This window comes from Silurus meridionalis, chromosome 26, assembly GCF_014805685.1.
Source record: "Silurus meridionalis isolate SWU-2019-XX chromosome 26, ASM1480568v1, whole genome shotgun sequence".
Classification (NCBI taxonomy): domain Eukaryota; kingdom Metazoa; phylum Chordata; class Actinopteri; order Siluriformes; family Siluridae; genus Silurus; species Silurus meridionalis.
Genome location: NC_060909.1, coordinates 5,145,508 through 5,289,686, shown reverse-complemented (window position 1 = coordinate 5,289,686; position 144,179 = coordinate 5,145,508). Strand labels below are relative to the sequence as shown.

Here is a 144,179-nt window from a genome sequence, read left to right as displayed (position 1 = left end):
AAATTCCACAAAACAGAAATCTGAATTACACCACTTTATTTTCTTGGTCAAAACTGTACTATGTATTCGATTCTGTCCGTGCATACATGCTAAAGATGTTCATCAGCTTCTGACAGTTTGGATCAGAGTGACATCCTTGTTTCTCGACGGCTATTAGTGTCAGGCATTCTTCTGTGACTAATTGTAGCAGAGTTTCTGTGTGTCTACAGGGGCAGCAATAACACACAGACCCCTCAGCCATCATCTCCACCCCTCACCATCACTCCTGTCATCACACTGACATCTCCGATTTGCCCGTTTAACAACAGTGTCACGATCTCTCCCTTCTTGAACACACCCCCTGGGTCACTTGGTTAGTGGACACAACGTCTCACCTCGAGGCATCGTGATGCACTTTTGGGTGCTCAGTGTAGGTGCAGATGTTTAGACTGGAGCCTTGCTGAAACACATCTGCTTAAGGCAAACCAAATATCCAGGTGCATACCGAAGTGGGTGCGAGCTAGAAAGAGAAGATTAATTAGCTAACACTTTAAATTAATGTCCATTGATAGACCTTTAATTAAGGTGTAATTAATTATCATTACAACACCAGCTAATTATGTGTCATTACGTAAAACTAACCAAAATAATTGAATTAATCGAAGGTGATTCCAAGACATTCGACTTATTTGCAAAGCCAGCATGTTGGTGTGTAAGTAACGGTGTCTGTGTTATTATTCATCCGTACGCGTTCTTGCATACTAAACAGGGTGGCAGCCAACTGCGCATCCGAACGCCAGTGTCAGGTTCGGTTAATTTCGGGAGAATCTCAGTGGTTTATTCTGCATAAACACAGCAAAAACATGGCTACTTTTAGCTCTGCTGTAAGCCTTGCTTTTGCCATTTTCTTTTTTTTTTATAGTTGGGTGGTAGTAAGACTGATTAGAGCAGCATGTGCTGTATCCTTGGGTCTCTGTCTTTTTACGCTCCTGCTGTTTTGTTTAAGATGGAAATCCCCATAAGGCCCTGGAAGACTGACGGATCTTCAGCAAAGTTCACACTGTCTGCATCGTGAAATGCACTGCGCCCACCCAAAGCTGTCAAAACGACAAACAGTACATCTCCCTGGCAAGCCGAGCTCAGATACCACAGCCTGTGTCACAGCAAATGGACGACATCTTCTGCATGTGCCTGATAAGGCCACTCACCTCACCATGACCTGACTCGATGTACACACACATGCTCACAGACACACACACACACATGCACACACACAAAATGCCACAAATCCCTCTCCCCACCCACACTCCATCTCTCTGTCTATCTTTTACATGACTCCTTTTGCAAAGACATCTGCATGTCGCAAACGCCTCATATAGCGTGCAGAATGTCTTTCTCCGCTCCATCTGTCAATCATTTTCATCTTGTCCAACCCGATGACATCGGGTGTCGATCAAGTTCACATCACACACATCTCCCTGTGGCTATCATCCGCCATCTGTTGTGTCTCTGACACAGCATGAGTAGAGCTATTGAGGACGGCATATCGGTACCAGATGCACAAAAAAATGCAAACGCAGAGAAGAAAGCGAGGAAACCTGCAGGTACCGAGAGCGTTCTGCAAAGCTAACAGCAAAGCCAAGCCTCGTAAATGAATTGATTGACAGCTCATGATTGTCCCTTCTCGGCTGTGACATGCCGAGATTCTAGCAAAGTACCTCCTTCTCTTCGTTGGGCTTTGCCTTTTTTTCATCTTCTCTTGTATCTCTCTTTCTGTCTAGCTCATATACTTGCTCTCTTTTTTTTTGTCCTCCTGCGTGCGTGTGTCAAAATGTCAATTTCCATGCGACAGGATGTGACAAGGCCCGTTGCCCGGGGGGACGGCTGGGAATAGAGGGCCTCACAAATTGATTTTGATTTTATTTCAAATCATTCAGAGTGTTTAGCTCTAATGGGAGCTGATCAGAGAGCGGTCCGGAGTACGGCACCGGGGCTGGAGATTAGTTCTGTCACTCGGGCGATCAGAGCCCGTCAAGCCCACTCCTACTCAGAGTGGCAAGCTATGGCACAGACCGATCAGAGCCTTCATCCTGTGTGGTTATATAACCGCCGCAGCAGCTCAGCTCGTGTGTCATGCTGCTCGACATGAGAAGATCCACCCACCGTGTCCTGAGCTATCAAACATTTCCGAACGCCTTGAGTTTGTTCGAATAAAGCCATCGCTCTTTGCGTGCTAACTAGCCTCACGCATAATGAGGATAAAACCAAGAGCTGTACTGTTCCAGTTGAGCGTATTGTAGATATTACACAATCGCCGGTCTTTTCCCAAATTTACCTTTGGTACCACAGCAACTGTATTTTTACATTGTTCCTGGTTGCAGCATCAAAGGTTCCTGCTCATGATGTGTTGGTGATATTTGGGGCGCTAATTAGTATCAGAATCAGGTTTATTGAACTAGTGTGTTGACACACATAAGGAATTTGGTTCCAGCTGATAGTGACTCTTAAAGTACAGACATAAATAAAACTATACATTCAGCTTGGACTATAGGAGACAAAACAGACAAGACAAGACAATAAAGACAATGTGAGACAATATAGACAGTATGAGTTTTAAATAGGGATACAGATTATATGACAGATCAGTGATGTACATAAAGTGTGAGAGTGCATGGTAGTGCAAATGACAGTATTGTGCGTCAGGTACGATAAAGAGTTAGAACTTTGTACACAAAGTTACAGGAGGAATAAAACCAGTTGAGTAGTTGTCCACAGTTACTGATTTAGAGGTACTGGTATGTAAGATTTAGCTTTAGCTTTTAGAAATTCTGATCTCTTTCAATGACACTATGGTAGATCTCTTAAAACAAAGTATTATTTCTTAGCTAAAGCTGCTTTTTATGAAGTAAAGGGCTCAACTGAAGTTACCTCTCCATAACTAGAATACATTCACTATATGGGCAAAAGTTTGTGAAAATAAAACTAATTTGTGCTTTCTGAACACCCAATTTCTTATTTAGTCTCTATTTGCTTCCACAATAACATCCACTCCACAGTAACATTTAAATAACATCTCTGAAGATGTTCCACTAGATATTGCATTGTGGCTATGGAGATTTGTGCTCGTTCAGCCACATGGGTGTTAGTAAATTGCTAAATGCTAATGTAGATGAGGCAACCACATATGGGGTGCAGTCAGTGTTCCAATTCATCTCAAAGGTGTTCAGTAGGGTTGGGATCAGAGCTTTATAGCTGACCATTTAAGATCTTCCACTGTAACCAATGTAAACCTTATGTTGATGGATCTGGCTTTGTGCACAAGGGCATTGACATGTTGGAACAAGTTTGGGTCTCAAAGTTCAAGAGAAAATTTAATGCAACCACATCCAAATACATCCTATATAATTGTGTGCTGCCAACTTTGTGGTAACAGTTTGGGGAGGAACCACATATGGCATCAAGACTCTCTTCTGCTCTGGCACCAAGGTGGTGGAATTAAATTCTCCTAGATGATCTTCAGACGTTTCCTGAAACTTAAAATAACACTTTTTCTCAGTTTGTTTTATGCTTTTAAATAAAAAAAGTGGTATCCTAAGTTTGTAACCTAGTGAACCAGTGTTGAGGTATTCATTGATAGAGACTAAAAGCACTTTAGTACATCGCTCAGGATATGGGCGTCTGCTGAATGCCATAAATGTAAATGTAAATATGGCTGGAAAACTTATGGGTTTCTCCTCCTAGGTGTCAGTGGACAGATGTAGACAAGCCCTGCTGCACCAGTTTCTTGAACAGTTCAATAATCTTGACTTTACAATGATTTATTTTTTTGTGAAAGATTTAAGATGAGAGCATATTCAGTGATACAATCCAGTAGCCACTGAAGCAGATGAGTCTGTGTTGAAGAAGTCATTAATGCTGCTTTCACAACAACCATAAACGGGAACATATGTCACGCAAAAGCCAGAGGCGTTCTAAAATGACATAGCCGTAACAATGTGCTACTCATGTGCACGCTGATAATCAGTGCCTATAACTGTCTCTGTCAGCCATCTTTGTCACCATATGTGAGCCAGTTGCACTTTAGAAAGCTGAAGCAGGATGCCAGGCTGCTTTGTGGTTGGGAGGGAACAAGACGCCGCTGGCAGCACAAATGTAGTGCCGTGTACAAGGGCTTCTAATTTGCAAGTGCTTGATGGGCCTGAACTTTTTGAGCCGATCGAACGTGACAGCATCAAAGAGTGAGCTAAGGCAGACAAACTTTACTGCCGCTCTGTCAGACAAGACGTCCCACGAGACATATAGAGGGAAAGAAGGAAGGAGAAGGCAAAAGAGGAATGGAGGGGTATTGGTAGTTGTGGCAACGGTGGTGGTGGTGGTTGGGGGTTATTAATGTCAGATCACTTGCAGAAATGTAACCAAACAAACACACTGGCTGTTTACCCCAGAGGTAAAGTGTTACATGAAAATTATAGCATCGCATGTGTGTAATACGTGCACATAGTGACACACTCATAAAAGGCTGGCATGTACGTACACTGTGTGGTACGGATCAGAATGTATTACAGTGATTAAAGTTGTCACGGTGACTCACATAAACACTGGTATGCAGATACACACCCTGCTTGAACTGGCATAACTATAGCAATGATGTTTGTGCATTTACAGTAAACTATTTAACGCAGTCATCTACACAATCATCATTTTACATAAGCATATGTATTCTGTTTGATACAAGAAATTTAATTATCTTATTAATATAGCTAAGCAACTAAGGGCCTTGCTTAGGGGCCCAGCAGTGGCAGTTTGAAAGGAACTCACAACTATCCATCAAGTCCAACACCTTAACCACTGAGCTACCACTTTCTCTGTACAGTATATAGCATATAACTATAAACTATACAGTATATAGGATACAGCACATTCAAAAAACAGAATTGTAGCACATTTTCCAGCAACCTAAGAAAGAGTTTGATGGACTCTGACTGGTTAATTAGTTTATTTTAACTGCAAAGGAATGACTGACATAACAAAACAGCATTTATGACTTTTTGATTTTGAAGTTTAATGATTTGGATTTGATTACACAATGCTACATGCAACAAGCTTTCCACCAGTGGAAAATCCTCAAGGACAGAGAACATAGTGCTTTTCAGTTTCTGTTTTTTTCTATTTCTAGATAAGTATTAGTTTTTTAAGCTAAAAAAAAAGACAGCCTGATGAGGATTTGCCAAGTAACGAGAAACAACCGGTTGAGGACAACATGAGACAAATGATAAAGTACAACATGAGACTTAAATATAAGTGCTAATCAGCTGTGAATTGGAATCAGGTGTAGGTGATCAGTGATGTGTGATCAAGTGCAGTGGCTGTTGGGAAACGTAGTCTGTTTGTAATCCTGACTATATTGCTGAAGAGTTGATATAGTAAAGTAGTTGACATTGCTCTTTCACAACATTACATATAAATTATTTACATTTTTTATATATATAATATATATCGTAATTCTTGTCAAAAAATGTATTTTATTGGAATAAACTCTTTGGGGAAACTCATAAAATGGAGGAGAATGAACTTCAAATTGGTAAGAGTAACTCTGTTTCATGTCAGGCCACATTAAACCACCATATTAATATTGTTGGTCTATTTTCCTACATGTAAATTTGATTTTCTTTAATTCTTGTTTAAGATGAAAATCTGACTAGATATTTTGCCAATTGATTCACTAAACACTTGAACTGAGTAACTGCAATGAAATTTAAATACAAATAAAAACTTATTAAAAACTTAGCTTGTAGTAGGATAGACAGCATCAATGCAAATAAGTATTCTCTTAATAAACTGAAACACTGACTGCACCCCAGGCCTCCTCACTCTATATCAGTACCCGGCTTTACTTCAACCTTGGGGATGAATGAAAATAAATCTTCACAAACACACTCTAGTGGAACATCTTCCCAGAAGAGTAGAGGTTATTATAAGAGCAAATGCAGACTAAATGTGGAATGGAATTTTTTTAATGCACATAAAATCTCGTAACAGTCTTTATAGTGTATTTTGCTACGTGTTGTGAAACAAAAAATATTACTACCAATACTGTATACTGTACCAATTCTGTAGCCTAATAGGAAAATGAGTTATTTTTCTGTTGTCAAAACATCCTATCAATTTTTTTTCTGTAATAAAAATTCTTGAAAGTTCATTAAGCACGCATATTGATAGAACAGCTTTCCTCACAGACGGTCAGATGAGCTGACCTGGCTTTGCCAGTGGAATCAGTTTCAGTCAACAGCATCTCATCAGGCCAGACTAGACTTATTAAAAACTTTCATCAAAGTGACATAGGGGCACGACTTTTCAGGAGGGGTGTGTAGAAGATTGGCGTGACAGCAGGCAAAATGCCAGGCTCCCCAGGGGGCACAGTAGAGCCACTGCCCTTAAGTCACTGCCCTTAAACCAAGGACAGGATTGGCATTTTTCTCCAGTGAAATGGTGGATTTTCACGCAAAACGAGTCTGTGAGAATCTGTCATGTTTCGTTTGCTATTTTTGCCTCTTTGTCTGGCTTTTAGGGAGGAGAATGGTGCGGTTACCAGACAAAGCAAATATTGCAAATGTAGCAGATGAGTAAATATTTAACAGTAAACACAATGACCTATTTCTTAAAGGGTTTGAACATCCAGATTAAATCAACTTTCATCAAACAAAGTCAAAAGTTAAAGGAAAACTTTATAGTATCTTTTTCAGATTTAGATTTGCCAAAAAGTATGGAATAACCACAGATAGAAATTTCAGCACATTTTGTTGTACTGGGAAAACTCACTTTTAATAAAGTGCCTGAGGGCATTATGTAGTTTTATCCTGGAGCTATACAGTTATATCACTGAAGAATTCTGGTTACTGTCACGTTCTGTACAGCTTTGTGGCAAATGTCTGCCTGAAAACTAAATTAAAGCCTAGTTGGAGGCTACACTGCAACCACAAGCTACGGATTTGTTCATTCATTTAATCATTTATCTATTTTCAGTCACTGCTTTATCCTGGTCAGGGTTAGGAACACTGGCCACAACATGGGAATACACCATGGATTGAATTCCAGGATGTTGTAGAGTACTTTGCTTGTGTAATTTCTAGATTTAGTCACACCTGTCCATATTTTGAATGTATGAAGAAACCAGAAAACCCACACAAGGTAAACAGGGAAAAAACTCTTTCCAAAAAAACAGGGTATGTGAATTTCTGAATGAAGGAATTGTTCCAAGTTATTAATATTTTGGACTGAAGTATACAGGAAGTGCCATGTGTTTTGCATAAACATTTACTGACATTCTAATAGCAGCCCTCAGACCTCAATTAGAACTGAGGTTTGAGTAAACAGGTTGTCAGCTCTTTTCTTCAAAGCCGTCAAAATTCCTGTCTATAGTAATATGCTAGACATTACAGACACAGAGGATAGAGATTAAGCTGAAAAAATGCTGAGTGTTTCAATTTAAAGCGTAGTTGAAACAACTGCCAATGCGAAGGTGTTTGAAAAGCAAAAATAATAAATACACTGTGCAGAAGGTCTGCTGACAGCTTTCCATCCACAGCTTTTACTCCATTATCTTTACACATTACCATGGATGCACGAGTGTGTGGTTTATAGGAATGAAGGAGTGAAGCCTCACCTGCACGCCCATCTTATTAGTGGCAGTTTTTTTTTTATTCTTTAAAAGGCCTGGATGAGATCTGAGGCAAGATCCCCATGAGCTAAGCACTTTCTCTCCCTCAGTGAGCCCTAGAGCTGCTTTAAGGTGCCTACTAATGCCAGGAGGAGACAGGGTCTAATAGATTGATACACAGGTTTTGACATGCTATTTGAGCGTACGGCCGCTTCATAATTGGCCACGTCATCATGCATTATATTAACAATATATAGAGAAGTGCCCAGAGACGAGCGTCTCCGGCCGATCCGTCAGCCGTCAGGACAAACCACATCTGACGGCTCTCACTATGTCTGAGGGGATAAGAGCAGGAAGAGAGGGAGGGAAAGAGATGGGGAGAGCAGGGAGGGATTTGGGGGAGAAGTCCTCTGAAAAGTATTCCAGCTCTTCATGAGGATCCAGACGTTCGTGTTTAATTCTACTACTGTAATTCATGCGTTTATTTATTCATCCGTTCATTTGTCTTGTGTCTGGATGTCTGTAACCTTGTGTGACTTCCAGCTTTGCTGTTCATGTCTGGGAAAGTTAAAGCCACCGCTTGTGATTTGCCATGGCTATGGGCCAACATTGTCTGGGACACAAGCTTCATTTCATCCCGCCGTATTGTTTGCTTTGGTGACATCAGCAGCTTAAGTGTCACTCCGTTTTGAACGTGTCTGCCTGAGTGGCCTTTTTTTTTTACAGGCGTCTCAGCCTTCCTGGCCCCACACTGAGCCAATATACATTAACCACTGTTCCGCCTTTGTAATTGCCCAGGAATTCACAGCTTCCACGTCCATGTGTTGTACTTAATAAGGCTATCATTATAACGATTAGCTAATCTTTGAGACCTGCCGTTAATGCAGAGAACAAAAGACAGAGGTGGAAGAAAAAAAAATGTAGCTCAAGTTCCTTAGATACATATGAATATTACTCCGGACTACAGAAAGATGGCTCAGTGGGGTGTGTGTGCATCCTGCAGAAATGATTAAAATATATCACAGCATGGCGCGTTTGGGTGCGACGGGTGGCGCAGTGTATTATGGAAACACTGACACTCCGCATTTTGATCTTTAAATTACCTCGAAAAAAGAGAAGTGACCTTTATGTAGAAGCTATATAAAGGTGCAAGCTGTGCAGGGGTCTCCTTTTTTTGATTTATTAGCGTAAGACCTGAAATGGAGCATATTTTATTGCCCCCTGTTCTGACGCAAGACTTCCAAAGACCTTTGGTATTTAAGGCTCTCCGTATTACCGTACTTTTTTTTTTTATTTCCATACAGATTTGGATTTGTTAAATACGCTCCAATTTTGTGTTGAAATGCAACCAGCAGATTTTCAAATCTATGGCTTTTTAACTGTCGAACAGGGACTTCTTTGGCTGAATGTATCATTCACATACCATCACCCCCAGACACCACCCCCAACATACACACACACACACACACAGTCATCTTTTCCTTCTTTTTCTTCAGCATGGCCACACTCCACCCCTTCATATTCACACAACATTATCATAGATCCCGTCAAAGGGCCCAGGTTTATTTTCTTTTGTGACGGAAATAGCCATTGAACACACAATCTTTGTGCGAGGAGGAAGCTGGCGAGACAACACAGACTGCTTTATAGTGCCGCCACAATAGAGGATCACAATGGCGTCCTACTGAGACAGTGGCACACAACGCAGGATTACACCAAAATGGGACTTAAAGAGACCCAGATGAAAGCAGAGAGGGGAGGTGATCACCACCTATTAGATGTAACCCTGTTCTAACATGGCTCAGGGACAAGCAACCACACCTAAGAAGCAAACCACTACTTTAGATGTGTGAAGTATTGTCCATGAGATAAAGTTCGGAATACTGTCGAGATAAAGCCCTTTACCCATATCCTTGCTCTTGCTTTATCAAGCCAGATGCAAAACATGTAATACACTGACGCGATAAGTGATCCATATCTGCCACGAACATACGTGAAGGTTTCTAATCACCACCTAACGTGTGAGTAAGAAAATCTAAAATAATTTTTTCTTTTATTTGGAAAGGATTTTCTCTTGAACCTATAAAACCGTTTACACACTTGGCTGAGATTTCCCAACACAATGAATGATACATGAGATAGAAATCATGGAACCATTTGGTATTTTTTTTCAGTACTTGTTTTATCTAGAGCAGGGGTGTGGTAGATATGGAGCCAACAACGGGAAGTCTAGTTTGAAGTAGGAAAAAAAAAACCTGGAGAAAGTCATGCACACACACACTTATAGTTCTAGAGGTAATCCGGAGTCAGCAAAATGGAATTACCAAAATGGAGGAAACCCTGAGAAAGCCAGCACAGGCATGAGAGGAAAAATAAAAACCTCGCCCCAATAGTAAAACAAGCTCAGGATTGTGCCAGCGACCCTGGAGCTGTTAAGTGTTAACAGTACACTTTTCACTACCATGCTGCCTCCATGATAGAAACCAGATATTTTGAATAAAAAGGTCATTTCAGGAAGGCTTTTTTGAATACAGTATCTTTAAGCCCATCACCACATACGGCTTGCGATATAGTTTTTCACCAAGACCAGTTGTAACAGAATAAAAAACAAAAAAGTGCCTGCAAGACATCTACCAGTTTGGTGGTGAATGTTACCACATGCTACCTCCCAATGACACATTAATCCAGTGACTGCGTCTTTTTTAAAATGCTGTTCATGCATAGTGAATTAACTGCTCTATTCTGTTTAAATGAACTAACACATGCTCATGATTAACTAGTGTTAGTCTGATCGACAGGTCCATCCTTCCCACCAATTGTCCTCTCTTAGACTCCCAGCCATGGACAGCTGTGCCATCATTGGGATACAAAATCGCAGTGTTTAGGAGTGCAAAGCTTGAATAACAATTAGCCCTATCATGTACCTACATTTAAAGCGACACTCTATCATACCATAGAGTGTATCTAAATCATTGGAGGAACCTATGGTTGCAAAATAAAGACTTCTTTTTAAACTATGGTCGTGTTTTGGATAAAGGCATTGGCTCAGCTTTGTCTTGTGAATAATTGCTGATGTAATATTGCTGCATGTCCTATGGCTTATTAAATTGCCCATCAAAACTCAAAATAATATTTTTGCTTATGAATTTTTGTTATTCTTTTTGAAATTTTTGTATTATCAAAGTGCATATATATATATATATATATATATATATATATATATATATATATATATATATATATATATATATATATATTCTTAATTATAAATCTGTATCCTAGTTGATATCTATGTTTTATGCTCCACATTTTAGGCTTCAGTCTGCATCATTGTCCTACATTATGTAGCTCCAGGTGTCCTTACAGAGGGCTATCAGCGGACATCACAGCAGTGGGTACTGCTGTCAGGCCTGGCCCCCGCGTGACAGCAAGCAGCGTAGCCTCTAATAAGGGTATTCATCACGCCACCCAGGAGCCATGACAAGAGAGTCCGCACCACGCGATTGTCCCTCAAATATGAACTTATCATTTAATTACTCTCCCGTGCCACTCGATTGCCTTGTCAAGATGCAGGTTAGTTAAGAGGAGAGATCTCCTCTCTCGTCGCCGGACCCTGGACCTCTCACCATGACAACTGCTCATCTCATCAAGTCATCAGCTGCCCTGGTGATCCTCTAAATGAGATTCTGTTTCAGCCTAGCACTTTTCTTTTAAAATTCTGTCATGTGTAGGGTCGGAGTTGTAGAGTGCTTGCGGGGAGAGCTTCATAAGTGGGAGGGTGTTTGATTGCTCCATCTTAAGCAGGGCAAACAGTGATGGCTAAGAGGGATTTCTGATAACAGATGAAAGGTGGGCCTGTAAGGGTATTTTGATATCAAGAATAGATCATTACAACTTGATGTAATTCTTGCAAACTCTTGCAATTCAATGTAAAACTTGAACTTTCCTAAATGAAGCACACGTTGCAATCTCTGTACGATCATGTTAAAGCCTTTGCTAAGTTGCCAATGCTCTACGTTCTTTCATTAGTCCTTAAGCTTAAATTTAAACTTAACTTTTTGTTTAGTGATTTTTATATTCTTGCAGTGTCCTAGTGGGGTTTCCTCTGGGTTCTCTGGTTTTCTTCCTTTCCCTGAAACGTGCATTTAGGTGGATTGGCTATGCTAAATTGCTCCAGGTGTGAATGTGTGTATGTATATGATGCCTTGTGATCGACCAGTGTTCTCTACCGATTGTATTCGTTTCCATTTTAGACCCAGTGTTTATGTGGCTCTGCACACACAAAAAAAAAAAGCTAATAATTAATTAATGTGTTAGCATAGAAAAGGCATATAAGTATCTGGTAAAATTGGTTTGGATTTGGAAACATTTACTTGAAAACTTGTCTGATGGAGAAACTTTGATTTAAGGTTCCTCAAAGACCCTTGAACAATAAACTGGAAAAAAAATCATGTTTTTTTTATAAATAAAATGTAAAAATGTAATTCGTTTTATCAGATGCTTTAAGATCAACAAAAAAGTGTCATCGTCCTCATTATGTGTCTGCATGGTTAACCAAACTAACTCAGATTCAGATTCTCAGATACTAAGTGAAAGATTTGTATTGTCCATCTGGAACCCTAAAATGGTTTTGTCCTCTTTAAAGAAACTCTGCAACGTACAGTATAAAACAGTTTGGTCTGCATTGTCTTGTATAGTCTTGAATATAAGCTAAATGTATAGTGTTATTATTTATGTCTGTACATTTGGGAGACACCAACAGCTGGATGCAAATTCCTTGTATGTGTCAACACAATTGGCCAAGAATCCTGATTCTGATTCTTAAAACCATCCAAAGGATACGTGAAGAACTATTTGCTGAGTGTGTAGACTAGAGTGAATAAGATTTCTTGAAAAAATGTAATGTGGATTTATTAATCCAATTTCCAGCACTCTGCTAGCTTCTTGATGATGAGGATGAAGATGATGATTTATTTATTTTATATATATATATATATATATATATATATATATATATATATATATATATATATATATATATAATTACGGCATTGGGCATGATGATGATCGTGGTGATTATTTATGTAAAAAAATATATTTATATATATATATATATATATATATATATATATATATATATATATATATATATATATATATATATTTTTTTTTTTTACATAAATAATCACCACCATCATTATCATCATGCCAAATGCTGTAAATGTAAATACTGTCAGTGTCTGATTTCTGCAAATGTGCTACTTTTCTAAAATTCAAATTATAATAATATAAAAAACATTTATTTATAAGTATAAGTAGCACATTTCCAGAAATCAGACAGTGACACTATTTACATTTACATTCACGGTATTTGGCAGACACTCTTATCAAGAGCGACTTACATTTATCTCATTTATAGACTTGAGTGTTTATGGGGTTAATTAAGGGCCTTTCTCAGGTGCCCAGTAGTGGCAGCTTGTTGTAGCTGGGATTTGAACTTGTGACCTTCCAAAGTCCATTAGCTTAAGCACTACAAATCCTTAAAAAAAATAGATATATGTTTGTGCATAACTGTATATACATGACCTGTGCTACCTTTACGTATGTATTATAGAGACCAAAAGTTTAAACCAAATGAGGACTTGTGTTACAATGGTACAGTTACCCTTGGATTATTTTTTTTTAAACACCATGCCAGTTTTTACAGCTGTTTTAGTGACAAAAACCAGGTTTATTTATACAAATATAAAACTTAAAATTAGTTATCAAAATGGACCCTTATCAGCAAATATGTTGAAATAGAACAAATGTAGGGTTAATTTGACTGAACCTGAAGTGTGAATAGATTTTTGGTATATTTGCCTAATTTTCCAGCCCCCAGCCACCTATTTATCTTATATTTTCTACAGACCCACTGAGATTAAGTTACCGTTGTTAGTTTCCAGTGCTCTATTCACCTGAACAACATATTACGAACGAACCAGTGCAGAGAACTCATAAAAAAATAGAAAACGATAGTTACACTGTGACACAATCATCTCTGACAAAACCTCCTCGGCTGCCAAGTTCTCGAACTCTACAACTTCAATTCTGTCCAGCAGTCATGTAATAAAATCACTCTCAGCATTAAGCAGGATCTTGGCCTTTCTTTTTTTTATTCGTGTGCAACAGTTTACAGCCCTTCAGGGGAAACAGAGCCCAACCAATAAAAGTTCCACCCTGGCATGAGCTGAGGCCTTTCAAATGAAGATGTATGTCACAGCATCAGAAAAAGAAAGAGTGCAGTGAAAAGGGAGTGAAAGTCTTGAGAAAGAGGACCTGGTGAACTTTTTTTTTCCTGCAGATACCCGAAAGGGGCTATAAATTCTGCCTTTCCGACGCGATACAAATGAAAATGTAGGCCTGAAATTTTGCCCATTACTTTCCCAGATGATTGGAATGAATAAGGGGTATTTAAAGTTTAATATTTTATTATGTATGTCTGTTTTAGTCACATGGCCTGTCAGGAAGTGTGTCGCACCTCTGGTTCGGGTGAGAATTCTCGACCATTTGCAGGCAAGTTTGTGGCCTGGGCTTCTTGACCTTTCCTTATTTTGTCAAATCGGATAAAAATGAATACGCCAATGTAGCACTGTGCGAATGTCCCTTGTTGTTTTCTATCGTGAAAAATTATTTGTGGAAAAAGACATTTGTAATGCCAGCTGAAAGTAAACAAGAGATTGTCATATGTATTTACATGGGACTGCATTCTTTTTTCTGCTCTGTAAAACTGCTGAAACACTTCCTTTTACTACTCAGATTGCAGTGTTCACAATAAATCCTCCCGAAAGGCACAGAAGTGGCGCTTAAAGTACGACGTGCGGAACTTGGAGATGAATTGTGGCAGTCAGAATGCTGACTTTGACAAGCATATCAGCATGTCTGGCTGTGCGGCGCATTAGCCGTGAGCCTGAAAACAGAGTGAGATCTACCTGGCCTGTCTACTCCGCCGGGACGCAGATAGCATTGACGGCATGCTGAAATCACCGTGCACATCCCCCATCTGTGCCGAATCCTGCAGTGACAAGCATGAAAACCTGCGTAATCAAAGCGTAATTGATTATACTAATTGCCGGGGCATAATTGGATCCGACTCAATTAAAAAGCTTGAGTAATTGAAATGAATTACAAATGACGCATTTATTACCGCTGGAATAAAAAAAAGAAAAGAAAACGAGGAGATAGAGAGTAAGAGAGACAGAGAGAGAGAAAGAGAAATAGAGAGAGAAAGAGAGAGAGAGAGAATGAAGGCAAAACACTGGTAGGGTTGGGCTTTGTCTGCAGAGCTCAGGATCCTGATACACCTGCAATGCTAAATCATCAGCAGCTCACTAGATAGCAGAGGGCTGGGAATGCTTTGTGCTGTTTTTGCAATTCCTCAATGTGGATTTATATCTTTTGCTTTGAGAAAGGTTGTAATATTTCACGGCGCCGAGCGCGACTCGGGCGCATCGCGAATCCGTTCGCGACGATGGCTTGAAGTCAGGGGGATGGGAGAGGGTTGAACTACAGTATCAGCATATATTGTAATTTCATTTTGATAAGGCCATGCTTAAAAACCTTAGGAGGCGTCCTCCCCGCAGCTGAGTGGCAGCGAATTTATTTATTTGGAATAACCACAAGGTCCAGGGGCCGCTTCCTCACGCATCATTAGTGCTCCACCTCGACAGGGGGGTGGGATATCAGCAAACGAGAACAGGTGCACCGCGCTTACCCTCTTCAATTCCTAACCAGCAATATAACGGCAGTCTTGATAACACACCCCACTTTGCAGGCACTTCCTGGAATGCAGAAACGTGTGCACTCTGTGGATTGCATGTAGGAGTGTATATTTTACGCCTCAGTCTTGTCAGAATTTCCTTTCAAACTTGTCTGATCAGGTCAAGTCTCATCAAGCTGTCACCCTGCTTCGCTTTTTCATTAGTCTACCCCTCTCTCTGTTTCTTCGTGTCTCTTTCTCTCTCTCGCTCTCTCTCTATTCGCCTAGTCAAGCAGAAGAACTCAAACACATGCGCAAATTAAATCGACATCCAAACTCACTCCCATATACAAAGCAATTTAAATGATATTCATTAGAGCGATGACAAGTCCTGATGAGGCTTTCAGGAGGAGAGCACTCCTTCAGCTCTCTCTGTTTCATGCCCGCTGATGCGTAACGCCCCGTACCTTCACGCCAAACGCAGATCTAAAAAAAAATACACACATATCCCACATTTCTGACAACACAGAGCTCATCCATCAACCTCCATAAAACAAACATAGCCTTCTGCTTCTCTGTTTGTCCATATGTCTGTTCACATATATTGGCTTTTTTCCTCAAAATTTGTATTAAAAAAAGGTGTAGTTTCTATAAAAATTTCATCATTTAAAGCATCCTTTTTTTCTTATCATTATTCTATTTATGTCAGTCGCAATTAACTGCTGTCAGCCATTTTTAACGTATAAAACGCCAAACCCCTGTCTTCTACGCACCTCCCCAAACCCCATCCGGACGAGAGGCAATTAATTTGGGCTTTTCTCTCAGCCCTTAATTAACCCCTTCAGGACTGAGATGATGGCTAATGCCACTGATTGAGGCCAAGCCTGAAATTACCCAGAATTACCCGAGTGCTGCGAGTGAGATGGGAGATTGCGGCGCTCGCATTGTTCAGGAGTCCGCCATCCATTAGCTCACTTACCCATATTTCATTAGGAGGAAAGGAACAAATGGAGTCGGTAATGTAGTGAGCGTGTTAAGGGACGCGTGCTTCACGCGCACCTTCTACATATGCTCCTGGCTTCTTCTCTATCGTAGAACAGTTTTATTTTGCGAGGGGAAAAAAAAACAAGAAAACGCAGGTTGATGTTGTAATCAATTTGTGCGGGCTGACGTGAGTCTGGATATGCGTGTTAATTACGTCCGGCTGGTGGGTGAAAATAATTTGAGTGTGATAATGAGTTTTACATCATTGAACAGCGTGTCATCCTCAGTGCTACGCCGATGATTGGACGCTGTTCCTGGAAACCACACCCATCTCTTAATGATTGACGCGCTTCAGTTAAAGAACAGCGTCTTGCATCATCTTTTGTATTTTATCGCAAAATCTTAGAATTCAACTGCTAAAACTCTTAAATTTGAATTTAACACCAAATTATGAAATGTACCGATAACACTCTTATACATATTTGACTTCTTAAACGTCTACTTTTTAAAAAACTATACCTTTTTTAACAACTCGCAACCTTTTATAGGTTAGCTTTTGCTTCCCTGCTGAATTGCTGTAATGCATTTGTCGATATGTAAGCCTATTTTTTATTATTTGTATTTCTACAGTTGTATGTGTTTAATGTAAAGCGGTTTGAGAAGTTATTTTTTCAAGCCACTAAATAAAATCAACTTTATTATTTTTATTTTTCATTATTACGTAATGAACAAAACAGTCAAATCAGTACAACAAATATAGTTATATGTATGTTATACTGTAAACATGCTATTCACCTTATTCTAACTATGGGATTATTTTGTAGATATGCACTCAGATAAATATATATAAAACTCAGATTTTATGTGTAACTTATTGTTGCCAAATGTTACCGTGCCGAGGAAAGGAAGGTTAATATGTCCCCAGGGCTGATTGTCAGTTCTGCTATCAAACCAATCTTGACATGTAACATAGTGAGGTCATTAAACTGACTGTATCATATTGTTTTCTATTACAGGCTCAGTGGGACACTGGGGGGAATTTGTGTGCTTGTGTGTGTGTGTGTGTGTGTGTGTGTGTGTGTGTGTGTGTGTGTGTGTGTGTGAGACCATATTGGTTTAGGTTCAGTATCCCTTACAGATACACATCAGTCGATTTGTGTGTGTGTGTGTGTGTGTGTGTGTGTGTGTGTGTGTGTGTGTGTTTGCTGAGCAGATTGAGAGTGCTTAGTTTAAAGGGTGCTAAGCACTTTCCCTTATCACCCAACGTTAGCTGCTTCACCTTTGACTTCACTGAGAGGTCTTCTTCAGAGGAAGCCCTAAGGGCAACGACACTCCAAATGTAAACCAATGAAAAAGCCGGGAAGAGCTTACATCACGTCACTGACTCACTTCGAGTGCCTCTTACCATTTTATTGAACCAGTTATACTCTCAGAGACAAGAGACTGAGAAAATATGCTTTCTGGAAAAAAAAAAGAAATGACAAGAAATGAATAACAAAACAAAAAGTGATTGAGACATTCATTTTAGTCAGGGAACCTCTAGAAAGATGGTAAAAATACATAATATATAAAATATACCACAATCTGCAAGAAATTTTGAACAGAAACGAGAGATATGTAGAGTGTCTAGGAGGAGCTCCTGAGAGTTTCCACTTAAGCCACATATGGTGCATTTGGAATTCAGGACATTTCTAAAATCTGATAAAAGGACAGGGCAAGTCAAGGAAAACAGCACGTGATGATGGGATATCATCTAGGCATAGTGTAGCAGGACTCGCTTGTAAAACTGATCAACCACAGCTTTTTGACTGTTGTTGTCTCTCTTTTTTGATCAGGTTTACTCTAAAGAAAGAGAGAGAGAGTAAAAGAAAATGACTGCAATTAAATGTTATGTGCATTTCCACTTTCATGTTTCACGGCTAAAAGCTTTCGAGAACTTAGTTATCCTCATCAGCATTGAACTGTGACCTTTCCTCTATACTAAGAGGTCCATCATGGCCTGAATTTGACCATTCGTAAGTGGACGCTGGCTGCCAGCATCCTGCCGATCACCCCAAGCCAGGGTCAAAGGTGAGGGGTGAGTGACAGGGCAAAGGGGCCACACTACGGTCGTGTTTGTTTAACTCTTTAGCCAAAGGCAGGGTAACAGAGTGCTACTTCACGTGATGGACAATGCAAGACTGAGCGATGTATTTTTTCTTGTTCAGTTGTGGTTAGTTTAGCTGCATGCAACTGGTGTAAAGTACAACAGCAATGAGGCAGGGAATCTAAAATCCAAAAGCATGCAACATATCAGCTAGCAGTTGTCTGAGCATGGGAGCATTTAAAATGAAGGTTATCTGAGGTTAGTCTCCAAGGTCTGGGTTTCAGCATGCTTCAAAGACAGCCATTAATGTAGATTTGTATGTATTTAAAATCATACATGTTATAGGTTTTTTATTTGGTAGCTTTGTATGATTTCATTTAGTTTGTAGTGACTGGGTAAGCATGCAGATTTGTGGACTTTGCAGCTTGGTAAAGGTGTACATATATTCTGTCTCAACAGTTGCCTTTTTAGTCAATATAAGTTTTCTCTTTGTGAGGACCTTCCTTTGGCATAATTGTGAGGACCTTTTATTGGCATAATTTTTAATGCACTAATTAACTCCTAGTCAACATTGAAATCTAGCTCTAACCTTAATCTTTGGCAATGTCTACACTAACATAGATACATTTGAGAACTGCGTTTTGATCCCGTCCACATTATTTTCATTGTTTCCAAAAGTTGCTCATCCACACTGAAACTGCTTACGTCCCTGTACTGCGCATGAGCAAAACGTAACACACTTTGACCCGCGGCGTTTCCACTCGACGTTTATCTACTTCTCTGTGAAACGTTGCGGCAATAACTAAAAATTATTGTTTTCTTAAGCCTTCATTTTTACAGTCCACACGTCGGTGCGAAAACTGCGTTTTCAAATGTATTTACTTTGGAGAGTGTTTTCACTGCACTACGTTGACTGACAACTCCAGTGTCAACAAAAGGCCAAAGCAGAGAGCAAAAAAAAAAAAAAATGCGTTTTCAAATAAAAAAGTATTGGTGTGTACAATATGCAAAAATCAGTTAAAAGGCAAAGCACTTTTTTTATGGGGACCAGCCACTAGGTCAAAACTAAGATATATCCCAAGCCATGAGGGGACATTAGGTCCTCACTATGGTGTCAATCCATACCTTCAACAACCGCACGCATACACATACTAGACCTTTGTAAGTATGTATGTGAATACACTGTGTGAGAGTCCACACTCACAGCCCTTATTACCTCATCCTGTGTGTGTTGTATCTCGGGTGATTGGTGATTTCCATTTGTAATGCTACACTGCAGCGCGGCACCATTATGCCCTTTGTCATCCTACTGCGCCAATGACAGCCAACTTGCTCTGAGAGACACAAATGACACACACACACACACACACACACACATGCACACACACACACACACACGCACACACACACACACACACACCTATGTGCACCCCCCCATGTCTGTTTGAGATGGTTTTCCCCAGCGGCAGGGTCTAAGGCTATGTGTTTGTTGGTGTTCGGTGGAAATTAGTTCCTCTTTCTCCTGAGCAGTGCTGCTATAGTTCCCTAAGCTGCGTGGCATATTGATTTCTTGTTGTGAGGAGCGCCGTTCGAGCCCCATTTAAGATTTCCATCCTACGTGTAGCCGGGAGCACACCGAAGCCCTGTAAATTAGGGAAATTGCACATTCATCACAAGCGTTATTTTAAGATACTTTGGTAAGGTGACGGCTCCAAGATCTACCGTGGCGCATTGCAAAGTGCTCTGCGAACCCCTCCCAACCCCTTCCCCTTAAACTCCCTCCCTTTTCCACCTTCTCTATCTCTCTCTCTCTGAACCACTTTCTCCTCCTCAGCCAGGGTAACTCTGGGGTCACTGAGACACACCCATGATTTAAAGGGGTGATAGTATTTATTTATTTATTTAATAATTTCTTTATTTATTTGCATCACTGCATTTGTTTCAAACTCTACCCTGGAGAGTGCGTTGCTGGACAGTGAATTATAACACGTTAATTACACAGGTTAAAGGAAAGCATTCGGCTCATGGGGTCCGTGGATGAGGCGATGAATCAAACACAGCATGTTTGCACAAAATGTGTTTTTATCTATGTGATTGGCTTTATTATACAAATCAAGAAAACATTTTTTTCTTTTTTTTGTAATGCTGGGGTGGTGGTGAGGTTGGAGGGTGTGTGAGGGTGTCATTCATATTTGACACTGTGGTTTAGGTCCACTTGTCGCTTTAAAGGCAGGGTTGCTGCAAATCAATAGAAGTTCTTCTGACTGATCACCTTATTTCTACGATGCACCATCTCTATGCTGATGGGAGTGGCTTTTTCCATGATAACCCCACCTACATCTACAGGGCATGAGGGTTTACAGACTGATATGATGAATATGAATATAATGTAAATGATATGCTATGGCCTTTGTGTTTGGTTTTAGAGATTTGTAGAATCTTTGCCAAAGTGAATCAAAGTTGTTCTTGATATTTCTAGGGGCCCAACACTTTACTAAATTTGTTTTTAAATTTGATTTGATGGCTCATTTATGTGGTTTCTTTGAGTTTGACTCACTACACCATGTTCTCATATTGATTTCAGACCCTGAAGCATTTATGCGGAACCGTGTGTGTTGTATTATTATAAGAGATTGTAGCTTAGTGGTTAAGACATTGGACTTTGGATCCAAAGGCTGGGAGTGCAAATCCCTGCCACATCAAGCTGCCACTCTTGGGCTCCTGAGCAAGGCCCTTAACCCTGTAGCTGTTCAGTTGTATGAATGAGATAAATGTAAGTGACTCTGTGTGTGTGTGTGTATATATATATATATATATATATATATATATATATATATATATACTTTCTTATTTATTAAAAAAATTTGTAAATAAATTTTCTTCGTTCAGTACACGTGTACCGAATGCAATCCTTTTTCGGTGCGGAACATAGTTAAAAACTGAGTTCCTTAAAAAAACGTATTAACTGGCGGACCACAAGTTTGTTTAGTCTCTCTCTCGCACTTTAAGCACATTCTTTTATTATTATTCAACTGCAAAACATTCACAACAATGCCAAGGGTATAAAAAATAAGAAAAAAGTGTCACTATGGCTACTCACTCCGTACCTGAAATAAGATTTGTTTTGCACATGCATTAAAAGGATAACCACTTCCTGGTTAGCAAGCAAACGTTAGCTATATGGATTCTTTAGCATTTTATGTCCAGTTTAAAAATTTCTCTTAAAAGGAGAAAATCCTGACAATTCTGCATATTAAGTGAGTGAATGAATGAAGGATGGAAGGAATGAAGACATTTGTTAAAGTATGCTGAAATCAGTAGAACAGTTAAGTAGAACATATCTTTAGAAAATGTTATATTAAATGTAAAACCCACACCCACACAAACACACACACTCACATACACATCTGTATAACCCAAATGGGATCTAACGTAAAAAAAAAATCATTATTTAAATTTTATTGAATTAATTTAATTTGTACAAATTGAATTGATTATTCAGTTAAATCAGTAAAATAAAAAGTCTATTGCATTTCTGCAATTTGATTTATTTTATTTTATTTGTATAAAATATTATTAAACATTATTTTATATATTATATAACCAAGCAGGCTTTTACATTTTTTTTTTTGCAATTTAAACGGTTCAAATGTTGATCACAAACGTTAATAATAATAATAAACTGCATTAATAAAATATATCAAGCAATTTTCTTTTTCTAATTAAAAAAATGAAATCATTGTATATATTTTTTTTTTATAATTTTATATATTTATTTTATAATTTTATATATATATATATATATATATATATATATATATATATATATATATATATATATATATATATATGGTGGTGTAAAGGTACATAATTCAGTTTATATTTAAAATTCATATATATCAGGGTTAGGGTTACACCACAAATTGTGTAAATGTTGAGGATATGTGGTATAAGCAATTGTATATAAAGAAAGAAAGAAGTGTCATGAAACATCCTGGCATCTACATGTAGTCTCTATATATATTTAGGGATCAACTATGAAATAATGCTATACGAGGAGTGCAAAGTATATGTGTGTGTGTGTGTGTGTGTGTGTGTATGTGTATGTGTGTATATGTGGGTTTTTTGCATGTGTAGGCATTTCTTGATAGCTACACATTGTCTCCTTGCATGCTTGTTTTGAACCTTAATAAGCCCGACTGCCTGGCCCCGGCATGGCTCGGTGAGAGGAGAGAAAATGGCTTTCTTACACTTCAATTTCACGCATATTTTCTTTGCGACTAATGAGCACCTTAAATACGGCGCCAGACTTCAGGCAAGCCTGTGAAGGCTGACATTTTCACACACAGCAGCACCTTGTCACCATGCATGAAGTCCCCTCTACCTGGTTGCTGACGCGTGTGTGCGCACGTGTGTGTGTGTGTGTGTGTGTGCGTGGGTGAGTGTGTTGAATGACAAAATGACGAGAAACATATTCAGCAACGAAACACAGGAAACACTTTTTCGATCGAAGAAAAGTCACACCTATGTGAAATACTTCTCGTACATTGCTATCTAGCGACACTTACACACACATACACACACATACCACATGCATTAAAAAAGCACAGTACATTTCTGTACATTTATAGGAAAGGTTTTTTCTTCTTGTCTAATTGTTGCTCCGTGTAAAACAGGACATGAAAGTCACACAGCTCTCAATGCAGAATTGTTGTCATCCTGCACGAAGCCCAAACAAATCTATCCACACAAAACAGAAGTCTGCACTAATTACAGAGCTGGGAATAAAACCGGTGAAAATGAGACAGTTAATGCCAGGGTTTATGCAATTATCCGCTACATCCCGGCTCCAAAATAGAGGGGGGAAGGGCACTTTTCACTTCACATTGTCTGATGCTCCCCCAGTTAAACCATATTAGGAGACATAGTGAATGGATGTGTCATCAAGCAGCGAGCTAAATGAAGGGAGTGATATGAAAGCGCTGTTAACAATGTAAGGCTCTGCTATATTGTGCCACATTCTACAAGGTATTCGACAAATTAACGTGAAGGTCTCAAAACAATGCTGCTTTGGAGACAAATACGGCTTTATTCCACGCGCTTTGGAAGAGGTGATGCATGATGTCGAATAGTGCAGATTTAAATTGGGGAACCCCACACACACACACACACACACTCATACACACACACTCATACACATACACATGACAGATCTGGATGTGAAGTGTTCAATCTAAGCCTTGTGACTCATGATCCGTACTAACACCCCCACGATGTGCAACGATCTCCCCAAGACCGCCAGAAACTTGAGCCGAGACACGTCAGGTTATTGCAAAAACCAAAACATTGTCATTTTTAATGCTGCAGTAGAAAAAAAGATTATATGAAGTCATATAATGGGTGGTTCATTGTCAACAACAACAAAAAAAAAAAGAGAGAGAATCACGGCACAGAATGCATAACAGTGCCTGTGCTGTTTACATGCCAATATTTTACACGTTATATTTCCATTCACTGGCAGCTGTCAGTTATTTCAGCAAATGAACTGCCAAAAATGTAGCAGAACTGTCAGTCGGAGAAAGGGTAAGCGTGGTTACCCTTCAGATCCCCCAACCCCACCACCCCACCCACCCACCCAACAACAAAATGATAAAGCTGCAGTGTGGAATCATGTAAGAATAATTAGACAGAACAACATAAAAGTTACCAATCCAAAAAGGCATTCTACAATATAAAACAACAACCAAGAGTGCTTATAAATAATAGGTTACATTTGTGGAATTCCTCCTTGCATTATAAAGTAGCATCTTTTTTGTACAACCTTTGAAATGTTCATGAAACGATGGAACAGGTATTGTCTTGTACAAGAAGTTTAACCCTTTGAGCACGAGGTGGAAATAAAAGATTAGGGTGTTTTTTTTTTTTCTTTGTTGTTTTGTTGTTGTTCCTCTCAATTTTATATCATCTGATTAAATAACATTTATAAAACTATTGTGCAAAACAATTTCATTAATGTCTTCATATATTGTGCACCAGTAGATAGTCATACTCCTCTTAAATTAAAAATATAAAATGATGCATAATTTAAACAGAAATTAGTTTATATGTCTATATGTACATTTTTTTTACACCGACCTGAATTCAAAAGGCCCCTGATTTCAGAAAACTAAAAGACTTGTTATTTTAAATTCACACCTTTTGCATCAGAAACCACTCAGGTTATCAGGTATAGTATTCTTTTCCCCATGTTTTGTCCTCCTTTTCTTATTTGATTTGGCGAGAGACTAAAATACACAATAATCCGGACGTGGGCGTGTCCGATCTCTGATTTCTCTCTTTTTTATTTTCTATATTCTGGACTGGTAATGTACAAGATTTTGCACGTACTCAGAGGGTTAAATTTTGTCTGCTGACATCAGCACACACAGGTCACATTAACTTAAAATGAAAAATATGAACAAACAAACAAAACCAAAAAAGTTTTAGTTATTAAAAGTTAAACTGAACCATCATCAATGCATGCAGCTTTCTGCATCTGAGAGATGCCAAACAAAAAAAACAATAAAAAAAATTTAAGTAAAAACCAAAAGAAATAAAAACTGAATCCAATTTATACAACTTTCAAATACATACAACTTCATTTTAAGTTTTTCTTATATACCTTCATATTTTACCAGTGACAACAGAACCTCTTCATTCAACACTGCACAGTTAGAAAATTACCTTTTTTGTTTTTCTTTCTTTTTTTTTTTTACCTAAAATGAGAAAAGAAAATGTCTCTGAACCAGAATGAGTTTTTCCAGAAGGAAAACCCACACATCATGTGCCGAAACTAAACAGTAGTTTTATGGCATCTATGTGCAGTTATTTCTTTGCTAGTCATCACCAGTTTGTCTTGGTTTTAAGAAAGGTTAGAGAGAAGGCTTCAGGGAAAGCAAGAGAAATCGAGACAGGTGAAAGACAAAGTAGTTAGTCCTTGATCAGCGCTAAGGTTTCTCAAGTTCACAGACATACATAAGGTGGTCCTCGGGAGATTTGCCATGAGTCTTGCTCAGATGGAGTTTAACAGCGTGCTTGCTAGCAAAAGTCCGATTGCACAGTTTACACTGATATGTGGCGCCACTGCCTTCCTCGTCTGGGGAAGGGGAGTGGGAGTTGGAGTGCGGACTTGGGTTTGAATTATGGATAGAACGGGTCAAGGCGTGGGCTTGCGCTGACAGCAGTTTTTCAGAAAGCCCCTTCGCGTGACGTGATATCTGGTTGACGAGCTGCTCCCCGGATAATTTAGCCAGGTCTCTTAGACGAAATCCCAGATGCGATTCAAGATGGCTGACGTAGGTGGAAGGGGAGCGTATCTGCGAAGCGCAGTCACCACAAAAGAACACAGGATGGCCAGAATCAAGGTTCTTCAAGAACTTTGTGCCACCTGTCCGCCTCAACTGGTACTTGACGTTGGCCAGCCAGTGGCTTATGGTAGTCATTGAAAGGCCAGTGAAGCGAGAGATATGCATGCGTTCCTGTGGGCTGAGGTCAGACATGATATATTTGCCATCACTCGTTTGTCTCAAGCTGGAGGCGAACTGGGCTTGCAGGATAAGTAGGTGCTGAGGGTTCCAGTTGGACTGCCGACCCTTGCGCTTCTGGGCTGGTGACATGTCTTCAGAGTCATCGTGTGTAGCACCATCTACATCTGATCGCTCAGATAGACTGGTTGGAGTGGACGATTTGGAGACATGACTTTCCGTTAAGTTGCGAAGCATATCGGAAATGTCAGACAGCGCATTTTCACGCAGCGGTGAATTTGACATGAACGACACCACAGCAGATGATGCCTTGGCCATTGTTATGGTTGAAGAAGGTGACACTGAGGAAGGAGTTGATATCGAGGAGGACAATAAAGCTGATCCCAGGGAGCTGCTCTTTTCACTTTTGCCTTTAGTCAGGTCAATGGGCTGGTCATTATTGATGTGGTAGAAGTAACGGTCAAGATGCTCGTTTGTCTTTTTGGTCTGAGCTGGAGTGGAGGCAGCAACAGCTGCCTTCTCAGCTAGACTGTTGCTCATTTTAAAGAGCATGCTCATGGGGTCCAGAGAGGGGAGAGCAGGTTTAGCAGCTTTACCTAGGTGGACATTCATGACAGACTGAAGCGCACTTAAGGGGTTGACAAATGGCTGTTCTGGGGGATGGTCTGTTATAATTGCAGTGCTGCTGCACAGAGATGAGCCTGGAGTTTTGACAGAATGGTCAGTGCCATTTTCTAATGGCTCTTTTTTGAGAGGCTCGCCATTAGAGTCCTTGTGAGCATTTACTGTCCCGTTGGTCTCTGGGGTTTTGACTCCTCTGCTTTCTTTGGGTGAGTCCCCTCGGGCAGACTCACCAGCTTCACTACTGCAAGGAGAGGGTGTGGTTCGCCTTAAAGGGGAAGATCGTGCAGTTGTGTCCCTCATTTTCTCCTCTACTTTGGCCACTTTTTCTGTTACTTTCTTAACAAGTTCCTCCATGGCGTGGAAATTATTTTTGGGTAGAGGTGAGGTCTGGCAGCTTGGAGGAGAGATAAGAGGTTGATTTTTGGTTGGGGACAGGATCTCTTCACCCGAGAACATGTACTTTAGTGGGGAGTTCTTTCCTGAGTTTCGCAAGGAAAGTTTCATGATATTCGGGAGCTGGTAAGCAGCATGAATGCTGGGGTATCCTCCCCAGCTGGGTGTTCCATTCTGTGCTTTGTTAATGGCAGATGTAACTGTGTTTTCCAGTGATTTGAGAATATCCATTCCACCTTTAGGGCTCTCCTCCAGATCTTCCTCAGTCAGATATGGATACTTGGAGGAAATGTCAAACTTTTCCTCAATTTCATCTTCTGTTGTTTTCTTCTCTTTGTTGCTATTAGTGGTCTCTTTTGTGCACTCTTCTTCTTTTTCTTCCTTTTTAATTTCCATAGCAGTTATTGCAGGGGATATGCTGGGTGGAGGGGGTGCAGGGGGAGGTGGGGAAAAAGCTGTTGCAGCCAGTGGCACCGACTGCACTTTATCTTCACTAGAAGACATGGTGTTAAGAGGTGGGTTGGCTGGTGCCTCCATAATAGGCTTGCCTTTCTTTATGGCAGAGTTAGTAACCTTAATGAAGTGTCCAGTAACCATCATGTGAGCTGTTAGCTCTTGAAGGGTATCATGGGAACTTCCACATTCCATGCATTTCAGGATCTGGGATTTTCGAGATTCAAACTGCCATGCATAGCTAGCACCATTCTGATGCCCATAACGATTATTAGGCGTGATGTAGGGACTTGCCGTCTTCTGCAAGTGGTCACTGGTGTCTGCAAGAGAGAGTTTAGGTGTTCCTCCATTAGAGTCTGGGGAGCTGGGCAGATCCAGCTCAATAGGGGCTCTTTTCCGAGCAGACGAGATGATCTTGGCTGCCACAGGTGTCACAGGCTCCTTGAGAGGTACTTTTTGGTAGTGTTTCGTTTTGATCATATGGACACTTAGATCTTGTAGTGACTCAAAGGAGTGGCCACAGTACATACATTTGAGTACTTTCTGAGCATCCTCCTTGCCTTCCATCTCTAGCAAGGAACGCTTGCGTGGCTTGGACCAGCGCTTAGTGCCCTCACTGTCTGTCTCATGGTTGTCGTCTCGGTAATGGCCTGTTTCATTCATGTGCACGGTAAGCTCAACAAGTGTATCGTAGGCAGCGCTGCAGTCTTTGCAGCGGAACTTGCTGGCACCTGTAAAGATGGAGCCATAGAGCTTGGTGCTTTGCCGGTACAGCTGTACAGTGCTGAAGAGGTTAGGCTCAGAAGCTGGGTGTAGTATTCTGTTCTGGTTCTGTGAAACTTGCTGCAATGTTTTGGCGACAGCTGACTGGTGCCAGTCATAGCCCCCACTCCCACAGCTACTGCTGCTGCTGCTACTGCTGCTGCTACTGCTGTGGCTGCGTGGTAGTTTTTCAGATGGGGGCTGTGTCATATTCAGCGATGACCAGTAAGAATTGGTCAAAAAGCTGGTGTAAATGGCCTTCATCTGCTCAAGACTGTCTGGGCCTGGATTGGGCGTTTCATCCATGCTGGCTGGGGCAACAGCTGTCATCTTCATGGGTGTAGTTGAATTGAGTGGTGTAAGTGGCTCCTTGGCAGTGATATCCTCCTCGTTCTTTATCGAGGCACTCTCAAAGTCTGACATCCTGTCACTGGTCTCACTGAGGTGCGACTCGCTGTCCATTTCATGACTGGAGAGGTCCGCAGTCGGAGAGTCGTGGAAGCCTGGTCGGTCTTTGAGAAGGAAGTCCTTGTCTTGGCACACGTATTTAACGGCAGGCTCCTCCTCGACCGCTGAATCATCTCCTTCTACATCTTCATCCATTAAAGCTGCTTCTTTGAGCTCCTCTGGAACATATGCTGCAGAAAAAAAGCAAAGAAAAGAAAAACAAGGCACCGTGTTAGTACAATGTCCAATTATGAAGATTTTACATTATACATTGAGAAACAGATGGACAGCTGCTTCTCTACACTACCAAAAAAAAAAAAAAGACAACAGGTTCATATCATCCACTATCATGTTAATTCCTTCTGGAGTTCACTACTGCTTAGCATCATAAAATGAATATTTGTCTTTCTCATTTTTAGTAAGCAGAGATAAAACGAGCTAGAGAGTGAGACAGAAGGAAAAAAAATAGAGAAAGAAAAAAAAATGTCTCTTCAAAACCAAGTTGCCCCCTTATTCTTCTCAAGGGGCAACAGCTTGAAATTAAAACTAAATTTGAAATTAATGAAGCACATTCTAGAGGTGGCATTCGTTTCTGAAGTAATAAATTACTTGTATCAACTTTAGAGACAGCGGTTCCTGTCTGTCAATTAATATGTCTTACGCTCCTTCTGCGGTCTCTAATGCATTCCCTAACAGACACACTCGCCATTTAAATTAAGAAAGCATTTTCACTCATTACTCGGCAAAGGCTCGCCGGCTCGTAAATAAGAATGAATGTATGTATGTTTGGGATGTAAAACCTACCCCCACAAAACACATTTGCCTCAATTACGCAAGATTAGAGAGTTGAAAGTTATTATTTACTGTTTAGCCTGAAGTGTGTGCACTCAGCTTGCATTTGAATACAATGGCTCATGAAATAAAACGATTCAAATGTGGAAGGCGGAAGGATGGAACAGGAGAAAAACATCTAATTGTTTTCATTTGTTGACATTTTCGCGAGAACAAGAAAAGAAATGGCGGTGAACAATGAGAGAGCAATAGAGAAATAGGGAGAGAATGCGAGCAGGGAGGGGTGCATAGGACCTTGTGGTAATTCTGCACATTCCGATGTGTAACTGTTCATCGCACTCTGTCCAGGTATGTAAACAGGCCTGAGTGAAGACGGTACGCAGGGCTTTTTGTTAAGCACATTCTATCATTTTAAATGACTACAAGAGTCAAACACACAGCATATACATTCAAATCGAAATACAGTGTTTGCAAGTGTGCATGCAGGACACACTGTGAAAGTTTCATAAGTGTTTGAATATCAGCTCGTTTTGCTTAAAATGTGTTGAGTTTTTATGCACAAAATGCAAAAACAGCTTCTTTTTTCAGTTTTTAAAACACCCATGTTTCCCCCTCAGAACATTACTGGCATGGCAAACTTCATAACAATGAAAACATTATGCAGGCACCTATTGTGCAGCAATTAAAAAAAAATCAGAAGTGAAAATAACCTAGCCATCATTAGGAAAGTCTTTTTGTAGCCCTTGGAAGTGTGACGGCACGAGATCGACACAGGCACAAGCCTCTTAGCTTCAGTTATAGCTAAATAATCCACACAGCCTGCCTTTAGGCATTCTGCGTATTATTACAAGCTTTTAATGCTTGCCATGGAGAAATGTGATTCAGTTCAATCTGATCTAAAGTCTGATCATGTGCCAACTTACGTGTATATAAAACATTAACACAATTTTTTTTTTAACCGCACTCAATTTATTAATGTGATTAATGCAGCATACATTCAGTTTTACCATCTTTATTAAACATATAAATAAATAAATATAAAACAGCCGAACTTTACTTTTAATGCAACACACATGTATTTATGATGCCCTTTCTTTACTTTGATATAAACAATTCAAAAATTTGTAATCCCTAAGCATTTTTAGTTTCAAATCAGCAATCCGCAATATATATATATATATATATATATATATATATATATATATATATATATATATATATATATATATATATTACTTTCTTAAAGATGCTTTCTGTTGACTTTATTATTTATCTCTAGATGTGCCTAGTCTAATAAAAAGCCCAGACATGTAATTGCGCTCCTCATAATTTAGTACCCAGCAGCCATTACATAGGATACACACACATACTGTAACGCACACACACACACACACACACACACACACACACACACACACACACACACACACACAGCCATCTGTTCTGAATCAACCAAAAGACAGCTGTTTAAGAGAACAATGCCTTCGTTCAGAAAGCAAAACAGCACTTTACATCAAGGCCAAATGGCAACGTAAAAAAAAAAAATAAAAATAAAAATAATAATAATAATCCTTCTCCTCTACAAAAAAAACCTGCCTTATTGTCTGGGATGTGCACACATACACACACACACACACACGGCCATGCAAAAGCCAATACATATACTGTACACTCACATATCCAAAGCGTTAGACAATGTTCTTAGTCTAAAATCTGTTCAGTCCAAACTTAATATAAATTAAAATATTCTGAATACAAAATATATATTGGATGTGCCTTTAACATGAGTGAAAATGAAAAGGAATAAAGAGAAGGTCAAGCTTTATCAATGACTAAAATGTCCTCTATTAGACTAACCATGACCTCATGGGCAGGACTGAATTGGCATTAGAGACTGCACTGCATACACCCCTAACTAATTTGTGTATGAAAAAAAACAGAATTATTCCAAAGTCATTTGACACCAAACACAAAATCCAACTTGCCCGACAACATGGCAGTGAGCCTGATGGCGAACACGGAGAAAATGAGTACAGAGGTGAAAGAGGAGAAGAAAAAAAAAAGGAGGAGGGTTGCCTAGAAAGACCCAAATGCTTAAAACACACACATCACACACACACACACGTAAACACACACACACACACACACACGCACACGCACACACACACACACACACACACACACAGTTGCCCTGGCCATAATCCAGGCTATCCTGCCCCCAATGTACCAGACTCTATGTGTTCTAGCTGAGAACAATATTGCGTTTTCATCTCCAGGTTGCTCTGTTTTCAACCTGGGTCTGAATAAACCACGCAGGTGCTCTTTTAATTAGAGAACAGGATGCTCCAGTGCAAAGCAGAGAAAGGAGGAGGAGGAGGAGGAGGAGGGAGCTTGAAATGAGAATAACCTTCCCAATGAATTGGCATCAGATTGGTAGATAGAGGTTTATCTAATTTACACTTGGACATCCGGAGAGACGACCAGCAGAGAGCCCAGCTTTGAACGCTGGAGGTGAGCGGCACCTTTTAAAGCGAGAGGAAACCCTGCCTGCGTTTTCGGACCACAAACCAGCGCGAGATTTTTACAGCACGGACCGGAAGCTTAAGCAGGGCCTGAAGGATGAAATGAAATCTCGCACTCCTTCATACGCAAATCGGGCTTTCTATTAAATAATCACTTGCCATAACTACATTCCATTACTTTATCGTTTGCGTAATTTGAAGCAATCTAGTAATATTCATTGTGGAGATTACAGGCCTGATAAAGTCTTCTCAGATTTATTGGAAATGACTAAAGTCCTTCATATTTGATGATGGCCATATGGAGAAGACGCATGTTGACTGAAATCTGATTTTATTTTAAGAAGTAATGATATCAGCAGAACCTTCATTTAAATTTAAGCCATTTGACAGACACCCGTATCCAGAGCAACTTACAGTTATCTCATTTGATACAACTAAGCAGTTGAGGGTTAAGGCCTCGCACAAGAGCCCATGAGTGGCAGCTTGTTGTTTCTGGAATTTGAACTCACCCCCCTCTGACCTTCTAATCAGAAGTTCAAGGTCTCAATCACTGGGCTACCAGTTTACCTAATTGATGGTATATGTAGATTAAATAGATAAGATAAGAAATAATTTTTACGTTCATCTTTTCCATTTTTTTATTTAAATCAAAATAACCCTAATAATGAACAGCTCCAATCCCCAGACATTTAGCCACTCAAATCCAGTTTTACTATCAAACATACGAGATATGAGGACATTCTGAGATAGAAAATTTAACAGAATATGTGCAATAATGATGTGATAGAAGAGTATCTGCAAGAGTGAAAGGGAAAGTTTATAGGACTGTGGTGAGACCTGTGATGTTGTATGGTTTAGAGACAGTGGCATTGGGTATTGTGTTGGGAGTGACGACGATGGACAGGATTAGAAATGAGTTTATTAGAGGCACAGCGCATGTAGAATGTTTTGGAGCCAAGGTGAGGGAGGTGAGATTGAGATGATTTGGACATGTGCAGAGGAGGGACATGGGGTATATCGGTAGGAGAATGCTGAGTATGGAGCCACCAGGAAGGAGGAAAAGAGGAAGGCCAAGGAGGAGGTTTATGGATGTGGTGAGGGAAGACATGCAGGTAGTTGGTGTGAAAGGTACTCTACAGGGGGTATGGAGACGGATGATACGCTGTGGCGACTCCTAATGAGAGAAGCCGAAAGAAAAAGAAGAAGGAGAAGTGCAATAATGACTAAATAACTAACTTACTAATAACCGAATAACTGATTGAACAAAACCTAATGTCAAAATCTAGCATGTTTGCTGATGTGCTGTTATGGGGAGATGGTAGCTCAGTGGTTACTGCTCTGGGTAACTGATCAGAAAGTTGCTGATCGCCAAGCTGCCACTCTTGGGGCGCCTGATTAAGGTTTAAACTTTAATTGCTCCAGGAGCACTGTATTATAGCTGACTCTACATTCTGACCCAAGCTCCTAACATCATTGAGATGTTGGAAGAAAGAAGTAGATGTGACGAATATAAAGCACTTTTATTTTTCTTTCTTAACAATTTCCCCCAAACTCCTACTTCATCACAGCACAGCAAGTGGGATTTGATGGACTGCAAAAGAATGTATTGTATTTGCATTGTATACCAGTATACCAGTAAGGTTCGCCATGTACATGCGGTACACATGAGTCCCATTGAACTCCGACACATTTGATGCAGTCAAACTCTTAACCTCGGCTCTGATCCTGCAGTGTGTTCATGACACAGGGCTTAGATCATGGTGAAGTATCTCTGTAAGATATGTGTAGGCTTCCGCAATCCACCGAATACTTCTGGGCGTGTGAATGAGAAGGACAGGACGAGCAAGTGAACTACTTGGTAATTAAATCTGCTATATATAGCCCCCCAAAGCCCACATTTATAATGGGAGGTATCTCTCTTCTAATGTGGCACTATCTGCAACGTGATATCATTAGGGGGAAAATGGTTTGTAGCCTTAAGCAGACAGGCTGTCTGTGTGCGGCTGGAGAACGAGAGATAGCGCATATCTCTTTCTCCTTCCTCTCTCTCCCGCTCTCTCTCTTGCTATTCTCTTCTCCTTCTTTCTTCTCCTCTCCGGCTATCATGGCCCGCGTTAATGAAGTTAATTGAATCTGAGATCAATAATGCTTAATTATTGCGATTTGACGCACACAGACAAATTGGTGAGGAGGCCAGGAGAGTTTGTGTGGATCTCGATGTGTATGTGCGAGAGAGCTTGTGTGTTGTGTGTGTGTGTGTATGTGTGTGTGTGTGTGTAGCACTGGGGTGGGATAGGGGCCATGAGCTGGAAAGAGAGAGCGGACAGGCGCGCCATCGATCCCAGCAAGACGCCCATCGACCAGGCCCTCTGACGGATGGAGGCTCCTTTCAGAGAAGGAAAAGACAGACAGACAGAGAGAGAGAGAGAGAGAGAGAAAGAGAGAGAGAGACAGAACGAGAGAGGGAACATGAGAGACGAGTGGAAAGTGAGGGCCGAGACCAGTCCACACTTCAAAAGTGCCCAAGCCTATGAAAGAGAGGCCTTGTAGTGTATTAAACGACAGCCTTATTACCTATGGAATTACTCCGATCTTGTTTACACACCGCATGGTGCGTCGTGAGTGCTAATTACATGGGCTACAGGGCCAGCCGCTGTGTAACAACATGTACTTTTCCCCCTAATTGTCCCAACACGCTTAGCAGGAGGCTGGCCGTTCTCGCTTTCCACTCGACTCTGTATAGGAAACGTGTGAAAGGGGTTCGCCCCGGCAGGCGGGAAAAAATCGGTGAGCGTTTCGAGTATTCGAGGAGCGAGTGATGACAGACGACAGCGAGCGAGAGAGAAGGCAGCCCGGATTAGAGGAGAGAGAGAGCCGAGGAGGTGCAGCGGCAGCCGCTGAACACAGAGCGGGTAAACATAGACGCTAGCACAACTAATCGCCAGCTCATGCCACTCAGCGGGAGAGGCTCTGACAGTCTGCGTGCATGTGTGTGTGTGTATGTGTGTGTGTGTGTGTTTACACACCCCCGCTCTCTGCTAGTGCATGACAACCGGTAACCACTCTGGAGAGCACTGCTTCCCTCACCATGCTCCTTAACACTCGCGCTAAAGCTCGAAGCCACGCAAGACGACAGCTTCCTCTGCACATATATGGATTTCAATCTTTAACTTTCTGAGATGGGTAGATTTGCGTTTCCAAAATCAATGCACGCATTTAGGGTTCGAGGGAAAAAAAGAGGGAGAAAAAAAAGAGAGAAAGAAAGGAAGAGAGATAGAGAGAAAGACAGATCATGATAAAGCTCATGATCCTCTGCTTAACCCTGAACTGATTTAGCAAACAAAGCCATCGCCAACTGTTAAAATAATCGTGTAAAAACAATATTATTGGATCATCGCAGACTTCGGTCGTATATCATACAGGCTGCGTTTAAAAACACTTTTGTTGGCGTTGTCGTGGTTTCAGCCTGATCGCATCGCCAAACGATTTCCAATCAAAATGTTACATGTGCTTTTTGGAGCGCATCGCCGAAATATTTCAACCTCAAGGGCGAAACACCACAGCATAAAATATAAGGGTAAACACACACACACACACACACACACACACACACACACACACACACACACACACACACACAAAGTATCATCATATACATCCCATTTGCTCAAAGAAAAGAACCTGCAGGTGTTCATTAACTAATAATAATAATATTCAATAAAAACATTTTTTTTTGTTTCAACATAAAATTTAATAAGAGGTTTTTACATGAAAGATTTATTAAAATCCAGAATCCAAAAAAAAGAAAAAATCCTGCATGTATCACATATCAAATTAGAAGTTTAGAAGCATATAGAATTCTTAAATAAAAAAAAAAAAAAAAAAGGTTTGAAATCTGAAAATATCTGAAATATTGGTTTGGTTCCATTTAAGGTATGAAACATTTTTTATAATAAATATGCTAAATATAGTATATTTTTGATTGTTTATCTCCCTCATTCTTACTATACTTGGTATAGTTTTTACCAAATATATCATTTTAAATTCAATTGTTTTCAGAAGAATGTTATTTTGTCCGATTTCATGTTCATTAGTTGCTGAATATAATTAATAATTACAAATGATAAGAAGTTCAAATAAGAAGAAAGTCATATGATAAATATTATAAGTAAAAATTTTTTCTAAGCAAAAAACTCACGCTTGCATTTTAATTCGTATTGTAATTGCAGTGTTGCATGGAAATTGTTTAGAATGCAACTTCTTCCTCCCCGCTGCACTACACCAACTGCAACCCTCCTCACTCGCAGCTACTGAAACTTAAACACGAGAACGACAACTTCCTCCAGATTTTTATTTTCAACTGTGGATTTCCTGTAAAAGTAATAAATGGGGCCATGCCATGACCTGTGTTCCCCCTCCTCAGAGGATGTGCTGAGCTCCGAACTAATAAGACAAAGAGAATTATTTTGGTCCTCAATTATTCTCCTGCTAATAAACCTGGCGCAAAGTTCGCTCTGAAATTCACAATCTAGGATGCTTTTTTTTTAATGACCGTCTACTCATTTCCTGAAGAAAACATTAGCATTAGCAGGATGCTTATCATGAGCAAATGAAATGATCTGTAAAATAGTAGCTAAAGTAGCAGCTGAGATACACAACCTGCAAAGGCAGGAGCACAAGTCTAAACGAGTGCATTTCTGTCACTGATCACACCTCTGGGATTAGCCCAGGACCTTCTAGATGGGTTTTCATGAGAAGATCAGGCTCGAGCAGTGTATCGGAATTCCTCACTTCTGATGGATATTGTGGAAATGTTAATTGTTACTATGGTAGTTATCAAGTGAGGAGAAAGTAAATGAGGTAAAGAAAAAACACAAAGTACATTCACGGTACCTTCTTAGTAACTTCCAAAGGTACCCAAGACATACTTGAAGCATTGTCAAATGTTTCAGGTGCAATAAAAAAAAAAGAAAGAATATATAAAATAAATTAAATTAATAGTGTGGTGTGGTAAGCCCCGCCTACTTTCATTGGTTGCTGCACTCGAATGTGCAATAATTTGATTTAAAAATTGTTGATAAGATAAAAAGTATTGATTAGATAGAACATTTTGAAAACATTAAAATATTTCTAGTTTCACAACATTCTATCTATCTGTCTGTCTGTCTGTCTGTCTGTCTGTCTGTCTGTCTGTCTATCTATCTATCTATCTATCTATCTATCTATCTATCTATCTATCTATCTATCTATCTCTTCCTATCATAAAGTTAACAAGCACAATAAAATGTTTTTATAAATTATATATATATAATTTATTTAGTATAATAATAATTATTATATTAACACGCATTACCATTATTGTTATTATTGCTATTATTATTATTGTTATTATTATTATTATTATTATTATTATTATATATTTGAGTACATTTTTTATGATTTTTTTACATTTTTGAGCCAACCAACTGCATCAGCATCCGACACTCACCATGTGTCTGAAACGTACCTCCCAGCCTATAGGATTCGCACCAAAATAAACCCAGGGCTCTTTATTCGTCTGAATAGACTTTTTTTTGGATGAATCGCTTGTTCCGATGTCGCCCCTCTCTACTGCTTTTGTTTCGTTGTGCTGCAGCGCTGGACGCTTTTGTCTTGGGTCACTCAGCCTCCGTTAATTAATTAACACTCCACAAGAGGGACAATTATTAAAGATGTTCCCGAACAAGAGAATGATTGAGCCGTAGAGAGCCATAATAGAACATGTGCTCTCTCTCTCTCTCTTTCTCTTTCTCTCTCTTTTTTCTTATACACACACACATTCACAAGCATTGCTATTTTATACCGTCACATACACAACATGGACAAATTATAGACACAACCTCTTCAAATGAAATTTAAAGTCCCCAAAAATATCTACAAATGTCATATTTATCATAAAAATCTTCACATGTTACACCAAAGAGTGTGTGTTGTGGTTTTGGTGTGTGTATGTGTGTATAGTGTCATAAATATGTACAATCTGGTCCAATGAGTCAGTGTTTGGTTTTTCGGAAAATCCCATGTCGGATGTACGTCACTTTTAGCAGTTACAATCCTAAGTGCAGGGCAACCAGAGGTCATACAGTTCCATGCATACACACAGGGATATCCCCAGAATGTGTGTGCATGCGTATGTGTGTGAGTAAAAGAGGGGGGGGGGTGGGGTGGGTGATATTCCTCTATCCATTATGCTATGTGTATCTCTTGCTCCTCCCACCATGTTTATCCAGCACATGGCTTCTCGTTCTGCATTTCTCACCATCCCTCCTCCCGTATACATATCCTCTCTCTCTCTCTCTCTCTCTCTCTCTCTCTCTCTCTCTCTCTCTCTCACACACACACACACACACACACACACACACTCTCATCGAGTCACAGGGCTGTGTCAGTCTCCCATTAGAGCGGGTTGCAGGGTAATGGGAGAGAACAGATCTGGCTTGCTGTGATCCCCAGGGCCTCGCTTAGCTCTGCTTCCACACACTCTCTCACACACACATGCACACACACCCAGATGCAAACACTTGTATATAAACACACACGGCTGCACAAAAACATACAAAAACACAGTACTACGCAGACATAACATAGAAAAAGCAGTCGTCTCGAGCAAACAAAAACGCGAATCGAAATAGAGACAGGCTAATCTTACAATAAAAGTCGTGAACACACACTCACACTCACACACACACACACACACATATATATATGAGCTCCGGGCCTTGCAGCAGTAGAAGCAGCAGCAAAATAATAGGCATTTCCCAACCCATAATGCAGGGTGTTAGCCAGTGGCAGCTCGCTGATTTAGGTACTAGGTAGAGACGTCAATCTGAGAGTGTTAGAGGACAGAAAGAAAGCGAGAGAGAGCGAGAGAGATGAAGAGAGGGAGGACTAGAGGCAGAGAGAAGCTCCTAATGGAGGCCTTGCAGTCATCTAGGCGCTGCCTTGCTGCCTCTTCTCATTGAGCATGTCACAGGATATCCATTACCTGCCAGTCTCCTCTGATCTCCTTAGACAGCCCTGATCAAAAGATGTCATTTGACCTACACGACTCGCTCGGCGCAGGCCCGGCTGAGGTGGGGGCACCGTGGGTCGCTGCGGGGCCGAAAAGAGGGTCGGTGCCCGCAAATAAAACGACATCATCGCTTCAGCGTCCCGTCATGTCCGCCGGACGATTATGATAATGGCGTGGCACGATCGGACGTGGTGGCGGGCGCCACTAATGCACAAGATATAGCCTCGCTCTCGATCTTGCTCTCCCTCTTCTAGTGATTGGCTCGTCTCTCTCTCTCCTTTCTCCTCTAGCTCTCTTTTTTTTTCCCTCTTCCTGAGAGGCGAGGCGGGCTTGTTGAGGATGTCAGGGTTAATCTGGGCACGTTTGAGCTGGCAAACAGAAAGAGAGTTGCTTTATTTTGATACGGCTGCCAGACAGGGCCGAGCTCGGAATGGACTATCCGAGAGGGCCTGATTGCCTATGATATTGCTTCTGCTTCGTTCAATCGGGCCGTTTCTGAGCTACAGGCTGGACATCAAACCAGACACATAATCTAAATACGATTATGCGCACAAACAAAAGCCTGCACTTACGCTCCCGAACGGCCGCCCAAACACACACGACGCAGGAAATGAAGAAAACGATATGATACGTAGCCGAAGCTGTTGCAGCCTCGGAGTCGAAACCGGCTGTGCCGGGGCAATAAAAGGCTAAAAAACGCATTGGGTTTTAGAGGGGAGAAAAACGGCGTGCAATAAAGCGGCAAAGCAGCAGTGCTCCGAGGCAATTTAGACTGCAAAACACAAACCATTAAGTTTGTGCATTATCTTTTAATTTAATCTGGAATGATTTATAATCCATCACGCAAGGCTTCAACCATATCCAATTATTCTCCGTGCCTTGATTGACAACAAAGGTGATTTATTAAGCTAATAAAAACTGATGTGAAGCCGAACAACCCTCCCCTCCTTCCTATTCAACCCCCCTGCCCTGAGAAATAAGCAACCTGATGGAGACAGTAAAGAGACATGGACATGCACATGCACATACACACACACACACACACACACACACAGTGCCCTTGGATACAGGTCTGGGGTCAGTTATGCCGTTCTGATTATAATGGTGCACATTAAGGGTCCAGGAGACAGGTGGCCAGATATTCGCTTCAGGAGGTCGCCTGGGTTTTATTGGAGGACATGATCACATTAGTACTTGCTTCGAATATGCTAATTTACCTCCGAATTCCTAACAAGCAACAATATAACTATAGTCTGTCGTTGTGAAAAGATGGTTAATAACGGCAACAAGGACTGTCCAGTGTTTTTCAGTGTGTCACTTATAATTATTTGATTATTATTGAATATTTTTCTTTTAGATCGATCGCAAATATCATAGCAAAACTGTAGAAGTGCCTGATTGGCTACGAACATGTTATTTAATTCATTTTTATTATTTCTTTCCTCCTTTAACACTTTTTTAATGTTTAACGCTGAACTGAATAAATCACTTCTGTACATTTATTTTTAAACTAATTTTAAACAAACCACCTTTAGATAATGCATATGGTACACTGGGAAGTCTTCCAAATCTATAATGGAAACACATAAGGAAAAGAGAGAGAAGAGAGAGAAAGCAGTGAGGAAAATAGAAAAAAAAGAAAGAAAGAGAGAGAGAGCTCTAGAGCAGAGTGCGAGTCAGATCGTATGAAAATGTCACCCACTGCAGAGTGAAGAGGTTCTCTGCGGCATCGCGGACTGATGCTGTTATATCTCTAATTCCTCCATTTCGAGTGCATGTCATCTTCCCTGCACCCGTTATCATCTCTGCTCAATCACTTTACATTAACGAATACTAAGGGCCTGCGACACAGGTACAGGGAATTGGCTGCGTTTTTCCTCTACGGTATCGCTTTTTTTTACTTATAAAGAAATAAAATGGTGTGTGTAGGTTGCATTAAGGACACGTTGACTTGCAGAGAAACCTAATGAGCCTTTAATCCACTGAATCAAATCAAACATGGCCGCCGCTAATTCTACAGAGACGAAGAGAGAGATATTTATTTAAAAAAAAAGCCCAAAGAGGGTGAGTGGGTTAGGGCGTGTGTGCTTGTGATCCCTTCCTGAGTTTATTGTGTGTGTGTGTGTGTGTGTGTGTGTGTGTGTATGCTGAATGGCTCATAAACCATGGCAGGACACATTAATGTCCACAGTGTTTTGCCTGCACTGGTAAACACGAGAACCTTCTCAGCTAACGATGCGATACAAAAAACAGCAATCAGAGGCCTTCGTGGATAGCGGCACCGCCCTCAAACACACTGATCCCACACACACACACACACACACACACACACACACACACACACACACACACACACATAAACACACACAGAGCACTGTAACATTATAAGTGCATCCTTAACAGGTGCCGAAAAACAGTGTGTGTGTGTGTGCAAACTTCTCAAAATAAGGAACGAATGCTATGAATGTAGACACGACCATAACAAGGCGAAAGTTCAAGAGGTGGAAGATGAGGAGAAGATTAAAAGGAAAAAGGAATGCAAAAAGAGTGGACCATTTTCCCAGTGTAATCACAAGCGCTTGCACTCTCTCTCTCTCTTTCTCTCTCTCTCCCTCTCTCCTAGATCAGACATGTCCGGGTTCCACCATTACACAGAGAATGGCTCTTGTAACTCTTGTAATGCATGACAGTAAAAATGCGAAGCAGCTCTGGCATGCCAGCTTGATGGAGATGTAAAAGTTGGCATGTACGGTTATTTATGGCTGCGTGAATTATCCTACAGAGAGTATGAACGTTAGGGTTAGGGTTGTGGTTAGGACAGTCTGTGTAAAAAGGGGGGGTTATGGTACATGAGTTGACCCTGTAAGTGCCATAACTACAGAGGGGGCAGACTGAGGGTTGAGGGGTAGAGGCTGGAGGAGGGAACAGCAAAGAGAGAGAGAGAGAGAGAGAGAGAGAGAGAGAGAGAGAGAGAGAGAGAGAGAGAGAGAGAGAGAGAGAGAGAGAGAGAGAGAGAGACAGACAGAGAGAGAGAGAGAGAGAGAGAGAGAGAGAGAGAACAGGCTGAATTCAAGTGTGCTACGTGCCGAAACGAAACGCAGTAGGATGTAAACAGGATGCGTAATTAAGACACTACCATTCCAGAAAACACACACACACACACACACGCACACACACACACACACACACATATAAAACTTGCATTTCTGGGAACGTAATATGTCAAGCGTAAATAGTGCATTTTAGTAGAACAGCTTCCAAATTAAAGTTTAGGAAATACATTAAATACTACTACCTATTATTATTATTATTATTATAATTATTATTATATAATTGCTATCCATGCCATTTAGATTTCAGAAAAAATCCTCAAGATTTTCGGCTCCACCCCAGACTGTACATCCACTCTAGTCTGCTATACAAGGATTTATTTATTTATTTATTATTTAATTGTATTATTTTATTCTCCCCTGCGAATCACCTAGAGGTTGAAAAAGGCATTCTCCGCACATGTCCGCTGATCTGGAAAATGAACTAATTAATGCAACATCATTCTAGCACCTAGTCATCACCGGCATTTCATTTCAGACCTGTACGGATAGGCTTATTTCAAGTATGATTGAGCATTCCAAAGAAGTAACACGACCAGGCGTCGGCGTTCGTTTTTGATGATTAAACTCGTGCCATGAAATTCGAGGAAAAAAACAACAAAAAAAATGGTACAAGACCGTAAAAAAAAAAAAAAAAACATGCCTATTTGAAGTCTTTGATATTTTATTTCACGTTCGGATTTGTACAAATCTCGCTGAATGATGGATTGCTAGGGCTCAGAGCTCATCAGCGCAGGGTCTCCTGTCCCGGAACACTGGGGGCCGGTTAGGCCATGGGCCTCGGCTGGGAACTGATAGCGTATCCATTTCAAAGGCCTGGCCTGATCCTGCTGTCCGAGGGCGGGGGATGTTGAAATATAACAGGAAGAGGGACGCCACGTTTAATTATCTCATTAACACGCAAGGCCGGCATGAACGAAAGTGGAGCGGGCCCAAGAGTGATCCCTGAGGCACTGGGCATTAAAACGCCTTGCATGAGTGTATGGGGTGGAGGAACTAGTGTGCATGTATATGTGTGTGTGTGTGTGTGTGTGTGTGTGTGTGTGTGTGTGTGTGTGTGTGTGTGTGTGTGCAAGGCTGCATCAAAGCCCTTCAGAACTAAAAGCTCATGTTTAGATGTACAAGCTTTTTAAACTGCCATTTGCACACACCCTAAGGGCCTAGGCTTAGAAAGACCATTAACCTCTCGCAACCCAATTAAAGTGTGTGTGTGTGTATGTGTGTGTGCTTTTCCATGTTTGTACACTTGCCTGTGTGTGTATCGGTGTGTTGATACTCCCATCGTGCATACACACACAAATCAGTGATGCAGTAAGGATGAGGAAGTGTTACCACCTAGTATTGTGTGAGCAGGATAGAGCTCCACAGGGGGCTGTGAAAACTGAAGTAGAGCCCGACTCCTCAAATAACTCACACACACACACACACACACACACACACACACACACACACACACACACACACACACACAATAGTAATCAAATACACACATACACACTACACGCATTTCACACTACAAAGACGGAGCCTGAGAACACGACTGAGACACATCATGCTTTGCTTTATCTTGTTTCAAACATACCTGACTAACGATAGGGGAGAAAGCAGAAACAAGCATTCCAACGAATTCCTGAACACGTCAACTTATTTTAAATAAACTAAAAAATCAGGAGTAAAATAAAGATCATGCTATTCAAATAAAAAAATTTCTCATTGGAAATTCTCTCATCCTCAGGCTGTAATAATCCAACATTTGTTTAATCCCGTACTCGTATTTTTTTTTTCACGCTACTCCCTTCCCTTTTTTCCCTCCTTCTTGTTTTTTTTTTTTTTTTTTTTACCCAGTGCCTCTAAACAATAAATAAAGCGCAAATGTAAGTGTGTGAGAGAGATACAGAGCGAGTGTGAGCCTGTGTTGATAATCCGGCACTGCTGAAGCTTATCTGCATTGTAGAGAGGTGCGAGGCAGACAGTCTCTATCGCAGGTATTAATGTAGCGCAGTTCCCTGTGTCACGATAGAGAGATAAGCGAAGAAAGCAGCCGCAGTCCCTCCAACCTTACACACACACACACACACACACACACACACACACACACACACACTCACAGGATGGTGAATCTGTCGCTCTCACTCTTTCTCATCTCCTCCTCCAGCACCACTTGATGTGGATGCAATAAGTAAACAAGAGAATGTTTAAGGCTGGTTGTTTTTAGACAAACAGAGAATTGCATTATTTCACAATACCCATATTCGAATACGAATTTATATGGACGATTTATCAAAATGATTTACTTAAAGTGATGCCACGGTAACTACAACACCAAATAAAATAAATAAATAAATAAATAAATAGTCATATTTGCAGAATGATTTTTAAGTATTGGTTGCTGTGCCTATTTATTTATTTATTTATTTACTTGTTTATTTATTTAATTATTTTTTTATTTTTTTATTTACACTTTTTAACTGCCTCCTGAGCCATTAAAAAAGCATTTCCTATGCAAAATAAAACCATAATTATTATTATTATTATTATTATTATTATTAGTGTTGTTAGAAAATGCTGCAAGAAAAAAAAAAGAAAAAAAAGGTAAATTTTTGGCTTTTTTCTTTTATATGAAATTAACAAGAATACGTCCACAATATGAAAAAAAAAAAGATTTTTTTCCTCACAAAAAAAAATAAAAATAAATAATTAGAAATTTGTAGTCATCCATTGAATGGCTCATTACAGCCCCTAAACTGATTTAATTAATAGTAGCTTAAATGTAATACAATAAAAAACTGTGATCAAAATAAGTGATTATCGTGGCATTATTCCGTATGCGTATAGGAAGTGACGGAGTATTATCGGCCAAGTCCTTCCGCTTACACCTGCATGGACAGAAAATTTGGTTTTGACATCGGAGAGAGAGAGAGAGAGAGAGAGAGAGAGAGAGAGAGAGAGAGCATTAACTGCAAGGGATAATGTGTGCTCGAACACTAGTGGACATTCAGAGACAGCTGTACACTCCGAGGCCTAACAGCACAGCCAGGAATTCCATAACACAACCCTCAATTGATCCGAGTGATTTATTGCCTCCTACATACTACCCACACACACGAAAATACACTCATAGGAAACACTCAGACATGCACAAGACATATTGAATGCGCTTTAAATGCTAGGATGGTACAGACGGAGACACACCCTGCCATACACACTTGTCTCGTTCCTCTTTTTTTTCCAGAGAATTCTGTGGCTGGATCAGGCCTGAGGAATTCATAAACAGTGAGGCCCTTGTCAGGAGTGACATCCTCTCCCCAACGCATCAGGAAGTGAGGATGAGCGTGTCATTAAAGTGTGCCGACAGATAAAGTAGGCGGCGAGCGAAAGAACCCTTTCGATTTAAAGAAGCCATGAAATAACTGAAGTAGACGTAACAGAAAATTTTCTAAAGCACAGAAAAGCGTTTAAAAGATTTAATCGGGTATATTTTGGAATTATCTCTTGTGTTTTTAGAAAAGCAGAACCACAGGAGCAAACTATGCTAGTGAAAATAGAGTTGTGTTTCTCTGATGTTTACGATTAGCACAGCACTTCGAACTGAGCGTACACGAATAAAACTTTTCGTGGGTACAAACTACACTGCAGCAATATTTTGAGTCAGTTTATTGCTCTTGTGTCTGTTAGGAAGCTACATTTCGGTTTAGGAACTAGCGCCTAACAGTTTTGGAAGCTAGGTGACATGCTAAGTTCCTCCTTAGCGGTTCCTTGTCCATAAAAAAGCACCTGTGCCATGAATGTAAAAGGTCTTAAACTACAGCTCAAGGACTAAAATCTGCCATGGAGCCCAAGGTGATAAAGCACGCTAAACTCCAGAGGTCCTAAATAGGTTCTGTAGACCACTTGAGATGGAGTGTATGGTTGTGTAGCAGAAGTGACAGGAGGTATTAAAGTGTCTCATGGTCTAGTGTCTCATGGTCCAGTGTAATGGCTTTAGATGTCAATGCCACATCTCAAACTGTGCAACTTTATGCTAGGAATACTACACTATTTTTTAGCATTAGCTAATGGCTAATTGTTCATCAAAACAGCTTGTATCTATCGAGCAAAACAAATACACTATCTAATAAGTTTGCCGCCCATACCAGAGACATATATGATACAATGTCTGCCTGCTGCATGTTTTTACCAGTGAGAAAGAAAAAAAAGGCTAAGATTTTTAAGCTGGTGAAAAAAAAGAGCCAATGGATCAATTAAATCCATGTTCGGCACGTTGGCTGAACCAGAGATTAAGCACTTAAGCCATTTAAACCCATAATGTGCACTTTACACTCATTACTTAATAGAAAATGTGCCAAAATACTTAACAGCCAGTTCTACACCTGTCACAGATATAAACAATGAAGCATTTAGATGCCAGAGACGGCCCTCTTGTCTGCAAACTATTACAGTTCATGGATGATCTTTTTTTTTTTATGTTTAATGTGTTAGGTTGGTGTTTCGGCGAAGTCCTGAGAACATAAAGTAATGGTTTGGTTCATGGTGTTTCTCACACCGTGTTCCCATTTAGACAAAAACAAAGGCAACATTTGTCTTAACATTGCTATAGTTAAAAAAATATTCAAAACATTGTTGAGGGAATGTTTTAGAAATGTTCTCCAAATACTTGGAAAAAAAGACAAACTGTACGTTCTATAACCAAAACCAAGTACAAGTGCAAAATGTTTTTTTTTTTTGAATAAAGTAAAATAAAACATAACTCATTTTCACTACATTAAAGTCATAGCGTAACCTGTCAGAATTTAAAGTTCCATAATTGAGTTCTATATAATTGAACTCTGTATAACTATTAGACTCTAATGCGGTATATCAGAGCAGCTTTTAGACCAGTATAATGTGGACAGTTCATTTATTTTGTTATTCACCTTATGATGCATTTTTGCTTTTTTGAGTTAATTTTGAAAGCAGAATTTTTTTTGCCTAAAAATGCAAAAAAAATAAAAAGAAATGTCTTTATTTTATTTTACAATATCATATATGGTCAATGCCCTAAAAGCGCATGATATTTTTAAACATTCAAATCTATTTTGGAAGTAAAATAACTTTTTTTTGGAAGACGTCCAATCTGAAGCTATTTGCGCAAACAAGCAATACAATACAAACTAAAGAAACAAGTTTAGAGATAATTGCAGTAGAACATGGTGAGGGGCGGGGCTAAGGTGTGGCGAGGTGGGGAGGAGTTTGTTCTGCAATGAGAGTCTGAAGATTTTATACACTGTAAGAAGAAGACGTGATGGACTCTCAATTCCTTTCAGTCTTTTACACATATGAACTTCACTCCATTTGAGTGAATCCAGAATATTAGATGAAGCCACTGATCGCTTATTTGCTAATGGGTAATCGGTTATTTTACATCCTGGTTATTCAAGACTTTTACAAACTCAAATAGCTCAAAGTCCAAAAATCTGATCTGATTTTAAATATTTTGCACAAGTTTTTAAACATAATTATTCACATTTTCAAAAAAGGTGGGAGGTAATGAAGTACAAATACTTAGTTAATGTAGATTTTTCTGGTATCAGTACTATTTATTTCACAAGCAACTTTTTACTTTCACTCTACATTTTTTTACACAGATATCTGTACATTTCCCTTCTTTCATTTTCAGAACAGGCTCGTTACTTTAGTTTTAATCTATTCGGTTACATGATCAATATTTCTCGTCTCAATTCACACCGGTTTCAGCCCATCAACCTATTTCTTGTCTTTGCACGGCTTTTCTTAATCCACCACTGGTGTATCATTTCTTGGCTATCACGTACCACAAACATAGGCTAGCCTACAATGCTAACAAGGAAGGCAGAAGGCGAGCAGAAGTCTGGCTGACGTGGAGGAGACAGAGGGAGTCAGCAATGTAAACATGACTCAGAACAGACACATTCCTGATCACCTGATCAACATCATCCACACTATTCATTAGGTAACACAAATTAAAATACTTTTGTATTAATATATTAATATGATGTGAGGTCCAGTTACCAGCATGACACTAAAAATGTTAGTAGTAATAACTACTTTTTTACTAAAGTCAGAGCCCAAACTACTTTAACTTGAGTAAAAAAGTGTAGTCAGTACTTTTACCAAAGTCTTTTAAAACATAAGTATCTCTACTTCTACTTAAGTGAAGCATGTGTGTACTTTTGCCACCTCTGAAATAAAAAAAAAGAAAGGAAAAACCCAAGTAATGACAATACACGCAGTCCTACATTTTTAGTTGACACTTTCATCGACAGCTTGGTGTGTTTTAAGTTTCGTTAATGGTTTCCTACATTACCCACAATGATCTTTGACCGCACAGAGCCCACAGAATGAGCTAATTTCTCAATCAGACAAAGCGACAAAACTTTTCACACCATCACGCTAGTCATCTCCTAGATCGCTATTTAGCGGAGCCGAATCACTGCTGTCACAGTGTATAGCTGCACAGCATTCTGGGACTTCGAGTCTGATGTCCTGTGCGCTACCACATGGATTTCACATTATGATATCAAGCACGACTTACATTTTTTTTTTTTATAAAATTATAAGAGAGAATGATGATTGTTTGCAAAATCTAACAGCAACTCCTGACCTCATCACTTACAGTATGTTTGAGAGCTAACGTCTCCCGGGAGTCCTAGAAAAACAGCACTGATCAACAAATTAGCATCAAACCCATCATAAAATATGATCATGCTATATAGATATATAGAAATGTCTCTCAGGGTGGAGACACAGGGGACGTGATTTTTTAAGAATAGCTGCTTTTTTTATGTCAATGATTTAAAAGATTGTCACGCACTGTTTTGACTGGCCGCTTAATTCTGCACCTGTGTGTGGATCAGCGTGCACTTGTCTATTAGATAAAGATTTAACAAACACTTCTTGCTCTTTGACCGGTACAAGAAGAGAAGGGCACCTGACACACACTCTGATCCCGTCTGCAGTCAAAACAAAGACAGCACACGTGTTTGGAGACAAGATGTACTAAAGTCCTAACAGAAATGTGTGATCCAGGTCGACGTCTTTTAAGGTAGTCCTGAGAAAACATGATGTATGTGTGAGAGAGAGTGAGAGAGAGGGAATTAAAGAGGAAGGCAGGCAGAGGAACAGAGAAGGACAGAGAGGGGGAAAAAAGACCCATGGGAGACCTGCTGCTAGAGGCAACATGACCTCATATTACCTGAGAGACTCTGAGGAAGTAGAAAAGAGACTGTTGTCATTCTGGCACACACACACACACACACACACACACACACACACACATTTAGACTGTCAAAACAAATGTCCCCATTCCAATTTAATTTGAATATCAAAGAACCAAAATGCGAATGCAGAAATTGCCATTTGATTTTGCGAAGGGCAATTTTTCTAGAACAATTTGACAACTGATAAAAAAACCAAAAAAAAAAACCAACATAAATAAATAAATAAGTAAAAAAAAAGTTTCCTACCGCTGTCACAGGTGTCAGATTGAAATGTCTAATTTATCTGCGCTAATGTCGAACCATTGAATGCTCTCACTCCCACTTTCTGTTTTCTTTTCATTGCTTTAAAGTTACTCGCAAAATCCACCGATTCCAAACTTTAAAAAAAAACGTAAATAGATTCATAGCTATCCCGAGGCTTTGTGTATGTTTTGTGTTAACTTTTGCGCACTTTTGGTTTAAATTATACTTGATGCGTATGTGATACAGATCAGGGAAGGAAACACTTGTAATTGAATATGACTTGATCTCCAGGTCCAGGAGGTGCGGCATAGCGTGTCGAAACGCCTCCTGCTTTAAATGCAATTGATCCGTACGTAGGAAAATTTGGAGACATAGAAATGCAAAGAAAGAAATTAAGCTGCACAAATAGTCCATTTACTTCCTAAACAGTTTACAATTAGTATTTAAAACTGAAACGTTCAAGTATGTAAATCTATGTAGTGTGTGTGTGTATGAATTTATATATATATATATATATATATATATATATATATATATATATATATATATATACACACAGACACTATGTGAAAACCTGAACATAAGATTCCTGATATTGATAAGATATTGGCTGTTATAAAAACCTCCACCCTTCTGGGAAGATGTTTTACTAGATTTGTGTGTGTGTTTATGGAGATTTGTGCTCATTTAGCCACAAGTAATAAAATCGGGTAAGATGTAGGTGAGGTGAGGAGGCCTAGGGTGCATGCAGTGTTCCAATTCATCCCAAAGGCGTTCAATAAAAAATTGAAAACGTTTCTGGTTCTTGATTTGTAGAAAAAAAAAAACTCTGAAGAGTTACATATAAAGAGTTTTTTTGTTTGTTTTTTTGTTATGTTTATTCATTAATATTTGAGCAATGTACATTATTTATGTGTAAAGGCTGTGGTTTTATCATTTGAACAAAAAAGTGGAAATTGATATCAGCTGATGTTCAGAATTTCTGTAGCAGTTTCGGATTCAATAATCCATTATGAATTGTCCGTAGAATTTCTCTAATAAATTCAAGAAAGAAATTTCTGTAAGTGATGGAAAGCATTAAAAGAGAACACTGCTAACACTTGCTAGCACTGCTGGGATATGTGAAGAACGAATTTCACTGTGCTGTAACGTACACGTGAAAATAATAAAACTAACTAATGATTATAAATCTATAGTTTTTTTTTTTTCACCCTTTTTACCAGGAAAAAATTAGCTTTTTGAGTTTCCCATGGCTGTGTTCCAAACCAACGACATAATACATTAGAACTAATACAGTCTTTTGCAACAGTGAGGAACTGAACAATGTTGATGTTGACCAGCCGAATCAATCATCCCCATTTTCTGTACTTCATTTTATGTTCAGTTCAATTATAAATAAACTCTCAAACCCAAATCGGCAACGCGTCCGAATTCCTCCGCACTTGATAGTTAACTGCTGCGAGTGGTGCATGATGGGACAGGATTTTTACTGCACTATATTTAAGATTTATTTAGTACCTAAGCAGGTGATTTGAGACACAGCCATAGTCTGTATATAAACACTGAAATAGCATTAGTGCTCTCTGAATAACATCTGAGTGTGTGTCTGTGTGTGTGCGTTTCAAAAGAGACATCTTGAGCTCTACTTAAAGAAGGCACACCGACATGTAAGCCCGAGGCTGTGCATGGAAGTTGGAGAGCACACACCATCTCACACACACACACACACACACACACACACAGATGCAAGTGTGCGAGCGACATGGGTTTTGAAGAGGAACACTTTAAAGATCGCGTTTGTAGCATTTGCTCATATCAGAGAGAGGCACTCTATCCTTTCATGTGCTCCTCTCTCTCTCTCTCTCTCTCTCTCGCTCTCTCTTTCTCCCTCTCTCGTTCCTTCTCTCTCTCTGCTCAGCCAGCCCTTTTATTATTTTTCTCTCCTCTCTTGCTTTCTCCCCCGATCTCTTTTTAATTAATTACAACCTGGGCCAGTGACGGAGTGAGTGAGCTTTATCTTCCCTGCCTCCACTCTCTCAACGTGTCGCAAAGAAGAAGGAACTGAGACAGAGAGCGAGAAAGAGAGAGAGAGAGAGAGAGAGAGAGAGAATGCGAGAAGACACGCCACACGCCAGTGCCTTCCCCTTCTTCCGCTTCCTTCCTTCCTTTCCTCCGTACCGTTTTTTTTCTTCCTTCTCCCTTCCCTCCCTGCGCCCGGCGAACTCAGAGCAAGAGCTAGCAAGGGTCATATCTTTTTAATTATCTTTCCTTGCCTTTGATTAATTATTCCGTCTGACAATAGCGTGTTTCTAATGCTTTTCACCTGCCTGCCTTGATTGACAGCGCCTCTGTCTGAGTCAAAGCAAACAGCTGCTGCCATGATTGCCTAGCAACCAGAAGGTGATGGATGAGACCCAAAGATGGATGGCCACAATAAATCATGTCTCCTGCTATAAAACTGAGAGAGAGTAGGGAGAGAGAGAGAGAAAAATAGAGAGAAAGAGAGAGCGAGAGAACAAGGCAGGGACAGGGGGATAAGGAAAGGCGAGAAAGAGCATGCAAAAACAAAACAACCTTTTCACTATGTCCTGCTCTTCCTCTCCTCCTAACATCAGTTCCCTCCCTTTCTTTTTCTCTATCCCTCTCCCTCACACACACTCTCTCTTCTTTAGTTTCATAAAGGTGAGATTCGAGCCATTTCTCGGACACCGCACCAGCACGCACTCCTGTGGAACCCGAACCCGGCTAGTCTACTAGCGCTAATCCTGCTAATTTTAATTCACAAAGCTCTTTTAGCCCTAAATCTTAAAGACTTTTAGCCATTTTCTGACCTGAAACTTTATCTCGCTTGTGTTTAATTGCTCTAAAAGTGTGTTGCACACGAGTAAGACAAAGTCAGCCAATGCTGGCGCATCCCTTTAAGGTTAAAAGAGTGCTGTGGGAAACATCTGGATTAGCAGTGGTAGACTAGCCGCCTTCGGGTTCTACAGAAGTGAGTGCTGAAGTGGATACACAAGACTTTCAGCTCGTGGGGAGGTGGTAGATTGGTGGTTATTAGTGGTATAAGACTTTGGAGCCAAAGGTTGAGAGTTCAAATCACAGACACACCAAACTGGCACTCATGAGCCCCTGAGCAAAACCCTTAACCCCAGAGCTGCTCAGTTATATGATTGAGATAAATGCAAGTTAATCTGGAGGAGTGTTTGCCAAATGCTGTAAATGCAAATGTAAAGGTTCCCCCCCTCACAGAAAACAGACCCGGATAAAAGAATAAAAGGTTTGGTCGACTTGGTCAATACATAAACAATAAAATATGGTTTGGTCCTAATGTCAGATAGCAGGAACTTTCTTGTCAGGGTAAAAAAAAAAAATAACGTTAAAAAAACACAAGTTCAAGCTTAAAATGTTCTGCTATTGATAAGAGATAAGGCCATGGGTATGCAGATAAAACCTAAACTCTTCCTAGGGAACAAGTGAACAAGAAGACGATTTGAATTTAGCGATTGGATGAAAGAATTCGTGAAAATGTTCTCAGCGGCTGCCTTTAGGCTTTTCTTACAAATGAATTTCCAGTCAACAGGTTTGTGTGTGTGTGTGTGTGTTTCTGCTCTCCTCAATACAGAGAAAAACCACATCTGAATTCTTGTTTGTGGTCATTTCTCATTAAAAAAAGCAAAACAAAAAAACTAGTGTATCTCTTTAAAGCCATTTCGAATGGAGTGTGTCATAGGGAAGCATTTGTCATAAGCTGGGAATGTTTAAAACGCTGGGAAACGAGCACAACAATGGATCCAAGAACACCCACATTATCCCACAATGAGCTTGCAATGCATGACTCGAAGCAAAACAATTAATCAGACGCTATGCAATACAATCAGGTCCATAATACCTCATACATCTCCTCGGCCTAACAATGCAGGAATGCATCAGTGCTAAGCGGTCGACTGGTGCGGCGAAAAAAAACAAAACATAAAAACGATGAATGCAGCACACAGACGCAGGACAAACCTAAGACATACACACCTAGGTACCGTGTTTGTTTGTGTGTGTGGCTGTGAAAGTGTGTCTTATGGTATATTCAATTATATGTGAGGTAGGTTTAAGCAGCAGCGCTCTCGCCTCTCAGGTTCACGTGTCGTTATAGCATCAAGCGTGTCACAAATGTGTGTGTGTGTGTGTGTGTGTGCGCGTTTTTTTCTAAAGGTCGACTTCATTTCCTCCTAATGAAGCCCAGCTGTTCTCGTTCCTTCCGCAGCCATGACGACAGTGGTCACTCCGTCCTGAGGGGCCGTCCGAAAAAACGAACGACCTCGATGAAAAAACGTGTCACCGACGCAACTTAGGGGACGGAAAGAAAAAAAAATCCAACAAAAATGCTAGGTTGCCAAGGTTATGGAACTGTGGCTATGATAAACAAACACGTTTTGCGGTCTGTCCCCCCCGACCCTTTCCTCCCGCCCTCTTTTCTACTTTTATTTTAGACCTTTTCAGGCAAAGGCGGACTTTTTTTCTTTTCTTTCTCGAGAGAGGGAACGAGGGAGTAAGCGAGTGATTGTGGCTCCTCTGGTATCTAGTAACAAACAAGACGAGAGCTGTCCCCATCCATCAGAGGAAGCCCGCGTCCTGGCCTAGCAAAGACCCCCAAACACACACACACACACACACACACACACACACACACACACACACACACACAGACACACGCTCGCACACACATTCATCCCGCCGCCCAGCCCTTCACACACACAGCTCAGGTTACAGCTTTACACGGCCAGTCTAAATAATATTCAAAATGATGAATGACGTGGCCAGGCCTGTATCCATCATCCATCTCTTTTTTTTTAAGGAGCATCCATCTTCGGTAATGCTCCTTTGAATCATGGGAAAGCAAGAGAGCACCGATTCACTTGTGTAGGCCCCTTGAGAGACGGCAGGAGGCAACGAGAGGGAGAGAGAGCAGCGCAGGGAGTAAAGGAAGAGAAGGAGGGCACAGGGTGTCGGGTTTTGACTGATACGTGTCGTCTCGTTAGGGCGAACACACTGCACAAACACATGCGAGATACAAGAATATACACACGGATACACCCACACACACACACACACACAGGTGTTTGTGTTTCTCTCCTTGTGAGGACCTTGACATAATTACGAATGTTATACCTGTATCTAAATCTGATTTGGACCCAAACATCTGGAACCAAAAGGCTCGTCTAGTTTCAAAAATAAATATAGAGGAATCTCTGTCATGGGGACCAGCAAAGTCAAAATACAACACACAATGCTGAATCTTCTTGTCCCTTGTGGGGACAAATAATTTCCACCAAGTCACACACAATACACATTTCACATACATACTACTCATACACACTATACATGTATACTGCACATACAGACAGCACATACACTGAACATACACACACTACACATACCACATTCATATTAAACATACACACTACAAATATACACATTCAACATACATACTACACATACACACTATACATGCATACTGCACATAGACACAGCACATACATGCATACACATTACACAAACATATTACCCATACGTACTACTTATACCCACTACACATGCATACTATATGTAAAAACATTTCACATCTTCACTACACGTGCATACTACAAATACACAATGCACATACACATTCACACTACACATTCCAAATATGCATATACATTACACTTGCATATTACATACACACTACACATTATACGTGCATACTACACATACACACTACAAATACATACTACACATACAGAATGTTACACATGCATACTGCCCATACACACTACATATACACACTACGCATTATACATGAATACTTTACATATACTCTGCACAAACACACTACATTAATACGTACACATGCATACTACACATACATACTGCCCATACACACTACATATACAAAATACACATTACACATGCATACTATACATACACACTACAAATTACACATGAATACTACACATACCCACGCCCATACACACTACATGCATACTACACATACACACTGCCCATACACACTACATATACACTACACATTACACATGCATATTACACATACACACTAAATATATACACTACATATTACACATGCATACTTCACATACACACTGGCCATACACACTACACATTCCACATTCATACTACACAGACACACTACATATACACACTACGCATTCCAAATACACACTGCCCATACACACTATATACACACTACACACTCCACATTCATACTACACATACACACTGCCCATACACACTACACATGCATACTACACATACACACTGCCCATACACACTACATATACACACTACACATTACACATGCATATTACACATACACACTAAATATATACACTACATATTACACATGCATACTTCACATACACACTGTCCATACACACTACATTCCACATTCATACTACACAGACACACCGCCCATACACACTACATATACACACTACGCATTCCAAATACACACTGCCCATACACACTACATATACACACTACACATTTCACATTCATACTACACATACACACTGCCCATACACACTACATATACACACTACACATTCCACATTCATACTACACATACACACTACATATACACACTACATTCCACATTCATACTACACATACGCTGCTCATACACAATTCTCATACACACTGCAAATACACACTACACACACACTGGAGTTGGCACCAGGCATTGACTCACCTTGCTATTTCCAAGTAACAAGATTGTGAACATGATTTACTTTCGCTCTTCACTTTTGGATCATTTTTTTCTCTTTGAGAAAATCTCATCGAATAAAAATGGACTTTGACACGTATTAACTTCTGACAGCTTGCTTTAACAAGTGCAAAAACACATTTATTTTCATATACAAATCAACATCGAGTTCTCGAGCTCTTTTCCCATCTTACTTTCACACACACACACACACACACACACACACACACACACACACACACAATTTATTCTGGCTGGAATATTTTTCCCTGTCACACATAGGGGTTAAGGGGAAAGTGGGAGGCCTGAGTGGCATTATTACTGGAACTACTGGATCCCGCCCTCCCTTAACTACCCCCCCCCCCACCCCCCCTACAGAGGCATGAAGGCTGTGACTCCTCTCTAAGGGGGAGACAGCCCCTTACACTAGGCTCCCTGGCAAGGGCCGGTTTGATAAATGACACACGTCATTCTGTCAGGAGAGAAGGGCGGCTCCGTGATGTATGACCGTACCGAGGAGCAGAGGAAATCGACTGTTTGGCATGGAGCGCCTCTCTCTTCTCTCGTTCTCTGTCTTTCTTTCATTCTTTCTTTCTTCCTCCCACCCTCTCTGTGAGTCTCAGTTTTTTTTTCTCAGTTACCATAAAAGTCATAAAGTGAGCAAAGAACGTTCGAACGCTTTTTGTGCTTTGTGCATTCACTCCTTTTTTCCCCCATCTGCCCCTGCCCTCTATCCTTCGTTGATATCTTTTTCAAAATTATCTCAAAAAAGACGAAAAAGACGAAAGACAAAAAAAAAAAAAATGGCAGCGAGAGCGAAGCTGTATCAATCCAAGTCGAATTTGGCAACACCGAGCCTACTATTTCAAATAAAAACTATGTAACGCAGACAAATGACCTTAACATGGGAGCGAAACCCGATCGCTTCGCCAGCCAAAACTCCCGACTCATCCCTTCTCTCTCTCCTCTAACTGAGGATCCACTCTCCTTTTTTCTTTCCACCTCTTTTTTTTCTTTTCCTCTGTCTCTCTCTCACTCTCTTTTCTTTTTTAACACACTGGCGGTGGGGGCCTGACATCTGCAGAGTGCATTTAAAGAAAAAAATGTGTCAGGGAAGCGTGATCCCCCTCGTGCCCCCGCCTCTCGCGCTCCCTTTCATTAGCTCACTGGCAGGGTGGCACTTCTCAAGCTCATTACAGCCCGAGGATTTATGGTGCCGGAGCCAATGGCGAAGAAAAGGCATCTGTCAATAATTGCGGGGAGTAGCGCACACACACATCTCGAGAAGCTTTGAAATCTCATTAGGTATGCAGTTATCAGGCATAAAGATCAAAAACATTACTCAACTCCGACAGAATCCTACCAAGAAACATTAATTAGCAACAGGCCCGCGTTATAAAATAAAACAGACTTCCTCTCTCGTCCTCGCTCTCTACCCCCTTCTCTCTCGGCGCGCTATATATCTTTCACTCTTGGCTTCTCACACCTGCCTGCCTGTGCCTAGGCGTGGAGAATGCTCAGCCACCCGCTGGCTTACACACGCACTCACACACACACACACACACACACACACACATGCACGAGATCCTATGTAAAATGATTCGCAGGACACGAAAACAGATCCCGGAAGGAAACGCTGACATGACATCACACGCAGGAAAGCATACATCATTAGCCATAAACCCTCTTCTTAACACACACCTACAGGTTACCACAAATGCAAACACACGCTGACACAAAGCATGGACCCCCTGCTAGAGTTAACAACACCCCCTGCTCCCCCCCCTCTTCTTCCTCTCCACTCATTAAATAAAAAAAACAAAAAAACACATACACCACACCACAACACAACAGTAAGGAAGGGGGTGGGTAATTCCCAGCATCTGAGACTGATCAGGAGGAGGAAAAAAGGGCAAATAGGCGTTTTTTAATCTCTCTCTGTCTCTCATTCTTTCGCTCTTGCTCGCTCAAACTGCACAGTGTGGAGAGAGGAGGAAGAGGCCTGTCAGGATGGAGAAGGATGTCAGGGCCCAGGCTGGCCCTGATTACCAGGGCCCCTCTCTCCCTCTCCCTCTCAAGCCCTGCCTTTCATCACCGGCACTGCCATCAAAAAGTAGCCTGAGAGTAACACTCATACACACTTGCACACACACACACAATTGCACACACGCACACACACACACACACACACACACACACACACACACACACACACACACACACAGAATGTAAGACTGATGGCTGTCAGTTTCCAGAAGGCAGAGCTTGGAACAGGGTCATAATATGTCAAAAAGCTCATATTTTGGTACTCGATGAGATTAGTACTATGTTACATGAAAGCAAGACGCATTTATTTAATTTGCTTATTATAAGAGTTTTTGCAATAAATAACCTCGCAAACTAATCACGTTTTTTTGACATCATCACGTTGGACACAATACATCACTTCTTATTTATAAAATCTATAAAAAAAATTATAAAAAATAAATATAAACATATTGGAATTTACATTTAGACTAATGGCGATATGAAATAATTCACTTTTTTGTGACTTAATTTTGGTACGACATTTATTTTCAATCCCTTCATTTTAATCCCTGCTGTTTGTTAGGTTAGTAAAAGTCTTTATCTCAGTATCGTGGCATCGTTATATCGTCTGGTCTTAATCCGGTGCTGTATTAACATAGACTAGATGCACGTGTGTGTGTGTAAAAAAAAAGATTTTAAGAAAAAAGAAAATTCTCAGATCTGGAGTTATGCCCAAATGACACTCAGGACCATAGTCCCCTGCTGTAACCCAACAACTACCCCATTCCCCCCTTCCAATACTCTCTCTGTCTCTCCTCACTCAAAGACCCCTTCCATCCCCTCCTCTACATGACAACAACACAGACAGGGATTACTTCCACCCAGCCATATTTCACCAGAGCACACTGGGACTCTTACAGAGATTTAATCCCCCTACATAGCTGCCAGAGTCTGCACAATCCTACACGACCTGACACACACACACTCTCTCACACACACTCACTCACAAAGGGCCACAGTATCACTCTGGGAAGAGCAAAGAGAGCAGAACGAAAAAGAGGAATATACTCGGATAGAGTTCAGGCCGATCGAATGGCAGCACGGAGCTCGCAGTCCGAATCTACTGTACAGGCCGGGGTAAAAATAACTCTGGCCCAGAGAAACCCACATCCCAGAAAGCCTTCTCATTTCCTGTTTCCTCCTAAACTTCCTTGCGGCAAAAGAGGAGACCACACCCACTGTGGTCAGCGGCGAATCATGCGACAAGAGAGGCGGGCCCTGCTTCGGCTGAACTCCCAAAGAATGAGGAAGACTCTACGAAGGCTGTACGAAATATTCAATGTCTAAAATATTGTACATTCAACATGCAAAAACATAAATGCCTGAGATTTATACACAATATAGAGTCCATTTTTTGGGTACATTCAGACATTTATCATTTCCAAATAAACTGCTTCAGTTTCACAAATAACACACTTCCATGACAAAAAAATTGTCCTTACAGAAAAAGCAGCATTTTGATATCTATTTAATATCCATCGTGTATATTTAATAGTAATATTAATATTATTTAAATACGGCCCGTGTGTTATAACAAGCCAGTGTCTTCATTTAGAATGCATCATATCGTGAATTACATTCACTATTAGATACAAACAATACAATACAATTCAATCATTCATATAATAAAGTACTTAACAAAAAATAGAAGACTTGCAAGTGTGTATTAATATACATTACACATTTTTAATGCCTCAAACTATCCCAAATGTCCAAATTAATATTTTTTTAAACAAATCAAACTGAAATACCCTTTGTTTTTGTTGACACATATTTTTTAATTTTCAACTGACCCACTCAAGATCAACTTGTTCAGTTCTCCTTAAGCAATATTACATTTATTTTTCAATCTGCTCTAAATAAATGTTAACGAAACTGAAACGAAGCTAAATCGCTGCCCATCCAGCGTCCAATGATTATGTGTTGGGCTTGTTTTTGGGTTCTATTTTTTATTCTTAACAAGATAAATGGATTCATACTAAACCAGACACAAAATCAAAGTTGGACGCATCATCAACCCTAAAACAGCATGCAAAACCCCCTACAGTCAATATGCTAAGCGCATGAAAAATGCCCTTTCTATTTTGAGCAGCATGACATTCCTAAATATGCCCTTTTTTACTTGTGATTTTTAAAATCGCTGAATATCAGATGATATTGCCGATTTTCGAACACGGAAACGTTTATTTCTGTGCGAGTGTGAGAGCATTTGTGTGTGAGAGTGTGTGTGTGTGTGTGTGGGGTGTGTGCGTGACACTCCGGCGTCACATGGCACTGCCCTCCCTGCACTCTCACTAACCCTGCTGCAGTCGCAATTCATCGTCATCTCTTCACAAAACAATCTTTAGAGAAAAGAGGATGGGGTAGAGTAGAGAGAGAGAGAGAGTGAGAGAGAGAGAGAGAGAGTATAAGAGTGTTGAGGGAGGGAGAGAGAGGGAGGGGTGGTGAGGGTAGGATGCAGCCTTGTGAGCCAATTTAAGAAATAACTGCTGATGCATCAGCTATTGACTGTTTCAGTGCTCGTGATAACGCTCAAGGCGAAACTGTGAGGAAAATGACAGCATCAACCGCCTGCAATAAACTGCAGCCCGTGAGACCAAGGCAGTCCTAATTGACAGCTGTCAAGCTAATGGGATCCATGACGGAAGGTTCTGGAAAAAAAAAATCTGTTTATCAACCATCAGCTCTGGTGTGGATCCACAGGGAGGAGAACTTACCGTACTCTTTTGCCTTTTCTCTCTTTCTATCCCTATCGCTCTCTCTCTCTCTCTCTCCCCCTCCTTTTGGCTGGCTGCTATTCAGAGCTTGCATCCCCTTCCCTGATTTCTTTTTCTTCTTCATTCTTTTTTTTTTCTCCCCCTCTCCTTCATTCTCTCTTCTCTGCTTTAACCCCTGTGATTGTCGGACGGTGTTTGCGGTGTAAAAAGCAGAGGATGGCCATAACTAATCATAGTGTCAGTTGGCTGCCTGGGAGCACAGGGTTTGGACTGGAGCAATGTGAGGTCCTATAATCCACACATACACACACACACACACACACACACACACACACAGAGACACACAGACACCCAACCAGGACCAACTGTCCACCAGCAAGAACAAGGCAGTGAAGAGAGGAGATGGGCCAATTTCGCAGCATAAAACCACAATGCGTCCATTTGCGTCTAAAATTCTCACAGAGCTCCGCGTGTAACCCAAATTCGAGAGGGAAAGAAAACTGTTGAATCATTTTCGTCAACGAATCCCAAAACAAAACACTGCTGAATCGACATCAGTATAACTATTCACCACCTATTTACCCCACATTACACTATTTTCTACTGTTCAATTAATATATATATATATATATATATATATAAAAAAACAAAAATTACAGCTGAAAAGCAATTTTTTTACGAGTCCCTTTCTAATTTTACAGACTAAATCGAGGTAAATTGGAGACTAATGTTTATGCCGTCGTTTTCTTTTTCTCCCTTAATAACGCATACGATTATCAGGAATCTGTGCTCTCTTAATAAGGATAATTAGCGTAATTAAAACGGCATGTTTCATTATACTTCGAGTAATTAAAATGAGAAAGTTCTTAAGATGTACATTGTAAAGTTCTTACCAAAAAAATATATTTTTAATTAAAAACCAGGAAAATGTCTATCTGACGATAAATTGCACAAATAATAATAGTATTAATAATAAAACACATGAAATAAAAAATTTTTTTTTTTTTTTAGATCTTTCCCTGCTACTAATGGCTTTATGACATTTTAAACATGTCACGAGTGCTTTATGGCATGTACTACACCATGTACGGTGGCGTCACTTATATATGTGTGTGAGTGGGATCGATAGTACGATATATATATATAAATATATATATAAAAGCAATATCCAATTACTTTGTATGAGAAGACTTTCATACAACTTCCTCCATATGATGGTGCATAAGTAAGCCAAAGGGGTTTTCTGCTTTCTCAAGAACTCATACTGAGTTTGATTAATCCTCCTTTCTCATCCGTAATCAATCAAACCGCCTCTAAAATCACAGAAATCAGCTCCTTTCGCGCTCTTCAATCCATCTCACGGGCGCTCGAGACTGCATCCGTCACACATCCGGATATTTTTATGAATCATCGTTATCGACGTTGAACACGATGCTCGAGGTGTGCACTTTTCCCCGATGCCCTGTGCGATAAAGCAACTTTGAATATCTTTGAAAAGATGGCATAATGACCAACGGCAACACGTTCCGTCTGCATGGATCATGCAGGTGTGTGTGTGTGTGTGTGTGTGTGTGTGTGTGTGTGTGTGTGTGTGTGTGTGTGTGTGTGTGTGTGTGTGTGTGTGTGTGTAAAGACCTGCTCGGTGTACTTCCTTCTACTTTTTCCAAGTGCACCTAATGCAAACTGAGACAGACAAGGGCGAGCGAGAGAAAGGTCTGATGTTCTCCCAGGCTCCCCAAAACAATTGATATGTTTGGTCTGGCGAAGCTTTGAAGCCTGTGAACAAAAAACACGGTGTACATGCTATTGTCTGCTCCTGAATGGAGGAGGGCATTGTGGGAGGAGGAGGGAAAGAAAAAAAAATCACTCTGGCTAGACAGAGAGCACAGTGTGTGAGAGTGTGTTAGGAAGAATGAAAAACGCAGGGCCTGAGATAAAAAGGAAAAGGGAGAATGTCACAGGACACCATGCTACAAATAGAGGATATAAAAACTATGCGCAACACCTTTCCTGATGTAAACAACCCTCGCCGTTGTTTGCCACGTAGATCTTTTTTTTTTTTTTCCGAACTGACTGCTCTGGTTGTTCTTGTTTTGACCACTGTGAGCGGCCTATTCCACCCAGCCAATGTGATTACGCAGGTACTTGGGCCCATTTGTCACCTGCAGCAGCAAATTGAGTTAGTGCATGGACTAAAGGCATGGAGGACTGTGTAATATCAACTTGATTACATCAAACTAGCTGCAAACCTAATTGGGCTGGATGACAGTGTGCGGAGCTTGTCATCTCCAATCATTAGGCCTGTCAGGAATCCATCAGCTTTACAGCTAATTAGGTGAACACTAATGAAGCTGGCAAAACAACTTTTCTTTTTCTACGGCTGAGCAGGTCGTCTCGACTTAAAAGCGGGAACGAGGGGAGGGTGAGAGCAGAGAAAACGAACAGAGAGAGAGAGAGAGAGAGAGAGAGAGAGAGAGAGAGAGAGGGGAAAAATACGAGCAAAGGGGCTGAAACATTCTCATGCAAAAGCTCAAGGTTGCAGGGGGAATGGATTTCCCAAAGTTCCTAATCAAGGCCCATCATCTGCCATCTTTCCTTTGCTCTTTCCATCACGGCGGTGCAATCAATTTGTCATCACTCTTTGTATGCCACGGCACAGTCGTCAACCTTATAACTTGCAGCTGTGAGGGCTGCTGGGAGGCAAAGATGGAGGGAGAGTGAGAACGAGAGAAAGAGGAGGGGCATGAGTTGGTGGGGGGTGTAGAGTTAAAAAAAAAAAAAAAATAGAAAGAAATCACAGGAAGCTGCCTCGTCTGGAGAAAAAAATGCTCAGACTGCTCTCGTATTTGTCTTCATCCGCTCATCAAAGGCATAAATGCCTGAATCTTTTTTTTTCCCTCTCTCTCTCTCACCCCTGTGAAATGAGAAGCCTTTCAGTCATCCTTCATTCTCCTCCTCCCTCTTTCTACCTCTTCAGTGTGTCCATTAGGCAAAAGCATTTTGATAGAGTAAAACTCAAGCCTAACGTACAAGGGGATTTGTGTGTGTGTGTGTGTGTGTGTGTGTGTGTGTGTGTGTTGGGGGTAAAATGAGAGCACTCACTCTGCCAACTTCTGATTGACCATTAGAGCCATTGATGAATGTGCCTGTCAAAGAGGGAGACAATTAAATCAAATATGAAACAAAGTCGCTTTGACGGGTCCGACTGATGGAACAAACCATTCTTCCGTCTCCGGATTAGGCTATTAGTAACATTTCTCATACCGGCAGCGTGCGCATACGTATGTGTGAGCGTGCACGTGTACGGGGGCCTTAATAAGGTTTATTTATGTTCCCTAGCAGAGCGTATTCATTTACACTACATTAGCATGGTCGTGTACCGTTTGTCGCAGCCTCGCCGTGTGCAGCTTTGTTGAAAACAACAGTGCAAGTTCTATATTTAAAAGACGACCGTGTTGTGATGAATTTATAGAGCGCAGCGTGAATCGTGTCGGTGAACTTATTAGTCAGCTCAAACACAAATCCCTCACTTCTGATCCTCGTCTGATTAAAAGCCATGGTTGTATATATATTTGTATATATATATAGACATGTTTACCAAAGTCCAAAAATGATCTATTCCTACGATACAGTATACTTTTTTATAACTTTTGCCACTTCTCAAATGACATAAACCAACAAATCTGAAAACACACTGCACCATTCAGAAAAAAGGGACCGGTATTAAAATCTTCCCCGAGTCAGGATAATAAAGGGTTCTGACTTTTCGACTTGAAGGATGGACAAGTTGTTGCTTGAGTATACTGCACTCACAAGACACGTAATCTAATATCGCCTCGTTCTGTCCTGAGCGTAATCATAAATAAATAAAAAAAACACCTGTTTGGGCCACACGGCTGAAGTGTGGCGAGTTAGGAAAAGGAAAGTGCAGCTTTGTGGCCTGGGCCGTGGCACACAGTGGGAAGTAGGAGCAACTTCGGGACGCTTTAATGCATTTTCGCTCGGTGCGGACGTGACGTCACGGGGATTGGCGTTGCCATGGCGAGCCGGGTTATTGATGTTTATCAGGAATGAATAGATCAAAGGAGAGGCACGTGAGGGACAATCAATCAAGCGTCAAATCAGAACACACAACGACTTTCTATTAAAGCCTGGATCTTCCTCAGCAACAAGATCGTCTCATAGCAGGAAGGTAAAGAAACCATAATAATAAAACAAAACATAAGCAAAGGCAAAAAAAAGACTAAAGATCAGTTTCAGACTAAATGTTTGTTGGGAGGAAAAGAATAAACAGCTACTTAGAGCATCAAAAGGAGTCCTGACAGTCAGCTGACACCCTGAAGCTCTTTTCATCCTCAACGCTTCTTTATAGATCTCTAATTCAGAGTCGATATGAAAAAAGAGAGGGATAGACAGAGAGGGTGATGGAGGGAGTGGAAAAGAAGGGAAAGAGACAAGCTGACTGGAAAGCTAACTGGAAAGCAAGCAGCCCCCCTTTCCTGTACAAAGTAGTTGTTTCCCTATTAGGCTGGAAATTTGAGAAAATCACAGAGCTCTGGAATAAATCACCAGGCTGGCCTTGTCCGAGAACTATTATTTTTTCTCCAAAAAAAAAAAAAAAAAATTTAATTAAATAAATAAAATATTATGAAGGAAAAAAAATTTCTCATACACTTTAATTAATTTACCTGAATCTGTGTCAGGATTCAGACTAAATACTTTACACAATGCGCGTGGGATTGTAAACTCTAACAAATTCCTAATAATAATAATGTTTTTAATAAAAAAGAAAAAAAAAAAACAAGCTAAGATGCTAAAAAAAAAATTAAGAAAAACAAGGGGGAAAAAAAAGTTGGATTTTTTTCCCCCTTCTACCTCTATCTTCACCGTCGGTGTGCGCGCGCGTACCGCACAGCCCACGCGCTCGTCGTGCACACGCACACACACACACACACACTCGGAGCTCGAAGAGTGAGATGAACGCAGCGCTGTGTTACCGAAACGCACGCAGAGAACCGAATAGAAGGAAAGGAAAGAACCGTACCTGCCGAGCGCCGGGGCGCCTGCTGTTTCCTCCTCGGCATGGTGGAGTGCGGTGGTCTCTCTCTCTCTCTCTCTGTGTGTGTGTGTGTGTGTGTGTGTGTGAGAGAGCGCGAGAGAGAAATAGAGATAGAGTGCGTGTGTATGTGTGTATATATATGTATGTATATATGTGTGTGTGTGTGTGTGTTGGTTGAAGGGTCTTTCTGCAGAGTTGGAGTCCGGAGCTGCTCGGCTCTGGTCGCTCCGAGCTGCGCTTCCCTTCTTCACGCGGCTCCCGCGGCGCCTTTCCCCCGTTTCACCAGGCTGGCATGGAGGCTTTCAAAGGTCCAAAAAAAAAAAAATACAAAATAAAAAAAATCAAAAAAGAAGAAACGGACGGAGAGAAAAGGTGGAGCTGTGAGGTGAAGAGGAAGAAGCTGGAAGGGGGAAAAAAGAAGGGCGATTTTTCTTCTCTCGCGTTCCGTTGTGAGCGGCGAGAGGAGGGAAGAAGGAGAGGGGGAAAAGCGCTTTGAGGCTCGGTGTGATTCTCGGTCAGTCCGCGCTGGCAGCCGCAACAGGCGAGCTTAAGGGAGAAACAAAAAAACACACACGCGCACACACACACACACACACACACACACACACACACACACACACACACACACAACAAAATGATCGCGTCACTCAAAAGTCCTGCAAAAGCAAGGGGGGGGGCAAACATCAAGCACTGTCACATTAACTCCTTCCACCTCGGATGGTGAAGCTCTAGCGCCTGTCAGGAGGCTACAGGCATATGTCTGTCTTCTTCTCCTTCTTCTCTCTCCTTCTCTCCCTACTGCAGTCACACAATGCACAATGGCTGTGAATTACCGCTACACAACCACTGATTGGGTCAATTTACACCCACTGATATATGCATATGTTTATGTGTGTGTATCATGAAATCAACCCCAATTAAACCACAATGAGCGGTGCGAATGCGCACGGCGCGCGAGCGCAACCCAAAAATAATAATAATAATAAAAAAATCCCCGGGCTTCCGTCGCTCCGACGTGATCAACAAAACGTGTGAAACGTGAAGCCTACTTACTCGCTCGCGTTCTCCGCGTTATCCATGAGGAATCCGATCCTGGGGTTGAAAGTCCAAAAAAAAAAAAAAAAAAAGCACGGTTTAGTGTTGGAGTGTGTCTCAGTGCGTTTCCATTTCCAAAAAAATTTAAAAATCCCAAAGACTCCAAGACTCCTTGCGCCTTCAAAGGTCCATCTTTCTTTCTTCAGACAACATGCAACAGCAACAACAACAACAAAAAAAGAGTTCAGAGCAATAGAGGAGAAGACAAAGTGATGAAGGAAGACACGGACGGACTTGTCGCGCCCTCGCGCGCCGATGCCTCTGCTTGCTTAATTTTTGTCCGAGCGCCTCCGAAATCCGCGGCGCGCGAGCAGGGATCGATGAGATCGGCGTTTGATTGGGTGTCTCTGGATGTAATCAGGAGGAGGAGGAGGAGGATGGTGGTGAGGGTGGTGGGTGGTGGTGGTAGTGGTGGAGGGGGGGTACGGGGAAAACGGGAACGGACCCGGCGGCGGGGCTGCGCGCGCACTGAGTGCCGGAGCAAATGCCAAAAAGACTTTGTTTTTTCTTTCTTTCTTTCTTGCAATTTTTTTGCTACTGCTTCTTTTTGTGTAGCAGGTATTTAAAAAAAAAACAGCAACAAGCTCCTTGTTTTATTATCAGAGATATCCCAAGAGTTCTTGGTGCATTTTGTTTTGTTTTTTTTGGCACAGAAAGGAAAGCAGCTCTGATCTTTTTGTTTGTTCTGTATTAACGGTAAGATGTTAATGATCCAGATTTGATCTGCATCTGTATAAACTCTAGAGATGAGATGTGTTTGGGTTTTTGGAGGAGAAAGTTGGAGCTGGTCTGTCACTCAGATCTCCAAGTTTGTCCGATTTCAGATTATCTCGCAGATCAGAGCGGGAAAAAAAAAAAAACGTGTCATGGAGGGACACACACACACACGTTTTGTTTCTAACGTGCCATACGGTGAGTTTTTTCTGATTCTCCTTTTTCCTCGTGCCTGCGTCTGCCTATGCGTCTGCGTGTGCGTCTGCGTCCTCCCCAATTTTTTTGTTTTCTATTCTCTTCTCCTTTTCCTTACAATCTGGGACGATGCAAGAAAGAGTAATCGATGGATTGGGGGGAAAAACAGAAAAGAATTCGAGATTTTAGATCAGACCGAGAAAGTAAGTGTCCGCGTCCGTCCGCGCCGGAGATCCGAGTGTGAAAGAGCGCCGCGTCCCGCTGATTCGGGACGCTCGTGCCCGACTGTAGCTGCGCGCGTGCCCTTCGATTAGATCCGCCCAAGCATCTGTCCGTCTAAAGCGATTGGCGCGTCCGTCAGTGTCATACACACACACACACATACACATATACACACGCGCGCGCACGCGTCTGTGAGCTGCGACTTCCTCATCCTCATCATCGTCTTTACATATTTATCATCTTCATCATCACCATCATCGTCCTCATCATCATTCTTATGATCTTTATTTCCTTTTTTTTTATAAGAAGACCCCCAGTCTAACACACTACACAGAGGTGTGGACACCATCATAATCATTGTCGTGGAACACCATGTAAGCAGGGTATGGTGTGTTCCGGGTTTGGACGGAACCCTCCCCGGGTCAGTGTGCTCTGATACAGTGTGTATTGCGATACAGGTCTGGTCTGAGTCTGGGTGTGTGTTTTGAGACGTGGCCAAAGTGTGTGCGTCGTTCATCTCCAAAGTCTCACTGGATTATTAGGAGTCAATCAAACGGACAAAGCGGAGGAGAGAAAACCACTGGAATCACAGCCTAAGATCTAAGATTTATTTAGACTAATAGATGATTTTAGAATCAGCAGAAGATGGACCAGGTTTGTTCTGTATAATGCAGCAGTGCAAACTGTTTCCCTTCCTGCTTGTGCTCGTGATGTTAGTGCTGATAAATAGCAGATGAAACCCTGTCTGCTTACTTTTCTACTAACACACACACACACACACACACACACACACACACACACACGATTGTAAATTTATATATACTATATATGTATATACGTATATGTATATATGTGTGTGTGTGTGTGTGTGTGTGTGTGTGTGTGTGTTAGAAGTAGAGTGAACAGACAGGGTTTGATCTGCTATTCATCAGCACTAACATCACACACGTGGTTGTGTAAAGTTCATCGAATATCGAGATTATTCTCTATTTCCTTGTTCACCGAGTGTATTCCAGTTTAATCATTTAATCCCATTTTATCTTAAATTATTCTGAAAACTCTGATGTGTGTGTGTGTGTGTGTGTGTGTGTGTGTCACAGCCCTGTTTTGATCTTGATCCTCCTCTATGCAAGTTGAAAATAAGCTAAAGAGAGGTAAGAGAGAAAGAGAGATAGAAAAGAGAGAGGAAGATTGAGTGAGAGAGAATAAGAGAGGGAAAGAGAGAGAGAGGCTAACCCTAACTTCTGTTTCCACTTTTTTTGGATATTTGCGTATATATTAATCTTTAGGTGTACAATATTTGCGCACTATCATCATGTGTGACACGTCTGAACAACACTGATACGCAGCTCTGTGCTGGGCTGGTCTATCCAAAACCTATCCAGAAAAATACATTCTTATATAATGAAGAGAAATAAGGACTGTACTGTTGATGACATCATGTCAAGACTTAAGGCCATCAGTCACCTTCTGACCCAATGAAGGACTTTTGCACATTTGCATATAAAATATGCAAAATATCTAGCAGCATTATTATTATTATTAGTAGTAGTAGTAGTAGTAGTGTGTGTGTGTGTGTGTGTGTGTGTGTGTGTGTGTGTATTTGTAATGCATACTGTTTTATATATTATTGTATTATGTGTGCTTATTATACATAGATTAGTTAATAAATAAGATTATTTGATTAATAATGTGTTATAAACAGACACTTTTAAAGCAGGTTTTAATACAGTTTGGAACATGGTTTAAGAATATAACAATAAAGCTTCCCTCTTTTATGCATTTTTATTGCATCTGTTTGTATGTATTTATTTATATTTATTTTTGTATTACACCGTGAGCCATGTATGTGTGTGTTTGTGCATGTGTGTGTCTGTGTGTGTGTTCAGGCATACATCAACTTCAACTTTGGGCCTTAATTGTGGTTACTGTGCTAAGTGTAGTTTCAGTATTTCAGTACAGTTCCAAGCATACATTTCCATGCATGCCTGTGCCTGTTGTAACTGAATCCAATCCAACTTATTTGCAAGGGAAAATCCATTACTTTCTTGACCTTAGGTTATATAAAGATAAAATAAATGTTGTGTATATATATATATATATATATATATATATATATATATATATATATATATATATATATATATATATATATATTTTTTTTTGTTATATAATAATTTTTATTATTTTTGTGTGTATTTTGAGATTAGATAAACAAAACCATTTTCTAATCTTTAATTGAATGGTATTTTTCTTATGTTTTTTAGGTGCATTAAACTTAAACATAGAAATGATTTACAGTAAGATCTGAGCTGTAACTCAAAAGTAATAAAAATAACATGATGCTGAGAAAGACAGATGAACTAAAATGTGTTTATTATCCGCTTCAAAGTCATAAAGCAGCAAATGAATGAAGCACAGCTGCAGCTTCTGGTCTGTTGACCTGCTGTCATTTTATTTCCGTTTTAACGTGTTGTGACTGAATTTTTTTGGCATTTGAGTACAAATAACTACACGTGCACGCAGTGGAAAAGTTTCTTGTATGTGATAAATCATCTCAGGATCATGATCATGGGGGTGGGAATGAACACGAGAATGGTAGACACGAGCTGGACGAGAAGAGTGGAGTAGGAGAAGGAGATGGATAAACTCATCTCTATACACTCTGCATACACACACCCAGCTTTTCATCTCAGCAGAAATCCACGAAGAGCTTGAGGAGCGACCTGAAGCCCTAAAGTTATTTTACGGGTTTTGGAAATAGATTTTTTTTTAAAAACCAAAAAAAAGGACGATTTTTATGGGCTTTAAACCCACACGGATGCGTGCAGCCACTTTAACGTGTTTGTTTGTTTTCGATTTTTTTGCAACCTTGTACATTGCGTAGGACAGTAAAAATCCCACGCGTACTACAAGTTATTGATTTGTAGGTTCATATATTTACAAAAACAAACAAACAAACTCCCGTAAGAAACAACAGAACTACGATAAAGCCTCAGTTCCACGTTTACACACACAAATGATTCCCATCGCTCATAAAGCAGCTGTTTGAGCAGCGTACAGATGTTTTTTTTATTATTATTAAAATTTTTTTGTTCATTTATTTATGTCCTCGTGTTGAATGTGATTACCCATAGCCCAATGAATAATAGACTTTCTTTTTTTTTTCTTTTCTTTTTTTCCTTTTTTTCCTCGTCCTCCTTCATTTTTAACATACTTTGTGGCAAAATGCGGAATTAGTCAATAAAATCATCCGATTTACGAAGGATAGAAAAAAAAACTCTTTTTTATCATCTTGTGAAAAACATAAAACAATTTCGTTATAAAAAAAATAAAAACAGGACAAAAGTTTCGCAGATTCCATAAATGTCCATAAAGATTATATACGTTTTATATATTTATTCATAGATGTTTGGATTGTTAAATTATTTGTCTTCAAAACAAAAAAAAATTCGATTGTGTGTTAAAAAAAGAAGAAAATTTTAAAAAGAACCAAATTCTCTCATATTATGTTTTCACCAAAATTTTTTTTTTTTTTTTTTTTTTTTTTACAAATCTAAATTATTACAGTTTCGCTTTTTTATGATTAGGGCAAAGTTAAGGTGTGTGTGTGTGTGTGTGTGTGTGTGTGTGTGTGTGTGTGTGTGTGTAAAAGAGTGAGCGAAAGAGAGAGATAGATTAACAAGTATTTTAGTAACTTATTATTAATTATTATTATTATTATTATTATTATTATTATTATTATTATTATTATTGTTGTTGTTTTGTTGTTGTTGTTGTTGTTATTATTATTATCGGAAAATATATAGAATGAAATAAATGTCTTCTTTCAGTTATTTAAATCAGGTTTAGGCCTGAGACTGCGTTATATGTACCCATAAATACCGATACCCATACAATTACGTCATGTTTCAATAATATTATTAGTATTTTTTTCAAGAGTATTAATATTTATGAATAGTTTATTTGCATATTTGGTCCACTTGCGATGACATTGTTCTGTAACAAGTAAAGAACGTTGATATGATGAATTAGACTCAGGTGAAATGGAAATTTAATTCTATTGTATATTAAAGCTTTACAGGCAATATGTGTGTGTGTGTGTGTGTGTGTGTGTGTGTGTGTGTGTGTGTTTAGAATGTCTAATTCTTTCTTGTATTTAATTAGCATCACCTAGGATTCAACCCAGAACCATTTTAGCCCACCAACCCGGTGTCCATATGCCGTTCACAGGTCTGCACTGAACACTTGTGAAGTGTGAAGAAAAGCAGGAGAGAGAGAGAGAGAGAGAGAGAGAGAGAGAGAGAGAGAGAGAGAGAGAGAGAGAGAGGTGCTTGTTAATCCAGACTATCACACGTTTACAGTAGGCCTGCTATTTTATAGTTAATATAACGGATGCTCGTGGCTGGTGTAGAAACGCGTGCAAGTGTGTGTGTGTGTGTGTGTGTGTGTGTGTGTGTGTGTGTGTGAAAGAGAATGTGGTATGTTATTGTACACTCTAAATTAAAGCAAGCTTGCATTCCCTCAGGATGCGTTCTCTATGATGCTCGTAAGGGATTGTGGGAAACGAGGGACTGGCAGGAAAAGCCGATATTCAAAAGAGGAAAAAAAGTTTATGCAAATGATCACGTGTGTAGTAATTAGCTTTGACCAATCAAGAAAAGGCTGATCACTATTATGCGCGCGTAAACAAGGGCAGGGATAAAAATTAATTGCGTCTTTGTCCTTTTATTCATATATATATATATATATATATATATATATATATATATATATATATATATATATATAGTGAAGTGATTTTTGGCTGCATGTGGTTCCTATATTCCGCATGCGCACCGACTTCTGCACTACACCCAACTGCTTGAACACAAGGCACATAAAGGTTAATATCTGCCCCTACACTACCCCTGTGTGGGTCCACAGAGCGGCAGGTCTCCGCGCACACGCCGTGCACAACGCCGTGAATCAGCCGGGGTTCGAGTGCGCTGTGCGCCGCGTTTTGCCTCCCGCTGCGCGCGGCGCGAACCCTGTGCACCATGCGCGAGGAACCAGGAGAAAGTGCAGTGTGTATGTTCTTGCCAAGTGAGAGGAGCGGGATAAAAAACAATCACAGATGAGAAAAAAACGAAAGAAATAAAGAAAAAAAACACGAAAAGCTCGGGGATACTGCACGGGGACGGTGAAGGGAAGAGGCGCACTGGCGCTTGCGCTCCGCACGTCTGCACGGCACAGTTAATCCTAGTGGCGTGTGTAAGGAGGCCGAGCGGCGGGGCGCAAACTGGAGAGGAGGGAAAACACTGACTCATCTGCTTCCAGCAAATACTTCCCTTTCACACACATCCCGAATCGTCCTGGTTCCATTTTCTACCTGCATTTGCACGGAAGTCAAATATACTAGTATTACTAATGCTTTAGTAGCAGTGATTTTACTATTTATAGTACTAAAAATAATAAGAAGAATAAAGAAGAAAAGAAAAAAGAAGAAAAAGAGCACAAAGAAAGGTAAAAAAAAAGAAAGGTAACAAAAAATATAAATAATTATAAAAAAAATAAAACTTCTCTTGCTACAAAAAACAAAAATAATAAGAATATAAAAAAGAAAACACCAACAATGACAGTGACAAATATACTTTGAACAGCATTGTCTTGTTAAAACAATAACATTATTATTATTATTATTATTATTATTATTATTATTATTATTATGTCTGACGAGTGCACTAAATCCTGTATCAACCTAATCCTCTTACAATTGTTTTAAAAATAATAACCTTTTTAGTGGGATTCATCCAGACTGTCAAGTCACTTCTGCTAATTATGAAACAGAGGAGCTGAAAATTTCACTGTAAAACCGCGACTTATTGCATCATAAAATTTAACGAGCCAATCAGGTTCTAATATGCAAATGCAGACCATGTGATACCCGTCTGCCATTTTTACCACATTCTATATTTATAAAATCTGGATTTCTTGATGAGGGTAAAAATGTAGGCATTTCTGTTTAATAAGCCACCGTGTCAAGCAATTTATTGGACATCGGGGGGGAATATGGTGACTTTAATAAGTCTGATACAATGCTTATGAAAGCGAGCCAGTACAATAGAATAGGCATAATTCATTCAACAAACATCTATGTTTTTATTTTTTTTACTAAAGCACACATACTCATTAAAAACCAATACTTTTTGTTGAATAATGAACTGTAAAGTTTATTGTGAAACCTACAGAACTGAAAATCAAACCCTTTTTTGACTTCTCATCACTGAAGTGTGTCCCTCACTTTACCATATGTTCATTAGATCTCTTTCTCTCTCTAGCTTGGGTGTGCTAGCTTGCAGGTTTGTGAGGGCAAGTGCTGACCAGCCCTCTTTCTCTGTCTGTTACTAGGTCACGGAAGGCCCACCCTCACCCCCTCCTGCCGCTGCCTGCACCTCCTGATCCCCCCCACCACCAGGGAGAGGGTAATTTAAGCTCCACGCGATGCACCCTATTCATCACTGTCCCTCTGACCCGCTTCAAAATTAAAGTCTGATCTGCAAAGTTAAAGCGAAATAAGATCAAAATTGGCAGAGGTCAAAAAGGGTGAGACCTCCTCAAAACACAAGGTGCTGTTTGGGCTGCTTTTGATTTATGTTTTTCAGAAGGACCGCCAAGAAATTAATGCATTAAGCATTAAGCCAATGCAGTCAGGCCCAGGCTCATGGTCTGTACTTCTGTGCCACTGCTGGTTGGAGAGTAGAGAGTGTACATTGGAGACGTACGTGTAGCCTTACTGAGACTGAATGAGAGACTGGAAGTCTCCTGTTATACGTTTAGGACAGTATTATTATTTTTGAGAGATTGTTTTCTGAGGGTGAAGGATTCTAGCTTCCCTATTTTGTTTATCGATAATGAAACCAGATGACGTTAAAGTTTAAAGTGGGGTGTGTTTCCCTAAAAAAAGATGAGTCTTAAAAACAAATGAATAGCAGTTTTCCAAAAGCTTTTGTTATATACTACTAAGTATTTCTGTGACTCCACCCAGCCTGAGTTTGCCAAAAAGTTGTTTGGCGCAAACAATTGATTCGCAGCCCAGGGGTTAATGGCTCAGTGACCGAAACCGAAACAAAATGGACGTCACTGGAGAGTGCATTTAACCGCCATATAGTGATATGCAGTCAAAGTCTTTTCTTTATGTAGTATAGTTTTGTAATTATGTAGTTTTTTTTGGTCTTTATGTTTGAGGATGAGACAGGACAGGCTAAACTATTTCTAACACACATAACATTCTATTTTTGTGCCATTTTCACAATGAAATAAGTCACAATTTCTGCAAAATATACAAAGTGCTAATAGAACAACAGCAAGAGAGTAGATATTGTGCATTAAAATGAATATTAAAATCAGTTCTTAAACACCAAGTCTCTTTCAGAGCCACAATATGTAATATTGGGTTAATATTTGCTTTAATTAGCATAAACAATTCCTTCTGTTCACTCATGTTTATTTGTTATGTTTATATTTATTACGTTTTTCGACATCATTATTGAAGTTATATTTTGCATATTTCTGCTTGTACTTAAAATGAGCGCTTTATAATAATAAAGATTAACACATAGAGCAATGAGCTTCTCTGGTTCCTCTTTATTCCAACCAGGAAATGCAATATCGTGCTCATCCACTTCTTTCCTCATCCATTTCCTGGATTTCCAGTTTGGTCAGTAGATTTTGGTTTCCATTTTCTGATGTTTCTCTAAATCCCATTACAATCCCACCTGGTATGCATATTGCACTTCTCACCATGCTTTAAGACTTTGATGTTCATTATCTGTGGGCTGTGAGCAACAAAAGTAAGTAGCAAATAGACATATCTGGGAAATGTACTTTCACTCTGCAGCCATGTAGCCATTCTTTATCTCTGGAAAACTGCAGTAGGTCCAAACAAACATCTCAAGAGTACTCCCTGACCATTTAGCCGCAATGTCTATAAAAATTCCTTGGTGGTCATACCTACAGTAGAGATCCACACTGAAACCTTTTCTGAAAGCTGGAGATGAAATGTGAATAGGTTTCTTTCTTTATGCAAGCTTTCCCAAATTCTGGTAGAAATTTTAGTGTGGATGTGCCTGAAAAACTGAATTCAGCAGGGCAAAAGCTATTATTTTAAGCATATTAAAAGTAAATACTTCTTTTCACATGAATGTCATTTGCGTAAATCCATCTACTGCCTGGATCCACTGCATCATTCTGCATACACCATACTATTACTTCTAGCTCAACCTACTGCACCACCATTCTTATTTATTTGATTGAACCTTAATGCCATTTACACTATTAATTACTATTAATAAGCATTATACTGTTTATTTTGACCTCCAAAGTGTTTCATAACTATTCCATTTTATTTATTTGCTATTTGCACTGGTTGGATCTAATCTAACCTAACCTGTTTATATCTAACGCTATGTGGCTTCATGATTGGTACATGGGTGACACCTACCACCCTGGAAATAACCCTGCTTACAGAGAAGACCTACTCAGCCCCAATAGCTCTAATATTCCATTGAGATATGCATCTTATAAATTCTCATTTCACTAAATACATCAGTAAAATATTTTTAGGTTATATTTTTATCATCATCATCTTTGCATTTGAATAATCAACATAATTTGGTAAAGATGTAATGTGGTGAATGGACTATAGACTCTCCTTATACTGTAATAGTAGTTCATTTATTCATGCCTTATTTATGTCGTTATAGCCATGCCTATAACGGCCCTAAAACATCACACGGAGAACAAAACAAGCAACAACAACAACTAAAAATAATACAAATAATACAAATAATAATAATAATAATATTAATAATAATAATAATAATAATAATAATAATAATAATAATTGTAGTAATGATAACCCCGTTTTGGCAAACAGATCAGCAAGATTTAAAAAAATAAAGAATAAAATTACGTTGTTGTGTTTTTTTTTTTTTGAGGCAGAACAGCACCCAAGATTAGAATTACTAATGGGTCACGTTACTTTCAAATCCAGTTTATGCATCACTTTAATTTAGACTGGTTTAAGAAACACTTCTGAATTGAAGAGTATGATGATGTTAACATTTTGTAATGATTTATATGAATATTTTGGAGAAACTTATTGTTTTCTACACAGTCGATTATCAAACATAAAGTGAGACGTCAGGAGAAAGGAGATCATGGATAAAGGGGTAGTGGTTATTACAGGAAGTGGGCTGTAATATGACAGAACTATTACAAAAATAATCCTGTTTCCTTGACCTGTAAAAAAAGTGACCAGGAAAATCAGAGTGACTTCTACTTTAATGGCCCAGTGTAAGTCTGCCTGATTGGGCCAAATGACGTAAAGCAGCAAGGCTGAGTCAGATGTGCCTGATTGAAGGAGCATGTGTGTGTGTGTGTGTGTGTGTGTGTGTATGTGTGTGTGTGCAATAATAAAAGAAAGAAATGAAAACTAGATGGAAATCATGTAGTCTGTACTCTGACAGAGTGTATATTACTGGAATCCAAAAGCACAGAAGCAAGTTAGCATTTAAACATTGTAGGCAAATTCTCACATATGGTAGAATGTGAAAAAAAAACACACAAAAAAGAAACAGGCATATGTGTGCTTGAGTATGTGTGTTTGTGTATCTGTGTTTTCAGCTCCTGATCTGCAGTGCTGTATGGTAAACAGGAACGCTTTCCTTGGAAGGAGGAATTTCCCCCAGCAGTCCCCTAGATCAGTAATAGTGGCGGTAATGAGCTGCAGCTGTCACAATGCCTTCCGCTCCTCGTCCCTGATTCATGTTCCTGCTGCACACCATCTACAACTGGAACAAATGTTTACCCCAATGAGAAACAGACAAACACTGCCCAGCGCACACATCCTAACACACTAACTAATGGCCGCAGCCCTGTTTTAGCTCTTTTAATAATGCAAGCTAGCTATGAGATGCAGACGCCCAGGGGAAATAGCGGTGACCATTAAACGGGATACTTTCTAGGTGTATAATATATAACATATAATAATCTCAGCACCAAAAGAGAAACATATTTTAGAACAGAAATAGATAGAGTGCAAATGGACAGATTGGAATGGAACAGAATGCAATAGAATAGAAAGTCATAGAGCAGCAGGGTATCGAGTAGCATAGAATACGTGCAGAATATTATGGAACAGAAGATATATAATATAATGTTAGGATACAGAATAGAATAGAATAGAATAGAATAGAATAGAATAGAATAGAATAGAATAGAATAGAATAGAATAGAAAGGCTTTTATAATCACACACTACAAGTATGAAGCAGTGACATTTTTGTGTTTTTGGATTAGAGTTTCTTTCTTTGCATAGCTTGTTTCAATAACCTATTTAACAACTGATAGAATAGAATAGAATTTAATACATTTGAATTTATTAGAATATAATAAATTTAAATGACACATAAAAAGTCTTGCTTTGACAAGTATAAGTAAATTACAAGCGTACATTGGGATTTGCAACTTGTGTGTAATAGAATAGAATAGAATAGAATAGAATAGAATAGAATAGAATAGAATAGAATAGAATAGTCCGATTGTATTGTCACAAATACAAGTACAGTGAAACACCTTATTTGTTTGTGGGTTGCATATCCCAGGCTGTTAAAATGGACAGATTTACAAATATGAATAGAATAGAATAGAATAGAATAGAATAGAATAGAATAGAATAGAATAGAATAGAAAGGCTTTTATAATCAGTATGAAGCAGTGACATTTGTGTGTTTTTGGATTAGGGTTAGGGTTCTTTCTTTACATAGCTTGTTTCAATAACCTATCTAACAACTTATAGAATAAAATAGAATTTAATACATTTATATTGATTAGAATAAAATTTATTTAAATGATTTATAAAAAGTATTGCTTTGACAAGTATAAGTAAATTACAAGCTTACATTGGAAATTGGCAACTTGTGTGGAATAGAATAGAATAGAATAGAATAGAATAGAATAGAATAGAATAGAATAGAATAGAATAGAATAGACAGGTTTTAGTGAAATGCCTTGTTTGTTTATTTGATTTGTTTTTACCAGGTTGTTAGAATTGATATATTGGCAAATCTAATAGAATAGAATAGAATAGAATAGAATGGAATAGAATAGAATAGAATAGACAGGCTTTATTGTCACATATGTATGTACTGTATAATTATATACTGTATATTGTCACATATATGTATTGTATAAATACACAAAACAAGTTGTTTAAATAGAATATTCTTTTCTCACTTAGAACAGAGAATTGTGAAAGTTCTGAGAATATTTCTTCAGCGGAGTGTTAATTCGTTATTTGTATTTCTTGAAGGATGTTGTGAAAGATGCTGTGCAGCCTGTTTTTCAAGCATATAACTTTTTAAAACTGTGGATTCATGACAGAGGTATGTGTGTGTGTGTGTGTGTGTGTGTGTGTGTGTGTGTGTGTGTGTGTGTGTGTGTGTGTGCACGTGTTCTTACTCGACATGGCAGTAGATCTGTGACTCAAAACGACGCCACAGTGTGCCATGAAATCCTGGCAGTGGTATTAATCACACTTTTTTAATTAGCACGGACCGGCTTTATTAATTAGGTGTGATACGGCACTGATATGGCCTCTCTCTGTCAGCCCTCCTTCCTCATCACACATACACACAGGCTCAGAGGAAAATATTGCTTACACACACACACACACACACACACACACACGCACACATACACATATTAGTCATCAGACCTCCTCTCTCCCAAACAGATGTCTTAACCTTTTGGAGGGAGGGAGAGCGAAAAAAGTGAGAGAAAGAGTGGAACTGCAAGAAAAGCGACGTTAGAAGTGCGTGTATATGCGTGTAGACGAATATTTAAGAAGAGCAAAAGAAACAATCCTGTTCACAATCAACACAATGTTTAGTTAAACCTGAAAACTATTTTAAAGAACCTTGAGATGTGGCCCAGTTTAGTCAGAAGTGCTTTCTCAGAAACGTGCAACATCACAGCATGTGGTAAGAAGAAATATGTGAAAGCCTGTTTTAATGTCCTCTGCTAAAAAACACAATATTCGTAGATTTGATTGTTGAACGTGTGAAAGTCGATAATTTAAAAGTCAGGTTTCTCTAATGTATTACCTGGACTCAAAATTAAACCATTATAGAAATGTAGGTAGCTACAATACTGAAATCTTAACCACTACATCCAGTCACAGCTGATCTTCCACTTAGATCTTTTGCTATTTACAGTTGTACCACACCACTGCTGAATTCTCGTTCTGATTGGCCAGCAGGTATGACGGACAGTTCAAAATCTATATTTCTAGATGTTTATTCAACATTTATGAGAGGACTAATAATCTTCTGCCACAGGAGTCTCCAGGTCAGAAAATGATTACCCTCTTTAGGATGTTCCATAATTTTAATATGAATGTCTCAAAAGCATGTTTTATTTATTAATTAAATAAAAGATTGAATTACTGGAAACTCGCTGTGACATTAAAGGAATTAAATGCTTTGTGACATGCTGTTATAGGACAACAATCACATCCAAGCTGGTAATGGCCCACAACTGTCTGATTATTTTCCTGTAAAAGTACATCCCGTCATGTTTTATTCCTTAAAATAATAATATATATAGCTAAAGTTAAATATGGGTGAAGTTATTTGCTATTGGTGCTGATAATAGGTATAAATCCTGCGTAGTATTTTTTTCATCTTGTCGCAATTTCCTGATTTGATCCACTGTATTTAAAAAGGTATGTAAAAGGATTGAAATCATGTGACGTTTAAAAATAAACAAAACATGAATATTGGACGTAACAACTGGAAATATTTCTTAAAAAATGGCAGGAACTTTGAAGAAAAAACCAACCCTCAGATCTCAGGTATTGTGCGGATGTTTGTATGAGATATTATTATATACCATACTGACAAATGTTTTAGGACACCTGACTTTTCCAGCCATATTTGATTCTTCCTCAAACTTTTACCACAAAATAAGAGGCACATGTTTATATAGGATGTCTGGATGTGGTAGCAGTACATTGACACCTGTTCCAACATGACAGTGCAACTTTGAGTGAAAGATCTCGAGTAGCCTGCTAAAGCTCTCTGACCTCAAAATTATTAAACAATTTTGGGCTGAATTGGAATGCTGACTGCACCCCCAGGCTTCTCACCTGACTTTACCAACACTCTTGGCTGAATGAGCTCAAATCTCCACAAGCACATGCCTAAATTTGGTGGAACATCTTCAGGAGTGGAGGTCATTATAACAGGGGACTAAAAGAAATGAAATATTCGAAAAGCACATCCAAATCTAATAGTCCAGTGTCCACTAATTTTTGTCCACATATTGTAATTGTTTCAGTCTATATTGTGAGGTCAGATATTGGTGGAAAAAACTTGGATCTATGAACAAAACAAAAAAAACTGAGGAAAAATGTAGCATTGGCTACGTCGATACTTAGATAATAAAAGGTTTGTGTGTGGTTCAGTAGGAAATGGAGTTAATCTGATATCTTTATCACTTAAAGCACTGATTGGACTGCTTTGAGATGATATCCATTATAAAATATGAAATATATATAACTACCATAAAAATGAATCAAAATCCATTCACATAGCTAAAGGTCCCAACCTCTATAAATGCAAGTATCTCTGTGATGATGCATTTTTTCCCTCAGTGAAGAGCTTTTTCTGCTGTTCCAAATGTTTCTGAGGAAAACCCCACAAACCAAACTTGGTGTATTTTACAAAACGGAAGGTGTTTATGCAAAAAAAATGAGGAAATGCTGATTAGCAGAACTATGTGGTAATAGAGTAAAGGCACCATTGAGAAAATCAGAGCGTGCACAGAGGGTGTACTGAGTAAGTGAGCTGCCCAGCCCACACAGCACGTATACTACACTCAACTCGTCTTACTACTACACTCAGCTGAGGAAAAAAAAAGCGCCAGCTCGGAGGATCAACCTCTCTCAAAGCCACTTGACTGTGCTGGTGTTTATCTTGCACTGACATCCTCGGCCTCCACTATTCCCGCTCCGCTCAGAGCAGCAGAGCACACACTACACTACACTACACTACACTACTCCACACACACACACACACACACACACACACACACACACACACACAGGCACTTCAAGAGATGGTGGTAATAAGAGACAGAGACACAGACACAGAGAGACAGTAACTAGAGGCAGTGGTCACAGGCTGTGAAATGGAAAGAAGGAGCTACAGAATCCTTCCCTTTTGCCATCTACCTTAAAATGAGGTCGTATGACAGTGGTCATGTGTTTGCAGTTAACCCCCGTTCAGGCTGTCTCACGCCTGACATGTTTAGCAGCGAAAGCTCGCTCAAGCACGTTGTACAAATGAGCGTCATGGCCGAGTAAAAATGACAGACTTGAATCTAATGACTGATAAATCAGCCACTCCCACACACACACACACACACACACACGCACACACACACACTAGGACGTAGAACCGCATGGCGCTCCATGACTACCACATGTTCTGCGTTTATGGGTTTGTACCGAGTGAGTAAACATGGTCCCTGTAGCCTAGCGCTCTCCTTTACAGCCCAGTGATTAGCATGCCTGAAGCTAGAAAAGAGATGCTAGCAGAGGTGACACTGGAGCAGTAGAGCCTCTATGCTTCCTGCCAGACTTCATAAACACTGTTATACATCTTACCTCACACCATTTTAAAGGCCAGCTGGTAGAAACATATATAAGACAAAATGGTCCAAAGCACCTTTCAAAACCTGCAATAAACTTATTCCTGCTTTGTTTAAATCCACAATGTGATCTCTTTTAAAATATCCCATACAAGGTTATAGAATATTCCATTCGGACCAGTAATGTACATCAATTCAAGGTATTTTTATGGCATTTGGTAGACAACCTTATCAAAAGCGATTTACAATTCCCATATTCTTACAATTCAGGGTTAAGGGCCTTGCTCTAGGGTCCAGCAGAGGCAGCTAAGTGGTGGGATTTGAACTCATGACCTTCTGATCAGAAGTCCAACATCTTAACCACTGAGCTACCACTTCCCTAACGTTCGATTGTTGCTAATATAAACAAGGATTTGCACGTCTAAATTCTATACATTAAAAAAATTGGGAATTGTTGATATTTTTGGATAGGGGTCTACAGTTTCCCTGCGACATGCCAAACTGCTTTTTCATCATGAAAAATGAAAGGAATCAAAGATAGCATTTGCGACATTTATACACACGAGTGACGTTACAAGAACTTACTTAGTTTGCAGATGCTAAATGCAACCCTAAAAGAAAAAAAAAGATATAAGACAAAATTTTTATATTTATTTAAAATTGTTACTATGTTGTAATGGGGAAATAACCACTTTTGGTCATATGGTACTGTGATATAACGCCACTTTATTTGTCTATAATAGCTCCACCTCTGCATGTTTTGTTCTTTAGTTAGCTTGTGCATGCTAGCGCATGGTCTGGTTCTTTAGCTGATACTTGATAAGCGTATGCTAATAGTTGTTTTGCTATTTACAACAATGCACGGTTTGCTCTTGCAAAAAGGCTAGTTGTCCAGTAAATAATAAGCTAGCACTAATTGACTTGCTACACAGCATAGAAGCTAGTTTGCTAATTCCATAATCTGAGTTACTATGTAGCAAAGGTACATAATGCTATAATTGTTCTTAAAAACAGAAAAAAAACACTAAAACAAAAATGCTATGAAAAAAAAACCAACTTTTAGTAACTAGGAGTGGATTGTGTCAATTGTCACTGTGAACCTGTTCAAAATAGTTTTTGCAGCTTCATCCTCATCTACAGTGCTTCTTGAACCCTAATAACGCATGTGTCTGTCCAAAGATCTAAAGCAGTGTTCCCTTAAGAATTAGGAAGAGATTTGGAGTGAGCTGATAAGCTGAGCTCACTGTGTTCTCTTGCCTCCTCTTCTCCATTCGGGCTTTCAGAGGATTTAACTCAGAGCGCTTCCTTTAGTCGCAGCAGGGAGGACCAACAAGACATCAAGACTTCTCGATAACCTAAACTCTCTAAGCCAAATCCACACACCTTTTTTTTTCCCTTAGAGCAATGGCAGAATGCTGGCAGGACAGCAGGGATAGAGGGACTTGCTCTTTTAAAGCGGAAGTATTGGGGTCAGAGGTCACATGCTCAAACGCAGAGGGTCAGAGATCCAGCTGCAAAACAGGACAAAGATCTCATGCTGAGAGAAAGAGAGACACAACGTGAGATGGAGAGAGGGAGTGTGGGGTGTGTGTGTGTAAGTGCAAAGCATAATGCACATTTTAACAACTCCCTGTAGAGAGAGACAATAGTGACATAACAATTGTTTGTGTGTGTGTGTGTGTGTGTGTGTGTGTGTGTGTGTGTGTGTGTGTTTTTCCATTCAGTGCAAATGTTTGCACCAGTGGCAGTCATAGAAAGTAGAGCATCTAAGAACAGTGTATTTCATATATATATATATATATATATATATATATATATATATATATATATATATATATAAAAAATTTTTATTTATTATGTATGCTATTATGTTTTTTTGCCTAAAGTTTTATCAGAGAAACAGAAGGCCAAAGCAAGCAAGGAAAAAAAAAGGGATGAACGAATATACGAATACACACTTAGCCTTTGGCTCAGGTGAGTTGTAACTCACATTAGTTGTGTTTTCTATTTCCATCAGGACCCTTTTTCAAACTGAAAGCTCACAAATTTTTTTTTTTGTGAAATTGCTGCTTTTCATGTTGGGTCTAAAACTAAACTGATGTCTTTGCTTTTTAAAACCAACCCAATGTACATAAAGGTTTTTTTATTTTTTATTTATTGTATTTTTTTGCTACTTTCTTTATAATTGAACACTTTGGCACACAGAGGTGCATTAAAAGGCTGAAAAGCATTTTAAGATGCCACCTGGTCACCTCTCTCTCTTTCTCTCTCTGTATCTCTCTGTATCTCTCTCTCTCTCTCTCTCTCTGTATCTCTCTCTCTCTCTCGCTTACCATTTCTCTTCTGTGCTCGCTCTCTCTCTCTCTCTCTCTCTCTCTCTCTCTCTCTCTCTCTACAGACACTTCTTTTTGTCTGGACTTAAATGGATAATGACTTCCTAACCATGCACACATACACAAATTCATCCATGTGCATATATATATATATATATATATATATATATATATATATATATACTTTTTTTTCTCCTTATTCCTAGTCATTTATACAACAATGACAATGGACAATGAGCTTAATTAACCAACCCTTGAATGATTTGTAATAGCCTAATGTGTAATTATGATTTTGCCAGTATTCAACCAGTGAGCAAAAATAAAGGCAGACGATGCATCACCAATCAGTGCTTAAGCTCTGAATGTAATCTTTGCAGAGCCGGTGCCATGGAAACCCATATTAAGTGGACACTATAATCATATGATTAATTCAGCTTTGCGACCTCTTTGTCTCTATTTTTAAAACAGGTGAGAAAGTAGCACCTCACAGCCTCCGCAGACCAACACGACTCTCCCGGTCTTCAGTATCACGCCATGCACACTCTCTCAGTGTTGGTCAGAGAGAAAGCATGAGAATTGCGGGTAACTTTAAAAAAAACATTAAAACAAATGTATTGTTATTTCCCACTCCAAAGAATGATCCTTAACCAAGTAATAAATTAGTTCCCCTTTCTTTGCTTTTCAGGGTGTAAATTTAAATCAAGCTAAATGAAGATCAAGGATCAATAATCTATGGGTGATCTTGGAGAAAAGGTCAGCAGCCACAAGATAAAAAATCCTCATATATTTAGATACACACTCATATTTGTGCTTGTTCTGACTCATGACTAGATTCAAAGTGTGAAGCTGTTCAGTCTGATTCAGCTTTTATTCATTCATTTAATTTAATGTAGATCAGAAATTAAGTGGGGTGTGTTGAAAGGGATGTAATATTCAACTTATGTTGACACATTATCTTGCTCAGGGTGGTATTCGGACCCATAATGTATTTCTGGAAAATGGGTTATGGGTATAGACGACAGAACATCATGCACACACACACACACACACACACACACACACACACACACACACACACACACACACACACACACACCATCATCTTAATCTTGGGACAATTTAGAGTCCATCTAATAGCATGTTTAGAGCATTGGAAGGAGACTGAAAAGTATGGAGTAAACCACATGGATACTGGGGAACAAGAAACTTCACTAGAACATGCTCAGATTTGACTCAAAGATGCTCAGATTTGACTCAAAGATGCTCAGATTTGACTCTAAGATGCTGGAGTTGTGAGTTGGAACCCAACTTGCTGGAAAGGTCAACAATAAATCAAATAATTTCATTAATATCAATTATTATATGTTATCCATTAGTAATCAATATCAAAAGTCTATCAGCAGTCTACTACAATAGCTCAGGACCACAGGTTGCATGAACAACTCTGCATAGCGTCTATCACTAAACAGAACACCTCAACCATGATGGATGCCATCTTAGGGAGTTTTTCATTGCTACAGTTGGCACCTGCTCAATCATTAGAGATACTTACAATTTCAATTACAAACAACTTACAGTTATAAGGAAGAAGCTTATAGGCACTAAACTCATACATTCTTTTATGCTGCCTGATAACCTTTAAATGACGAATAATTTTTTTAAGAACTTGGCTTTTAACCAGCAGCAGAAAATTTGCTTTATTTATAATCAAACACAGATATTGGAAATGTGGGGTATTTTCCAACACACACACATATATATATATATATATATATATATATATATATATATATATATATATATATATATATATATATATATACACCTACTCTTATTTGCGTTTATAAAGTTGGTAGATAGACACCGGTGAAATCGCTCAATTCTTGTCATTTTTCTCACTCACGAAAACTACGCTTCACTTGATTAAATGTTCTCATTATTCATTTCAAAAGACTTCACATATCCTTATATTCTCACACTTATACAGTATACTACACACCTAATCATCCGCTATTTCTTTTAAACCTTAACACTCATCCTCTTATATTTATAGACATCTACATTTATATATCCGACAGGTATAAAGGCATGCATGAACAGTAAAGTGAGTTCACTTTACATATAGAAATATTAGACTCAGCACAGGCAATGAGATCATGTACACAAGAGCAGACGTGTTGTCTGTCTGAGACTGTCTGAGACAACGCGCTTCCTATTGTTGCACACTCGAAGTCCCGCTCATCTTTTGTCTTTCTCCACATCTTTCTTCTTTTATTTTTCCATTCATGCACGCACACACACCCAAACCCATCATGATCACCATCTCATCACCATGACGTGCACACATCCACCATCAGAGGGCTGCCTAGCCTGAAGTGGGCTTTGACAGCTCTGGGTAGGCAGAACACAGGAAGCACATTTAGGTATCAGCTCCTGTCGTCTACACCTTTTCACACCCCATCACGGTTACATCCTTCTATCGGCTCGCTTGCTCGCTCTTTCGGCGGAGATGAAAGTGTGGCCTGCTCCACTTTGCTACAGCTAAATGACGCGTCACAATACGAAACACGTGTGGACGAGCGAATGAAATATTTACCGAAGGAACAAAAAGTAAAGACAGAGAATACGAGAGAGAGAGAGAGAGAGAGAGAGAGAGAGAGAGAGAGAAAGAGAGAGAGAGATAGAAAGAAAAAGAGAGAGAGACCACACAAGGAAATGGAAATGAAGAAAAGGAAGAAAGGGACAGGAACGAAGAGGGCTGAGTAAATAATTGTGAGTGTGCTTGAGACTGCAGGAGATCAGGAAAGAACAGGATGTGGGTGGCACATCAAATGCATTTCCATCCACACAAGCTCATGCTTTGAAAAAAGAAAAAGAAATAAAAAGAAAAACAAGCCTTGCTGGCTTTATGACTGTAAAATATCATGCTGCTGGATTAACACATACTTACAGCTTTGCGGTGCTACAAAAATCGCAATATATAACGTTTATTACTCGTCTGTACAGAAAGCTGACATTAACACCTCACTGACAAAGTTTAATAGATTTCTTAAGAAAATTGGAGTCACTGGTTGCATGTGTGAGTCTGGATTTGAGCTCAATGAAAAGCTGAAACACAAGCATGTGCACACAAGTGTGTGTGTGTGTGTGTGTGTGTGTGTGTGTGTGTGTGTGTGTGTGTGTGTGTGGTTCTACATAGGTGTGTAAGAGGTATTAGACTCTGTGCTTTGCCCCTACTCACGAATCCTAATTATTTTCTTAGTCAGCCGGGTGTGCAGAGTTGGCCAGCAAGTTGTGCAAATGCTTATTTAAGCTGTGTAACTTACATCCATATGGTTTTCATCATCATAAAGAACCGCTTGAGCAGCTTATGTTTTCATGAGGCTGAGGCTTTGGCCTGTCTGTCAAACACACAACACTTCAAAGCTACAAGCTTTTTTTCCTCTACTGTCCACTTTTTCACTTTTTTCTTTATTTGTTTGCACATGTTTTGTGTTGTGAAATGTTTATAATTAAAGCACATGAACCCACTATTTCTTGTGTCGTGTCTCAGGACATGATGCTGGTGTTTCAGGACATGATAACATCAGGTGCACTAAAAAACAAAAACAAAAAAAAAAAGTACATTTGAAAGCAGCTTGCCTTTTGTGTTCAATACTTACCAATAGATGTCTCACTCCTTTTCTTGAAATTTGAAATAACATTTCACAAATGTAATAAATCCAGATAATACACAGAGAGCAGTGCAAAATAAATAAAATTGAAAGGGTTTTATAATTTTATATCAATAGTTTGAAAATCAGTCCCTATATATATATATATATATATATATATATATATATATATATATATATATATATATATACACATATATATTTATATATTTTATTTCGTGAAAATAAAAATGTATTACAGATGCTGATGATGTAATCACAGTGTTATTATTATTATTATTATTATTATTTTTTTTTTTTTTTTTTTTTTAGCTTACACATGGAATTATGAGGCACATTAAGGCCATCAATAAATGTAAACTTAATTCCAGATCTGTTTACTTGGTATTTTTGGGAGTCTTTAGCATCAATGCTTCATAACAATCAGAGGTAAAATTCTTAAGTTAAAAGTAAACATGAAAAAGTCCTCCAAATAGACATCTCTGTGGTTTCTCTCTGACATTACATGCTGCATTTTTTTGCCTTATTCATCAATCCGGGAAAAAAATGGACGTACATGATAACAGGGATTAAATGTGGACACTCCACAACATGTTTTAAAAAACTGATAAAACGCTTGATGTGTAGCTCTTTGACCACTACAAGCACTTTATTTTTCATTTTTGGCCAGAGTACATGTGTGGATCCGTGCTCAACATATGTTGAGATTTGAAAATAATAAATGACGAAGTGATGTGTGGGCCGATGTTCAAAGTCCAAACATGATGTTGAAGCAAATGTTGAACATAGCATGCACTTTGGTCAAATAAAAAAATGACACATTTTTGTAAGCACCATGGCCTATGCAACGCCCAAAATACAGCACATATGCACAACAATACAACATGTAAAAAATTAAATCTAGAACATTGTCTGCTCTGAACCATTAACTCTCAGTACTTTATAGTAAATGTGAACTTTTTAAGGATTTATCCTCATTCTATACTGAATACCAAAAACCTGACCAAAAGGCCTTCGTATTCTACATAATAAAGGCGGAGTGTAGGAACGAAGCCGTGCTGCAGTTTTGCTCGATCGCAGCAGAGCCAGGCCCTTTTTGAAAAGGGATCAGTGGCAGAAACAATTGTTTTGGGAAAATGTAATTCTGTGTGAAAACGTTTCATTTTCTTCCCTTGGCGCGGTAGTTCTCTGTGCAGCATTACTTTAAATAAACATCGCGATTCCAGCATGGGTTTGTGAATAAATAGAAGAAAAGGGAAGCGACGGATTTCCTGCGCTGATTGCGCCCAGATGGGAGAAAGCTTCTGGAGCTGGTTAGCTGTCGATTAAGAGGGAAATTCAGAGTAATTCAATAAATACAGCTGCTATAGAAACCGGATTTTAATGTGTCGTAACAAGCCGAGAACTCTCTCATATACACACAGACACATGCTGTAAATGTGAAGTGCAAACACACTAAAGTGCTCAGCAGATGACAGCTCTATATGTGGGTATTATAAAGCTGTTAGTGCGGAATTCGATTTAGAAAAAGTAAATGAAAAAAAAAGATTGTAATCAAACATAGAAATATATTTGATATACACTTGATTATGCTTTCTGTTGTTTCTTTTTTTCAGCTCTTTCTCTTGCATTCCCAAATCTTCCATTTAATTTAATGATAAAATCTATCATTAGTAATTAATACCTAAATATATATATATATATATATATATATATATATATATATATATATATATATATATATATATATATATAGTACACAGAGTATTATAAAAATGCTGCACAATGCATTCTTTTGGTCATCCCTCGTTCTTTCTGTCATGGATAGAGAGAGAGATTGAGCGAGCTGGAGGGGAAGAAAGCGAGATGATCAAATCATCATATGGAAAACTGCAGTGTGAAGGGAAAGGTCAGAGTCAGTGGGTAAAACGGATGAAGGCTAATGATTAACTCAACCTTTATCTAATCAATAATCATTTATCCAACAACATTACCCCGAGCCTTGGCCCGTTCTCCATTAACCCAGTCCAAACGCCTGCGGCTCGTCAGTCTGCGTGTCAGCTTTATGGGCTGAATCAGTGTTCGAGGCTGTGTATCACGCACGCAACTGTGTGTTCAGCATCTACCGTGCGTCAATCATCCCGGCACTGTAGAACTTTAGCAGTTATTATGAAGGACAACAATCACCTTAGGATGAAGCCATGTAGATTAATGTTTTGCAGTCAGAGAGTGGATCAGCGGCTATTGGTTTGAGTTTGGAGAGGTGTTTAGAGGTTGAGATAGCAACAGATTGCAGCATTGCGACTATCTAAAAGCTCCAGCATTTTTGGTTAAAATCATGAAATTAGTTTTCTTCTGGTTTTGAACTAAAACCTTTAAAATAATGAACTCTAATTCTATTTTTTTATACTACACTATTTTATACTACACTACACTACACTATTTCATACTACACTACACTATACTATTATATACTACACTAAACTATACTATTTCATACTACACTTTACTATTTCATACTACACTACACTATACTATTATATACTACACTACACTATTTTATACTACACTATACTATTTCATACTACACTACACTATACTATTATATACTACACTACACTATTATATACTACACTATGTGATTTCTGGATTTTTTTTTTTAGATTATGTCTCTCACAGTGGACATGCACCTACGATGACAATTTCAGACCCCTCCATGATTTCTAAGTGGGAGAACTTGCAAAATAGCAGGGTGTTCAAATACTTATTTTCCTCACTGTATAAGTAGTTCTGGATTGGGGCGTCCACCAAATGGTATGATAATCCTAAAAAAATTCCATAAATGTAAAATGCAGAGATGTAAATGTAAAAGTGTAAATGTAAAAATCCAGAGGTGACAAGGAAAACCATCTGAGACTCTGAAACCTTGAGAGGAACTAAATGAACACCACACAATTCCAACTGGACTGATGCTAATTGAAACTTCACTATACAAAATGCTCTGTAAGTTTTATTTAGAAAGCAAACAGTCAGCTAGCGTGTTACTGAATCCTAAACTAAATCCTACTGATCTGCTGTGGGATGAACTGGATCACAAGGTCAGAAAGAAATATTTAAGTAGTGAATATCATCTTTAGCAAGTTTTACAACGTCTGTTATAAATGCAGGATTTTTCAGTGAAAATAAAGTTTAGCATTTGCAAAATGTATATATTTGTTTGGTCAAAGTAAATAATTAAATTAGCTGGTTTTTGTATATAAATAAAAGGAACATGATAAAAGACTAGCCGTAACTTTTGGCAGGCACTGTATGTATTTATATGTCAGCGCATTCACGTGTCAGCTGTCGAATTAGTAAAATTGTCTTGTGGTTAATTAGTTTAATCTGGCACTAGAAATGGGAGTGAAATCAGACCTTAGATTGAAGGACATATATTCTAAAAAATGACCATGTACCAAAAATATAATTTCTAATTAATTATAATATTCACACACACACACACACACACACACACACACACACACACACACACACACACACACACACACACACCATAAGTCATCAGTTATAGCCAGGGCTTGGCAGGAAATGTTTCTGCCAAATGACCTAGATCAGACGCTACTCTGACAGCAATGCTTTCCTTTGACTTGCTTTAATTGTGCAAAATTTTTATAATGACATTGTTGGATTGACACCAGCCTTCCTGGAGTCTGTCTCATCATCTCACCTCTCTCTCTCTCTCTCTCTCTCTCTCTCTCTCTCTCTCTCTCTCTGTCTCTCTCCCCTTTTCTCCCCTGTCTGTCTTTCTGTCTGCTGATGCCGTCTCCATCATCACCTCTGTCTTTATTGCCGTTAATGACTTCCTCCGTCCTTGCATTAATTCATTATCGATTTCTTTGCACTGCTCTCAAATTAATCCCCAATTATGGCACATCAAGTTGAAAGAAATAAAAAAATGATGACAAATGTCTGTCGGCTTCGTCCAGTACATGCATGACGATGCCTTAAAATCGTGTCGAGTATTTTTTCCGACTGCATTCCAACGATCGCGGCCCGTCTCAAGCAACAGTTGCAAGAGAAACGAATTCAGTCAAATCAAAAAATCTACACACATCACACACATTCACACATCTCCTAGTATGAGAAAAGAGGGGGAGGTCTGACAGAAGGAAGCTGCAGGAAAGGTCAGCGTAAGCTAATGGCAGGGGAAGCTTACACAATATAACACCAGACAATTTCGACAGGTCTTTCAATGTCACAACGCAGCCTTTAACTCACACCACTGACGTGACTGGAAAACCAGGCCGTGTTGGCTGCACGTGAACCCGCCCGCCTTGGCGTACAGTGTGTGCACGTTTGGTAGTTCTGCTTCAGCATTCGAGTGACGTAGTGTTTAGAAAATAAGCAGCATTTTAGTTTGATGGAAATCAAAAAAACGCCTTCTCCTGCATCCAGACTATTAATATGAAATTACCAATGCGTGCTAATTAGAGCAATTACTCACGGTGATGTCTAGGACACATATTGATTGTCATTTTCAAAAGAGCTCAGAGAACCTTACAGTATCACGAAGAATACGGATAAATCTATAAAAGTCTCAGAGCGGATTAAACAATTAGAAGCGGGATTTTTGGGAAAGATGCGAGATGCCGAGGACAATTTATGGAGAGAAAGAATTACTACGATATATGATTTAATTGATCGGATTTCATGAAGCAAACAAAATGAAAAGTTTATTTAGCATGAGACTAAATTATGGAGAGTGTACTTGGTGAGTAAAATTGAAATATATGAAAATATAAAGATAAAATATAGAGAAACGCTGTACATGACCCTGTGTAATTTATAAATATGGCATTTTTGTCCGTGTGTGTGTGTGTGTGTGTGTGTTTTATGACCTCCATATCTCCCTGCTCTCATCCTGGGATATGTGCAATGATTGTCTCTCTTGGCTCATTTTTTCATGTGTATGTGTGTGTGTGTATGTCTGTGCCTTATGACCCATGACACTCTTTGGTCATCTTCATGTGGCTCTGTATGCATGGTGAGGTCTCACTTAGATTGTGTGTGTATGTGTGTGTGTGTGTGTGTGTGTGTGTTTGTATGAAATATTACCCACTAATAGACAGGTCCAGCCCCTTACATTCTTTACCTCTGTGAGTGCTTCAGCATACTGTCACTTTAATAACCTGGAATTATTACCCCATCCAGATTTGGGGTTAAGAGTGTCTCTAAGAGTATATAGATACATTTTCCATTAATAAATTTACCCTACGTCCGTCCTCCCTGGACCAAAACCCCGCTTCTAGCCTGATTGACATTTTTAATGCAAAACTATACTGTGCTCGTCACCAAAGAGCAGGAAGAAAATAGTGTCCCATTCCAAAATTAGCTAGCCATCGTCATAAAGTACGATAAGTCCACTACGGTGTCATCTCACAAGAGTATCGATTTGCCGAGGGAAACGGGACGAGGAGCCGATTTCCCATAAACATGGTAGCCAGTGTGTCGGGGAGACAGGAGAAAGAAAGCACATAAACAATACAATAATATACAGATCACAGAGACATCAAGGTTTCAGTTTTCCAAGTCAGACAGTATATGTTTATTTAATGCCTGACTAAAAGGAGAGCATGCCAGATTTACAACATTCAATATGTTGGTAAAAATTTTTATACTTAGGATTCTACAGTTTAACCAATTATATATATATAGTGTATTTATTTATTTATTTATAGAAATAAAATGGAATAAATCAAATTAATGCAATACACTTTTTAAATTGAGTGATTAATTAAATTGCAACAAATTAAATTGATAAAAAAAAATGTATAAATGCAAAAATGTAATAGTTTACACTTGTTAGACTCCATTTGGGGAATACAGATGTGAATGTATGTGTGTGTATGTTTTACATTAAATTTTTTATTTTTAAAAAGATTCATTCCTTCCATCCTTCATACATTCAATCCCTTAATATGCCGGATTGCCAGGATTTTGTCTATTTAAAAGACATTTTTGAAGTTGGACATAATATGCTAAAGAATCCATATCTCTAGCATTAACCGCTAACCAGAAAGTGGTTAGCGGCTAATGCTTGAGATATGGATTTTTAGCGTTTTCATGCATGCGCAAAACAAATCTTATTTCCGTTATGGAGTGAGAAGCCACAATGACACTTTTCACTTTTTTATACCCCTGGCATTGCTGGGTATGTTTCGAAGTTAAATAATAATAATAAAAATATGCACTCAAAGTGCAAGGCAGAGACTAAACAAACTTGCGGTCCACCACTTAATACTTTCCTGAAGGAACTTTGTGAGGATTTGAGATGTTCCGCATATAAAAAAGAATTGCATTCGGTACACGTGTAGCAAACCATACGCTCTGTACGAAATTTGTGTACCATAAAACTCATAAAATGTTTTAAAATGAATAATAGAATCTTTCCATGTTAGATATTATTCTACCTATCTATTTTTTATTGTCATTATATTATAAAAATAACACGTGCACTAAATGCTTTAAAAATAGAAATCAATTTGATTCGTATAGTTCTTTTAACATTGGACACTGTCACGATGTATCTTCACTGAAACACAGATATAGATTTGGATCAGACACTAAATTAGACTGTGTTGCAGTTTTTCTTACCACAGTCATTTTGAATCCGTGCATCACATGTTAAATGGTTGTAGAAGAAACGTTTCACAGTAGGAGTTAAAACTTAAAAGCTAAATTACCACAAAAAAACCCCAAAAAAACAACAGCATCCATTTCTACATAGTTATTAGTTATAGAGCAAAAGAGCAGCCAATCAGGTGGCATGCGAGTTCTTCAGCAAGCCTCTCTGCTAAAGATGGCCTCAACAAAAGCCAGTTACTGGACTGAAAGCCAGCCTGGAAGAGGGATTGGATTCATTTCCAACATCTTGATTTAATATCCTGAATTAATTATTTTAACTTTGAATAATATATAAAGGAAAATAAATGTAAGAACACTCAGGGGAACAACAGAGGGCTTCACTGCTGCAGAGTTATCTTGTGGTCAATCTTCTCTTCGTAGACTGCTTTCAGCTGTTTGCGTGCCTGCGTTCACGCATGTGCACGAGCGTGCCAGCGTGTGCTCTGAAAGACCTGCCTGTAAGACTGGCTTGTGTGAGTGTGTGTGTGTTTATGTTTTTTTTTGTGCGCATGCATTCACATGAATATCGCCATGTTAGAAAAGAAAAAGTGCATGTGTGTCTGATTGTATATTTATACTATTTTAAAAAGTGGTTTTACTTGGAGGAGCACAAACACTAATAGACTGCAGCTGGGATGAAAAAGCAAAGGACTGTTCAGGGTGTGTGTGTGTGTGTCTAGAAGAAATATACGGCTTCTTCAAGGGTTCATAGCTTAATACAAGTGTTCTATATATAATCCTCTGGATAAATGTTTGACTATTCATACATGTTCATATTTAATATATACATATAATATACATTTGGCATTTTTATTACCCTGTTTAAACTTCTCAAATATTTGCAATGATTTTAACTCTTGGAAAGTTAAAATTAACTAAAATTACAAATATGTAAATATGTTTTATATAAAGAATTTTTTAATTGGAAGCAAATAACTATATATTTATAGAATGGTGCAAAAGCCCACCATTACATTTCATTATTACAACTCTTTAGTAGAATACAAGCAAAAAATGAGGAAATTTATATGCAGTATTAAAAAATATATAAAAAATGCCAGAAAAACAGCTTTTATAGGTTAAAGTGTCAGATATTTACTGTGACCTCCCCCTGTACATAAGAATTAGCCGGACTCTGGCTCTTGTACACCTGAACGAAATGAAACCATAATTAACGCAATTGCTAACACCTGTAGAAAGGTCTTACACCAAGTTTGTGTGTTACATGCTTGAACACTAAGTACACATGTATAATTTAATTAATTGAAAGCTTGCTAATAAGACCCCCTTTCAATCACCTCGATTCCATTTAGACCACCAAAGATCACAGAATTTGACAGACATAAAATCATACTTTTGTACAGAAATGGAAAGTAATAAAGTACAAATACTTTTTTCTTTAACTCATTACATATTTTACACAAATATCTGTACTCTCTACTTCTTACATTTTCAACAGTCTCGCTACTTTATCTTTTTGGTGACAATCAATAGTTATTTTTTTTATCATTTTGTGCCATCTTCAGCCAATTGTGTGGCTTTTTTAATCTACCACTGGTGTATCATTTCCTGGCGCTCAGACACCACAGGCTAGCCTATGAAGCTAACAGCAAGCAAGGCTACAGAAAGCTACAATGCAGTATTGCTAACGTGGATGGGACAGAGGGAGTCAGCGATGTAAACATGACTGAGAACATGAGTTTCTCATATCTTCTTCAACCTCTCTACCAAAAAACATACAATTTGATTAGCAAGGAATACTTGGTAAATTCTTTTATATAAAAAAAAAATATTATTTTATCATAGGTTTAAAGCTTCACAAGTTTCCTAATTTGGACCCCCTTTCTGATAATCTCTTAAGAATACAGATGTCAAAAAAGATTATTTCAATTTACTATCTGTTTGTAATCCAAAAAGATCCATTACAAACCTTTTAGTCAAAACTATAAAGTTTCTTAACTTCCTTAACTTTCCTTTTCAGTCACAGACCCAGGATTTGTAGAGGTAGTTAAGTGGTTAATGTTTCCATTTATGAAATCTGAAAGCATTCAGCAATACAGCAGTGCTGTTATCTCATAAAGATGCATAAGGCCTCAAACACCATGGATTAAGCTGCTTCATCTGTCACCGATTTGTGCCAAATCACAGGATCTAAAAATAAGCGTGAATTGAAGCCTATTGAATTTAGGAAAATGGGAAAAATATATTGAATGCTTTAATAAAAGTTACCCACTTTGAATTGCCTATAGATCCATATATGCATTTCTGTAAAAAAAAAACTTGAAAAAAAAGATGGACCCGAGGAAACGCACAGACAGCAAGAGAATATAAGTCTCATTGTCTATGCACTGACAACTCAGTATATGAGAAGGATGTCAGTGAAACATGCAATATTAAATACTTGTACAGACGTCAAGGCAGGCAGCGAGAACAGGCATATCACCATCCCATCCCATTCGATTACATTTATTGATAACATATCTGGCTTTATCCACTTTAGATATCAGAAACAATCACGAGTCCCTGGTACATTTTCTATCTTTTTTTCCCCCCTGTTTTCTCATTCTGCACCGAATTGGGTTCGCGTGAGGAGCTGAGCTCGATTGATAGGTGGAGAGGTGTTTCTTCGTCTCCCCCGTCTGCATAACCTGCTCGCTCCTGACATGCAGATTATCATAAAAGAAGACTCCTGTCAGGCCTCACCTGATTTACTGACAGCCCGAGTCAATCAATCTCAAAGTTCAGATTAACAGTATAAGGGTTGAGCAGGCTGCTTTTTCTGTTTCTGTCTCTGTTTCTTTCTCTTTTTTTTGCTTTCTCGATCTTCTCCTCCCTTTTTTTTCACTTTAATCTAAGCGAAAAGAAAAAGGAGGGCCTTTAAATTTCATCACTTCCAGAAAACTCTGGCAAGTATTCATTGTGCTCTACTTTTCCCTTTCAGCCGCTCTGCAGGAGGCAGCGCTCATGACATCTTTATGTATGATGTTCCTGTTTCAAAATGCCATCGACCCTTCAGATGAGCGCGGGTTCCGCGAGCTCCATACCCGAAACCACCATCAGATTTTTCTTATTGACACATGCTTGTGGAGAAGGCCAGACGAGGCCATCCAAAGGGTGTTGCTGCTCACACCTAAAACACTGCTTTACATATTAAACCGCAGATAACTTATAATTATAATGAGATTTTCTTTTTCATTTTTTGTAGGTGATAAAAAGATGCAAAATTGGCTGTACCTTTCCTCCAGCCCTCCTATCCGTCCCCAGTCCTGTTTTATCGCAAGGTTCAACAGTGTCACATGGAGAGAGATAGCACTTAATCACCTAGACAAACACACCATTACCCTTTGAATTCACACAGTGCATTAAAATGACATTAAATATGGTAAACTATTCTCATTACCCAAACACATGCATAAAATCTCTGTCTTTTCTCAATCCAGAGGTCAGAGCAATGAATCCCGCTATTTGAGCCGTTTTTAAAATGTGTGACCTGCTGAAAACTCTGCTTTGGGAATCATTTAAAGTTAAAAGCTACCACGCATTAATGCAAGCAGTCAGCTGCCACTAACTGGATTGAGGCGATAACTATCAGCATGGATTCCTGTCTGAAGCCTCTCGCTGGACAGAACGCTCATTTTGAACGCTTCCAGCAAGAGATCACAAAGTCATTAACTATTTTCTGTCTTTCTCAGCAGTTAGCGCTGATGTCGCCCGCTCGGCCATAATGTATTGTGCTGCAAACAAGAAGGATGGCCGGATCTCTGCCTCCCGGTGCCACGGGGCCCCACGGTGACGTGGAGGCTCAGGTATATGGATGGCCTGAGGAGGTCTCCATCATTCATAAAACATGCCGCCGCCATACGCCGCCGAATTGATCTTGCAAAAGAAGCCGGGTGGCATGCCGACCACTTCATTAGTCTTCTGGATCCACAAATCAAACCTCTGTAGACTCGCACAGCCACCACAGCTACCAAATCCTAATCTCAACACTACTCCGTTTCTGGCTTTCTTGCAGTTTTCCAATCTGCACACCTTCCACACACCGTATTTATTGTGCATGGCCAACTGGCACTGGCCGGAATAAACATCTGCAGGAAAGGCCGTGTCCGGCAACAGAAGCCCCGTAAGCTGTGTACAGAAATGCACACAAATCTCAGCCATGGTAATTGATCATTCGTGGTCATTTCGGGCGTCGTGGGATGAAATCAAGTAGCTTCTCCATAAAACAATGTCAAATATTGATGATATTTCTTTTCGCTGGCCCTCGGAATGAATTGCCGCACTCACCGAGCCTTCATGATGAATGCTTTTTATTGCTTTTTCTGTTGTTGTTGGAGTGCTTGGACTCTTTGTAGCATGCAGAAGCAGCTAAGCCAGACCTCCTGCAATACTGGGACAGCACTGGCTACAGAGCAAACCACTGCCTCTTTTTTATCTGATGTACTTTGTTCTGTAGAAGAACCCATAAATCAACATAAAAAACATTCCATTTGCACTATATGATTTCATGAAACGAAATAAGACCCTTCCCAGCATGTTAATAAAGACATTGAAGAGCTGTAAGATTTTATTGACAGATATAGATCACAGTTGGAGTCAAATGGCAAAAAAAAAAAAAAGAGTTGTAGCTTTGCTTGGAGAGGAAAAAAAAGAAAGTGTAATGTCTTTCTCTTGTTCTCCCTCCTGTGCACCTCCTTTGTCTGTCTGTCTCTCCACGTCTCTCAGAAAACAAACTGTTCTTGTATTGTGTTGTCTCTTTAAAGTTGCATGGCTGCCCTCAACCCCCGCCTTGTTCCTGCACAGCCTATTCCCCCAACTGTCATTCCAGCAGGTCTAAAAGCCTGTCTTGTGAGCTGTTCAACATCAGAAACTGTTTGTGTATTTGTCAGTTTGGTACCTCTAGAAATTCACTTCACTTAAGACAAGGATGCCTGAGGACTTTTGTTTGGGAGACTTAGACCTTCTGTTTAAAGCTATTGGCTAATATTTTCCCAAACCTGTCCCTGGGGACCCCTTAAATAAACATTGTCAACTAGTGGACCATAGTTTGGATTCATAGCCAGCAAGGAATTTTACAATTGAACTAAGAAATTACAAAAATACTGTAGGAAGCTAATGGCAGTTTGAAGTTTTCTAATCATGAGGCTTTTTTGGTGCAGTTTATCCAATCACTTCTATTTTTTCACATTTATTTTATTATTTTTATTTACACTATCTGGTCTGAATAGTACATTTAGTGACTGCATACTATTAAAAGCCAACAACAAAAAAATGTTTGAAAAACGTGTCTGATACACTATATGGACAAAAGCTTGTGGTCACTATTAAGTTTCCATTTTCTGCTTTAATACCGTCCACTCTTCTGGGATGTTTTGGGTGTGTTTGTGGAGATTTGTGTTCATTCAACCACAAGGGTGTTAGTAAAGTCAGGTACTGATGTGGATGAGGTGATGAAGTCTGGGGTGTAGTCAGCATTCTAAATCATCCAAATGCATTCATTAGAGTTGAAGTCAGAACTTGATATTATATAAATTGAAGCTCTATGTGGTTTGGATTCATTTTACATGGGAAGATGAGGTGATGTGGTGATGTAATTATTGCCAGATTAGTTGTGGGATTTGACAGACTGCATGCGAATGGGTCCGGAACGACTGCACTGTATTTTACCTTCTATTATATGACCACTAGTAATATTTTCCATCTGAATTGACATTTATTAATAACCATGAATTAATCACTAATGGATAATCATTGAAAAGGAACTGCTGGCTTCATTTAGTCATGTAACTGTCTTATCAAGGATTTTGTAATCTAAAAGGATCATTGCAGGTTTTAGTAACAGATAAACCAAATTGCTGCTATATCCAAAAATCCCCCTATGCCCCATAATCCCCAAACATAAATGTTGGCCCTCTGTGGGAAACTGTGCGAAATCAAGTTTGGGAAACACAAGCTCAGCTATAAAATAGCCTGAGCATTTTTTTTAAATTATAGATTGGTTCTGAAGTTGAAATATTTCTGATTAAACATTAGGGCTGCCTATAAAATTGCATAAGAGTGTCATTATTGTGTTAATAGAGAAACCTTTAGCAGGGTTATCTTTATATCACCTAAAATTCCCGATATATTTTCAATACTTCTTTCAAAGATTATCAAGCCTCAAGAATGTTTTTCAGTATAAGCATAAATAATTCAGTCCCCTCAGTTCAGGATAAGAAAGTGTGTATGTGTGCGTGTGTCTGATGTGAGGGTCAAACTACTCCCCCTGGTTTGCCTTATTTGAAGAGTGGCCCAGCAAAGCACGAGACAGAAGTGGTGCGAGGGCTGGAGGTCCACTGGGAATTTTGAATGTCTCTATTACAGGACCGGAGCGATTTGTATGGAATTATGTCAAGCAATGGCGATGTGGACCTTTGGGACGTTGACACTCCTGGCCCTGCTGCAAAATGATCCTGGCCCAAGTCTCTTTCTTGTATCTGCTTTTTTTAGATGCTTGTAAAAAGACAGTGGATAAATCTATAAAGAAACAAAGCAAATCAAATATTTTTTTTTAATACTGGGTTTACCATATAGGTAAATCTCTGAATAAATAAAAATAAATTCAACCTCAAGACTCAAATTTTCTTTTTGTTATTAAATGTGGAAAGTTATTAAAATTTTGTGGAAACCAAAATAGCAAATACGTCATGAAATTGAAAACTTCTATTCAAAAAATTCTATTAAACACTAATGCCTGGGAAATACCATCAATCGTGCCTCGTCCGTGTGAGAAGGCCGAGCTGTGTACGGGGTATACACTGAGGGACATGTTGCTAGGACACAAGTGTGAAGAGCTAGTGCTAGAAGTCTATTTACCTTCTCTATCTCTCGCCTTTTTTCAGTGGGTGTGTGTATGATAAAGTGCTGTGACAGCAGAAATGTTTGTGTGACATACACACAGGGACTTGGTCCATTAGCGCTCTCTTTTGACAGGTTATCGGGCCAGCCAAGACAAGTCAAAATCTCATCGCCATGTTTCTTCCCATCCGCATTCAGCAGTTTGTACAGTGAGGGAAAGGGTACAAAGGAATGTTAGAGGGTTCCCTGCTGTTTTTAGTAAATTTAATGTGACAGAATAAATGGTGGGAATTCAGGAGTGGCCTTGTTTCAGACAGGAGGCACCAATTTGCTTCAAAAAGAATGTCCACAATGAATGTTGTTTTAGTCACGAGAAGGCTGTCTAGTGCATAAATTGTGTGCATAAACCATTTAAAATGTCAATGATATTAACATTCACTTTATTACAAGCCTGTTTACTTTATAAAACACATTGGCATCTTGTGTAAAAATGCTTATATTGTGTCAAAAAAGATTTTGAATATCTCAAGTTTGGTGAAGAACTACGTATGGGTGTGATGGCCATCTTTCCACACACATATATACAACGCATGTGGAATTATCACTGTAACCAGCGATTACAGTTTTTTTTATTTGAATTAAACAAAGGTCAAAAGAGGTCAAAACTCTAAAACAGTTGTCCCCAATTACCACCTTAGAGCTTAAAGGATATCTTTATTGTAAGCAAATAAAATAGTAACCAAAAGGACTAGACTTGTTGGTAACAGAGGAATCTCTGCTGTCACTCTGGATATATAGACAAAAAGTACTGAGGCACTCGAATCCTCCAGCCATATGTGGTTCTTCCCCAAACTGTTAATACAAAGTTGAAGGTACACAATTTTATATGATGTCTTGGATGTGGTAGCATTCAATTTTCCCTTCACTTGAACTGGCAGAACCAAACCTGTTGAAGTGGGTCTTCACTGGCCTGCTATAGAGCTCTGACCTCAACCCTCGCAAACACTTTTTGGATAAATTGGAATGCTGACCGCACCCCAGGCCTCCTCACCTTACCTACATCAGTACCTGACTTTACCAACAGCCTTGCACCTGAAGGGGCACAAATCTCCACAAGCACACTCAACATTTAGAGGAACTTCTTCCTAGAAGAGTGAAGGTTATTATAACAGCAAATGTGAACTTAATGTGAAATCTGATGTGTAAAAAATCACATCCTAATCTTATGGTCAGGTGTCCACAAAGTTTTGTCAATATATCTTTGATTAAATATTGCACTAAAATGCTTGAAAGCAGGAAAAGTGACATAATGTGAACAAAAAAGTGCAAATGTAAAAACAAACAAATTAATAAACAACCCAAAAAACATAATCTGAACTTGGTTATTTAGACAATTTCTTGAGAACCAAGAAGGCTGTAAAAAATGAAACTATTTAAAGGTGAGTAAAAAGTTTGAAGTTTTATATTATTAGTAGTTTGTAGACGCTCTAATCCAGTGCAAATTACAATTATAATATTTATACGTTTAAGCAGTGACGGGGTAAGGTCTTGCGCTGGGGCCCAGCAGTGGCAGCCTGGATTAGCCTAAATTAGAAGTTTAATGTACCACTGTACTACAACTATAACAGACTGCTATAAAAACAAAAAGTTCTGGCAAATTAAAGGAAATTAAAGTTTCAAGGATTGTGGCAGATCCACCAAAATACTTAGAAGAAAAAGTTACTGACAAATTCCCTTATAACTTTGAATCTGAGAATATTGATATGCTTTCAAATAAGATAAGATAAGATAAGATAAGATAAGATAAGATAAGATAAGATAAGATAAGATAAGATATACCTTTATTCGTCCCACAGTGGGGAAATTTCTTTGTTACAGCAGCAAAGGAAATAAATAAATAAAAAAAAAAATGCAAATATATAAAAAGAATGTACACATACTATAATATACAGTATATACACAGTACAATGTATAAATACAATACAACGTGTTTTCACAGCAACCAGTTGTTGAAAGAAAGAAAAAAAGAAAGAAAGAAAGAAAGAAAGAAAGAAAGAAAGAAAGAAAGAAAGAAAGAAAGAAAGAAAGTGCTGTCATTATTTTGGAAGACATCTATACTTTACAGCATATTTATACCTATGCCCAGTGCTGTATCTATTGTGCATTGCTCTGTAAATACGGTATATTATACATTTCTGATCATCTTTTTTTGCATATGAAATGAAGTCCTTATGTAGATAAAGTAAAAGACAAACATTTACCACTTGTTGAAGACATTAGTAGCTTTTAATACATCCACAAATTCAAAATCGTTATAAAACTGCTATAATTCATTGACCCATTTTAGAACAAATGCTTGTGTACTAGCTGAAAGTAAGAGCATTCGTGAGCTCGGTGGCTTCAGCCTTCCAGCATGGGAATGGTTATTAGAGTGTGAAGGCATTATGAGATGCAGATGTACCATATGAGGCCTGGACCTCATGCATGCACACAGTTCACTCATCCTCTGTGTGGCCAAGCATCTTTTCCCAATAAGGCCAGCAAAGCGGATGTTGATTGAGAGAGCTGTACTGTTTTATATTGTAGTCAACATGCTAATCTGATTTTCTCCCTCTCTTCTGGGCAATCACATGGCAGGAGTGGTAAAAATTACCGCCCTGCTGTCCTCGGTATCGGCTGAGCGATGGAGCGATGCTCAGAACGGAAAGGTCACAAGTTAAGGATTGTCAAGATTATAGTCCTGATGGGCCGTGTATTATTATCTTAGTGTTATGAAGTCTCGAGGCCCGTATTCATGCCGTGTTATAAGTTAATGAAATGTTTTAAGAATGTCACTGTGTTATGGATGGCAACATCATCCAACTTATATCTTGATAAAAAAGGTCAAAAGGGCATATGGATACACATATAGCAGCAATAAAGAGTGAAAGAAAGAGTGAAATAGTGAAAGAAAGAAAGAAAGAAAGAAAGAAAGAAAGAAAGAAAGAAAGAAAGAAAGAAAGAAAGAAGAAAGAAAGAAAGAAAGAAAGAAAGAAAGAAAGAAAGAGAAAGAAAGAAAGAAAGCATGAAAGAACAAACGAACGAAAGAAAGAAAGAAAGAAAGAAAGAAAGAAAGAAAGAAAGAAGAAAGAAAGAAAGAAAGAAGTTAGAACAGTAAGACAGGGTAAAAGTAAGAAAGAGTAAAACAAAGAGAAAAGCAAAGAGAAAAGCAAAGAAAGAAAGAAAGAAAGAAAGAAAGAAAGAAAGAAAGAAAGAAAGAAAGAAGGAAAGAAAGAAAGAAAGAAAATAGTTAGAAAATTAAGACAGGGTAAAAGAAAGAAAGAGTAAAACAAAGAGAAAAGCGAAGAAATAAATAAATAAATAAATAAAGAAAGAAAGAAAGAAAGAAAGAAAGAAAGAAAGAAAGAAAGAAAGAAAGAAAGAAAGAAAGAAAGTAAAACATTTTACAAAGCTTTTTTGTAAAGACGTCTATTCAGCATTTATGGACGGAGTCTCAGGTGTCAGCACATTGAAATGGTCAGTACATTTGTGCCCCAGGACAAGATTTTGCATATTGTTTTTTATTTGGTATTAAATCAGCACATGACTTTTGTCTTATTATCTTCAAGGAACAGGGGAATAAACAGAGAAGCCAATTAAAGAATGTAAAATATAAAAAGTATAACGTCTAAAAATGAGTCACTCATTAAAAGAAAATTGATCATTGTTGGTGTGTAAGATGACTGAAACAGATGTTATAAGATGATAATCTCCAGGGTGGTAAAAGTAACTTCACTCCAACCATATATTGATTATTGTTCTATATCTTCACAAAGCACTTCACAAAGTATATTTTTGTGCTTCATGAATCACTCAAAGTTTTTTAGTGCTTCTCTTAAATCTTTCTTCCTCTAAATTTATTGCTCAGCTTCCTTTTAATTCTGTCATTGGCAATTCCAAATCCATTACAAGTCTGGGATGTGTGAAAGCTACAATGTCACTCTTCCAGCACATGTTTTCATTACAGCCATGCACGAGAATTGCACATGCTTCTCTTTATTTCACAACACAGATGCTTCCTCTTCCATTTTTGTCTTATCCAGGGTAATGATAACTACAGTGCATTCTGAATTTATATCGATTGTTCCCTACTCCCTTGTAAGGAGGCACTGTAGCAATGGCCAAAAGTGAATGAGCACCTTAATAAAAGTGAAAAAAAAAAAACGTTTTATTGGAAACAAGAACAAGGTATTATAGAGTTCTTTAAATAAAAAAATATAAAAAATTGACAGTTGTAGTTCACGAGTCCAGATTTTTTGTATACAGATGGTCCCCGAGTTTCCATGGTTCGACTTGCGATTTTTATATCTTTCACTCTTACGATAGTGATATAACAAAATAGTAAATATATTTTACGCTTTGCAAGGCAGGCAAACGTAGCAGCATATGCTCCGCGAACCGTCTACGTCTACGTCCCTGCGGCCGCATATACCGCATACACATATACTGTATAGTTTAACAGTAAGGTACTGTAAATTGCTATCTTTTTATTTACATTTATTTTTTTTTTTAAGAATACTTCATTGATCCCACAGGGGAATGGTTATTTTTTTGCATATCCCAGCGATGTAGGAAGCTGGGGTCAGAACACAGGGTCAGCCCTGTTACGGTGTCCCTGGGGCACAGAGGGTTAAGGGCCTTGCTCAAGGGCCCCAAGAGTGGCAGCTTGGCAAACCCAGGGCTTGAACACCCATCCTGCTGATCAGTAACCCAGAGCCTTAACCATTCAACAATTCCCAGTTTACTACCCCATACTGATACCCATTCTTTAAGACTCCTGGGTAGGCTAGTGCGTGTTTTATGTAACGATATTTTCCAGTTACGATGGGGTCATCAGAACAAATCTTCATCGTAAGTCAGGGACTAGCTGTATAAACAAATGCAAACAAATTACATACAGTATGATACTTTTTTTAGCACAACATCTAGTTGTTTTTGCTGTTAGTCAGTTCAGCTTCACCTACGACATTTAAGCACATGCATCATGCAACATGTAATCTGCCCCTCAATTCCTTTCTAAATCTAAAACCAAGCATGGCTTGTCAAATTAGAGAACTTTTAACACGATAAAGAGTATCCAACACCAAACACTGAGACAGAAATGAAAGAACAGAGGGAAGACAAATTAGTTCCATTTTCCTTTTCTGCTTTTATCCTTATCAGTCCACTCACCCTTACCCCCTCTCTCTCTTGTACACTTTTTCCCCCTCGCTCCTTCTCTCTCTTTCTCTCTCTCTCTCTCTCTCTCTCTCTCTCTCTCTCTCTCTGCATGGTTGGACTAATTGAGTACCTAAACAAACTAATTAATCACAGGCATTGGTGAAAGATGGACAGGTCCGGGGAGGTGATGTTCATCAAACTCCCCCAATTTGCTTTTTTAATCCCTGCAGCAATTTATTTGCTGAATTTGCACATCCCTCCCCACTCTTCTCACCCCCCTCCCCTCCATGGTCAAGGTTAACTGTACACATGCTCATTTACTATTTATGATTTTTTATAGTGGATAAGTTCTCTCTCTCTCTCTCTCTCTCTCTCTCTCTCTCCCTTCTTTCTCTCTCTCTTTCTCTCAATGCACATGCATTAATCAAAAATAATGAATAAAATGATCCGACTGACAATGCTCATGGCCTCACAGGTTTCAGGAGAATAGCCAACCAACTTTATTAATCAACACATGCTGATTAATTGTTACAAAGTGTCGTCCATAAATTTTAATTGTACTCACCCAACACTAACAATATCTCCAGTGGGTTCAGATTTATTGAGAGCGATCGGCTATCGAGGAGAGGAGAACGAATCAGGATTGTGGACCAAACAGAACCCTGCCCCCATCCTCCCTCTTTTCTTGCAGAATTTAAAGAATACGATTTAAAGCATCTAAAGATCCTTTAAGTTTTTTAAACTCTTCCTCTACTATTTAAGAGCTGCATAATGGCGGCTTGTTGCCCTTTTGTGACTTCCCTCATCCCTTCCCTGTCCGATTGGCCTCTTGGATCTTCTCGCTAGGATAAGGTGAGGCACCGGAGTAAACCATTAAGGCTGACAGTTTCACTTTTCTCCCTCTAATTACTTGTTCCTGCCTATGTGGCATTTCTTAGAAAAATTTGTTGAATAATGACCGGCATTAAAATGGAGACTCTTAAGAATTTATATGCGCTGCTTAATTTATCATGTACTTTCTTTATCTCTTCCTCGGATTTATATCCAAAGTGTCGCAGGCCCCCCCTCTGCATGCTGACAGAGCCGTCATTTTCTTAAGGGCACAGCATGTATATCAGTGACAAATTTTCCTGACGCCGTGCAGTCCGTCCCGACTGCTCGTGGCCGCGCTTACTCCCGGCACAGACATTGTTTATTTGCACTTTTGGAGATACTTAGGAATCGCTTACGCAGTCAGTTATAATGGCAGAACGATTTCAGATACGAATCCGACAAGGTTGCTTTTGCACATCACATCACTGGGGGAAGCAAATTTCACTTTTATATTTACTGTGAACGCTTTGCTCAGATGAAATTCAACAAGTCAGCATTTAGGTAAATGCCAGAAAATTGTCATTTTTAATTTGGATGCTTTTTTTTTGTGGTGAGTCAGGTTCTTGTCTATAGAGTAAATCTAATGTGTTTGGGTATGGTGGCTTAAAGCAGTGTAGCGTTTTTATTGTCTTTCGATTCATATACATTTAGTTAAATGTGGCATTTAGAGTCCACACTTTTACTATTTTGGAACATTTGCTCTCAGAATTCTGTGCATATGTTGAAGTGTAAACGCAATTTTCTGAGTTTGGGAGTGTTTTAGAGAACCGATCCTGGTCTACATCAGGTTTGGAGCTGCATGTATGCAGAGAAATGTGATTGGCTTGACATATTTGATGATTCTTTCTGTCTCAAAAGTTGGCAGTGAAAGGGTGAGTTTTGTCAGCAAAGGTGATGTTACTGATATACATTATATGGAAAAGTTTGTGGTCACCTGATCATAAGATTAGGATGTGATTTTTAAAATGTGCAATACCACATTTAGTCCCCATTTGCTGTTCTAATAAACTGAATTCTCCTGGGAAGATGCTACACTACATTTTGGAGTGTGCTTCTGGAGATTTGTGTTTATTCAGCCACAAGGTTGTTAGTAAAGTAAGGTACTGATGTAGATGATGTGAGGAGGCCTGGGGTGCAGTCAGTGTTCCAATTCATACAAAATGTATTTATTATGGTTGAGTTTAGCGCTTTATAGTAGGCCACTCAAGATATGTCACTCCAACCCATGTAAACCATATCTTAATGGAGCTGGCTTTGTGCCCAGGAGCATTGTCATGCTGAAACAGGTTTGGTTCTGCTAGTTCAAGTGAAAGGAAAATGTAATGCTACCACATCCAAATACATCCTTTACTATTGTGTGGATCCTGCTTTGTGGTAACAATTTAGTAAAAAAACACATATAGCCAGAAAAGTCAAGTGTCCCAATATTTCTGTCCATGTAGTGTATAAAAGCAGATTTTTATAGGAGGATAGTGCTGCAAAAAACTGACCTTGGTGCAAGCGAATACACTAAAAGAAATGGAGATGCGCACATCTAATGCAGGCCTACATAGCTAAAAAAAATACACTGCAAATAGATAAAGCATTTTGCACAATAGTGACCATAAAGCAATACCTGAGAATTCAGGCCAAGTATAAAAACATCCCTTCCACTTATGTGCATACAACGTGGTGCTAATTCTTTTGAAAGTTAGCTTCTTCATTCTGCCTTAAAATATGTACACTTTTTAGGTGCACATTAGAATGATTTATGTAGCGGACCTACTTAGTAATTCGAAAGGCTACCCTCAACCTCTGCCTCTTATTGCTGTTGTTTCTTTCCCATACTTTTTTCTCCCCTTTTAGTAATTTACTGCATGCTCTTGGGAGAACAAGCTCTAATGTTGGGCTCCTTTCAAGGGCATCATATTGGGTACAGAGCCTCCCTCTCTTTAAGAGAGAACACTCCAACTGGCTGTAACAGCAAAGCAGTGATCACACTAGCCTGCTGACTACTGGGTTAGACTTCACCCTGGTGTTAGTTCATGTGATAATGCTGCTAATTAGGCTAGTGCTAATGATCAAAATGGAGCATCCTGCTGCCCAGCTTTGGTTCTCTCCACACACACAAATTGCTGGCTCTTTGCAGTTGAAGCAATGCGATGGGAGGGGGCTGCGAGAAGGGTCAAGGGCAGTTTTTCATAAACCATCTCCTTTTTCTTCTGCTCACTTTCCTCTCTCTCATCAGAACAAACATAACATTTCCAGCCGAGGCAAATAGACTCGGCGTATCTCGCTGGCCTCTCTCTGCGGCCGTATGACAACAATGAATACATTATCGTAGGCTCCAGCTTAAACACTTAGACATGTGACCTAATGAAATTACAGGTTCCCCCTGTCTCCACTACTTTGCTTTAGCCCCTGTGAGCATTTCTATGCTAATCAGATGCTAATACATGGAAACGACAGCAGACATTTAACCCTGGAGTACGGGAACACTAGTGAATTAAAGAGAGACTTTTTTTTTTTTTTTGCTTTGCATTTTTTCCAGCACTAGTATTTAATGGAAGGCCATAGAGACTGAGGTAAATGTTAGAGTTTTACCTTTTTGGAAGCTAAATGCCCACTTCTGCTCTCAAATTGGACCCGAGATAATGTTTTTAACTTTGACCTTTTTTCCTGCCCAACCCACTTTTAAAGCTTGGCTAGTAAATTCCTCTGGACTTGATTAGCCTTAAATGGCGTCAAATGTAAACCAAAATGGCAGTAATTATTACATTCAAAGTACTACAGGCTAGATGTGTGCTTTCTAACAGTAGAAATGTGTCTCTTCATCTATCATCCTTCTCACCAGACACCCATTTGTCATTCATGCCCTCCTATGTGTATTGCTAAATTGAGACATATCCTAGTTTTCCTCATTGCCACTCCTCCTCCTCCTCCTTCTCTAGTATTCTTACCCTGGGCAATGGCAGAGCTCTGATGGCCTACTGACACATTAAGTGGAGTGATGGCAGTGCCAGGGTGTGGCTGCAGGGAGATGAACGGATAGAGGGAAAAAACCCACATTACCCAGCTACTCCCTCACTACACTTATAAATGTGACAGGACCGTTTGACCTTGTAACCTTCCCGTTTAATAGAACAGCAGCTAGTGAAAAAGGGCTGACATGCAGTACACACGGGCTAAAAGTGTGATCGGAGCGTGGCTTAATATAGCCATTATTGTTCCTGACCCGATTGTTAATACGTTGAACGGAAAAGAGTGATTGGCAAAAGCTCTGTGTCCAATATATTTTAGGGATCGAGCTGAAGAAATATCATAAAAAAAGCTATAAGTGACCTGATTTTTCAACCAGATATGACGGCTCTTTAATCGGAAACGCTCACACAAAAACCGTGCCAAAGGTTTCTTGTTCATTCAGATCTTCCGTACATCCCAAAACATGTGCAGCCTACATATGCGCAGCCCTTGTGATAACTATCACTCTGGAAGAAAAGAGGAAAGGCGAGAAAGCCCGATGGATGACATTTGTTCATTATCATTGTGAATAGATTTTCACCTGCTCGCTGCCTGGTCTGCTACTCCCGGCTCGATGAATATCAAACAGGCTTTTTTTCCCCCATCCTTGGGGCCAAATTTGGGAAATAACATCCCTGCTCTTCTCCCTGGAGTGGAAAACGGTGGCACCTCAAGTAGCTATCAGTCAGTCTACGCTGCCTGCCTTTATGAGCCTCTACATAATGAGCTGGAGTGAGAGGAAGAGAGTAACAAAGCTCATGAGAAGGGATGTGAATAGCAGAGCGGAGAACATTGCCCATATCTTTTTAAATTGGCCATATTAGACTATGAGCCTTAATCTTGATCAGCCTGAGAAGTTCGTATCAGCATGGTGATACGAAAAGCGGCACCAGAGGTGCTCTAGTTTCGAGTTCGATAACAGAAACTTAAAAAAAGATGAAGATACAGTTTTTCTTTTATCAAATTCCAATGTCTTATTGCATCAAATGCCATTTTTCATCAAATATTGAGAGGTAAAATTGAATATCATGAAAGCTAATCTCTAAAGACAATTTTATCATGTGATTCAGATATGATTTGATATCCGAATGCCATTTCTATTTATATTTTCTCTGACCTTAAACTTTACTGTTTTGCTTTGCTGTTTTACATGGCACATCGGCCATAACATAAATACGCCGAGTCATTTATCATTACTTTCAGAAATTAGTGAGCCCTCAAAAGCTGGTTTGGGTCAACCAGAAATTTTCAAATTTAATTCTCAAGAGCTGATGATTAATATCAAAATTATCTCCTTTATGACAGCTGGTGCCTGTTGGAGTTAAGCCTTTCTAAATGTTTTAGCTAGGATGCTGTAAGCTTTCAGGAAGTACATTTCACAGAGCTTTGTAAATAAGGGTGGTCAGAGTACCAATAAAACATTTACTTTAAAATCAGTAATGGCCGTGGGATTGGTATAGGCAATGCTTGGCTAGTAGGTACAATACGGTATATATACCTGCAAATCAGGTCCACTGATCACATGACCCCCTTCCTATTTCTGATTCTGATTGAGTTCCAGAAATTCTGAACTGCAACTGCTTTTGTGTCCAGATCCTTTGCATGACATTTGTTGCAGTGAATTTGTTCCACCTTTTGCTTCTTGGTTTTATCTTGTCTGTTGCCTCTCTCTTTTTTTTGGAACAAAAAGAAAGATAAAAAAGAAAAACATGTCCACTCTTTGAATCTGTTTTTTTCCTCAGGTTGAGAGTAAAACTTGTTTTCTTTATCAGTCCACTTGCCGCTGGAGCCACTGAACTGAAACCTTCTCGCCTGCCCAAATCAAATTAGTACATGCAATTTGATGGTGCAGCGGGTAGCTCCAGGGTCTTTGGTGAAAATCTTAAGCTTGGGTTACTGTCTGTGTGGACTTTTTTGTGTGTGCATTCTCCAGTCACGAGTCATCCTGGTAAGAAGATTAGCTATGCTAAATTGTCCCAAGATGTGTATACGTGTCCGAATGTGTGTGGGTTTATATCCATAGTGCAGTGTGTTGAATATTCCAACCCGGTTTGCCCCGACCAGGATCAGAGGCTTCTGTATTTAAAGTATTAAAGGTATATGAGTATACCGATACTTTACAATCCCATTATACATCTATCCTCTCTCAAAAGTTATAATGTGCGCAAAGAAGGAAGAAAGAAAATGGTGAAAAACAGAAGAGTTTAAAATGAACATGAGCGTAGAGGAAGGATCTGTGTGACATCATTAATCAGAATCATCAGAATCAGAATACTTAATTGATCCCATAGGGAAATGGTTGGGTTTCAGTTGCTCACAGTAAAAATTTTAATAAAATATGAGAAATGTAAATAAAATATACATATTACTTTATATATTAAGTAAATTAAAATGTGAAACAGATGGCAGAAAAGTCACACTACAATGAGAGTTTTACAAGTTATTTCACATGTAATTATTGTTATTATTGCACAAGTGTAGCATGGAAATCTATAACTATATCTACATCTATATCGTCTTTATCGTGGACCAGCAGTTTAACACTCAGATGGAGGAGTTATACACTGATCAGGCATAACATTATGACCACCTGCCTAATATTGTGTGGTCCCCCTTTCGCTGCCAAAACAGTCCTGAGCCGTCGAGCAATAAAAGCATTAACTTCTTCAGCATTTTGCGTTACAGGAGCTCATCTGTTGGATCAGACCAGATGGGCCAGCATTCGCGCTGACCCTGTCGCTGGTTCACTACTGTTCCATCATTGGGGCACCTTCAATAGATACTGACCACTGCAGATCAGGAACATCCTATAAGAGCTGCAGTTTTGGAGATGCTCTGACCCAGTTGTGTTGCCATCACAATTTAGCCCTTTTAAAACTCGCTCAATTCCTTATGCTCGTCCATTTTTCCTGCTTCTAACACAGTGGTCCCCAACCTTTTTTTCGCCAAGGACCTGATTAATGTCAGACAAAATGTTAATTTTATTTTAAAGTGTGGCAGATAAATATAACAAAATAAAATGATGCGACCGGCAAAAACTGATATTTTTCTAAATATAATAATAAACGTGAATCCACTGTTTTTAGTTCATTTTGCTCGCTTGGGGGTTTGAATTTAGCGGTAATGTATTATGTGTTAGCGGCCGGAGCAGCCCCTTTAAGAAGGTAGTGGATGGAGGTAAGACATGTGACCGAGGCATCATGACATGCATCAAGAGTGAGTCATAGACAGATGTGGTGGAGAGAATCCGGTCATTTCATCCAAAATAAAACATTGTTCAGAATCAAATAATAAATAAAACGGAAATAATGTAAGTTATGTATTCTTTCTGTGGGGACCGGTACCAATTGACCCACGGACAGGTTCTGGTCCACGGCCCAGGGGCTGGGGACCACTGATCTAACATGTCAACTTTGAGGACAAAATCTTCCCACTCACTAACAGGTGCCATGATAAAGAGATATTTAGCGTTATTCACTTCACCAGTGATAATGTTATGATGTCATAATGTTATGCCTGATCGTGTATAGTTTGATAGACAGAGGCAGAAATGATCTCCTGTGGCGCTCTTTGGTGCATGGTGGTTGTATAAGAATTACCCCATGATAGAATAAGAGGAACCTTTAGTGCAGCATCAGGGACATCAGTGAGTCAACAGAGTACATTTACATTTACATTTGCGGCATTTAGCAGACGCCCTTATCCAGAGCGACCAACAAAAGTGCTTTAAATCTCTAGTAATGAATAAATCTACACTGGTATGCCAGATTACAAACTTAATATAAATATAACCCTAGAATTCTGCAAACTTGGAAAGTGCTAATTTAAGTGTTTCAGGAAGAGGTAGGTCTTCAGTCGTCGCTTAAAGATAATCAGGGACTCTGCTGTACGGACATCTAGGGGAAGTTAATTCTACCACCTTGGTGCCAGAACAGAGAAGAGCCTTGAAGTGTACTTACCTCTCATTCTGAGAGAAGGTGGTACCAGTCAAGCAGTGCTGGAGGATCTCAGACAGCGTGGTGCAGTACGAGATTAGGTCACTGAGGTAAGATGGTGCTGGTCTATTTTTTGCCTTGTAGGCAAGCATCACTGTTTTGAATCTGACTAGTAGAATTTAATTTGAGTATGATTGAATTGAGTAGAATTGAATTTGAGTAGAATTTAGCGATATGAAATAATGTCTTGATTTGCAGTTGAAAGTTTTAGCATCCTGATAAAAGCATGAAGCAAGAGAGAATAGACAGATTAGCAACTTCATAAGAACTTAAATTTCCATGATGGAAATTGTTGCCTGCAAACTGGAAAGGTCTTGGACAGGTCATAAATGAACAAACTTTCCATCTCATAATTGTTGACATCTTACAGTCATGCTTCGAGCATGATCGCATTTTGATGTGTTGCCTATACACAAACTAATTATCTCAAGGTTTCAAAAAGTTCACCTCACTTCACAGTCTGGGTTTTGAGTGTTTGTCAAGGCAGAGACGAGAGGGGAAAAAAAAGGCACGACACAAACCCATCTTTCTGATGACAGCGTGCTCAGTTGACCAGAAAGTCCTGTAATTAAACCGCTGCCTGCCCTGATGAGTGAACTCAAGTTAACCTTGGACCGTGTGCCCAGGCCGCAGCCGTTGTGCTTAGATCTGTGCGGGAAGAGCAACACGATTTAGAGTTCTGTTAGCGGGAGTAGCAGTCTCAGCTAATTGTGCTGAATGCTGAGGAATAACGAATATAGCAGCAGACGGTGCGTTCGTTTCTGTCGACGTGTCTCTTTTTCTCCCCATTCTCATATTTATACTGTATTATTGTGAGATATATTGCACTTCATCTGGATTGCACACTGTCTTTCCCACTATTTTCCAGGCAGGTTTTCAGAGGAGATAACTTATTAAAATTACTTTTTACTCATTTTGTTTAATGTATGCACTTTAACAATTAATAACCCAAGCGCAGGAGATTTTCACTAAAGGCCATTAATTTGTATAAAGCTGCTGCCACTGACAAGGGAGATTTTTTAAACTGATCAGAAGAAAGTGAAATTATTCTCTCGCCTCAGGTTAAATATTACTTTCTGCAGGAATTCTTCATGGCGTGCCTGTTTTTTTTTTTTTTCCGTTTTTTTTTCCATGACCTTGCCTTTGATTGCTGTGTTCGGATTCATCTGACTTGCTTTGAAGCAAAGGGGAGGCTTGTTTTGCTTTGCTTTCTCACCCAACACATCTCTCGTCCCATCAGAGCTGAGGTGCGAAAATTCAAGGCCTTGCTGAAAACAGACCTGCTCTGTATCTTTAATTCACCTTCCAGGCCAGGTTTGTACAAATGAGTGTGTGTGTGTGTGTGTATGGTGAAAAAGGGCGGGCTGGGGTGAACCCATGCGCTCGGTGTCTCTATATGCATGTCTGCTGGAATGGATTATTATTTTTTGTCTAAAGCAGCCCATTAAGTGAACGCTTATATCAGCTGCTTATAGTATGCATCAGTCTCCAGCCAGGCTTTTGCCCTGTTTAAATAATTCAGCACGCCAAACACAACAAGTCCATTCTGCTTCTCGGCTTTCAGCATGACTACTGTCCTTCACAGCCATCTCTACTTTCACTTAAAAGCTTCCCTGAAAGAGTTTAAGCACATACCCTAAACTCTCAGAGCTAATATTCTGGAATGTCAAAACAAGAGCTCAATCAGGTGTCTCAGCCTTACCACTGTGTGTGTTATTATTTGTAATCTTTATTAATGCTTATCTTATGCTTGACGTTACATATAACCTGTATGATAACTCCCATAACCCTACAGCAACACTTACAAAGGCTTATGACACTATTATAATGAGCATCATAAAAATAATTTCATCAAGATTTCGGTCAACATCAGATTCTGTTATGGCATTTCCTATGCCAGGAACGATGTATTATGGTATAGAAAGCAGACAGGAGGCGTAGCTGGAGGTGGCAGAGTTGAAGATTTTTATTTGGAGTGACGAGAATCAGAAATTAGTTTTTTTTAGAGGGATGTATTTCATTTATACAACCAAGCAGCTCAGGGGTTAAGGGCCTGCTCAGGGGCCCAGAAGCGGCAGCCAGGTGTGGCCGGGACTTGAACCCACAACCCTCAGATTCAAAGTCAAAACCTCAACCACTATGCTATCACCTTCCTTAATAGTTCAGCCAAGCACAACACTCCAGGCAAAATGATGCAGAAAACAAGGAACAGCCATCTCTAAGCATGGACACCTTGTTGTCAGATTGAGAGAGAGAGAGAGAGAGAGAGAGAGAGAGAGAGAGAGAGAGAGAGGAATTGGTTTTCCCCAATTTTTTGTATAAACAGGCAAAATCCTAAAAAGTTTCTGTATCTGATTTCATTTGGAGCACTTAAAGAGATCACAAATACAGTCACATATTCAGATAATACCATTGGGTTACACATTAATGATAAGTTCACACATTTCTGTACAATGATTTTGCAAGGGCATTCCAGGGCGTCCTAGCATTCCACACATCAGACGAAGGAGCAAATGCACCCAACAGTCTTCACTCTTATTGGAAGGAGGATCATGTACACTGTATTGACATTAATCCCATTGATCAAAGGATCACTTACACTATACAGTCTTGGCTCCTATTGGTTAAAGGATCATATGCCATCTACTATCTTCACTCTTATTGGCCAAAGGATTATTATGTACACTCTAAAGTCTTCACTTCTAGTGGAAGAAGGATCCACTGTCTTTGCTCCCATTGGTCAAAAAATCACGTGCACTCTTTAATCTCTACTTTCGTTAGTGGAAGGATGACATGCAATTGAATGTCTTCACTCTCATTGGTAGAAGGATCATGTGCACTCTACTGTCTTTGCTCCAATTGGTAGAGAGATCACATAAGCTCTACTTTATTCACTTCTATTGGAAGAAAGATCACATATATTCTACTCTTTTTGCTCCAGTTGGTAGACGGATCATCGAATGCGCTGTCTTCGCTCACATTGGTAGAAGGATCACACAAAATCTTACACTTTCCCACTGTGAGTTAGTGTGTGTGAATGTACATGCAGTATATTTAATGCATGAGTAGCTAGTTTTTAGCTAGATTTTGTTTCAAAACTTACAATTCAAAACAAATACACTCCCAATCTCTTCATTGTTACCTCGACAAACATGCCTGGGATAGAATATCTGAGTGCTGGTGAAACATGGGTGCCCTTTCTGATTCGACAGGCAACAAGATTAACAGGAAATGTGCAACACCTCTATCCTGATTGGTTGAAACCCTGGTGGCCCACATCATTAGTTTTATCTCCTGCTCACCCCCTGAGGCACCACTGAAAGTTTTTCACAGAACAGATATTACATTGAGGTGTAATGATAACTTTGCTTACCACCACGAGACCCCCCCCCCAGACCCCCATTTTAACCCTAATGTTTAATGCCAGTTTTGTTTATATAAATGATACAGCAACGGCGTTCGAACAATATTCGACAATTTTTTGACTACCCATCTGGAGGTGTTTATTAACACATATGTTTGCTGGTATTCGTGCTGCCTCCTCAGTAAAAAAAACAAAAAAAAAAAAACAGATTGCAACACACACACTTGCTCCCAGTCAACATGGACCATCTGAATGCGTTCATCAAATCAGACCCCCCCTCCCCACACACCCCCACTCCATTTCTCCTTTTTTTTCCTTTCCACTCCATCCTCCTCTTCTCTTCTTCCTGCAGTGGTACCTTTTTAAGTTCAGAGACTGAGAGCATGTCTTCATTAGCTGCATTAACATTCAGCGGCTGTAGTAAATTCTGACAGTGAAAAGGTCCCCGTAACCTTTAGTTGTGCAGAAATTTACTTCCCAAGAAAATTACAGCTGGCACTGTCTTAATTAATGCTCGCTTTCTTTGCTGAAAACCCAGGGCTTGTCAGGAGACGAGGAGGGAAGAAGGGGAGGCGGCGGCAGCGGCAGCAGCGGCGGTGGTGGCGACGGCGGCGTTAGCGAGGATGAGAAAGTGGGAGAAATAAGGAGCGGAAATAGAATGTGGAGATGACTGAATGTTACAAGGGGCCTTGAAAACTGAGCCTCTTAATGATAAGTAAGTAACTCAGCCACCATTTTCTGTTGTGTTCCTCTTTTTTTTTCGCTTTGCAGTCGGAACTTAGCTTTGAATAGATTCTCATTCCCTTTTTTTTCAGTGTGGTACAAAATGAAATGCTAGCTGGAAAACCAATACATATTTTATTCCCGGCTTTCTGCAAACACCGCATTGAATGATGGTGCTTTTTCTGGATGAGCACTGCGTACAGGAAGACAAAAGAAGGGAGGCCACAAACAGATTAGAATACTACAAACAATCACTGGCCTGAAAGAACGGTTAGTAAAGCTTCCTCGGAAATAAAAGGAGGCTGAGCTGAGATTGGCAGCCATGTTTAGGATTATGCAATGAATGCTAAATGTGGAGCATCAAGAACAGTCTCAGCGCTTGTTATGTAAAATAATGCAGCGAATATTGAAAGAGGGGGAAAAAGGGCTCGGGGCTTTGTCACACGTGCAGAGGTACAACATGTAAAAGCGGTGTAATCAGTCATACCTGATTATGGCACAAAACTAAATACTACACTGAGTTTCTCTGTGTTAATTTTGTTGCTGTGATAGAAGACTTGTCATGAAGTTTGGAGGTCTATAGGCTAATGTGTGAATGTTTTCTGTAAAGTGATGTTATTTTCTGTGTCTGTCACCAAGTCTAGGCCCTCTGGGTTTGATCATTAACTCTTTTTCCCGCTCTCTTTTTCTCTACGGATGCTAATTAGGGGTTCTGGCTCATGGAGTGCTTGATCGACAAATGTCAGAAGACTCTTGTGTGGCGTATTAATTGCTGAAATAAGAGCTGGGGGGCAACAGCAGAAGAGCAGAAATCCATATAAAGATAACTTTTAGCAAAAATTTTGAAGTTATATTGTAAGGAAAGTCAAAATGTCAACAATTTTTTTGCAACATTTAGCATGATTGAGCAAAGATTTAAGCACAGCTCAGTTCTGTTTGCTGTTTTAATAATAATCATAATAATAGTAATAATAAAAATAATAATAACTAATAAAAGGCAAATTTCCTATTACTATAGATAAATACATTATTATTTATATATTACAAGCTTATAATGTAGATTTAATCAGGAATCAAATGAAGCATGGGATGTGTTCTAAATTGTATGCAGCACAAACTACACCAAAACACTTTTTTTTCCAATTGTCTATCTATCTATCTATCTATCTATCTATCTATCTATCTATCTATCTATCTATCTATCTATCTATCTATCTATCTATCTGTCTGTCTGTCTGTCTGTCTGTCTGTCTGTCTGTCTGTCTGTCTGTCTGTCTATATTTACACACATCTTTCATATCATTGTTAAATCTATCTATCTATCTATCTATCTATCTATCTATCTATCTATCTATCTATCTATCTATCTATCTATCTATCTATCTATCTATCTATCTATCTATCTATCTATCTATCTAGCATTGTTAAATCTATCTATCTATCTATCTATCTATCTATCTATCTATCTATCTATCTATCTATCTGTCTGTCTGTCTGTCTGTCTGTCTGTCTGTCTGTCTGTATTTACACACATCTTTCATATCATTGTTAAATCTATCTATCTATCTATCTATCTATCTATCTATCTATCTATCTATCTATCTATCTATCTATCTATCTATCTATCTATCTATCTATCTATCATCTAGCATTGTTAAATCTATCTATCTATCTATCTATCTATCTATCTATCTATCTATCTATCTATCTATCTATCTATCTATCTATCTGTCTGTCTGTCTGTCTGTCTGTCTGTCTGTCTGTCTGTCTGTCTGTCTGTCAATATTTACACACATCTTTCATATCATTGTTAAATCTATCTATCTATCTATCTATCTATCTATCTATCTATCTATCTATCTATCTATCTATCTATCTATCTATCTATCTATCTATCTATCTATCTATCTAGCATTGTTAAATCTATCTATCTATCTATCTATCTATCTATCTATCTATCTATCTATCTATCTATCTATCTATCTGTCTGTCTGTCTGTCTGTCTGTCTGTCTGTCTGTCTGTCTGTCTGTCTGTCTGTCTGTCTATATTTACACACATCTTTCATATCATTGTTAAATCTATCTATCTATCTATCTATCTATCTATCTATCTATCTATCTATCTATCTATCTATCTATCTATCTATCTATCTATCTATCTATCTATCTATCTATCTATCTATCTATCATCTATCTAGCATTGTTAAATCTATCTATCTATCTATCTATCTATCTGTCTGTCTGTCTGTCTGTCTGTCTGTCTGTCTGTCTGTCTGTCTGTCTGTCTGTCTATATTTACACACATCTTTCATATCATTGTTAAATCTATCTATCTATCTATCTATCTATCTATCTATCTATCTATCTATCTATCTATCTATCTATCTATCTATCTATCTATCTATCTATCTAGCATTGTTAAATCTATCTATCTATCTATCTATCTATCTATCTATCTATCTATCTATCTATCTGTCTGTCTGTCTGTCTGTCTGTCTGTCTGTCTGTCTGTCTGTCTGTCTGTCAATATTTACACACATCTTTCATATCATTGTTAAATCTATCTATCTATCTATCTATCTATCTATCTATCTATCTATCTATCTATCTATCTATCTATCTATCTATCTATCTATCTATCTATCATCTATCTATCTATCTATCTATCTATCTATCTATCTATCTATCTATCTATCTATCTATCTATCTATCTATCTATCTATCTATCTATCTATCTATCATCTAATTATTTTGGACTCTGCCGTCCAGTCATGCAGTTGAACAAAACAGAAAAAACTAAATTAATTGAGCATCAATGGTTCTTCTACCACCATATACAGAACATGCTGCTCCACACAAGACACCTTGTTCCAGCTGTGCAAGTTTTATCCTTTAATGTAGAAAAAAAAAACTAGCAGAAGAGTTGTTTGGTGACTCAAAGTAAAATATTACTATCACTTCTGTAGCTCAAGAAAATATGCCAATTATAGGAACTAATTAAAACAATTAAAATATGGAGGGTCTGGTATCTAAATTGTCCACATCAACACTGGAGCTGGCTTATTAAAAGAGTTTTCTAATGAGCTGCAGACATTGAGTGTCTTTTTCCTCTCCTCTGGCCTTGTCTTTTGTGGAGAGAGAGAGAGAGAGAGAGAGAGAGAGAGAGAATGAATGAACTTCACACTTTATATCACTTTTTATAATATTATCACTGTGTGTGTGTTCAGTCACAATGCTGTCCTGGCTATAAGAGTGAAAAATAAAACGAGAAAATACATCTATGGGTTATACATACTATTAAAATTTTAATCAAAATATCTATCTGCAGATATCTTCATCTGAAATGATTCGAGAAGTTCCTATTACTGCCTTTTACAGCCTTCACTCGTATTCCCTTGTGAATGATCATACATTACCTTAACCTTACAACTATTTCTAATTCCGCTCTGTCGTCTGTCTCGCACCTTCTCTTCTCACCAGGGGGAAAGTAGACACTCGAGCACCGTCCCAGCGATGATAAACTGCCACTGATTCCCTGATTCCAATTTGTAATTTTCCAAGTGTAGAGGTAGGACTCAGACGATTGATCAAATTGAGGAGCAACTTGAGCCACCTTTTTAAACCCCCCCCACCTCCTTTCACCCACAGTCTCTCTTTCTGGTTCTCTTTAGTGCTCTTGCTCTCTTACCCAAAGACCCTCTTTAAATATTCAGCTAGATTTATGAATGGTCACTGTCTCCCTCAGCTATTTATATCTCCTATATTGACAGAAACACATTCTGGAAAGAGGAATGAAATTTAGGTTTCTGTGAGTGCGACGGAGGGGAAGTTTGATAGAGTGTAATCTGACACCGGCGTGGGGGGGGGTTGAACACTTAGATTAATGTATTTTGCGGAACAAAAGTAGACAAGGATTTATTCATATTTTCCCTCCATTTTTATGAAAAATTCAAATGAAGGTCAATTTTCAGGATTACCTGTCTGGCTGTAAAATGTTTCAGGACATTTGTCAGGGACTGAATAAAAAATTAACGACGCAGACGACTATTTCACCCGAAGGGAAAAAAAAAAAAAAGATCGGAGGTGGACAAATAAATTTAACATGGGTGTAATAAATATCTGTGTTAGTGCCGTATTTGTTTGGATATGTGCAAGAGAAAAAGCGCTTGTTACTTCAGTTACCTGTAGGGCGTCAAAGCTCTTTTCTAGCTTGCTGCAGATGGTCTTAGTTGGCCTTCGCTTACACTAACATCAGAGACCTCCTGATCTCTGGGGATGCTGGCATCGTTGTTCGATCTGATTATTTGGGAAGGACAAAGTGCTCGTGTTGATGAAGAGCCTGCTTGAAAATCTGGGAGTGCAGAAATCAATGCAGATCCTCTGGCCTCTGGAGCATTGATCATGCCTGCCTCTGCATTGACAACCCATGCCTTGTTTATCTAGGCGTACAGAAAGCCTGAACTGAGGCGCTGGTGAAGTTTTTTATATATATATTTATATGCATCCAATTTTTCTGTAGCGTTTCTGCATCTCTGTATCAACAGGCTGACATGATTAATAATACACATTCATAAGTTTGATTGAAGAAAGTTCAGCTCTAGTACACATTCTTGTTGGCGGGTGGCAGGAGTGTGTTTGTGTATATGTGTGTGTGTGAGGAGGGGGGGTTCTTGCTTGTAATTCCCTGCTTCTCGTGTCTGTTTAAAAGTGAAAAGAAACACTGTCTATTCACATAGTTTGTGGTGGAATCAATCCACCAAGAGACGGACGAGTTTGCTGAAACGAGGGCTGCTCATTACTGCAGGATGTTGTTTGTCCAGGAAGCCTTTTCCTCCCACCTTGTTAGAGATGTCCAGCCTGCATAATTGGATCCATCTCCAGCTGCAGACAGACGCTCTCATAGCGAGCGCTTGCATGAATGACAAATGTTCCACCTATCTGCGAACGATGACCATTTAAAAGAATGACGTCTCGTTATTAGGACGGCAGACAAGTTCGAAAGCTCGTGCAATCTCTCCAGCGATGAGTAAGGAAATCACTTCACTTAAGGCTGTCTGGGTTGATTTGAACACACAGAGCTTCTTTTCTGATTCCTGTTTAGCAAACGGGTTTGCAACAAATAAGCGTTCACTTTGAGGCTAATTGCCGGCGAAGCACGCGCAAAATGTATCATTATGAAGCGATCAGGGCCTGGGAAATGTGAGCGACTTTGCAAATTCGTCGCTGTCATTCTTGAAACAAGACGAGTCTGTTCGAGATCATTTGACTGGAGCCTGCCTGATCATCCAGCCTAATTGAAGACAGAGGCTTAGAGTTTTCATGGATGTGCAGAGCATCTGCTTCGAGACAAGGGCCGTACATTCTGTACACAGGTGACTCGTGAATGTTTATTGAAACGCAAGGTGAATTTGATTAAATCAGGGATTTGTTTAGGTCCTTTACAACGACGTCATGTCATTCACAGCGGGTGAGTCATAATGTCTGGGCGGAACAGGGTTCCAAACCGAGTCGGTCATGCTGAAGGATTCAAAACACACAAAACCACCTGTCTGGCTAGTTGTGGACCTCGTATTGAAGAAATCCTGCACCTAGTTCTCAACCAAATTACAACATTAGTGCATGTAGAACAATGAATTCTCACTTGATTTGCCATAATGCTTAAGTAAGGCAGAATTTTGCACCTCTGTACAATTACACAGTGTCCCAGAACTGTCTTTAATTGGAAGAAATGTGGCTTGCACCTGTAATCGTCGTGTTTACATCATCGCCGGAAACAATGAAATAAAGCAAAAGAAAGCGTTTTTTTTTTTTTTTTTTTTTTTAGCCTGCAATTTGCCATTAAAATCTTTTGTTTATTGTTCATTGCACAGTTTAACCTTTTTGAACAAGTTGTACGGTGATACTAAAGTTGCATAAACTAACAAACAGGTTGCCTGCAAACACAGATGAAATGTGCATTATGATAATAATACATACATACATACATATATAAATAAATAATAATAATAAATACATATACAAGAGAGTTTATTTCATTATATGAGAAAGGCAATTACACTTATTTCAAGGAATTCTACTGGTTTTAAATGCAATTAAAAGAAAACAAGAAAAAAGTGTTTTTGTTTCCAGATATCTACAAGTTTATTCATATATCTGTTTGTATGTCACAAATGTTTTATTTATGTCAACATTGATTTAAGGGAATTGGAAATTTTGTGCCGGACCAAGGAAGGAGTTAACGGTGTATTGGTTATCTGCTAATCACCAAGAGCTTGAAACAGGACAATCTAAATGAACTAAAAGCAAACATGATGAGGTGATTTACATGTACAGGTTAGCTTCTAGAATATTAAAACACATTCTGAGCCCTACCTATCTCAACCTAGCTGAACACCTTTTGGGATAGTCATTGCCCCCCTAACCCTAACCCTAAACCCCCCAACATTTATTCCTTAACTTGAGGCCATGATCACAGTAATATGTTTTTAAATTGCATATTTTTCTCTCTGTTTTGTCCTTCCGTCCACACTGACAGCGTTTTTAGTCGACGAAATGCAGTGTTTTGAAAACGCTCTCCAAATCGGCTAAATTTGAAAATGGCGTTTTCGTTATTTTTTGTCATGTGACGGAGCCTTCTCTTGATATTGCCGTAAAGCTTCAAAGAGGCGAAAATTAAATAAACGCCAATAATGCAGGTCTTAAACATCTTAAGTTTTACTCGTGCGCAATACAGTGACGTAAGCGTTTTCAGACGTTTCACTGTGGATGAGCAACGTTTGGGAAACGATAGTGTAGACGCAAAGCGTTTTTAGACGAAAAAACCTTTTTCAAATATATCCAGAATAGTGTGGACATAGCTTCAGTGTCAGATTCCTCAGTAATGTCTTGTGTGTGTAAAGGAAGAAGCCACGGTCCAAAATTTAGTAAGCCTTTCTAGAAGATTGGCGGGAACAGCCAGTGGGATCAAATCTGGAATGAGAAGTTAATGTGGTTGTGTCTGGCCAGATGTCCACAAATGTTGGCCAGAGTGTATTCCCTCAATTAGTGATTTTTAGAGTGTGCTGTTCATCAATCTATTCAGTGGGTTCTTGTAAACCGTAAATGAGGATGTTTCAGCCAAAAAGAGACCCTTTTTTATTCAGTTTATTGGTGATCAGTCAGAATAACTATGTTGAACTGCAATGAGGCTTCTTTCTAAGGGAATTAGTGATCCCAAACCAGGATAGCAAAATGTTCTACATCATAACCAAGCCACCATTTATTTTCCTTTAATATGCTACATGTCTTTATATCCACCACATATACATGCAAATATGACTTTTTCTGTATTACCACTGGGGTATGGTGGTTGGGGGGGTTGGCGTTTGAAAGTAGATTTGCAAACATGGCACCCTGTTTCATAGGTTATGTACTTTATATGTATCTGATGAGATTTAAAGTAAAAATGATCAAACACAATCTTCCTAGTCTAAATATATGTATGTGTAGATAGAAAAAAAACTGAATTTGTGTCTTGGGGGGAAATATGCATATGCAGTAAATTTCTACATGCCTGTATATCGTATTATCATGTGTTACAGGGAGACATATTGTGTTGTTATTATGTAGCAATTCTTTTCGAAGGAGAAAGAAATGCTCTCATCTTGTCATTTAACCCAGCTGTTTATGAAGAATAATGTGTTGAGGGAATTTCACATGGTGAGACGTGTACTGGGGGACGAGTTCAATGCACACCAAGTGTTGAACTGAAAGAAAAAAATCTTAAAAACAAGCATAAGGCTGGACTCTTTAGCTACAGTGTCTTTCCATACAGTTCTTTCAGACGGCACTAAGAAAATGGACAGAGCTCTCACATCTGCAGACCAGAACTCAGCGGGTGATTTAAATACCCTCAGTCTGGGCTGGAACATTACTTTAATTCACTGATGCATGAAACATTAAAATGTAGAAGGCACTAAAATGAAGGGTGAGGAAGTGTACAAGGAAGAGAGGGAGAGAGAGAGAGAGAGAGAGAGAGAAAGCGTTCAAGTGAAGTGGATTTATTAAGAGTGGCCCATGCTAGTTTGCTGCCATTATTAGCTGATTAGGTGTCAGCGGGAAGAAGAGACCTGGCAACCTCGCAAGGCGAGAGGTGTGAGCCATTTTACATCCGCATACAAAATGGAGCTGGGATAATTAGCACGGCATCACAAGACGATTCTGACTCAGATGAAGGGAGGAAAAAAATAGAATAGGAGAAAGTGCAGGTCTGAAAGCAAACTTTGGGCTGCCACAAGGGGGAAAAAGTTGGATGTGAAAAGTTGTTAACATCATAGTGAAAGAAAAATAAAAGCTGGGGAATTTACAATGCATTCCAGTGCATAAGCGAATTTCGGTTAGCTTGCATTACTGTAGAATCCTAATTAATAAAACTGGATTATTTTAGTTATTTAACCAGTAAAAAAAAAAACATATTTTATAGAAAATGAGGACATGCTAACAGGATGAAAAAAAAGAGAAAAACCTGCAATTTTGGAATTGAGATAACTGCAAACTGCATGGATTGCTAACTGAAAATAAATAAATAAATAAATAAATAAATAAATAAATAAATAAATAAATAAATATTTTACATGACTCTTGTACTGAAGTCCACAAATTAAAAGTTAATATTAAATATTACCCAAAAAACACACATTTTTAAATATATATATTTTTAACTGTCTTGAATATTTGTCACTAATCTTGGCCACTCTGAGGTAATATGACCTGGGAGGCAAATACAAATACTTCAAGTGTACTTAAGTAGATTTTTCTGGTATCAGTACTTTACTTCACTATTTATTTTTCGGAAAACTTTTTACTTTCACTCATTAAATTTTTTAAACAAATATCGGTACTTTCTACTTTTTCAAACCAGACTCATTTTTTTAATTAGAATCTATTTGTTGACTACAAATTTGGTGACATTTTCAGCCCATGAACCTGTTTCTTGTCATTGTGCGACTTTTTCAATCTTCCACTGGTGTATCATTTCCTGGCTATTATTCACCACATACGTAGACTAGTTTACAAATCTACATTAACAAGCAAGACAGAAGGCAACAAGAAGTCTGGAGCTGACGTGGATGAGACAGAGGGAGTCGGTGATTAAGTCATTTCTGATCACCTGATCATCACCATCTCAATATTATGATGTGAGGTCTAGTTACCAGCGTGACACTATAACAAGTAGAAGTAATGACAATTTTTTACTTAAGTTCATGTAGGAGCCCAAACTTCTTTACCTTAACTTGAGTGAAGAAGTGTAGTGAGTACTTTAACTTTTACCAGAGTCTTTTAAAACACGAGTATCTGTTATTCAACTTAAGTGAAGGATGCATGTACTTGTGGCATTTCTGTACGTGTGTGTGTGTGTGTGTGTGTGTGTGTGTGTGTGTGTGTGTGGCTTATGGCTGGTGTGAAAATTGCTCACTCATGTTTCACTGTGGTGAGTGTTCTGCAAAGCATGCATCTCTCGGGCTTTCCTCCCAAAGGCTCACTTCCTGTTTGCACACTGATTTAAACCTATTCGGTCAAACTTCACTGCTTCCTTCCTGTCTGGGAGGAAGTCAGGAGGGCATGCAGGTGTTTGAATATGTGTGTGTGTGTGTGTGTGTGTGTGTGTGTGTGTGTGTGTGTGTGTGTGTGTGTGTGTTTGTTTTTGGCTATTGGGTATTTTAAGGGAAAAAATTATTTTGCATACAATGCATATTAAAAGAAAAAAAAAACTTTTATTTTAGAAACTATTTATTTTTAAGTGTATTTGGTACAAGAAGTGTATGTGTTAGACTATATGGAAGAGTTTGTGGACACCACACCATAATATCAAAATCAGAATCAGAATCAGGTTTATTGGCACATACAAGGAATTTGATTCCAGCTGTTAGTGACTCTCAAAAGTACAGACATAAATAACACTATACATTTATCTTGGACTATACAAGACAAAACAGACTATATAAAACAATACAGACAGTCTGAGACAATAGAGACAGTACGAGAATTCATTAGGAATGAGTATATGACAGATCAGTAATGTACATAAAATGTGAGAGGGCAAAGCTCTAGAGCAGGCCACTCAAGATCTTCCATTCTAACACTAAACTATTGTCTTCATGCTCTCTTTGTGCACAGGGGCATTGTCATGCTGGAACAGGTTTGTGTCTTATAGTTCAAATATTGAGACAATTTAATGCTCTGACATGCAAAGACATCCTATAAAATTGTGTGCTTATAACTTTGTGTTAACCGGATGGAAAGAACCACATATGGCTGGAAAAGTCAGGTGTCCCAATACTTGTTTATTTCACAGGAATGTGTATTTCTTTATCATTATTAAATTAAATATTATTTTTGCATGTGTAAAGTGCTCTTTTTTTTCAACAAAATATGTATAAAATCCAAAATGATCGTTGTGAATAACAGTGATATTCATCATAAATGTATCATCAAATCATAATAAAAATGATTCTACAAATAAATGTGCGTCTGTTTTTTTTTTTTTAACTCCATTTTCTTTTTTTTCTTTTTTTTTTTTAATTGATTGGAATGCAGTCTGTTGTTCTAAACAGCAATATTCCACATTAGAAGTTTATTTCTTTGTTATAAAGTTCCAAGGCTGCATATATTACGTTTTTGTTTTAGCTTATTTTTCAAAGATCTTAATGATTATTTATAGCGCATGCGATAACTCTTTAGCACCGTGCAAACTTTTTTTTATGCACTTGAAAATAGCATTAATTCCGATGCAAGGGCTTCGAGACACATGCGCAAACTACAAATCCTAAAGCTCAGGTGCCTTTTCACGTAGCGCATTAAAAATAGTGGCCAGCCCTCCCCATCAGTTCTAAATCTGCCCAGGAGAATGGATGCAATTCTACAGAGCAGTCCCTGTTGTTGCTATTATCTGCTTTATTGAACATAGCACCCCGTTTCCAGGGCCATTTACATAAACGGAGGAGTCTATATATTAAAGAAGCACCAAATGACTCATGACTTGGGGGGAAAAGAGGCCCCATCCTTCTTCTCCCTCCTCCCTGCAGATCCCCACACTCCACTCCAACTCCTGCAACTCTGCATTGCAAAGCCCCTTACATTAAATTGTGATAGATGAAGAACGGAGGCCATTCATACAAATCAATGACTTTAGTGTATGTGTCATTAGCTTGAGAGATGCAGGCAGCGGTCAGCGCCATAAATCAAGCGATGATCGGCCTGTCTGCGAGGCAGCACGGCTCCCCGCACAGCCGCACGCATTAGTACACTAGAGAGACGAGCAGAAAAGAATCAGAAGCAAGTGGCTCTTTTGCTTATTAGTGCCATTCTAGGTTAGCGTGCTGTAGCTCGCACCCTTTCAAACGCTTTGTTTTCTTTGTTTATTTATGACCCAGACGTAGAGCAACGCGGCTGTCCCTAAAGATCACCCGAGCGTGGATTAATGGCTCACAACTCTGGCTATTTTGATGCCAATAACGATGGCAGGGACCCAGCGACCTGAAACTCCAGAGAGATAAGAGACAATAGCTCACCCTTTCACCCAGCATGGCACAAAGGCTCAAATGGGAAAAATAAATAAATTAATATGGGCTCTGGTCTTATTTACATCTGCACTTTAATGAGCAGTGAACAATGCCAGCAAACTCATACTAATCACATTGAACCATTTGTTAAAACATTTATCACATTTATAATATTTATTACAGTTATCATTTGCATTAATACGAGCTCCAATGATGAACAAGGTCATGTTTAACTTCACAATGATACAGTGTCTGTGAAGGTCATAACATGTGATTTATTTGATTTCCATACTCGTTCTGAATGATTTAAATTAATGATCAGCATTTTGTTTTTAAAAAATTGATGAAAGAAATTGTAATGTGTGTGAAAAATACACACAATTTCTTTTTTATTTATACTAGCTCAAATCTATTATTTTTTAAACCCTTTTCTGTATCAGATAATAATAATAATAATAATAATAATAATAATAATAATAATAATAATAATAATAATTAGTACACACAAAATAAAATCAATAATAATAATAATAATAATAATAATAATAATAATAATAATAATAATAATAATAATTCAACTTTATTTGTTTTTTATCTCTTTTCAGTGGGTCTGATAATAATAATAATAATAATAATAATAATAATAATAATAATAATAATAATAATAATAAAAATGGTATATAATTTTACAAATAAAGAAATATCGTTAAACCAAAAAACAGGTCCAGGTGAAGAGACACCATTTCTGTCACAGTGTCCATTTTTTATTCCCCAAGAAAAAAAAAAAAAAAATTAGTATCCAAAGATATGAATTAATCAGCTGATTTGATATTTAACCTGGAAAATACTTTTTGCTCAGTGCAGGTGTGTGTAGGTGTGCAAGTGTATGCTTGGGAGTATGTGAACAAGTGTGTTAGAGAAAACCAGTGCCGGTGAATAGGCAAAGTCACTAGGGCTCATTTGCGTGTCGATTGTTCCCCAGTTAACGCTTGTAGAAAATGAACCGGGGTTTTCCCATCATAAGAACGCATCCACAAACGCTTCACCCCAAAGACAACACTGCAATACTTATCTACCATGTGCTAAGCCTTTCCATAACCCTTGAAAAAACATTTGAAAGATCCCGTTACAACCTTGAATCAAGTCCTGCTCTTACTTTGCTGCAGTGGAATGGTTCTGTGCTGTCTGCCTATTATGATATATGACCATTGACACCATTAGACTAAGGTATTATTAGAAGATTAGGTGAAGCAGGCTACAAACGAGGTCCTAAAGAGCTCCGCTGCTGAGAGGCGAAGAAAAGCTGGAGGAGCCACAAATTACTGAGCAGATAACGCGGATAATGTAGCTGAAACGATATCTGTGACGTAAACACCGTGACATGTACCTCATGGTTCCAGCTTATAGAACAATCTGTACATGCCTTGCATAGTAAAATGAATCTACACTAACTGGTAAAGGTTACAATTTTCCCCGGCTTTAGCAAGCGACACTTCGCTGATGGCTTCATATAGCACCCGTAGAGAGTTTTTAATTCGCCTTATAGGAGGCATATGATGCAAAGTAGAAACCTTATATAACAATTAATAACAAAGAACACTCAAGGAACACTGTTTTACACCCAGCTATTGTTTGATGTTCTAATATAACCAATTATTTATAATAATAATGAAAAAAAAAAATGGGTCTCATAGTAAACTGTTAGAGCCAAATATAATATTAGTCATGTTTTAGATGCTTTTACTCATTTCAGACTTCTCACTGAGCAAATAAATCATTTTCCTGCTAGAAATGCATAGCACCTTATCTTCTACTAAAAAAAAAAGGATTAAAAAAAATATCATATACTTGGTTTGTCATAATACCTGTTTAGTGAATGACAGAGCGAAACTCTGCGCTATTTCAGGCTAAAGAGCTGATTGGTTAATAACGTTCAGGTGAGTGTGATTAGTAAATTGGCCCCCTTGAGCAATTGAGCAAAATGCAGGCATGGCAATCAAACAAGGCTTCCTGGAAGATAGAGCTCCAAGATGATTTGAAAAAGGAGCCTTTCGTTAAGCAATAAATGTCCAAATTATTTTCTACAATAAAAAAACCTTCAACATGATGTTAATATTTATCTTATCTTTAAGAAATTTACAAGGGTGGTTCGATAAACATCTATTAAATACCTGTTTATTTCGGGGAAAACAAGATTATTTTTCACAGTGAAGATGCCAATTACCTGGAAAAAAAAAAAAAAAAGGTTTAATCAGAACCAATTAATTGATGTTGGAAGATGTTTCTGAAGCATCACATGATAAAAAATGATCTGCTTAATGAGATGTAGTATAAAGAAAATGAATGGCAATATACATTGTATGTAATGGTATATGATTCAATACAAACTAACAAACAAGGATAAACCTTTGTGTTGTCATGAAAATAAAATCATAATACAAATTTCAGGCTGAAACACCTTAAAACGAAAGAATTGTGATTTGTTCAGAAATTATGTAAAACTCCGTGAAACCATAAAACAAATCTGTTAATGATTCTGTTGTTTTTTGTGTTTTGTATAGTATTTTTCCTGTCAGAAAATGATTTTGTCATTCTGACATTACCAGAGGACATGGCATGTGCTATACAGTGTGGACTAGGAGATAAGGGATATGTTTCTCAGATAAGTCACCATTTTCCAAGGACATTTATGGTTATATTAATGATAAATCCTATATAGAATGAGTAGCGACAGCAAGCATTGGACTAAAAGTTCTAGAAAGCAGTGCTACTATGCCACATACAAAATGAACAAACGTTTGTGTACACCTGACTGATTCATATGTGCTTTTTTTACATTCAAGTCCATATTTGCTCTTATAATAACCTCCACTATTCTGGAAAAGATGTTCCACTAGATTTTGGAGTGTGGTTGTGGAGATTTGTGCTCATTCAGCCACAAGATAAGGTAGTAAGTCAGGTAATGTAGGTGAACTGAGGAGGCCTGTGGTGCAGTCAGCATTCTGATTCATCCCAAAGGTGTTCAATAGGGTTGAGGTCAGAGCTCTACAGCGTGCCACTCAAGATTTTCCATTCCAACCAATGTAAACCATAGTTTCATTGGACCTGCTTTGTGTACAGGGGTACAGCTAGTTAGCGATCTATTAAAGGGCACGTGTTATGGTGTTGATAGCATTATTAGCACCACAGGTGAAGATTTGGGAGTTGATCTGTTTGAGTAGAGTGTATAAATGAAGAGCCTGACTAAAGCGCTCTCTTTAGGTAGAGATAAAGCATAAGTTTCAGGAAGCCTGTAATTGAGTGACATGCTATTAAAGCAGGGACATACCAAAAAAAATAAGTTGTTCATGGGGATTTTTTTTCCTTAAGGGTACACTGACAGGCAAAATTAGCACTTAGCTGCTTCTTAGAACTGTATTTATTGGGAATTCGTCAAAGATCCTGTCACTTATTAGAATTGTTAGAAATTTTGCATGCAATCAGGCAGGGTCCCCAGTACAAAAAGTTAAGAAGTCAGTTTCAAAATTGACGGATGAATTCGAAAGAGAGAGAAAACAGGAAGAGGGATAGAGAGAAAGAGACAGACAGGTTGGGGTTGACTTGTCTTCAGCTTTGGAGTGCTTGTGACTACCTGCCTGCTTCTCCCATCCTCCTCTTGTTTTGCTTCTGTCCCTTTAGTCTTGAAGGAGCCTAATTAGCTGTAGCCAAGGGCTGCTCTCCCCCTGCCCTTAAATCAGTAATTGGTTTCAGTGCTGAGACTGTCAGGAAATTAACACATCACACTCTGACAGCTGTTAATTTTTTCCCCTCTTATTTGTCATAAGAATTGCTGCTGATTTGCCAGCGAGCATAACAAATGACTGGTTGGTAATCAGAGGCCACTCACGGCTATGAACATACATACATGCTTGTGTGAGTGTGAGAGAGAGAGAGAGAGAGAGAGAGAGAGAGAAATAAATATGGCTTAGTAAGTGGGTGGATATGTTTTACACACACTGTACATTGTATAGTATACAGTATATGTATATATATATATATATAACTATATATACATATACTGTATACTATATATATATATATATGTTTGGAATACATGACATAATGAACACCTGCCTAATACTGTGCTGGTCCACTTTCGTTGCCAAAACAGTTGTGTCCCGTCGAGCATCGACAGCATCAACTTCTTCAGCAATTTGACCTACAGGAGTTCGGAGTTCGTCTGTTGGATTGGACCACATGGACCAGCTTTCTCTCCCCATGTGCTGTAATGCGCCTCGGCTACCCATGACCCTGTCTCCAGTTCACCACTGTTCCTTCTTTGGACCACGTTTGATACTGACCACTTCAGAACAGGAACATCTTACAGGAGCTGCAATTTTGGAGATCCTCTGACCCAGTCGTCTAGACGTCACAATTTGGCCTTTGCCCCTCATTCAAATCATTACGCTTGCCCATTTTTCCTGTTTCTAACACATTAACTTTGAGGACATATACAGTATATCATATATATATATATATATATATATATATATATATATATATATATATATATATATATATATATATATATATATAGTGTGTGTGTGCTATTAAAATGAACACACATTTCCAGAGTTCCAGTTTTATATGGCTCCAACAAAGAGTTTGCACTCCTCAGTCCACTCTCACCAGGCCGCCTATTCGCTTTGCTCCTCACTAATGCATTTATTCACTTATCTGTTCGGTCATTTGGAGGAGGGAAGATCAGGTTGGCTGACAGATTAGGCCAATCATGATCTCAGGATTAGAGAGCGATCACGGAGTGGATGATAAGACGACCATTTAACACAAGCGATAAGATCGACTGATGAACAGGGTCAGGTGAAGGACACGCTGCTACATTTCCTCGCCAATAAAGTGTCTTCGTGTGACACGCCACTCCTCCAATGTAGATAGAGAACTTCATTATTTAAATGATAAGAAGAAATTGACGATTCCTAATTCATTTCCAACATGGTTTCAGGCTCGTGGATTCGTAGCAGTTCAAGCGAGACGATCGGTATGACAAGTTTTGAATGTAATACTGCGCTCACACTAGGATGCGACTCAGACACATGCGTTATTTATCCTAGAACTGTATGGCAGGGTCAACAGTCACCTTTGAATTAAGACTTTCTTCATTATTTGCAAATGAGGTATGATGCATTGAACTTTCAAGCTTCAATAAATTTTTAGGAGTAGTCTTAAAGCATGAGTTATTTCTTGCTCTCTCTACTGATACCATCCTTCGACTAGTCACTATTTTCTGTTAAGCTGCTTTAGGAATAAAATTGAATTGAAATTAATTCAACCAAGTTTTTGAGTCTAACTACAATAAACACTGTGTGTTTAATATACAACCATGTAAGAAGTTGATTCATATATTCATTATTCTACAGCAACCACATCATCCTGGTCATAACAATGGTCAATCCTGACCACTGGAATGCTGTGTCAGATGGGAATGCATGCAGGTTTGGATACCAGTCCATCACAGGGCACAGTATAGAAACCAATCCATCTACTAGCATGTTTTGGTAGGTTGAGAGGAAACCAGAGAACCTTAAGGAAACCTGCATACACACAATGGGAGAACAAAAAGTAACCTGAGGTCAGGATCCATCTTGGGACCCTAGAGATATGAAGCCGCCCAGTACACCACTGTCTGCTTGTAATGGTTAGGTCATTATTTAGTTTAAGTTGCAAATTTCAGGAGCAGTTACTTGTTCCATGCCTGACGAGTGATACAATTATATGATTATGACTGTTCTAAAGCAAAATCTATCAACTTTTATTCAAATTACAACATTTCTGGTTGAATATTATATATGGAATTACTTTGGAGTCTGTGGTGTTGCCAGGTACAAAAAGACCACAAATTAGCACAAATAACAGATATTAACATTAATAAGATTTGATTTGATCAAAGTTTAGATAAAAACATGTCAAAAATATTTCAGCATAATGCAATGTACTATGTGAACTTTGCACAATTTGTGAAAATTAATAAGAGAAAAATGCTCACAATTTACTCCTTGGATTAATTATTGAATGCTAGCAAATCTAGAGAGCAAAATTAGCTGTGATTTGTGAGGAGGAAGTATAGCATCAGAGTGAGAGCTCGAGGACAGATGCCATTTCATCCACATGTACTACACTGCCTTGTAGCATACTATGAGCCAGTTGGAAAGATGCGATAATTGGCTTTATGCGTCCCAGAGGAAACATGTATTAGCCTTCACCCTCCCTGTTTGGTATCTTTAATGCGATAAGAGAGTGCTAGTAGTTTAGTGGGAATTGGCAAGGCCCAAGTGGGAAGGAAATGGGGGAAAATGCACTCCCACAAGTGGCAATCGTTGGTGGTAGCAATTGCCATGAACACCCACAAAGCATAAGCAGCTTGTTCTCTTGCAAGTCTGAACGCAGCTTGGCAACTGAACCCTTTTTTTATTTCATTCCAACCTGATTTCATGAGAAAGCTAAACAAAATCTGGTAATGTGACTGGATTTAATCCAATTTTCAAAAGAATGATGTTTTGAAGTAAAAGTACACTAGTTTCGCTTTGGAACATGCCACTTTAATTGAATCATGAAATAAATGTTGCATATGTGAAACCGTGTTTGTATATTTATACGTTGTGTATTGAGTCATTACTCTTTCGAGTTTATTAGATCAGAGAGACAAGATCAACAGGCATAAAACACTTAGACGCAGATCATCATTTACTGTTCGACCCAAAACTTTGACTTTCTTCTAGAAAACAGATAAACAGAAGGTCAAATCAAAGAGCTTAAGCCTGGTAGACAGAGGCAGTATTATTTTTCACACCAGTGAGAGAGAGATGAGCTGAGATGTAGCCAGCCCTTCCATAAATCCCTCAAAGTCTACAGGCACATAATGGTCCAATTAACCTTTTCAGATTCCTCCGGTCAGCACAATTTACTGGGGCTTTTTATGAAATGAACAACTCCTCGCTTGCGGAGCAGCTCAGACGCAGATCACATGGTTAGATCATCCTGCACTGAAAACCAGGCAGATAAAGCGAAGACTTGTTCCTGATGAAATTCTCAGGTGCTATAACGCTTGCCTGCCATTTTGTCCATTTGATGCTCATTGCTTAGCATGGGTGGAATTGGGGGAACAGAAAGGTGAGCAGAGCCTGAGGATGTGTAGGACACATGGAGCCCAGGATAACCTTTTTGTTGTAATTACAGCTTGACAATGGATTTTTCATTGATCCAGCCTGCCACTTTAGATTTTATAGCATGATAACTGTCAACTTTACTTTTAAAACCTATATTAAAATCAAAAAGCCTCATATATTATAAGAAAGAACATTACAGGTTCCAAATTTAACTTTTTCATTCACTACTGCAAAAACTGAAATGACATAACTTTAAGTCCAGGTACCAAATATAAATTTCTGATTCATACTGTATATGACTAAATAAAATTAAATAATAATAATAAAAATAAAAAATAAAAAGAATGTATTTATGTATATACTGTATATATTCTTTTTATTTAATATTATTATTATTATTATTTTACTTTGTCATATACAGTATAATATATATACAGAATATACATATATAGGAATATCCTGGTAACACTTGGGACCCTGTGCAACAAACAGTACTTATGAATATTTTACTGTACACCTACCAGCATGATTATGGTTGATGAAAAGAAACTGGAGAACCTTGAGACAGGGAAAACATGTACAACCTTAATGCGGATGGGAACCTATGCTAAGGACCGAGCTATTAAAAGTGTAAGAATCTAAAGTCTGCTTCTGTGATCTAGGATTCAATATGAGTTGATTTTAAACTTTCAATTTACATACTGTGGCAGCTTTAAAGTTTTAGATACAAAAGGAAAAATCATCACAATTTATGCCTCTCCTTTAAATGACTAATTGAGAAATGAAGAACAGTGCACAGTGTTGAACGTTAGACTTATGCATCTCACGTTTACACTGATGGTGAACAGAACAGAATGCATTTAAATGACTAAAAAGGCCAGAAGGTCACAGGGTCAGGAAGGTGAGGAGGATCGCACCACTCTGTAAATGTGCTCTGTTCTCAGCTGTATTGCAGTTTATTGTAAGATCGTTTAATGTGAGACGCAGAGGTGCAGAAGCTCTTGTTATGCCCTTGCCACCTGCAGCCAAACTCTCAACCCTGAATTCAGTCCCTGATCTGCAATTCTACATTAAAAGAGGGAGTTTAAGAGGAAAGGTCTTGTGATGCCTAATAACTCTTCATAAGGAGAAACAATGCAGAATGATATGATGGAATGATTCAGCTGTTTTGTCAGTAATTTAATTTAAAGCAGATCATCTGAAATTTAGAAAGAAAGAAAGAAACAAAGAAACAAAGAAACAAAGAAACAAAGAAACAAACAAACATGAACAGATAGATAGATAGATAGATAGATAGATAGATAGATAGATAGATAGATAGATAGATAGATAGATAGATAAAACAAACAAATACATAAAAACAGTAAGGAAGAGAGGAGGTAAGAAAGAAAGAAAGAAAGAAAGAAAGAAAGAAAGAAAGAAAGAAAGAAAGAAAGAAAGAAACATGAACAGATAGATAGATAGATAGATAGATAGATAGATAGATAGATAGATAGATAGATAGAAAACAATTAAGCTCAAGCTATTGATTATAGTTTATATTAGAAATATTTTTACAAATATCTTCTGAATGAAAAAAACAAAGAAATCACAGATAAATAAAGAGCATTAGGCTGAAACTGTTGCTGAGAGTTGTGCTTTTTTTCCCTCATGGTGAATCTCATGGTCACAAACAAAATGTCCAGGATTGAAATTAAATAGACACATTGGACCAAAAAGTCAAATAACAGAGGAAGAACGATGGAATGAGACCGAACGCAGACAAAGCGGTCTGGTGTAGATGTTGTCACCAGGCATTAATCAGGCAGGCCAACATTTTAAATGATGGTGAGTTGCAAGGACAAACAAATAAAAACGCAGAAAATAAAACCAAGACTGAAACTTCTGTCATTCAGGAAATATATCCGAGTCCATAAAGTGTTCCCTCAGGTCCTTATTGTGTATGAGTGTGTCTGTGGAGGTGTGTACTCACTCTATCTCAGCTCTGTCAGAGACTGGGAGAAGTCAGTTTAGGCCCTGAATATGAGGGTATGTGTTTTTGTTTGTGTGTGTGTATGCGTGTGTATGTGTGTGTGTGTGTGTGTGAGACTGACACCCCAAGGGAACAAATACAGTTATACAAAACAAGAGCAGGAAAAAGACCCCGTGTGATATTTGTTGATTTTGACAAGCGCCCTGCCAAGGTGAAATTGTGTCTGATGCGCATCTGAGGCACTCGCCTTCTACCCGGGTCCTCGTACATGGAGTTAGTGTTGTTTTCTAGCTCATCTCTTTTTAAATCTGGTGCAAGGCTGGTGAGAGAGGTGGCTCCTTGTGCCTCCATGTTCTCTGAAATTGGACTGCCTCTCCCCATTATTGTAAACATCATCCTGGATGACATGGCTGCCGCTGCCTTGGATACATCTGCTAAAACACATCCATTAAGGCCAAACTATTTTTGATTTACATGTTGAGACTTCTTAAAAGTGTCACATCCAGTGGCACCACCCCAACAGCTCCCCCGTGTCACACAACCCATCACCGACCCCCACCAACTCCCTCCTTGTATTTCTTTCTTTTTTTTCCCCTAAGGAAGATTTCTCTTTTGCTCAGAAGAGTGGGTCAAGTTGTACCATCTCTCCACCTTTCATGGCTCAGCAAACAACACTCCTCTTCTCTCTCCAGCACTTCGCTCATTATGGCGTAACTATAACTTAATGACCTTACAGTCAACGCGGCCCCTCGTCACATGTCACACCGGCAATTACTCTGATCTGCACCACAAACTGCTGCATGTCACATCGGCTTTTCTTCTTATTGTCATAATGCAGTTTATAATCATTAGAAATACATATATATGACACGTGGATCGGATCATATAACAGGAATACAAAAAGCTCATTAGAGCCTGCGGAAGCGGCTGAGACCTTTATGGGCTCTGAGTCATTTTGTAATTAAACCCATATCAAGTAGTCCTTAAAGAACAGACAATTAAAAACAGAAATGCTTCAGCTTTTTTTTCAGCTATTTCTTTTATATATAAGATATATAGACAAAAGTATTGGACAAAAGTATACACATAGATAGATAGATAGATAGATAGATAGATAGATAGATAGATAGATAGATAGATAGATAGATAGATAGATAGATGGATGGATGGATGGATGGATGGATGGATGGATGGATGGATGGATGGATGGATGGATGAATAACCTCTTTATTGCCATTGCATAGTGCAGGTACACAGCAGTTAAGCATCTACCAGAAATGCAAATAGTAGCAAACCTGTTACAGCATGAAGATGCCCTTGTGCACAAAGCCAGCTCCATGAAGACCTGGTTACATGGGTTTAGAAGGAAGATCTCCTGCTACAGAGCGCTGACCTCAATCCTACACAAACCCTTTGGGATGAATTGGAGCACTGACTGCACCCCAGGCCTTCTTACCTCACCTACAGTACCTGTCTTTACTGACGGCCTTGTCGTTGAATGAGCACAACGCTCAATAAGCATACTCCAAAATCTAATGGAACATCTTTCCAGAAAAATAAAGGGGAATCTAACAGCAGCTGGGAAATAAATGTGAATTATATATATAGTATTTTAATTATATTATTATTATTATTATTATTATTATTATTATTACATTTATTTCAATGATAATGATACTCCTGATTGCAGAAAGCTAAATATTTATTATTCAAACAAGAAATGGAAGCACCTGTATTAAGATTTACTTACAACACCTTATCTAATTTATCTTGTTAATAGATGTAAGTAAAGTTAATGAATCGGGTACTTTTTTGCTTAAATTATGCTCCAGATTGATTAATAATTGATCTCTTTTATTCATTGATGTCATCCTATTCATATTAGTAGCCTGTGTCCAAAGTATCAATTAGCCCCATTTTTTCAATAAAATTATGTCTAACATAGTAGACATTCTAAGTATTACAAGACTGCCTTCTCTTTTTTTATGCTGCAAGGCACCGCTTCATCTTCACTTGCAAAGATTTTATGAATCTGAGCGATTTCATAAAAGTCCCATTATATCTGAATTTACTGATGTTATGGCTTATGCTACAAATATCTCAGCAAGGTGTGAATGTCGCCAGTGGCCATGCTTGTAAAGAATGAAGCAGTAATATGTATTGTGTGAAGGGGGAGAGTGTGTGTGTGTGTGTGTGTGTGTGTGTGTGTGTGTGTGTGGAGGGGGGAGTGGAGTGGAGTGTATGTTCTGAATGACAATATCACTTTCTTTATATCCTCCTTGTTGCAGTCAGACTATATAAAAATGCCCATGAATGTATTATAGGTAATGGATTAGCTCTGTGTTTTTATGGACGTTTGGATTCCCGCATATGTTAGCCGGGTGAATTACTTAGTTTTCACCCAAACGCTTGGGGCTGATCGTCGTAACTTCGCGTCATGATTCATTTATGAAAAAGGGGTATAAAGGTGTTCAACAAGCGCTAAGCAGAAATAGAAACAACAGCGGGGAAAAAAAAAAAATGGAAGAAAGTCAAGTGCAAGTGAAAAAAAAAAAAGACAGGTTAAAGGATTAGCCATGATTTCATTCGTATTTATATTTTTACTTTATCATATCTTTCATTCTTCTTTTGTCCTGGTCTACCCTCAGCGTTGGACACCAGTGACCCATTATTTATCAGCTTATAAAGGTTTTGCATGATATGAGCAGTTAAAAGGTGTCGACTGAGATTTGGACGGTCGCATATCAGCCCATGCTCAAACAGTGCAGTAATACGGAGCTGAGCACCTTGACCTTAGCATTAACTGTACTCTTTAATGCACAGTAATAAAACTCATTTGAATGCATGACAAACGAATCCGAAACCGCCTCCGCGTGGCTTCTTCAATCAAGACAATCTTAAATATTTTCCGCTATAAAACGAGAGCCAGTTGATTGAATTATACAGGTAATTGCACTTCTCATCATGTTCCTTCAGCCTGTGCAGTTGATCTATTAAAATGGGAATATAGTACAAAGTATGTTTAAGTATGGGCTCCTTGAACAGGAGGTCAAGGACATTACACTTATTCCAACTTGTCATTATTAAAAGATGGACAGCACAATTATCCCGGAATAGTGGATTAATAAATAGTTTCCAAATTGAACAGACGTCTCAAGCATGCTTTTATTTCTTATCTTAACTCGGCATGTCGTTCGTATTTTCGATATGTTTTGCCTTCAATTTAACAAAGATTACTTCTGACATCGGAAATCCGTAATATCTTCGGATTTGCTCTGTTCGCTTTGGTGCTTGGCCATAACTTAGATGTCTTGTGTATCAAAACCAATAAATACAGCACAGGTTTCAAGGACAATTGAACTCTATCGGTCGAAAAATTAGGTTTGGTCTTCAGTGGATGACAAACTACGGCGCCACGGCACCTAATGACCCTTGTGATGTTGCAGTGAGCGGGTCAATGACTAATAAGCAAATATCACACGTAGTCCCCATCGCTATCGTCCGTCACAATTATGCTTTTTCCCCCCATTCGCTTTTGTTTTCGTTTGCTTCTTACAAAATAAAGCTGAATTGAACAGAACAGGATTTTGACCCGAACACATGTATATGAGCACATGACCTTCTACGATTTCATCCTGATCATCAGGTTTCAGTATAATCAATTAACGTGCAGCTCAAGTCAAATC

General features: G+C 38.9%; 1 protein-coding gene and 2 long non-coding RNA genes across 4 annotated transcripts; 2 read left to right on the top strand and 1 right to left on the bottom strand.

Annotated features, from left to right (window-relative positions):
- Positions 1–25,303: 25,303 nt before the first annotated feature.
- On the bottom strand, positions 25,304–67,658 carry tshz3b (teashirt zinc finger homeobox 3b). The gene is made up of 3 exons (XM_046840422.1): positions 67,271–67,658; positions 66,203–66,763; positions 25,304–28,837 (listed from the first exon to the last, which is right to left on the bottom strand). The coding sequence occupies exons 2-3, from the start codon at positions 66,240–66,242 to the stop codon at positions 25,431–25,433; spliced, it is 3,447 nt and encodes a 1,148-aa protein (XP_046696378.1). The 5' UTR covers positions 66,243–66,763; positions 67,271–67,658; the 3' UTR covers positions 25,304–25,430.
- Positions 67,659–68,159: 501 nt separating this feature from the next.
- Positions 68,160–78,678, top strand: LOC124379840. Its single transcript, XR_006924539.1, has 3 exons — positions 68,160–68,224; positions 74,834–74,907; positions 78,110–78,678. It is a non-coding gene; the product is annotated as an uncharacterized LOC124379840 (long non-coding RNA).
- A 5,716-nt stretch (positions 78,679–84,394) lies between these two features.
- LOC124379839 lies at positions 84,395–102,416 on the top strand. Of its 2 annotated transcripts, XR_006924537.1 has the most exons (5): positions 84,395–84,730; positions 85,023–85,110; positions 85,938–86,051; positions 86,155–86,222; positions 98,769–102,416. It is a non-coding gene; the product is annotated as an uncharacterized LOC124379839 (long non-coding RNA). The 2 variants fall into 2 exon arrangements; XR_006924538.1 differs by lacking the exon at positions 85,023–85,110.
- Positions 102,417–144,179: the final 41,763 nt, after the last annotated feature.

Bases quoted from the DNA above. Each gene is read 5' to 3' on its own strand.
- tshz3b (XM_046840422.1), bottom strand. From the start codon at position 66,242: ATGCCGAGGAGGAAACAGCAGGCGCCCCGGCGCTCGGCAG. The intron at 28,838-66,202 runs GTACGGTTCTTT...TTTTTTCTGCAG, and splicing joins GGCGCCCCGGCGCTCGGCAG to CATATGTTCCAGAGGAGCTC.